Genomic DNA, 119,253 nt, shown 5'->3' on the forward strand with positions numbered 1-119,253 from the left:
CCTTGAAGCAGTCCCCTTTTAAATAACTTGTTAATTTCACCTCCATTTAATAGGATATATATTTTTAAAGAACTAGTGAATAAGAAATATTTTTATCCATTAAGATGAAAACTAACACTTAGCATTTGCTTAGACCATATTTCTAAAAATATGTTAACTCACTTGAGTATTATAATTACCAAACACTCCAGTTTTAAAGATGAGGAAATTTTAAGATCAAGTGGTTATTTATCCCAAGGAACCCAGCAACCGAGCTCATACTCTTAGGGCCTATCCTCAAAACCCTGTTATGTTTGACTCAGTTAATTATATTACTACTTGATAAAATAGATAATATTTTAAAGGGCTATAAAAATATGAATATAACTGCTGTTAGTTCAGCAGAAGCTGAGAAGAATCAGAGAGCGTTGGGTTGCACGACCCATGTGCCTTTCCAAAGCACCTACCAACACCCTCAAACCAGAAGATGCCTCCTGTTGCAAGTGCTGCTATGCTACTAGAATTCATCCTGGGGGCAAGAGACTTTTGCTAATTTCCATTCTATCTATGCCTCAAAGATGAGGCATTTAAGCAAGGAGCATTGCAAGATCACTCAGGGTGGACATTAAGAAACAGAAACCACACAGGTTGTTTTAAGACCCAGCAATCCACAGAGCACTGTCCAGTGATATTTATGGCCTTGACTAGTAACAAATGGAGGCTCCAACAGTTAATTTAGGTGACATGGAAATGTTACTAATGGACACTACCATGCTTAATAAGCCAAACTGACTAGGACTCATTGTAGGTCTAAGAAGGGGAGTTGTCAAAATGATACTGACTCTTATTTTTCTTACTATTCCCACTAAACTGGTGATCACTGAACAGGTGATCAATTATGGTACTATCCTGGCAGTTTTTAAACAGAAGTTTTTAAAACTTCTAGAAAATTTTTTTTTCTAAATATAATATTTTATAATTGCCCTCTTGGCTTTACCTACACCAGTGTACACTGTATATGGTATTGCAGATTAAACTTAACAATTCACGAATTGCAGAACAATGAGACATTGATACCATTTGGAGATTGTGGTCAATGATCCTGCTGATTATCACCTTGGAATGCAGTCAGTCCATAGGCTATGGAAAGGCAAAGCAGTTTTCTGAACAGTTAATCTCATTACTTATCATCATCTACATGAATAAAGTGATAAACTATTTCATGGAAGTATAAGAATTCTTATCACCATATTCCTTCGCTTGTGGCTGTGTTTCTCCACACCAAACAATTCTCAAACACCATGTGGATGTCCTATAATACAATTCAACTCAGTTCTGACATCTATCTGGAGATAGCATCAAATTCCACAAGTTAAGGTCTTAGTCCCATAAGACTGCCCTCCACTTTAGATGTCAACTGAAAGCCTACATTGTCAACTCTGCTTCTGACCCATTGGCAATAAATAGGTTCCCGAGACTCTCCTTCCTTGGGTTCAATTAATTTGCTAGAATGGCTCACGAAACTCAGAGAAACATTTACCAAATTACTGTATAAAAGGATCTGACTCAGGAACCTCCAGATGGAAGAAATGCATAAGGCAAGGTATGGGAAAAGACTCAGAGCTTACTTGCTCTCAGCACTCTCTCCAAACCCTGCCCTTGTGGGGTTTTATGGAGACCTCATTACATAGGAATGATTGATTAAATCACTGGTCATTGGTGATCAGTTCAACTTCCAGTTCCTTTACCTTCCCTGGAGGTGGGGGTGAGGGTGGGAGTGTGGGAAGGCTGGGTAGGTGGATTGGAGGTTGGGACACAGCGTTGGTTCGGGCAACCAGCCTCTATCCTTACGTGTAGTCCAAAAGTCACCTCATTAACAAGATACCTGTACCTCTCTCATCACTTAGGGAATTCCAAGTGTTTTAGGACCTCTGTGCCAGGAATGGGGTCGAAGACCAAATGTATATTTCTTCTTATAAATCACAATATCACAAAATGAGAAGACGTGTTTTTTCTGTTTACTAAACTCTGTTGAGTGGGACACAAAGTTAAGTTCTGTTGTAATAAATATGAGATAAAGATGATTATGTCATGTTTATGTAGAATGCTTACGTAGAAAATATCTTGTAATTTACAAACGATTTAGGGCTTTTAAAAAGTAAGCCACTTTGTTCACATTGACAGCAGAGGGAATAATCTTTAACATTCTATGAATTTTTTTCCAATTATAGAGAAGTGCTTACTGAAGAAAATGGGAAATACAGAAAAATATAAAAGATAAAAATCATAAGCATAATGTTTCTGGTAATTTTATAAAATTAGAAATGGCACTAGTGGCTAAGAATAATTTTTTGTCTTTAAGACTGTCTATACTACTGTGAAAATATTTTTGATTAAGACAATAAAATAGGTCTTGAATATATTCTAAGATAAAATCTTGTTCATTCTTGAATAAAAATAATTCATGTTATTTTAGACATTTATTCATGCAGGACAAACATTTTTATAATGATTAAGACTAAAATCAAAATTTGCTATCAAAAATATGACACTAAGAGAAGATTCTACTTAAATATTCTGATATAAGAGAAACAAATAATTTTAACCAAATGAAATTATTTTTAAAATGATTGATTTGGTCTTACGTTTTCCACAGTATTTTTACATTTGAACAAGAGCAGGAAATGTTTTCATTCGTAATCTTTCAACTTCAGCCTGTAGTATTGAAATCTGCTCAGCTTGTTGTTTTGAAATTTTTGTTAACTTTTGTTGTCGCATCATGTTTTTGTATCGTTCTTTGGCAATCTTTTCACAAGTCAGTTTAGACCCTATCCCCAAAATGAAGAAGATGAAATTAGTTGAATTATTATCTACATTTTAAAATACAGAAACAGCACTCTGAAATAGTTAAACATATGGAACAAATACTGGTAGCTTTATAACCGCTGTACAGATTTTAGGAATTCTGATTACTTTTAAACAAACTGACAGTTAATTAAAGAAAAAAAAATCTTACCCATTGCATTACAGATGTCTTTTCTCTCTGAGACAGCCACCAGCTCTTCTCGTAAGTTGCAACCTAGGGTATAATTTGCTATATCTTTTTGATTGCTGTACCTTCTCAGTTTTTTAAGCAGCTTTTTGCAGTTCTCCACATTCTTTTTGTGTGTCTGAAATTTTTGTTCCCAGGACATCCCACAAAAATAATTTTGAAAGAAAATATTTTATGAAGATATTCTTAAATTTTAAATACATTGTCATCATTAAGATATCTTATCACCATACCCCTAGTGCTTAGCATAATGGCCACACACAGTAGGTACTTAAATTATTTGTTGAAAGATAGAATGGTCTGTTAATATACATTTTAGAAGAAACTTTATATATTCTTAGAAATGAGAGATTTTAAGAACACAGCCTGGAGAGTACTTTGTTTCCATCTTATATATGTTAAACACTCAAAACTGAGTGCTCAGGCAGTTAGGGTAAAACAAAGCCTTTACAATGCCAAGGAAAGACTATCAACACTTCTACTACATAAAATCATAACCGAATGTGAAACAGGAAATTCACCTACACTCCAATAGCCCCAAAGGATGTTGAAGTGCTTCACAACCTAAATGTCCCTTAACAGATGAATGGATGAAGATGTGGTACATATATATATATAATGGAATATTGCTCAGTCATTAAAAAGAATGAAATAATGGCATTTGCAGCAATATGAACAGATCTGGAGATTATCATACTAAGTGAAGTAAGTCAGACAAAGACATATCATATGATTTTGTTTACACCTGGAATCTAAAGAAAATGATACAAATGAACTTATTTACAAAACAGAAACATACAGATTTAGAGGACAAACTTATGCTTACAGAGCTGGGGAATGATGGGAAAAAACAGAATGGAAGGTTGGGATTGAGACATACACACTTCTATATTTAAAATAGATAACCAACAAGTGAAGTCGCTCAGTTGTGTCCAACTCTTTGTGAACCCATGGATTGTAGCCTGCCAGGCTCCTCCGTCCATGGAATTTTCCAGGCTAGAATAATGGAGTGGGCTGCCATTTCCTTCTCCAGGGGATCTTCCCAACCCAGGGATCGAACCCAGGTCTTCTGCATTGCAGGCAGACTGTTTACTATCTGAGCCACCAGGGAAACCAAGAGGATAACCAACAAGGACCTACTGTATAGCACAAGAAACTTCGCTTAGTATTCTGTAATAACCTAAAAGGGAAAAGAACTTGAAAAAGAATGGATACACATATATGTATAACTGAATCACTTTGCTGTACACCTGAAACTAACACATTATTCATCAACAATACTCCAATATAAAATTAAAATATTTTTTAAGTCCTTCTGGCTATCACAATGGTTATGGGTGCAAAGATGATATTTAGGGACCTCTAATTATATCCATCCTAAAGGAAATCACTCCTGAATGTTCACTGGAAGAACTGATGTTGAAGCTGAAACTCCAATACTTTGGCCATCTGATGCGATGAACTGACTCACTTGAAAAGACCCTAATGCTGGGAAGGTTTGAAGGCAGGAGGAGAAGGGGACGACAGAGGAAGAGATGGTTGGATGGCATCACCGACTCAGTGGACATGAGTTTGAGTCAACTCTGGGAGTTGGTGATGGATAGTGAGGCCTGGCGTGCTGCAGTCCATGGGGTTGCAAAGAGTCGGACATGAATGAGCAACTGAACCGAATTACATCCTGAATGTCATTATAAAAGACCAAGTTTTGGTAGGTTCTATTTGAATTCATGGTTTGAAAACTATTACTTTGTTCATATCATTCACAGATACTGGAAATATAATGATCAATATCTTTGATTCCTACCTTATCTAAAACAGCAATAGTCTGCTCCATTATTCCAATCTGAATGGCAATCAGAGTCTCATAGTTTGGTTCATTTAGGTACTTTGAGAGGAAAAAAGAAACCACAGAGTAAGTATATTTTTCTCTATTTCTTCCAAGAGATAATTTTATAAAGATTATCTTAGTTTTGGAAGTTCCTGTTTCTCATAAAAAATGTCTATCCAAGTGAGGATTGATTTGACTTTGTGCCATAATATTTCCTCATGTTTAGTTATTGATGCACTCACCTATATACTAATAACTACCAATGCCTACTTTATTTTCTCATTCATTCATTTATTCAACTCACCAGATATTTACTGTGTTTTATTTGACAGTGTCTCATGTGTTCCATATTAACAACATCCTACTAATAGTTAAAGATACTGAGGGAGATAACAAAGATAGATAACATGACCTAGACATCATGAAGAAGAGAATAAGTAATATGATTAGTTGCCAGAAGATACATAAGTGACATACAAATTAAAAGGTGGTTTGAGATGGGCTATGATTTCTCTGAGCTTGGGAAATCAAAAGGCTTTATGGATTAGGTGGCATTTGAACCAGACCTTCAAAAGTAGATAGATTCGAGATGTGAAAAAAATTGAGGAAAAATATTCCAGGTAGAAGAACCAGTATTGCAAAGGCACAGAGAAAGAATCCTAGAAAAGAGAATCAGTTTGGTTTGAAAATATTGATGTGTAAAAGACTAATGGGGGAATGAATTTGAGAAAGATTGAAGGACACTCAGCACCACTTAAGAACTTGAAAATTCATTGGCCAGGTAAGAAGAGGAAGTTTAAAATGGAGCAGAGTAGGAATGTTATTAGAGCTGAATAGGAAGGTGAATCTATAGATGAGATAGAGAAAAACCCAAAGTCAAGAGACTTGTTAGAAGATTGTTATAAAATACTAGAAACCATTGAAAGGGAAGAACTGAAGCAAGGTAAAGGCTAGGGGCACAAAGAATGAGGGAATATATGGATACACTAGGCAAGGCTTGGAAGACAAGGGAAGGAGAGGAATCAGAGGACAGCAACTTTAATCCCAAGTGAATGGCTGAAAGAATAGAAATAAGCAAAATAAGAAGAGGTGCTATTGGGAGATAACACAGAAATAATTCTGAGAAAGATCAGGTTCAGAGAAGTGAGATTGGAATTGAATTGGAATCCAGAAAGCTTGGATGAGTCTTAGGAGTGATCATGGAAGTTAGAAAAAGAGAAATCATCAAAGGAGAGGACATGGAAAGAAACACAGAGCTGAGGGCAGAATCTTAATCACTATCCTTAAGAGGTGGAAATAAAAGAGAAGTCAGGAAAAGAGGCAGAGTGGTTTGACATGTTGGAAGAAATACAGGAGACAGGAGGGATGATTAAAACCAAAACAACAGGCAATATTAAAAATGAAGATGGACCTCACAGGAGAGGTCCAGTGGTTAAAACTCTGCTTCCACTGTGCGGGGCGGGGGAGTTTGTGGGGAAACGTACGTATGATCCCTGGTTGGGGAATTGAGATCTCACATGCTCCTGGCCAGAAAGAAAAGAAAAAAGAGAGAATGAAGACGGTCAATGGTCAAATACTACAGGGATGGTGATGACTGGGAAAGGGATCACTAGATTTGACAATTAGGAAATTCCTGGTGAATTGCAAGATAGAACTATACTACTGACTGGGTCACAAAGAACCAGAGGCAGCAAATGTAAACTAAAGAAGAAACAGAATCCATAGTCACATTATGAAATACTATGCACAGGATATGCTTGACATCACAGAGCATCTTATTAAATATTGGTTGAATGAGTGAATACATTAATGACTGAAATTAAAATTATATAGTGGGGCACAGGGAGAACTTACCTTTTGACGATCTTTTGAAAAAAACAGCATCTGAATATCCCAAGCCTTCTGATTTAGATCTTCCATTTCCATCTCCATCTTCTTATGTTCCCACTCAATCTGAAATATTCCTTTATGGACTTCTTTACTTTCCATCATGCTAGCAACCTTCTTTTGTCCTTGATTCTTAAAAAAAATCACACACACAACTGGCATTCATATAACATTCTGCATTCAGAATAGTTGAAGCTGAATGCTTTTCTTAGAAAACACTTGGAATGCAGAGATAATTCTATCTTCTTTTAAAAATGTAGCAGATATTAGAAATTACTTCATGGGCACAATCTGATCATGATATAAAGCAAGATAGTTACTAAACAGAAAGGATTATAAGATAATTTGAATGGCATAGCCAGTTTACTTTTGTGTCAATGATTAGGCAGGAATTCCTTCTACCATCATCAATCTGTAAGTGTTTGTACCCCTATTCTCCCCTGCTTCTTTTTTTTTTTCTTTTTTAATTTTAGTTTTTTATTTTTTAAATTTTAAAATCTTTAATTCTTACATGCATTCCCAAACATTCTTGACACTAAAGATAAAGGATTGTAGTTTATCACACTAGGCACAATAGTATCTGGTTGGTAGCTAGTGAGAAAACAAGAAAATTGAATGGGTTAAATATGATATTTAATAATTTGGATGTTCTATACTTCATTTCAAATGGACTACATGAAGTTCAGTAATATTTTCACGAAACTGCTCCCCCAGATTGCTAACAGTGAAACTACTAAGATTCTAAAATAAATTTGTATGTGAGTTTCATCAGTTAATATTTTATATTTTTCCTCTCTTCTCCTGAGAGAACTTAGCTTTTTCAAGATCATGCCATTAGACTATGCCAACTGCTACTCTCTTTAAAAATTATTTTTATCTTTTGATCATTGCTTGGCCTCAATTCCTCGAACTTCTCACTTTCAATGATATTTTCTCTGTTTGCTCAGCCACCCAGCTCCCATGATCATACCCTTGATCTTGTCAACACCAGCTCCCAAATCTTAAGGTCAAATATTTCTCTGCAGCAGTATCTCTCAAATGGGCAAAACATTGCCCCACCAGCGGACATTCAACTACATTGGGAGGCATTTTGGCTGACAACCGGAAGGGGAGGCATTGCTAATAGCATCTAGTAGGTAGAGGCCAGGGGTGCTTCTAAACTCCACATAATATATAGCACATGAGCTCTCTCCAACAAATAACCATCCAGCTCAAAAGTCAATAGTCCTGAGGTTGAGAAACACTTCTGTCAAACTACTACATCTCCTCTCTGCTTTCCTTTCAGTCAGCTTTTGCATAAGATTTATTAGTAGTCCCAGTCTCAACTTCCTCACTTCATGTTATTTCTTCAGCCATCGCCATTTGAGCTCCTGAACCAACACTCCGAGTGTTGACAACCTTGTCAAGTAATTGATATAGTGCATGGTTCCCTCTTCTGTGGAACTGTTTATTTCATGGTTTTTAAGTATATAGAAGATCAATATGGAAATAAAGGATTTGAACGAGACCTAAGAGACATACACAGAATGCCTCACTCAGTACCAGCAGAATACACACTATTCTGTATTCTCAAATACAGACCATATGTTTGGCCATAAAATGAATCCAAATACATTTTAAAAGATGAAAATCATACAAAGTGTCTGATAAGACCACAAGGGAATGAAACTAGAAATCAATAACAGAAAGAAAACCGGAATATTTGCAAATATGTGGAGATTCAATCATATATTATTAAATAATCAATGGGGCCAAAGAAGAAATCATAAGCAGTATTAGAAAATACTTTGAAATGAATGTAAGTGAAAACAGAACATACCAGAACTTATATAAATCCTTCTCAAACACTTAAGAAAAAAATTGAAAAAAAGGGGATACTTCCAAACATTTTATGAGAGCAATATTTCCCTGTTATCAAATCCAGAAAAAGACACCACAATAAGAGAAAACTATAGGTCAATATCCTTGATAAATATGGATGCAAGAATCCTGGACAAAATATATTATCAAGCCAAAGTCAAGAATACATTAAAAGGATCACACACACACACACACACACACACACACACCCCTAGACATATGTTCAGACTGCTGAAAATCAAAGATAAAGAGAAAATCTCAAAGGCAGACACACTACATTAAGAGGTGCAAAGATTAAAAAGATACAGTAGGCATCTTGTCAGAAGTTCTGTAAGCCAGAATAAGACGAACAACTTTAAAGTGAAAAGACTGAGAGACAGAGACAGAGTCTGTCAATCCAGGGAACCCAGCGAAATATCTTAATAATAGAGGTGAACCAAAGACAATTTCAGACAAAGGAAAACAGATTTCATTACCAGCAGACAATTCAGTTAAGTTAAAAGAAGTTCTTTAAGCAGAAGGTATATAATACAAAACAGAAACTTCAATCCACACAAGGAAGGATCTCTTGAAATTGTGAAATTGAAGGGAAATAGAAAATCATTTCTTCTTTATTTTTAATCACTCTTAAAGACAACCGACTGCCTAAAGGAACAATAGTAATGCAATGTGGGTTATGAGCAAGTAATACGTGTAGCAACATTAGCACATAATTTCCAAATAGCCCCAAATTCCCAAATATTTGGAAATTAAACAACATACTTCTAAATAACCCATAGTAACTTCTAATAGGAAGTTACATGGGGAATTAGATAATATTTTAAATGGAAAGAAAATAAAAATACAAACTATCAAAATTTGTAGAGTGTAGCTAAAATAGTGCTTAGAAGGAAAATTTTAACATTAGATGTTTATGTTAAAAAACAAGCAAGATCTGAAATTAATTATCTAAGCTTATCAAACTTATCATTAGGTGAGGAAATTGACTCTAATGAAATGATGGTATATTAGAATGAACATTTAACTTTATGCTCTTGAACTTTTTTACCTTAAAATTATCTGGCAAGCTTTTAAAAAATATATCCATGTCTAGAGGTGGGGCCTGGACACATGTGTAAACTTCTTCAGGGTAGGAAACACCTACCCCAACTGAATGAAAATGAATTCCCATAGAAATGGGGGAACATGAAAAATATTTGGCACAGCAGGTGACATGTCGTTTTTTTCTTTTTAAAAAATGCTAATTACCCGAATCACAGAATTCAAGTCTTCAATTATTATCTTGTTGATGAGGATTGCATCAGAATAATCCAGCATTAACTGGAAATTCTCCAGTTCTACCTGTCCTTGTTTAAGGAGGATTTGGATCGTCAAATTCAACTGGAATTTCACTTTGTCTTCCTGTAATCTAAATTGAAAAAGACTTCAAAATAAGTAGTTGTGACATATTTACATTCCAAAGTTCACCTATCATTTGATATATACAATCAATAAAATATGTATGATATAAAAATTGAATATAAAATTCAAAATTAATTTTCCTTAACCTGAAGGGAAACACACTGGAGATTAATGTGGAAAATATTTTTCCAATGACAAGCTTTCCTAGAGATCTCTGTGATACTTCTTTTCTTGAGGATATGGAATTACACTTGGGCTGCTTACAGAATGGTATGCACAGAAACACATTCATAAAGTTTTACTTCATGATTAAGAAAACATTAATATGCTTTTGAACATAAGTGGAAAAAAACAGAGACACTACCAAATAACAAATCTTTAGGTAGATTTGTTCTGACTTCATGTATTGATCTCTGATATTATATTAACAATGTTTAATCTGCATGCTACTTATCAAATCTATTTTTAGGTAATCCATATTCTTGCTTATTACCTAGATCTGAAAATGATGTTTAATGATGAATTTGGAGACATCAGAGAAGTATTTATCAATGTGGCTATAATATGGCCAAAAGTGAAGCAAGGACAGAAGACAGTATCTTAGTCACTCAGGAAAATGCAACAAGCTGCCCTGAAGAAAAATATTAGCTTATCAGGCATATAGATGGAAATTTCTTGGATATCTGCTTAAGTTTCCACACTGTTTGCTTCTGTGGCTTGAGCCTAAAAGTACTTACTAGCAGAAACATATTCTTTATATTTTTATGTGGAAGGAGATTAAAATAAAAGCCTTTCCCCAAACTTACATGTTTGTTAAGTAAGTCACAGGGATATAAGGTATACCATAGGGAATATAAATATAGTCAATAATATTATCAGAATTTTGTATGATGACAAATGCTAACAAGGCTTATCATGGAGATCACTGAGTAATGTATAGCAATATCAGATCACTATTGGTGCATCTGAAACTAATATAAGTAAATTACACTTCAAATTCTGAAAAGGATTTTAAAAAGGAAAAACATTGAAAATTTAAAAAAAAAAAAGAAAAACTTGATGGTTTGCAGTAAGAACAGGGAGCATGAAGGTAAATTTCATTCTGAAATAAGGTCTTACATAACAAAATGCACTTCTCAAAGAGAAGCTATAAAGCATGAATAGGTAAAGTCAGTGCCAGCTGTAAACCAGTGAGTCAGCACTCTTCCCCCATGATAACACAACTTAATTTAGCCCTAGCTTAGATTTTGAAAACATGAACGTGAATGAAAGGTTCAAATTACAGGATGAGCTCATGGAACACTTTTTCAATTTCATGTTGCACCTTCTCATCATCCTCAGTTCTTCTCCGGAGGAAAGCCACCATTTCTATTAAGCCAGCAGCTTTCTGCTTTACCTGAAGAAATCAAACCACAAACATCTCAGAACCTACGGAGCGTTAGAAATAAAAGCAAACTAATTTCAAAGAACTTGAGAAATATACATCTTTTAAGTTTGTTACAAAACCTTAAGTCCAACTTCCTAATAAATTAGCAAAAATTTAAATCCCTGCCATTATGTAATACAAGAAACTTGAAACTTACATGGCACATCCCATGAATAATTAGAAAAGTATCCCCCCAAAGTGTTAAAATTGCTTCTCACTGAAAGACAATATGCACGCAGCTAGGATTTTTCTGATATCTTATCATCTTAGACAACATTTTACAGTCATAGATACTTCAACAAAAATACAACAGCCTCACACATGTGGCACCCAATTTAGGGAATCTGGGGGAGTGGAGGCAGGGTTGTGGTCAAGAAGCAACAAGAGGAAGGAGTCTTTTCCCAATTAAACACACTCTCAAATTCCTACTGTTTTTTTACATTAACAAAACATTCTAGCAAAACTATAAAGTTTGTTCTGGTTGGTTCAGGTGAAATATAATTCTAGTCTATGCAAAAGGAGATGAACACTACTCAAGACCAGAGCAGACAGAAAAAGCTGTGTCTACAACAGTGTTGTCCAAGAGAAATGTCATGTGAGCCACCAATGCCAGCTACATACATAATTTTAAATTTTGTAGGAGCCACATTACAAAAGTGAAATGAAACAGGTGAAATTACTGCTTTATTTAACACAATATATCCAAAACATTATCATTTCAACCTGTGAAGAATATAAAAAATATTGGGACATTTTCCATTCTTTTTTTCATACTAAGTCTTCTAACTCTGCCCATATTTTCCAGTAACAGCATGTCTCAATTAGAACTGCCCACATTTATTTCACACAAAAAAATAACCATGTCTGGCTAATGGCCATCATTTTGGACAGTGGGTCTACAAGTAGGCCTGTACTTAGCCCTCAATCAGACTAAGGTTAATATTTTATTTCTTTATCATTATTATTAATATTACTAACTGCTAGCCTAGTGGGAAACCTAAATAATTAGATTTTCTTAGAAGGACTGACCACCATAAACTATATATTTGACACTAGCATACTAAGTGAAATGAAATAAAATAGAATGATAAAATGTTATATACTTTCTGTTCATTTTCCACTTTTGCTCTTCTGGCCATGCAGAAATGTTCCCAGACGGAGGTGTCCAAGCCTTCTGGCATATTATTAATACTGTCCAAGTCATCCATGGCTTTCATTAACTGGGCAAAGGCATCCTGATTCAATTTCCCAGATCCTGGTCGCTCTCCGAAAGGCACAAGACTGGTCGTTTCTGCGTGTATTTTGTGTTTGTGAATCCTGGTATTATCAATAAAAGCCCATCAATGTTTCATATTTTCACATACAAAACAATCACTGTTAAATAATACAACCTTTAGCAGAGGTGTGACACTGCATGGCACTTCCCTGTGGTTAGTGGGTGGATTACCCCAAAGAGAAAAGCACCTGCTGGGACCTTTCGACATCTTCAGACATGACCTTAAGTGGACTACAGATGTCCCGCAACTGCAATCAGCACTGGGAGCTTTAACTGCATGAGAAAATGTCTCCGTTCTGGGTATTTTAAGCAGGCAAGTAAATGCCTGAGAGAAGTATAGGTATTCCCTGGTTCTGACCCACACACCCTCTGCTGATGTCCTTGCTGCAGGTGAGTAGCCTGGAATATGTTCAGCTAAATGTGCACCTGGAGAAGTGCCTCTTTTTTTTTATCTACATTATGGATTGTTTTTTTTCGCCTGGGCTGCAGCTGGGAAGAGAAGGGTACTGAGATTTGTACCAGCTCTCACTCTCAAGGTGCCTCACAATATGCTGTGAAGTTACTATGCTAAGTCGCGTCAGTCGTGTCCGACTCTGTGCGACCCCATAGACGGCAGCCCACCAGGCTCCCCCATCCCTGGGATTCTCCAGGCAAGAACACTGGAGTGGGGTGCCACTTCCTTCTCCAGTGCAGGAAAGTGAGAAGTGAAAGTGAAGTCGCTCAGTCATGTCCAACTCTTCGTGATCCCATGGACTGCAGCCTACCAGGCTCCTTCGTCCATGGGATTTTCCAGGCAAGAGTACTGCAGTGGGGTGCCATTGCCTTCTCTGTGAAGTTACTATAGTTATCGTCTTTTTCTAGAAGGAAGTGAGTCTCTGAGAGAAGTGACTGACCAAGGCCACAGGTCTGATAGGTGTGGAGTCAGTATTTAAAGCTAATGCTGCTGGACAATACAGCTTGTACTTTTTCCACTACTGCCTTTCGATAGGACTCACTTCTTTCTTCATAGGCATATATAACTCACTCCTTTAAAAACAGGGAAACCAAGATACAAGATTTGTTCTAGGCTGAATTTCTCAGGTTACATATAATCTGTCAAAAGTGAGAGAATCAGTTTGTATCTTAGACACAGATAAGCCTACACCTTTCTGACAAACTCCCTGATTCCTACATTATGTTTGATTAAAAATTATGGAAATCTATACAGGTAAAAATTTGGAAATCTGTGAAATTAATTGTTTGGTACTCTCAAGTATCAAAATCAGATGTTTTAGAACTATTTTGATAATGGTTATTGTCAGTCATTCATACTGGCATTTTTCAAACTTTGTCTTGAACACAATCACATGAGATGCTCTGAGGAAAGGGTCTGGAAAACATGCCCTACTCTATTTCTCACATGGGATGCAAAGGCTACAGAAAGTTCTGAAATGTTCTTCAGTAAAGAAAATTATGTATCTTTTTCAACCCTGTATTTCCTTACACTTATTTTGTCCTGGAAGCCTTTTATGTGTAATTCCAATTCATACCGCAAGGGATGCATACGTGTTAGAACACATCTTGGGAAAAACAGTTTATAAATCTGTCTGCCATCTATATCTTGTCAGGAGCCACTTTCATGTATAAAACAGAACCTATAATAGCACTATGATTACCTAGATGCTTAATTTTTAAATAATGAAGTAATCAGTCTTCATTGCCTACTGTTAAGATAAAATAATCTTTAAAAAACTGAGTTAAGATCAAAATACTTGGACATTTTCATGTAAATGATGTTACACTGAATATTGTGAAATAATTGGGAGAAAAAGCTGAAATATAATAACAATTGTTTTTTCTCAGAAACATGATAGCAAAGGAGAAACAAACCTTGGTCGGCGTTTAAAAAGTTTGTAGAGTATATCCACCTGATGACTGGGAATTTCAGAAAATTCCTTTTTAAAGCTGCGATCCAGAACCTAAAGAAAAACATATCATTCCCAGGATTGCAACTTTGTTCAGAAGGCTTTTATCTGTGACAATACTCTCTAAAATATTAATTGTATCACTTTGATTTTCTTAAAATCCGTGAATACTTGGTTTATAACACAGACTTGTTAAAGGGTGACCACTCACTGTGCAAGGATTTCACAAAGATTTACCTTAAAGAAGAAGCACCTCAGTAAACTAAAAATATTATTTCATATAAGAGGTCTTAGAAATCACTTAGAACTGAAGTGAAGTGAAAGTGAAGTGTTCGTCACTCTGTAGTGTCCGACTCTTTGCAGCCCTATAGACTGTAGCCTTCCAGGCTCCTCTGTCCATGGGATTCTAAAGGCAAGAAACTGGTGTGTGTTGCCATTCCCTTCTCTAGGAAATCTTCCCGACCCAGGGTTTGAACCCAGGTCTCCTGCATTGCAGGCAGATTCTTAACTGTCTGAACCACTAGGGTTTTATTTAGAACTGAAGTTTCACAAAATAATATTTATAAAACAGACAAGGTACCTCTATTTTGTTACATTCCATTCTATTCTTCTGTTTGCTTTTCTATCCTAGTCTTTTCCATTTATAAATCTGCTGGTCATAGCCTACTTAATTGATTTCATAACCAACTAAGGGAGATTGCAACCTGAAGTTTGAAAGGCTCTAAAGTCTAGATGAGCTCTCTCCTTTTTTTGTGCAAGAGAAAGCTTAAACCAGAGAAGTTTACAAAAATTTATTTTACACAGTGATTTTTAGAAATACACAATGGCATAGAATGGAGTTTACCCATAACTGAGAATTACAGTAGGAGAAAATTCTATGAGAAGATTAGATTGTATCCCTTTTAATCTTCCCCAAATCCAGGCAGCAGCAATGCTATCACACTGGGAAGTGACTGAGGCAACAGCTCTCACTTTGTCTTCCGCCAGTAAGTTGTCATAGTGTTCCTTGTACATATCCAGGTCTTCTCTAGACTTCCGGATGGCCTCTGTGGTCTGGTTCTAGAATAACATCAGGAATAGAAGATCAGAACAGGATAAATATAAATATTGAGCATACTAAAAAGAAAAAGGAATTCCCTAGTACAAGATTAATGTGAATTGAAGTGTCAATTACAGATAACATTCATAGAAGAAAGTAAATCGACTGGAGGCTTTGAAAGGACAAACATCCCAATCACCTGTTTCAAAGTGTAGCCAGCTCTGTACATGAGTGTGTAAGTGACCAGGGAGCATACTACACCCTTGACAGAGCAGTATGGGTGGTGAAATTGTACAGGCTTGGGAGTCATGTGGGCCTGGGTTCTGAGAGACTGGATATATATTAGTAAATGGAGGATGGCCAGGCCATATATAAAAATAGAACTGACTCACAGTCTGCAACCAGCCAGGAATTGAAACCACAACCTCTGCAGTGATTGGCCCCTAAACTGTCAGAACTTGGTCAATAACTTTCAGCTTTCCTAATTTTTGCCACCATTTTCAACTGAGGACCAATCGGGGAACCCCAAATCTGCTTCCCAAACCAAACACATAGGTAGCCCAGCTTCTAAGTAACTTGCCCCAGGCTTCTTCATGCCAACAACTCCTAGTCAGGATACAGCTGAAGCCCTTTCTTATTTTCATTAAATGGCTTTCTCATCCCCCTGCTAGCTTTTGAGTGTCTGGCAAACACAAATGAATGTCATATGATACTTTAAATCAATCATTCATAAATGTCTCTTATTAATTCTATTAATAAAACCTGACATCTTTTGAAAATTATTATGTGACAAGCATTTTGTATTCATTGTCTCTTTCATGAAACATATCTATTAGCATTTTAAAAAATATTACAGCTTTTCATTCTATAAGCTAACCCATTACTTACATATTTAGTGAAACAGAGTGCAAAATGGTCCAGAGAGAACAATACACCCTAGAGAAGAGCTTGAAAATAGCTTTAATGGTTATGTCTTGTCCAAGGTCCCATAGCCAGTCAGTGGTTAAAAGTCCCAGACAGGGAGCCAAGGAACACATACACATTTGAGAAGGAATGTAGGAAGAAAGAAGGGGCCAGGCAGGAGTGTGGACTCTTGTCAAGTGGGAGCAGTTGGTCAGAAACTGCTGATACTCAGATATCAGACACTGTATTTACCCTCTCCTCCTGCTTCCTTGCAAGGTAGTTGTTCAGGAATGTTTCTCTGGAGCTTATTTCTTCATCCAACAGCAAAGAGAAAATAAGGTTGTTTATTTTCAATTCCTCCTGTAGAAATATTTTAAAAGGGGAAAAACGATCAATGTGCCCACCTGGGAAAGGATTTTCTATTGAGGGTCACAGTCTTGGCACTCACCAAGCAAGTTTATGACACACAAGAAAGAGAAATTCCTTTCAAGAAAAAGGGAATATAAACTTGCAATAACGACTCAGTTGTTTTTACCTTTTTTCAATTTTCATTGCAAGATACAACATATACATAGGAAAACACATAAAACAAATGTATAGTTTAATGAGTTATTATTAAGGCAAAACACTGTTGTAATCACCACTCAGTTCAAGAACTGGAACTTAACCAGAGCCCTTCCATGTGTCCCCATCCTAATCTCAACTCCAATAATAACCACTGTCTGGACTTTTACAGTAATCACTTCCTTGTGTTTCTTTACAGTATCATTACCCAAATACGCATCTTCTGGGCACTACTATAACTGTCTGTTGAAAAAAACTGTCACATTTTGAAAGCCTATTATTATCCACAGGTTCTCTTTCAGCTCTTTCTTTCCCTCACATTTATTTGTAGTTATCTGTAGTTTCACCTAGTCTGATTTTTGCTCATTGCTTACTTATGGTGAGTTCCACAGAATCCTTTACCCCATGTGTTTCTTGAAAATTTGCAGCTGGGTCAGGGGACAGATCAGACCTATGTCTGATCCTTTTAAAAGACCATAGGGGACATGGTGTTTTTTGATCAGGAAACAGGTAGTGTCAAATTGTCTTTCTTTCTGAGACGTTAGCAGCTATAGATCTCAGGGCTTAGGTTCATTAATCCTTTGAGAGCTGCAAAATGGTGATACAATATTTCTATCATTCCTTTTTCACTTATTAACTGAAATCCTTTCATAAAGGCATGCTTCTCCCTATCTGCTATATGGTTACCTGGTGGTGTAGTTCATACAGAAAAGCAGAGTAAATTCTTGACACTTTATTAGTTTTTAGATAATAAACTGGTTTTTATCCTTTGAAGGCATTTTTATTTTTAAAACATCACAAATTCATTAACCTAATAAATTTGATTGGCTTCAATTAATTGCAATTGTTATCATTGTTGAATCTTAAATTGTCCCATTTAGGGGATCTTTTAAAGTGGACTCCTGTTGATAGTAGCCTTTAATAATTTCCTCATTGTCTTGTATGAAAATCTTCCCTGGTGGCTCAGATGGTAAAGCATCTGCCTACAATGCGAGAGATGCGGGTTCAATCCCTGGGTCTGGAAGATCTCCTGGAGAAGGAAATGGCAACCCACGCCAGTATTCTTGTCTGGAAAAACCCATGGATGGAGGAGCCTGATAGGCTATATAGTCCATGGGGTCACAAAGGGTTGGACATGACTGAGTGACTTCACTTGTATGAAAGGATGTTTTAAGTATGTCTTTAAAAAAGTAACAGCTTTATTAAGATGTCTTTCACAATCCATACAATTCGGTTCTTTAAAGTCTGTAGTTCAATGGTTTTTTAAAGTTATATTCTCAGTTGTGCAACCAACACCACAATTTTAGACTATTTCAGCACTTCGAAAAAAAATCTGTTAGTCATTTCCCATTTCTCCCCACACCTTCCAGAGGTCTTCCTGCCTCCACCCCAAGGCAACCGCTAATTAACTTTGTCTCTATGGGTTTGCCTCTTCTGGACATTTCCTACAAATAGAATCACTCAACATGTGGCCCAGAGTGTCTGGCTTCTTTCACTTAGCATGCTTTCCAGGTTCATCCATGTTGTAGAATGTACTAGTACTTTTTATTGTTGAATAATACATTTGGGTTATTTCCACTTTGGGGCCATTATGATTAACGCACTCTTATGACTAATGCTGGAGCACTCATTCTCAATCTCCCTCACCAACTACTATATGCACACATTCCCTCCCTCCTGGGCCTGTGACCATGTTCTCTTTGTGGCCACAACTCCCAAGGAACAGCCCCTCTCCCATGGCTACGGGTCTTACTGGGTCCTGGGAATAGTGCTCTTCCCTTGCCTCTTTAGCTCTAGCCATGATACTGGCTTCACGTTACCTCTAGTCTCTGGGAGTTTTGCCACTCTTTGCTGTTTCCCTTAACCCTGCCCATACCTCAGTTAGGAGTCCCTGCATCCCCCGCTCTTATATGTAACCCTTTCAGGGTATTTTTCCTGTTGGGACCCTGACAATACAGACACCATCCAGGAGCTTCCTTAACTCCTCTCATCTTTCTTGGTCGATACCCTTTGCTTTGGTGAGATTCATCTTCCATTAACTTGCAGAGAATGGGTGCTCAAAAATTTTTGAGACCTTGCATTTCTCAAAATATCATTACTCTCTTTTTATATTCAGTTAATAGTTTGGTCTGACATAGGAGCTGTTAGGAATAATTTTCCCTCAGAATTTAAAGGCTTCATTCTTCGTCTTCTTGTTTTTAAGTTATTGTATACTTCATTTACATTCTTACTGCTGAATCAAAGTAAGTCAGATTTTTCATCTGATTTTTTGGAGCATGTAGACTATTCGGTCATTCCACATATAGGATGAGCCCAACCCTTTACCAGTTGCTGGAAATATAAGGATGAACAAGAGAGACTCAGTCCCTACCTTCATGGAGCTTAGTCTTGGGAACATTAAAAAGTAACTCAATAAATTAAAATTCAGTTGTATTAAGTGATAGAAAGTAAAAGAACAGAGTATATAACAGGAAGATCTAACCTAGTTGGGACCTGACAGATGGGTAAATATAGTGCAGGAAGCAAAGAGGTTGGAAGAGAGTATTATTGGCAGAGTTGGGAGCAAGGAAGTGTGAACCAGGTGGCAGAGGGCGGAGCATGGCAAGTGAGGGGGAGGGTGGCACAGATGAGGCTGGAACAGGATGCAGGGCCAGCAAGTACAGGGCCTTCCTGCCAGACAGGGTGTTGCTCTTTATCCTGAGAAGAGTGAAAGGCCTTGGAGGCTCCTTAAAAGAATGTCATATAAGTGAAGCTTTTATTTACCTGGTTGACAACCATCTCTGCCTTCACTCTCCTGTCAAAGAGTCTTTTCAAATGTTCGTCAAAATTCTGTGTGCTTTCTTGAATAGAATTTTGAAGTTTCTTCATTTCTGCTTCTAAAGACTAAAAGGAAATCAGCACCAAAGTTAACATGCAGGAACATCAGATGTTCCTAGGGAGTGATTGTTTACATTTTGCCAAAAGGAAGGGGCAGGTGGAGGGCAGGCCTTGTGAAGTATTCTGGGCTTCCCCTTCAGCCACAGATGTTACTCCTGGGTCTGTTATATTGTCTCTCTACTTTTATATATGTTTGACATTTTCCATAATACAAAGGTTTGTTTGTTTGTTTGTTTTTACAAACCTTCAAAGGAATCTTTTTTCTTTTGTAAATATAAGAGATGTATACAACATGTAAGACTACAGCATGCATCTATGGAAAAATCCAGTAGAGAGGGGCAAACTTATGCTGCAGGGAAATGGAGCAGATGGCTGGAGCAACAGCATTAAACAGATGGATGGGACGGGACCCAGTGCATGGAGTGGAACATGAGGTATGGGTGGCTAACAAGGCCATTTTACCCGAGAAAGGCAAGAAGGATCTATGGATTCAAGGTGGATGGGTGGTAGATGTGGTGGGAGAAGGGTAAGGAAAAGCTCTTCTAGTTGCTCCTCTTCTCTGAGCAAAACTAAGGGGAGAGTTGAGGGTCAGGTGTGACAAGTCTGAGGACAGAGGAGAACACACAGCATGGTCCTCTAGGATCTTGCCACTTAAAGTGTAGACTACCGACCAGCAGCAGCAGCTGAACCATGTGGTTACTCAATAGAAATGTAGAATCTCAGGGGCCTTCTCTATCCTCAGAATGAAAGAATCTGAATCTGCATTTTAAAAAAGATCCACCAGGTTAAACTAGGGGGAAACTGAAACCTGGGGGGAGGGGGGATAGCATCGTTGAGCAGCTTTAAGAACCCAATAAGGACTAATGTCATCAGAGTGAAACCATGGAGCATTTTTTCTTTTCTTTTTTTAAATGATCTCACAGTGATTTAATTTTTAAATTTTTTTCAATACTATGAGTGTGAACTATTATTTTTATTCTTTAAAAATAGCTAACATGGGGTCATTTCCTGAGTTTGGGGGCAATGCTAAGAAAACTACAGGTATTGCCTTCTTGCATCCCCACAACAGTACAGAAAGAAGGTTCCAGAATGCCCATTTTACAGATGAGGAGACTGAGGTTTTCAGAGATAATAACATTTCCATGAGCCACATTGGACTCAAACTGTCCAACTCCAAAAGCAAAACATATAGTCACTTTATTATATTTCTTCACCCACTGCATGGTGTGAATGCAGAGAAAGTTGAGTGCTGGTTTAATCAAGGCTGACTTTTTACCAGGTGAGCGTGGTCAAGGGGCAGGGGGTGAAGGTGTAGGCAAGAGAGTATTTTACTGTGCAAGACCATGAAGTAAATGCCACCACTTTAGGCATCTGAATTCTGTTAACTTCTTGACATCTTTACTGCACTCAGAACTACTCATTTTGGATAAAACGCAAGGGCACTGTTAGAGGATGCAGTGAATAAAAACAGGGACAAGTTAACAATAGGTTCAAAGGAGTTGTTCATAAAATACAGCCTCTATAAAGCTGACAAACTGTCCTGCCTTGAATGATGGTATGATTTTACTTTCTTCACAGAAGGATAAATATTAACTTGGTTGTATACCATCAACTTTTACATCTCTATTATAATGGTAAGCAATTCCCATGTTGGAATGTTTCTTTATGATGGAAGGAGAAAAGTAGGAGTCCTGCATTTCAGAAATCTCAAATTAGAATTCTGTTGATTGCGTCATTCTTCTTTCACGTCTTTTCCTTGAAATTGAGAGCAAATACAGCAACAGCATGCAGCTTAAATTGATGGAGGCAAGAGACAGCAGTACCTTGAACATACTGTCATAGGTGCTCATTAAACATCTGAAGAATGAATGAAGGACCAAATGAATTGTAATGATGTAACATGGGAAATCAATAAGAACTTTCAATTTTGCTGTGTGTTCTTATTGTTTAAAATTGTTCTAAGTCTTTAAATTTATCTGCACTCACTTCCTCAAATTCTCTTGAAAATTTAAGCTGAAACAACATCCTGAGGTTACTAAAGGCACTTGAGAAAATGCCTTTTGAAATGCCATTTAAAAAGATACTGAAACAAAACCCTTGGTAAGGTAGGCCATATTCTCTGCTCTTCTGACCTTTCTATACTTATCTCTTTCTTCATTTAACTCCTTGACTTTTTTCTCATACTCTTTGAAGAGTTTCCTTTCCTCTTCAGACCACAAAGCATCAGGTTTTACCATGAACTGAGGCTGAGGAATCACCTGAAGAAATAAAGAAAAGCATCTAGGTTAAATATAAATGTAGCAATAGAGTAAAACTGAGTTACTGATACAGTTTTTAAAAAGAGCCCCTTAAAAGGGTATAGTTCTTCACATTGGCAAGACAATGACCTAACACTTTGACCAAAGGATATTAAAAAATGTTACAACTGTTTTTCTGTGACTTAAGCCAGGGTGAATAGTTTGGGATGAACCCTGATTCTGAGCTGACAAGTTCAGACATGCAAGTTGATATCCTCATAGCTAGAACTATGTCAGAGCTCCAGGATACCTATGTCAGGTATCAAAGGGCATACTCCTCGGTGTATCTGGAGAATTACAGGTGAAGTTTTATCCCTGCTTTCTGTAGAGACCAAAACCACTGTAGTTGCTTTTTTAGTTGTTCATTTGTTGGCTTTTTTTCAGGTTGGAGGACAAGCCTGTGGTTTCAAACTTATTTGCCTGATACATGTTTATAAGCTACTGAGTGAAGTCAAAGTGTTAGTCACTCCGTCATGTCCATCTCTATGCTGCCCCATGGACTACAGCCCACCAGGCTCCTCTGTCCATAGAATTCTCCAGGCAAGATTACTGAAGTGGGTTGCCATTCCCTTCTCCAGGGGATCTTCCTGACTTAGGAATCGAACTCAGGTATCCTGCATTGCAGGCAGATTCTTTACTGTCTGAGCCACCGGGGAAGCCCTTATGAGGCACTGGGGGTGGTATATTTATTGCTGTAGAATTTCTAAAATTTAGGTTCACATAGGAAAAAATGGTCATGGTTAAGTAGCTTGCTCCATCCCATTCCACCTTCCATAAGGATGGCCAGGAATCTCACCATTCTCAAAATGTCTTCCTTCTTGACTTCCAGAACTCCTCCCATCATGTCCATGAGGGCTCGGCGTCTTGAGTCAGGGCCCTTGGGAAAGAGCCAGGGTCAGAGAGGGTCACTGAGACAGAGACCACTCCAGTGGCACCAGGGACAGCCCCACCCCAATATTAGACTGACTGTATTTAGGATTGGGGAGGGCGGGCAGTGGCATGCATGGAGGGGACAAGAGGCCGCTGAGATTCCAGTGACCTCTGACCACGACAAATGCCTAATGTCTGTCTCTGCTGAAGTACAAGTACAGGACTATTCAGCCAAGCTAGGAACAAGCATGCCTAAAAGGAAAAAGGGTCTTAGGCACCACCAGAGGAAAACTGCATACCCGTGTCAGAAGCAATCGCTCCATTTCACGGGTCACAAGCAAGTCTGCTTTGGCTTTTTGCCACGGTTTAATATGTCTTTGAGCTGAAATCTGAAAGAGAAAATGTAGTTTCCTGCTGTTATTCTTACAAAACCCAAACTTTCCTTCTACACACTGGGAGGGGGTTAGACGTAATTAGGGGGATAGAGGGAATACCCAGGTTTTGCTACCAATTTCCTATTTTGGAATGAAGATGAGATCCAAAATGAGAGAGTTAGAAAAATAGATGATTACTTTCAACAGGGACTGTTAGTGTTACTATTACCTCTAAGCAACACTTTTATCTTTTGCCCTGAAGTAATCAAGATCGTTTCATGTGAGCAACGGTATTCTCTTTGAATCACTCCTTATAAATGAAATATGATTATATTTGAAATGTTCTCTTTAAGTATTTCATTGTAACTGTCTCAGTGCCAAACAGATTTTAAGAAGGCTGTCCAGTGAGCCCCTTCCTCTGGAACCCATACTGTTGTAATGGCTACATAACTAATGGAGCTCCATCAGTCTCATTCCCATGATGTGACCCAACCTCTACGGCTATAGGTGCTGGGCCCAAGTTGGCCCAAGGAGCCCCTTTCCAGGCAAATCTGGACCTATGACTAAGAGATTATAGTTTGGACCAGATGCTCCCTAGAATATAGGAGATATAACACAGAAACTACTAGAGGCTGCTGAAATGCAGACAGAAGTGAATCAAAAGATGAGGAAAGGGCACTTCTGGTCTCCTCACAAGGCTCTGGTATGTGGTTCCTGCTTCTTTCTAGGCTTGGCGTCCAAATCTTCTCTGGACTCCATGGGATTCATAAAAGAAATCCTCATTATTTCTGGGGCTATGTTAGCTGGTTTTGTTACTTGCAACCAAGATTTTTACCTTATACAGTTGCTTCTAGCAGCAAAAAGAAGAAGAATAAATAAGAGCCTGGAAAATGTCGTGAGAAAGAAGGCGAGAGATGATACACAGAGAATCATACCTCACTACCTTCCACAATAAGGGTTCTCTCTGGCTTTTCACAGTCCTCAAATTCTGGTTGCCAGACTGATTCTTCCAACTCCAGATCTAAAATAATTTCTTTAATCCTTACATTTTTTTCCTTCACACGTGCAATTTCAATCTCTTTTTGTTTATATGCAGCATCAAACTCACTATTGAAAGCTGTTTTTACCTTGTAAATAATATCCTGAAATATCAATGTTATAAACACATCCTGTATTATACCCTTACTGGCAACATGGGTCCACATTTTTACTTTTTCTCCAAAATCATTTTACAAATTATACACAAGTTAATCTAAAATACTGTTTGCATTAAGTCATTTCTTGGTTCAGTAATCTATAGTGGCATCTGACCATGAGCAGGATTAAGGCAACAGCATAATTGTTACACCACAGTGTATATCCAGAAATGTACACTGTAATTCAGTGTGCAGGTATATTAACAAATGCTGAAGTGGATAATGGATACGTGGAGGCTCTTTGGACTATTTTATCTACTTTTGTGTATGCTTTTTTTTAATCCATCATAAGAACATTTGAAAAGCAACATTCAGTATTTGGGCTTCCCTGGTGGCTCAGATGGTAAAGAATCTGCCTTCAATGCAGGAAACCGGGGTTTGATCTCTGGGTCAGGAAGATCAACTGGAGATGGGAATAGCTACCCACTTCAGTATTCTTGCCTGGAGAATTCCATGGACAGAGGAGCCTGGTGGGCTACGGTCCATGGGGTTGCAAAGAGCCAGACACGATTGAGCGACTAACACTTTCATTCAGTATTTAAGTTGGAAAATGTCTTTTTTTTGGAATCATGTTTGGGTAGATGAGGTGAAGAGAAGATGCACTGTAGAGGTTGTTTGGAGAAGCTCCCATAGAAGCACAACCATGTACAATATTCTTCCTCTGTACAGACAGGTCATTTTTAACTAGAAAGGGAGCCCAATCTAGCTAGTTGGATCAGCCAATTACTAAGGTATCTCTGGTTTGGCAACTGCTTTGCCCCTAGCTCTACTAATGAGTAGAATGATGGGTCAAACTAAAAGTAGACTTTATTTTATCATCAGAGTTCAATCTACATATCTATTCTACTGAAGATGAAACCATTAAAGCAGGGTGGAAAATGGTCTTAACAGCTGGCACCAGAATTTCTCCTAGCTTGAAAATACTTTCTGTAGGGAAAAGGTTTTAATAAAGTGGCAGGAAGGTGGGACACTGAGGGCATAAGTCAGCAGAAGCTAAGCAACCAAAGAGATAACTAAACAGTTCTCAGAATAAATATGTAGGAATTTCAGGTATTGGAGGAGATGAAGAAGAGAAAAAGATAGGAAGAGACAGCAGAATAATGTAGTAGGAAGTTAGAACTCAAATTGCAGACAGGGCTGAAAGATTTTCAAGAACAGGGATGACCAAACATTAAATATCAAACCATCTGCATTGGTGCAATCTCAAGTTACTGGGTTTTCAAAAACCTTCAGTTGGCTTGTATAGGTGGTGTGTTCTGAAGCTGACTTGTTGGGTTGAAAGCAAGGAGGAGCTTAGAGCCTGAAGGACACCATACCTTATCACTGAGCCCCAGAACTTATAGAAATCTTAGAAAGGAAACTGTATTTCCCCAGGTTAAGAAGATAGATAAGCAATCACATCTTGATCTTACAAGGAGTTCCTAACTGACATCTGGGTTACCTAGAAGGTGGCATTCAAGGATTTCTTTTATCTTTGAGCTTCCCAAAGACCTTTGTAGAAAGATGGTTTGTGATGTTAGCCAGTGGAGGGTGCTCTTTACAAAACCTGGTATCAAAGAACCCACTCCACATTGATGAAAACAACTCTTGTCCATAAGCTCTGTTTAAAGAAAATGGAGCTGGCCATCTGTATGTTTCTCTGTGTACTTTAAAGACATCATTGGATTGGCATTAGATTTCAGTTTGAGCCTTTGCAGGACACTTCACGGAAAGTTTGAGATTTTCAAAGATAAAGAAAAAATTCACCCACTTTCAGCAATATAATTTGGTTGATTTTCTCCTCTCTGGAATGAAGTTCCAATTGGCTTGACAATAAAGAGGTATGTACCCTAAAATCAGTACTCAGACTGCCAAGCATGTAATTGGGCAAGCTGGTATCTTTCACTGTCCCGTCTTCTTCCTCTTCTTCATCTTCCTCTTCATGATGCTTTTTAACCATGGGAATTGCAGACTGAACCTCTACAATTTCTTTCCGTAGCTAAATATAGAAAAAGATGAGATGAGAGTTATGCAATAAGAAGAATTCTCTAAAGAGCAAGTTTGAGACAACCTAATTATTTCAACAAGTATTTTAAAATGTTAATTGTCTTGCCAGCAACTGAATTTAAAGTGATGGATAGTTCTTGAACCTGCTGAAGAGAAAGCTGCAGAAACTGATAAAGTGTGGATAAATCATGAAACTAAAAAATGTTCTTGATAGTGTATAATATTCATATTCTTCTGTCAGGATGACAGCTGCTTATAAATATTTTGAGTCTTTCTTGGTACTTAAGCATTAAAAAATATACCTTCTCTTCATGTTTTACAGGAACTTATTCCCATAGGACTGTTATGCGCAGGCAAGAAGAATTAAGCATGCCTTCAATTTATGTGTCAGAAAAAGAATGAATGCAAAGTTCGGGCCGAAATGAAACTATACCAACTGGACAGTATTTTTAAGTGGTTTGACAGAGATTGTTGGGAGGGAAATGCTAGGATTACTTTAGGAAAACCATAAATCCCAGCAAAACAGATTCTACTTCAGCCCTGGCCAACTCTCTTAAAATATAATCCCCAGTGATAAGAGATGATAAAAATGAGTTATGAGTGGATGAAGAACTCATGACCAGAACAAGAACAAACTCCCAAATATAATTTTTAAAAGTATATCATCATATTTGGGGGATAGTCAAAGTTGTTAGGATATAGGTTCTAGACTTACTATTTAGATATAAGCCTACAAATATAAACAATATATACCAATATAAACAAACATACAAATATATACACAAACAATATCTAGACTTATCTTAAGTAGTATTCTGACTCAAATCTGTATGAAGGAAATACTGAAAAGAAAACATCATAAATAAACACACATATATATTTAAAATTGTACTTTAAGACACTCGGTTTCAATCTTCTTTTGCTGCACGACTCTCTTCAGTTCTTTCAGCTCTTCATCTGTGCGTTCTTTCATTGGGAAGTTCTCAACCACACAGGGGATGTGAAAGCACTTGGGGGTAAAAAAAGCATAATGAAACAAATACATTGTCAGTACAATTATGTGTATCTGGGGCTCTGTGGGAGATGTTTTCTCTGATTAAAACTAATTCACAGGCTACCATCATGCATGAGCAAAATGGCTGATGGAAGTTTTTTAAAAAGAACAATGCATGCCATCAGTATTGGTGTAAACTTTGTAAGAAAATACTGTACTTTTGTGAAAGATCTATTTCTAGAGCAATGCTTCTCAACTAGAAGTGATTTTGCCTGCCCCTGTCCCCATCTTCTTCAGGCCCCCAGGGATGTTTGGCAAAGTCTGGAGACAGTTTTGACTGTCACTAATAGGCGTGGTGGATACTACTGGGGCCTAGTAGACAGAGCCTAGGAATGTTGCAAAAATCCTCCAATCCATAGGACAGCACCCATAACAAAGAATTATCCAGCCCCAAATGTGCTGTTCTCAAGAAATCCTGTTTTAGAGCAATACTCAAGCTCATAGATGTAGGGTGACCAATACTTCATGACCTAAACAGATGGCATATTTGAAAGTGAAAAAGGTGCCGTTAATAGCTACTCCAGGATCACAGGCATAAATTGGGACTTTCGGTTACCCTAGACAAAGAGGGAAACTGCATTGGGAGGAATCTTAATAAAAAGGCACAAAAACAGCCCTTTAGAAAATGTGAAGCTAGATACAGGTAGAAATGTGAACATTATTAGATCTAGTTTTCAATCTGTGTGGAATGTGAGTGAGGTGGCTTTTTTGGAATAGACAGATATTGAGACTTGGATGCAGGTGGTGTCATAGAGGAAAGAAAGAGGTGTAAGACAAATCTTGAGAGATGCTGGTTTAGAAGCACATGGGGACCGAGCAGAGAGGGAAAAATAAGACCCAGAGAAAGTGACACATGGAGGTGGAATTCAGCACAGGAAGGGGCAAGGCATGGTTTGCTTTCCTATATATGGACTTTCCTGCACTTTTTCTTTTTTTTAATTTAATTTTTTAATATAAATTTTTTATTTTAATTGGAGGTTAATTACTTTACAATATTGTATTGGTTTTGCCATACATCAACATGAATCCGCCACAGGCATACACGTGTTCCCCATCCTGAACCCCCCTTCCTCCTCCCTCCCTGTACCCTCCCTCTGGGTCATCCCAGTGCACCAGCCCCAAGCATCCTGTATCATGCATCGAACCTGGACTGGTGATTCATTTCATATATGATATTACACATGTTTCAATGCCATTCTCCCAAATCATCCCACCCTCTCCCTCTCCCACAGAGTCCAAAAGACTGTTTTATACATCTGTGTCTCTTTTGCTGTCTCGCATACAGGGTTATCGTTACCATCTTTCTAAATTCCATATATATGCGTTAGTATACTGTATTGGTGTTTTTCTTTCTGGCTTGCTTCACTCTGTATAATAGGCTCCAGTTTCATCCACCTCATTAGAACTGATTCAAATGTATTCTTTTTAATGGCTGAGTAATACTCCATTGTGTATATGTACTATAGCTTTCTTATCCATTCATCTGCTGATGGACATCTAGGTTGCTTCCATGTCCTGGCTGCACTTTTTCTTTTTAAAATTTTCTGCCATGAGACTTTCAGTGAAAATTTTCATTGGCTAAGATGTACTTGAAGTTATATCTGTTACCTTAAGAGCTCGGCCTTTCACAGCCATTGAATTCCAGCATTCTTCTTTGATGATTTCAGCCAAATATCTCTTGGCTAGGTTTTGCATCTCAACATCCTTTCTTATCTTAAAGAACACAGAAGGGAAAAATAATGTTGAAAATGTGGCCTCAAAGAAAATAGCTTGACTGTATAAATTCCTTAACCAGATGCACTTGGAGGGGGTATTCCCCTATCTTTGAGAACCTAAGGTTTAGTCTACAGGCTTAGGATTTCCTTCCTTGAGGACCAGGGTGTCAACATGAACACCACTAAGGGCAGGCAGGTCCTACACAGGAGCCAAGGCAGGTGTACGGGCCATTGCACAGCTGCCATACACACTTCACAGAGCTGGCTGGCTGGTGCAAGGCGGTGAAGCAAACCCACCGTGCCAAGAGTTCTTGTTTTATTAGAAAAGTTTGAAATAGCTAAAAATGTTGGCTTAATTCTTGTCAATGTACATCCAAAGTGCCAGTTTGTGACCTCTCCCTTGGGGTCTTTACTGTACTAAATTCTTCTTTTTTTTACATCTACCATGAAATGAATGTTCTACTACTCCTGGGGATGTATTTTTTCCCATTTAGAAACATATGTTACCGCAATTAGTTTTTATCTCCTTAACTGATTCTATTACCTAATATTTAAGTGATGAAGTATTCTTTTTTCAATAAAATTTACCAAGAGCTAGCCTGAAAGTGACACCCAACAATCTTTAGTTGTTAGCGTGCTCTTCAGAATCTGTTTTCAAAAATTTTTTTTTTACTGAAGTGTAGTTGATTTACAATGTTGTACAGACCTTTTTTCTTTTTTTAATTTCACTTTGTTGGAAGAATTATTAGAAAACTAGCTGAGAATAGTATCTCTCAGATTCATTCATTTACTCATTCATTTATTTTCATTTTATTCATTGTCTGAACAAATATCATGTTTAATTTGCATTTTGTTTTTGATTTTGTTCATTGAGTTAATGGCTAAAACAGTTTAAAATTACTTTTTCTTAAATAAACAGCTCTTTTGGCATATCCGTTGTCAGAATCTGACTGATTTCTAGGGCCCTTCAGGCTTTCCCTTTACTACTTCTGAGGCTACTTGATCAACCCTTTCAGAAAAATATTAATACTGTGGGACAGTATTACTATTACACATTAATTAATATTAATTAAATGTCCAGGTGGTCATTATTGGGCTTTGGTCTCTTCCTTATTGGTGGGATCCTGGCCAGAGCTGGCTAGTAGCGTGGTTTCTTTAGGACAGGGATCCCTTGCTCTCCCCAGGGACAAATATTCTGCTCCCAGGTGGATTTATGGTGCCATCTGCTAACAGCATTCTGTCCTGGACTGTCGGGTTCTACTATCACATCCAGTGTACGGCTGATATCTCCTCAAAAGCCCAGAGTTCAGGAAAAATAAACAACATGAGGGAAATGAGCATGTGAAGAGCTTATCTGTGTACCAAAGTCTGAGTCAGAGGATCAAGGAAGCTCCTCGAGGGAGGCACAGGAATTTGATAAGAAACAAGGAGTGGGGCCTCTGGGGCAGAGGCATGGGTTGGAGTTGAGTGAGCACAGTGGCCACATCAGTGATCGGGCGTCCAGAGGGGCAGGTTCATGGGGCTGAGCGGTCAGACGTGAGCTTAAAGAAAGAAGCAATGAGACGATGAGGATGGGAGCAGGCATCTAAGCCAACTCATTTTAGGGTGGTCAAGATGAACGGCCTGGGAGAAGCTGGTGGTATCCCAGGCCTGAGCGAGGCCAGGGCCAAGGAGGATGAGCCAGAAGCACAGAGGGCAAGACCAGGACTGCTTCCTGGCTCTGCCTCAAGTTGTATTCTCTTAACCAAGTGAATACAGTGACTTAACCAAGTGACTGAGGCTCTATGACTTAATTTCCTTAAGCGAGGAAAACAATAACCTACCTTTTTGGGTTGCTACAACAATCAAATAACATTCAAAAAGGCCCTAGATTGATTCCTATCTGTTGTAAAAAGAAAAGGGGATACATTGCTAGTCTTCTCCAACCACTTTCACAATGGCTATCGTGTAGATGGTGCTCAAAGATTAGAAGAATCAGCGAGTACAGCGAGAATGATTTCAGCTCGAATTAAGAAAGGGCTTACTAAACAAAAAATGTTTGAAGTTGGTTTCAGGTGGCTGAGGAGACTTTCAAAAATGTTCAAATATATGGCAGAAGATGGTTGGCATAATGTCATGGTGAAGAGACAACAGGTGTCTGGCTGGACTAGATGCTCCTCTTCCCCATAACTTCTCTGACTCCTTCCATTTATATGCACTAAGTTTGCTTTATTCACGTTATGGTAGAAAAGTTTTACTTTATTTGCATTATTCTGGAAAAGTTCTCCTTCCCATTTTCTTTTTACTTTCTTTATTAAATCTTTATGGTGCTTAAATAAAGGTTTTCGTTACCTTTTCCACTTCTTGCTCATTTTCATTATGCAGCCTCTCCAGTTCTTCAAGATCCAGGCCAAATTCTTGTTGCTCTAATTTTGCAATATCATCTGCTGCTTCATTTTCTTCCATCATGTCAAGAACCTGAATTTTCAAGTAGGAAAGGTTGGAGATGAGTAAACAATTAAACTTTAAAGAGACGTTTCCTTGAGTCTCTTCAGACAGCAACCAATAAAACATAGATATTCTGTTTATCTAAATGTAACTGGCAAGCAAAGAATTAGGTTAGAGGTTAATTCATAAAAGCTTACTTATCTAAAAACAACAAAAATATGTAATGATATTAAGAAATTACAGATATTTAGGTATGCTAATGGTATTCTTCTTAAGTATTTTCAGAGTTCTTATCTTGTAGATACATACACTTAAATAATTAAAGGTGAAATGATATGAAATCCAGGATAGTTTTCAAAAAAAAATGTCCTGGAGATATTGTATATGTGCATGGTGAGAGGGGCATGGGAGAGGATGGTGTATATGCATGCTCAGTCACTCAGTCACGTCCAACTCTGTGCAACCCCATCACTCCTCTGTCCATGGGATTCTCCAGGGAAAAATACTGGAGTGGGCCGCCATTCCCTTCTCCAGAGGATCTTCCTGAGTCAGGGATCAAACCCAAGTCTCCTGCGTCTCCAGCACTGGCAGGTGAGCTCTTTACCACTGAGCCGCCAGGGAAGCCCTAGTGGACGGGTATAGGAAACACTATTGGTGATCAGATTAGATTATTATTCCCTCTATTTATACACATATTTGAATATTTCTATAATAAAAATATCTTTAGAAGTTTATAGCTTCAAAAGATTCAGAGACAAAGGACACATCAGTTCAGTTCAGTTCAGTCGCTCAGTCGTGTCCAACTCTTTGCGACCCCATGAATCGCAGCACACCAGGCCTCCCTGTCCATCACCGACTCCCGGACTTCACTCAGACTCACGTCCATCGAGTCAGTGATGCCATCCAGCCATCTCATCCTCTGTCGTTCCCTTCTCCTCCTGCCCTCAATCTTTCCCAGCATCAGGGTCTTTTCAAATGAGTCAGCTCTTCTCATCAGCTGGCCAAAGTACTGGAGTTTCATCTTCAACATCAGTCCTTCCAATGAACACCCAGGACTGATCTCCTTTAGGATGGACTGGTTGGATCTCCTTACAGTTCAAGGGATTCTCAAGAGTCTTCTCCAACAACACAGTTCAAAAGCATCAATTCTGTGGCGCTCAGCTTTCTTTATAGTCCAACTCTCACATCCATACATGACCACTGGAAAAACCATAGCCTTGACTAGACAGACCTTTGTTAGCAAAGTAATGTCTCTGCTTTTGAATATGCTGTCTAGGTTGGTCATAACTTTCCTTCCAAGGGGTAAGTGTCTTTTAATTTCATGGCTGCAGTCAACATCTGCAGTGATTCTGGAGCCCAGAAAAATAAAGTCTGACACTGTTTCCACTGTTTCCCCATCTATTTCCCATAAAGTAATCGGACCGGATGCCATGATCTTAGTTTTCTGAATGTTGAGCTTTAAGCCAACTTTTTCACTCTCCTCTTTCACTTTCATCAAGAGGTTCTTTAGTTCTTCTTCGCTTTCTGCCATAAACTTGGTGTCATCTGCATATTCAAAGTTATTGATATTTCTCCTGGCAATCTTGATTCCAGCTTGTGCTTCCTCCAGCCTAGCATTTCTCATGATGTACTCTGCATATAAGTTAAATAAGCAGGGTGACAATAGCCAGCCTTGACGTACTCTTTTTCCTATTTGGAACCAGTCCGTTGTTCCATGTCCAGTTCTAACTGTTGCTTCCTGACCTGCATACAGGTTTCTCAAGAGGCATGTCAGATGGTCTCGTATGCCCATCTCTTTCAAATTTTCCACAGTTTATTGTGATCCACACAGTGAAAGGCTTTGGCATAGTCAATAAAGCAGAAATAGATGTTTTTCTGGAACTCTCTTGCTTTTTCCATGATCCAGTGGATGTTGGCAATTTGATCTCTGGTTCCTCTGCCTTTTCGAAAACCAGCTTGAACATCTGGAAGTTCACGGTTCATGTATTGCTGAAGCTTGGCTTGGAGAATTTTAAGCATCACTTTACTAGCATGTGAGATGAGTGCAATTGTGCGGTAGTTTGAGCATTCTTTTGCATTGCCTTTCTTTGGAATTGGAATGAAAACTGACCTTTCCCAGTCCTGTGGCCACTGCTGAGCTTTCCAAATTTGCTGGTATGTTGAGTGCAGCACTTTCACATCATCGTCTTTCAGGATTTGAAATAGCTCAACTGGAATTCCATCACCTCCACTAGCTTTGTTCATAGTGATGCTTCCTAAGGCCCACTTGACTTCACATTCCAGGATGTCTGGCTCTAGGTGAGTGATCACACCATTGTGATTATCTGGGTCATGAAGATCTTTTTTGTACAGTTCTTCTATGTATTCTTAACACCTCTTCTTAATATCTTCTGCTTCTGTTAGGTCCATACCATTTCTGTCCTTTATTAAGACCATCTTTGCATGAAATGTTCCCTTGGTATCTCTAATTTTCTTGAAAAGATCTCTAGTCTTTCCCATTCTATTGTTTTCCTTTATTTCTTTGCATTGATCACTGAGGAAGGCTTTCTTATCTCTCCTTGCTATTCTTTGGAACTCTGCATTCAAATGGGTATATCTTTCCTTTTCTCCTTTGCTTTTCACTTCCCCTCTTTTCACAGCTATTTGTAAGGCCTCCTCAGACAGCCATTTTACTTTTTTGCATTTCTTTTTTTGGGGACACATATTACAACATATATAACAAAGTATTAATATCTTCAAGATGTAAAGAGCCATTACAAATCAACCAAAACAACAAAGACAATATAATAGAAAAAAATGACTTCAGTTTCAAAATGGACTGAGAATGGGCTTTGCAATCTTCCTTTCTTGCCCAATCCATAAAATCAAGAGAAAGAAATGTTTAATAAATCAATGAATCCAATGCTGCAATCAAAAGAGGAAGAAAGAATCCTTCACAGAATGGAAATTGGTTCTAAAATATGAAAATCAGTTGGATCTGAATGTTGCAGCATAGCCCAAGGGTCCATGAGACAGTATTCTGGCAAAAGGTAGACTGGAATTATCTGCAGAAGTTAGATCTCCTACACATCTTCTTCCCAAGCTTGCTGCACTGTTGTGGTGAAATTATAACAGGGAATTTCAATTATAAAGATGAGCATGCAATAATCAAAAAAATAGGTCTCCAAATACTTGGGGTATAACAAAACCACTGAAGAGAGACAATAAATTTAATAAGCAGAAAACTTGTTATGCAAAGAAAAAGAGTTAATCGAGCAAGAAGAGTAGAATTTCACAGTAACTAGGGATGCAAAATATTGCATCATCAAAATAATTAAGAGGTCATGGAATTGAAAAGTTTAATCTTCAAAACAAACAGAAAATTCAATAGATGGGCGGAATAGTGAAATGGACACAGTTGAAGATCAGTAAAAGTCAGCTAAGAATCCTCCCTGTGTATAACAAAGGATAAAAAGATGAAAGTGTAAAAGGAAAATCAGTCAATGTGTGTGACATATCTAGAAGTACCTGTTACTAATATGACTTTAAGAAGAAGAGAATAGGAGAACTGGGGCCACAATGTTTAAAGAAACAATATGGAGAATTTTTTTAAGACACAATAAAGCATGAAAACTCAAGATTTAACAAACAACCCAGAACTAGAAACAGACTGTATGGAAACAAGAAACAAATCCTAAACATTTCCAAAGAGGAAAAAGAGTATCACAAAAATTGAAGAATAAGACCAAGAGAAGAATCCATATCAGTGACACTGAATTCAAGAATACAATGGATCAATAGTTTTGGGTCAAAGTTTTAAGTGGAAGAAAAACTTTGAATCTCTGATTTTATAGTCAACAAACCATCATTCAAGTGTGAGGTCAAAACAGAGTCATTTGTAAAAATTCAGGGACCCAGAAAGTTCACTAATACCTACCCCTCTGAAAGGATTATTAAGGATATACTGAAGTCAGAGGAAATTCTTACTAAGTCTAAACAAGATTTACACATTTTTAAGGGTTAAAAAAAAAACCAATTTAAACTATAATTCTAACTGATACCAATGAGACAAAGTGGGAGAAGCATAAGGAGTTGAGAAAATAAAAAGTAAGAACAAAGTAAGCACACTGGACTCTAATCTGGAGGGCAGGTATGATATGACATGGGCTTCCTGGATGGCGCTAGTGGTAAAGGACCTGCCTGCCAATGCAGGAGATGTAAGAGACATGGATTTAATTGGAGGATGGCACGCATGGCAATCCACTCCAGTATTCTTGCATGCAGAATCCCATGGTCCGAGGAGCCTGGCGGGCTACAGTTCATAGGGTCACAAAGGGTTGGACACGACTGCAATGACAGCATGCACACGGTATGACACACACTAAACCAGAGTTTCTCCAGCTCAGTGTGCCTGTGAATCACCTGGGGATCGTGTCAAAATAGCAGATTCTTATTCAGGATATCTGGGATGGGGTTGAGATTCTAGGCAATGTCAATGCCTCTGTGCTCTATACTATTGAGCAGGAAGGCACCAGGTAATGTTACAAAAAAAAAAAAAAAGTAAGTCAAGCACGTGGGCTAGAACTTGATTTTTTTTTTTTGGCCACATGATGCAGTATGTGGGATCTTAGTTTCCCAACCAAGGATTGAACCCTTGTCCTTTGCATTGGAAGCGAGGAGTCTTTAACCACTAGACACCAGGGAAGTCCCATAGAATTGAAAAAAAATAGAATTATGAAAAAAATAGAAAAGTCCCAAAATGGTAAAAAAAAAAAAAAAGAAGAAGAAGAAGAAAGAAAGAAAAGAACAATAATAACAAAAAATGCACAAGCAATCCAAACAGGGAAGAAGGAAAAAGAAAAAAACTTGGAAATTAACAGAAAACCCAAAGTAAAATGGCAGGGATTAAGTTAAACATATCAATAATTATAGTAAATGTGGCTAACCTCATTCATTAAAACTCTTAGATAGGATTTAAAGAAAGTAGTCCAACTCTATACTAATTAGGGGACATAATAAAGTTGGAAATAAAGCAGTTGAAAAAGATATGTAAATAAGAGCTAACAAAAGGAAATAAAAAATATTAATATAAAAATCAAAGTGTACAGTTAAAAACATCCAAAGAGGCAAATATAAATATTTCACAAGGATAAAAGGAGCAATCTATCAAGGCAATCTGTCATGCACGTTTTTTCATCTAACATAAATATGATAGAAATACAGGGATAAATTGACAAACTGCTTATCACCTAGAAATCAGTTTAAATAGCAAAAACATAAACTTTACTAACACCATTAGATTGATCTAATAGAAATTTAAAGAACATTTTACCCATCTTGCCCCCAAAACCCAGAAAACAAAATATTCTTTACTAACACATGAAACACTCACAAAAAGGGACTAGGTACAAGGTCACAGAGATAATCTCAACAAGCTTTATTTACTGAGCATAGTGAAATAAAGTTCAAAGTTAGCAACAGAAAGATATGCAATACAATCTATAAATAAATAAAAGACAAAACAATCTAGAAATAAAAAACAGGAAAATACATACATTCTTGTAGAAAACCCTTTGGTTGATATGTTCAAAATGGAATTAGAAATATTTACAACTAAGCAATAATGAGAAAGTTGTATATCAAAATCAATGCAATGTAGTCAAAGTGGTACATAGTGGAATATTTATGGTCAAATGCACAGTATAATGGAAAAAACTAGGAAATAAACCACACTTCCAACTAAAAAAAGTAGAAGAGGAAAAATAAAACTGAATGAAGCAAGGAGGAATGAATAAAATTCTAAATTAATCAAATCCTAAATTTATAAAAGGTGTAGGTATAAAATAAAGTATAATGTTATCTCAAAATAAGAGTCAAATCAATAAAACCATACCTGATTCTTTGGAAATGTTAATAAAATGGAAATTCTGTTGGATAGGGTGATCAAGAAAAAAGATGAAAGTCACAAACATACAGCATTAGGAATAAAACAGGACTATAATGCAAAAATCAGAAGAGACTTAAAAAGTAGACTATTACATAATTTTATGCATTTAGACAGTTTTCTAAGAAAATATAATTTATTAAATCTATACCTGAAAAGAAATAGAAAACCTGGTAAGACTGATAACCATAGAAGAACTTGAAACAATAGGAAAGAATCAACTCTGCAACAGACATCAGACCCAGATAGTTTTACATGTATGTGGGGGAGGGGAGGAGGGGGTTGTTTATCAAATCCTTTTTAGAGAAATGGAGAATCTCCATTTTATACAAACTATTCCAGAGAATGGGAAAAAAAGTAGAAAGCTACTCAAATCACTTGATAATGCTGTTCTAACTCTAATATCATAATTAGACCAAGAAAGTATATGAAAAATAGACCAATATTATTTATGACTAGAAACACAAAAATACTAATAAAACATTAGTAGCAAGTTGAATCTGGTGTACTACTTAAAATGACCAAAGTCTATCTGAGGAATACAAAGAATACAAAACATCTGATAAATTTTACAATAAAATTAACAATAAAGACTCCTATAAAACAAGGTATAGGAAGGGATTTCTTTTAATTTGTAAAAGGCTATCTAACAGAAAAATAGCAGGCATTGCACTTAAAAGTTAGAAATGTTCTCATTAAGGTTAGTAGACAAGCATGTTCTGACACTATTATATTAGAAGCCCTTACCATAAGATAAGAAAAATAAATAAAGTAATATAAAGGTTGATAAGAGACACATGATTTTCACGAGACATTGATAGTCTACTTACACAATCTAAGAGATTCAATTGACAAAGCAACAGAACTAAAAAGAGAAGTCAGAAAGGTGGTCATATACAAAATTAGTAACATTCATATCCAGTAGTATCCAGTCAGAAAATGTAATAGAAAATATTCCACCCACAAAGTATCTAGTAAGAAACATACACAAAGTCACTTTTAGACTATGAAACTTCATTAAAGAACCTGTTAAAAATTTGGAAATATATATATTTATTGATATGTTATATATTATATAAAAGATTTATAACATTTATAACATAAATCTTAATATACATAAACATATATATAAAATTTCAAAGATGGCAAAGAAATTCTTCTCCAAATCAAACTGTAAGCAGTTATTCTCAATTAAGATGGGGAACACATGTACACCCGTGGCAGATTCATGTCAATGTATGGCAAAACCAGTACAATACTGTAAAGTAATTAGCCTCCAATTAAAATAAATATATACTAAAAAATAAATGAAAATAAAATAAATCAGAGTTTTTTACAGAGCTTGACAAGGTGATTTTAAAATTCAAATAAAAAAGTGTGCATAAAGAGGCCAACATTTTCTGAAAATGAAGAGCAAAGGGAGAATTACTTTTAAGATATAACCACACTTTATAAATCTATAGCAATCAAAATAGTTTGGAATTGGCTAAGGAAAAGATCCATGCTCAATTTCAGAATACAGACTATCTAGGAACAATTCCATATTCATGGGAATCTGGGGAGGCACTGCAAATCAGCAGGAAAAGGATGGCCTCATTCAATAAAATGAATTGGTAAAATGCGGTGTTTATTTTTTTAAAAAAGTTAGATCTATGCCTTAGACAAAACAGAAAAATATTTGGAGTATATTTGGCTGAATTTGATTGCTATAAAATAGCAATCTCTGTGGTTCAGTCTAACAATAGTAAGGGCCACCTCTAGATTTGCCCAGTGCATGCCTCCATGCTCTTTCCCTATTCCAGTTGAGTGGGATGAAATCAAGCAAGGCAACCTTAGAAGCCATGTGCTAGAAATAGCAGAGTCTCTGTCAGCCTGGGTTTCTGAATGACTGCATGGAACAGAGTAGCCACCGGCCTGAACACCCACCCAGAACCATTATATAGGGAAAGAAAGAAACACTTCATCCCTATGCCATTATGTTTTTGGAGTCTGTCATCACAGCTTAGCTGTGATATCACAACACTTACAGTTTTAGCGAGTGCTTTGATTCCTCTTTTTATCTCTTTCCTTTTGTTGGAAAACAATTTAACCTCATTTTCAATGGCCTGGAACGGAACAAGTACATCATTTAGGTAAGTAAGAGATCAGAGATACATGTGTATGTATATAGATACACAGATAGCACTTCTCTAGAAAAATAAGGGAAAAAATTAAAGACTAATAATATAAAGTATACATGGAATAGTAATAATACCACTGCAATACTTATGCTTAAGTCTGAACTGTTGCTATGTAAGCACTTGGAACTGAAGCAGGTTGGAACTGAAGCAACTTGGAACTGAGGTCGATAATAAGGCCAACAGTAAAAAAAATAGTGCAAAATTAAACAGAGTAGCTGATAAAGGAAAACCAGTCTGCTATTTCCTTGGGTCTTGCGCGAGAGCAGACTAAATCCAGACATGGCTGCCACCTTTGCCAGCTTTCTGCACGTCTAAAGCCACAGTGTCTCTTCTGTTCCTGATCCACCCCTTTCATGTAAGTCAACCTTGCAGCATCCTCACAAATGTCCTGCAACATGAGGTGTCACCAGTTCATTCTTTGCTTTGGCACCCCTGGACACTTTTCTTTGGTTTCACATTAGCCTAGGTACAGTGCTTAAAGCACATATAACTTAATCTAGAAAGACTGAGCTGTGTTTGGTGTGCTTGCTTACTTTCAGGAAAGTTACACTTGTACAATGTAATGCTCTGCCAAGCAGTATCTCTACTTTCTAACTTTCCAATGGGTTTTCATAGGAAATGAGTCTACCTGACACACCTACAAAGCATTATTTCAAACCTCTTTTATGTTTTATGAATACCTCTTGGCTTTTCTGTTGTATCCATGGAATTTCTTCTATCTTATTAACTTTGACTAATTCCTCTTGTGATGAGTCAGTGCTTAACTGCATATTCTCAGTTACCTTAGAAGAAGACAGATATTTCTTAAATTAAAAATTCATCAAGTTCTCCTCCTACCCTACTTCATTTCATTGCTTGAATCCCTCTGCACTTGTTGCATTAAAAAAAAATGTTAATAAGCACTTTGCCTGCTCAACATGTAATGCTTAATTTTATTCCTTCCAATCTGTTCTTATATCAGCCATGCTTCTTACTGAGAAAGCAACAGTGATCACCAAATCACTTTTGGCCTTCTTCCTCTTCCTGTAGACCAGATGCTATGGCCTGTTAAGGCCTGCCCCACCATTTGTGCTTAGGATCTTAATATTTTCTTCCTTTTTGAGGCCTCTGCATCACCCTTCTGTATCATCCATTTCTGCCTTCTACTGAATCTTTCCCAACAGTATCTAAACATGCTCTGGAACCTCCTGTCCCAGGAAAGCTACTCTTCACTGACCACCAGATTCCCTTTTAGTTGCCACACGATTTTTGTGCTCCCTTTTGTGGCAAAAAGTCTTGAGAGAGTTTGGGATGTCACAGTCTGTTGGTTCTCCTCACTGGCCGCTCCTCACTGGTTCTTCTCAATCTCCTTTGCCTCCCTGAACTCTTCTCCTGGTCTCTAGAAGTCGCTCTGTCTTAGTCCCCCTTGTATTTCTCACCATCCACTCTTCCGTGATGATCTTACCTAGTTACCCTCGACTCTCAGATGAACATCTCGCATCCTGGACTCTCCCCAGAACATCTATACAGTGGCCTACTTGGTATCTCACTTGGCTATGTTCTCATGCGAACAGTGTTCTAACAGTGTCCTCATGCTCAGTCTGGGGATTTTCTTCTTTCTCCCTACAGTGGCTCCCCACCATAGTCTCTTGCTTCTCCGTGCGTGGTACCCTCAAGTAAAAGATCTAGGCTTCATCCTTGAGTCCTTTCTTTCCCTTTCCCTCTAGGCCCAACTCATCGGAAGTTCTGTTACCCCTACCTCTGCAACCTGCCTGGAATCTACCCCTTCTCCACAACACTCTTCCCCCTCTATTGTTGTTACCTGAGCCTTCTAACTCCTTGCTCTGTCTGCTTCCACTCTTAGGCCTATCTGCTGCCTATCAAAGCAGGTGGAATCATATTCCACACAGCAGAAGCAATCATTTAAAAAAGCGTAAATAAGACCCTGTAAATCCTTTGCTCTGAACACTTTAATAGGTTCTCACTACATGTAAAATTATGTCCAAATGCTACCTGGTTTACAAAGCCCTTCTTTGCCTGTTTTATTTCCCATCTCAAGGACCTCAGCTCCTATCACTCTCCCTTGCTCACTTCAACTGCACAGGTCTTTTTTATTTTTAGGTCTTCAAATGTACTAAGCTCTTTCTCCCTCTGCCCTGAGTACTTGCCCTCCCCTACCCATCTGTACTTTTTTTTAAGTCAAGTCACAGACCTTCTCCTTGGAGGGGCTATTCCAGCCAGTACTATCACACCAACCCCTTTTTATTCAGTAAATAGATCTTGTTACTATCTAGTTTTTCTTATGTATTTGGTTATTCATTTATCTTTCTCTGCTCACCCCCAAACCCCAACTGGAAGGTAGGTTCCATGAAAGCAGAAATTTCCCCAATTGTTTATGGCTATATCACCACAGCTTAGCACTCTGTAGGCCCTCAATAAACATTTATTAAATGACTGAGTGAATAAATGTCCTCTGGGTAGACACATTCTAAATAATGCCCATGATGCAAAAAAAAAAAAAAAAAAAGTACAGAGAGACTAGTTTGAACAAGCACCAGCGTTGTAACAGATTTCTTTTTCCAGATAGACCTTGTACTATGGTCTTAAATAAGGTCTGAAATGTAATATTTGTGATTTTGCTTTGAGAAAATGTAGAATATTTTTCTCTTAAATGTAGTGCATGCTGTTTTTGAAAATCATGGGATATCTGGATAAAGAGGAATGTTACTAAAATATCTGCTAAAAGAAAACTATAACCTGAAAACATACCAATTTAGGAAGGAAGGAAAGGAAGGAGGGAGGGAGGAAGGAGAAAGAAAACTATATGGAAACTCAACCGCATGTTCAGATTCTGATTCCAAATCCGAGGAGTCTCTTCTTGTTATACTTAAATAATCATTCTCCTCATCCATGATGGTCTTCAGGTAAGTTGTAAGTTGCTGGCTATATTCAAGAATATCATTGGCTAAGATTCCTCCAAACCGCCTATATTAATAAAAAGGAAAACACATAGGCTACAACATGACAATTTGAAAAGACACATTTAGCAGTGTTCCTTACAGGTACCTATCCATTTCTACACAGAGAAATATGCAGTCAATTCTCCACAATGTCCTGAAGCTATTAGGACTCTGTTTCTTAGAGGACAGCACTCTCACGGGCTGCAGGACACAACAAGCTTCTTGACCTCCCTGGGGTCAGCTCTCCCCAGGCTGACCCCATCCCTTACCCTACAGGTCCTCTCTGCTCACCCAGCCTGGCCACTGCTCTGGCTGAACCTTCGGAATATACTAGGTGCTGTGCTGCTTCACGCTATATATAATCACCTTCCCCTGTTCAGTCCTCATAGTCCCTGCCCCACACTGAAGTATTATTGCTTCCACTCAGTACACCAGAGCATCTCAAACTTCAGGCATATCAGCATGGCCTGGAGGGCTTGTTAAAACAGATTCCAGGGCCCCACCCATAAAGATTCTGACTCAAAAAGTTCAATGAGGCCCAAGGATATGCATTTCTAACAAGCTCACAGGTGCTGCAGACCCCACCTTGAATAACATGGTTGTAGATGATTTAGAGGGGTTGTCAGGTGCCTAAGTAAGTTTTATTACTGTCTTGCTTACAGGAAGCACTATGAAATAGTATTTTTGTGGAAACAAATTGCACATTGCTAAGTGGTATCCGCTGGCAGACCAAATAAGGTGACATTTCAAGTCCAGGGCATTACCTGCATGATCTCTATGCCCTGGCCATTATCTGTATGCTTGGCGATTATTTGTTTATTTAGAATTTTAGTTTTAGTCTACGCAAAGTCTAAATTAATTTAACATTGTCTGATTAAGAAAGCAAAGTCTAATTAGGAAAGTAAATCTGTATGCATGTACAGAAACGCACATACCCATGTCAGGTTTTTTAGAGATAAATAGGACTTTTAAAAATGATCTACTGTTCAGAGTTGTCCTCATTCCTTGTGTTCTTCCAACAGATGTCATGATAGGGAGGACAGAGCACGTCATAGGTCTTAACTGTGTCTTTTTATCTTTTGTATTTTGATGCTTTGACATCTGGGGTCTTGTCCCTTCCAGGACCACCAAGTCATAGAGGTAGTAAACAACCTACCTGGAGCTCACCTTTCAAATGCAGACCCATAAGCCCACAGCCCCAAGCAAACCCTCTATTGGTCTTTCAAACTTGGGGCCATTATTTTCCTTTCCTAGTAATCCCTGGGTCAAGTATTGGACAACTAGCAGCAGCTCCTATGGCCCAGAACCCACTGAAGTTATCCAAACTAGCCAATCCTAAGCCTGGCTGCTCCTCACCATGGAAACCAAAATGAAGACTCTTGCCCATGTTTTCCCTGCTCCCTCTGTCTCCTAGCCCTCCCTGGTGCCTCCCTATATGGCCCTTGCATAGCATGGCATCTTCCCCTCTCTTGGAGTCGTTGGTACAACAGTTATTTCAATGGCAGTTGTCTCCAGTTACGTTGGCCCTGCCATTACCTAAATAATACCATCTACATTTTAAAACACCATATTATGTGAGGTTGCTTACTGCAACCTGTACTTACCTCCATCGTAGGTTAACCAGTGTGTTGTCATCTCTTCCATTCACCAGAATGCTTTGTCCATCCATTGAAATTCTCACCGATTGAATCCCGTGCCCCTGGTGAGAATGACTCCGACACCGAGTAAATGTTTCCTTAATAGTTTTAGGAAAAAAGTGCAGAAATTACAAGTGCAACTTTACCAGAGGGTTTTTTTCTAAGGGGGTTACATGCACTTTTGCTTATGGATAAACCTTTTCCTATTTGTTAACAGCATTTTAGTTGGTATGGAGTAGCCTCTTAGTACTACATAGAACTGAAAATTACTAATACAAAATACATTCAACAGTATTGATTTGTTCTCCTTTCTAGGTAATATGGAAAAAGAGGAATTATTGTCACCGATAGGGAAATCAGATACGGAAAGGAGAACAGACTTGCTGAGAATGGACAGTGCAGGCAAATTCAGATGTCTTCAAGGATTAAGCAAATCCCCTTGCTGTGCGGAGGCTGAGTGTCATGAGAGGAGGCGATGGGCACTGAGTGAAGAATGATGGAGGAGGCCAATTAAATCAGTTTAATTAGAACCCATCCACATCATTAGTTGGTACACAGTGCAATGGTTTAAATTATTTGACCAAAAATGGATTTCTTTGTCACACTAGTTATCAACCATGATAGTTTAAAAAAATTTTTTTTAATTTTGAATAGGAAATACATTCAAATGTTTCAAAATTAAAAAAAAAAAAACTATAAAAGAGTATGCAGTGAAATCTCCTTCCTTCCCCTTCCCCAATACTTCCCAAAGGCAATCAATATAATTATACCTTAAATATCCTTTCAGAGGATTTTAATGTATATAAATAAATTTTTATACAAACAATTTTTAATATGAAGTATAACATGTGTATTACACACTTTGCCTTTCTTACTTATTATAATAATATGTCTTGGGATTCTTTCCATATTGTTGCATAAGGATTTCCTTATGCTGTATTACAGCATAATATTCCATACTTTATTTATGCACTGTTTCTGCATGATTATTTATTTTTCCAGTCCTCTGTTAATGGATATTAGGTTGCTTTTACAAGCAGTACTGCCATGAATAACCTCCCATACGAGGCACGTTGCACAGAATCATCCAGAAAAACTCTGACATCTTGCCATTGCGCCACTATCAGTTGTAGCATACATTTACAAATCATTTAAATAAGAGAAAATGTACCAGTTTGCAAACTGTTCATTTAAAAATGATTCGTGAGACATTTAAGGTCTTTCCCTATATAATATGAAAGAATTAAATTGTACTGATAACCAGTACAACTTGAGCTCAAAACCTAGAAACGGATCTTTCACTTGGGGAGAAGAAACTATTTTCATTTAAACAGAGATCTGAGAACAATGGAAATCAGAAGTGGTGGTCCTGAAGTCTGCAGGGGTGGGGTAGGGCTCGTGCGGGCCACACCCTGTGTATTCTTCCAGCGTCACAGGAAGACGCAGCCTGGGGGTGACGGAGGGTGGCAGCAAGCAGGCCAGAGGCGCTCCAGGCGGGGAGCTAGCAGCAATCATCCCAGATTTGCACAGCAATGCACTGTTTCCAAAGAAGTTTTGCATATACCCTCTCCTTGGCTCTCACCAGAATCTCACAGGGTGAAAATAAGCAAGGCCTTCCTAATATCGCAGAGGAGCAGTTCAGTGAATTTTCTCGCCACATGGTAAGTGGTGATGGAGATGGACTGGAGCTCACCTACTGCCCCAGGTTCCTTCTTTGCAGATCTCAGTCTAGTGGCCTGCATTTCCTCCCTTAGAGACTCAAACCTTGGCACATAAATACAGCTAACATTGAAGTCAATAACACCATCAGTGGTAAATAAGTTATGACTCAATTTACTTAACAGTTCCAATTCCTTTCCTAAGAGCTTTTGTTCCTTATATGAGATCAAGATGCAAATCCCATGAATGGAGAAAAAAAAAAAGTTTACCAAAGTATGAATATCTCGGATATACAGAATTCCACATTTAGCTATTGTTATGAGCCACAATCCATGTGGAGACAGAGAGAGCATTCCAGGTCCATATAGTTTGCTTTGCATTTTTTGGTATGGCTTAAGAATGTGAACACCACTATGTTCCTGCCGATCAAAGAAAATGACCATATTATAGAAAAGATCAGGGGAGTGGCACCTTGCAGTTATGCATATATAGTCAGATGCAAATCCATAAACATTGTCATTGGAAATAAACTGATACATGATAAAGTAGACACCTGTATTTGCACATTTTAAAATCTTTGATTGCAAATAAATGTTCGTTTCAGCCAACTAGGAAAAGTCTCCTCTGTATATCAGCTACCATTAAAAATCCTAGCTTACAATTGACTATCTTGATTTTTTACTAATCCTTTCCAAATACTCCTATCCTCAAGTCAACATAAATGAGTCAATTTCCACCACCACCATCACTGCTCCCCACCCCCCCCGCCCCCGCCACACACACACATTTCTCACGTATTCCCACCTTCAAACTTCTGCATGTGTTGTGACTTTTACCTGGAATGCTCTTCGCCATCCCATGCCCACCTATCTGGCTTCCCTCCCTACTTCAGGAACCCCACCTCCCTGCCAAGATTATACACAATATTTCTCATGTCTAAATCTGAACTATTCTTCAAAGTCCAGTTCAACTATGACTTCTACCAGGAAGCTTTTCTTAAATCCTCCTTACTACAAACCATTCCTTCCTTCTTTGAATGTCTTTGTTTCAGACCTTGCTGATATTGGCTACTCTGAGAGAGAAGGCTTTTGATTGAAGGATTTAGAAAAAGAAGGGTGATATAATCTGGGTCAGTGTGTATAGCAGGAAATGATGCAATATGGAAGAAGTCTGAAGAGTATGATGAAAGGATACTAGAAGCATAGAGGCATTTTGTTTGCAACTTTCTTTAAGACTCAAGTATAAAGTTCCACTGAAAATCATCAATGCTGTAGCTCCTGAGCCCTGTAGAATAGACTTTCTAATGATAGATTTTTAAAAAATAGTCTTAAAAGTCACTAAACTAATATTGTGTCATCTGCATGTTTATCTGACAAGTATTAGGTTGCTCAAAAATATTTTATGATGAATTAACAAATCATGCTAATATATTTAATTCAAAGAAGTTATTTTACTATAATAAAGGCATTTTTTAACTGGACTAGATTGTTAAGCTTGGATCATGTCTAATGAATACAGTGTACCAATCTTGAGTGCTAAGAAAAATGACAGAATGCTTAAGTTTCGGCATACTTTTTCAGGAAGAAGATAGCTGCAGATGTATGGCACTTGGTCACAGAAGCCATATACTCGGTTACTATGCAAGTTCAAGACCGCAGAGGACAGAGTGTGCTCTGTCTCATACACAAACTTATGAATGAATTCATCTCTCAGCCTCCCTCGTTCATCAGCAAAGCTTGCAGAAACTGTAATATTTGGGGAAGAAGATAGATAATTTGTACCATTTATTGATTTAATTTTTTTAACTGTTATGACAACTATGAAAAGCAAAATAAAAAATTAAATGCTCAGTTAATGTATAGACTATTACAGGATAAAAATGATTGGAAAACAACTTGGCTCCATTAGGTATACTTGAGCATTAAATGACTAACAGTAAGTAAATTATATTTTATAAGACTTTTGTTAATTTTATCAGTTAAGTAGAGACATGATGAAACTCATGATGATCTAAACAGTCTTAATTAAGACATAAAAGTACCTTGAGGTTTTTTACTTTCTTATACTCTATAATTAAATATTTGCAAAATAGCTACCCAGATATATTTGTTATTTAAAACAAAGTGCCTATTTTATCAGACCTTTTTATCCAGAAAGCTTTCTTTATGATTTTATCAATGAAAGTAACTACATAATAACATATATGAATTTGACTCTGTATATTTAAAGCTACAAAAAAGAGTGGAGAAGGAAATAGCAAGCCACTCTAGTATTTTTGTCTGGGAAATTGCATGGACAGAGGAGCCTGGTGGACTCAGTCCATGGGGTCACAAGAGTTGGACACAACAGCAACAAAAAGAGACTTCACAAACTGACAAATCAACTCACAAAAGTGACAGTTTTTACCTCTTCACGTTAGAATAAAAAAAAAAATGCTATCACTGGAAAATAAAAAAAAAAAAAAAGAAAAGAAAGCTATAGCAACTATTCAACTGGATGCCCAGGACAGAATTGCTTGCTCACTTTTCTTTACCTTCTGGTAGTATTTCAGGCAGAGAAAATATTTCCAGCCTGCTTCTTCTTGTTTCTGGAAGTGAGGAAAGCACCATCACTTCTACTATGTCTGTTTCCAAAGGAGACACAGTGGATATTTGTAAAATGCCTTTGCCCATCTCTGAAAGCAAATGGAAATCAACACAAGTCATTATTGATATGCTTATAGAAGCTTTCATATTTCCAGGTAAGATATAGACCTGTCTTAACTAAATCTTTTGATCCAAATTTACTTATTGGATATTTAAGTGATCTTTGAACATAAGTGATAGAAACGTTTTTTGATGAACAGATGGGGGATTCTCCACATGAGACGTCTAAGTGGACACATTCAATGTAGCTGGGTAGGACTCAGCTTCCATCCAGCCAGAGGGGCCTCCAGAGTCCGCTGGCTCTACCCTACCCAGCAGCGCCCACAAGCTCTGGCCTCTTGAATGTCCACTCCAGCCATTTGCCCATTCCCAGTACTGAATAAACATTTTTGCCACAGTCAAGGTATCGCAGGTGTGGTAGGAATACACTTGCTGTTATGAGTTTGTCCTACAGTAAGCCAGCGAATCCCACTTCTGCAAGGGGCCTTGCCTGCAGCCCACCTTGGAATCTCTCCAGCTCCGCTACTGCCACTCCACACAGCTGCTCTGTGTGTGTCCACCGTCCTGGGCCCCATCTCAGCCCCTCCCCTCAGGTGTCTACAGGGTATCCTTTCCTCTCACTGAACAAGGAAGACAGAGAACATCTGACATAAACTTGACTTCACCTTCCTCGTCCTGAATCTCACATTTTCTGTTCTTAGCTTCCCTCTTCATTTCTTGACATTTTTAGGAATAAAATGCAACCCTTTCCATCTGTGATTTTGAGCCTACGCCTCCAATATATTATTACACCATGTGCTATTAATTACCTCTTTTAATTTCCTTGGGTCTTTTACGTCTTCTCCTACTGAGGCCTCAAGACTCCCCTATCTTCAGATTAGAATGTTCCTTCAACCCTATTTCCCCACCAGTTACAAATTCTCTTTTTTTCCACTGCAAACATCTGAGAGCAGAAATTGCTGGTTACCAACTTCCTTTTCTGACTGCCGTTCCCACCTGAAACTCTGTCTCTCTGTCCCAAAGGAGTAGCTCTCCCTGACCTCACACAGTGACTGCCTCATCCTCGCCCTCGTGCCACTGACACTTCGGCCACAGTCCACCATTCATACAGCCTTCCTTCTTCAAGCTCTTCCGGGTGCGGGTGACTCCCAGTCCTCTCGCCCATCTTCAGTTTTCTTCACTGCCTTGTCTTCTCTGCCTACAACTTCAGAGTAAGTAGCTTTTCCCATCCTATACTCTGAATGATAAGATATGTTGAAAAATGGAACATTTAGGCAGGACTGGTACCCATTCTGAGGTCAGCCATCAGTCCTATCACACTCCATGCCATCTAATTTACATATATAAGTTACCTGTTTGACCTCATTACACAGTTGGGTTTGCTTCAACTCTGTCTTAAACCGTCTCATGAGCTTCCGTGATTTCAAGATCAGAATTCCATCGTTAAACTTTGAACTACGAATCTTCATTTCTGAATTAATGGTAAATATCTCCAAATGAAGATCATATTGGCTTCAACTCTACAGACCTTGTCGGCTCACCCTATCCCTCAGCCTCCATAACTTTCTTTTCCCTTGAGTTTTTACTTCAGCTGATGACAGCACACACTTCCACCATCTGGGTTAGAAACTTCAGAGTCGTTGCTGATCCCCTCCCTTCACATACAATCAATTATCCAGCTCTACCAATCCCATCATTCGTAGCTGTCCACTCCTTCCCCTTTTCATGACTGCTGCGTGATCTTGTACATTGTTAATAAGAGCACAAGCTCTAAAGCCAGACTTCCTGAGCTTGAGTCCTGGCTACCTGTGTGGCTTTGGACAAATACTTCACCTCATTGTGCCTCAACTGCCTTATCTTTAAACTGAGCATAACAGTGGTCTCTCCCTCACAAAAGTTGCCTATAAGAATTAAATGAATTAACACACGCCAAGTACTTAGAATACTGGATATTACATGATAAGGACTCCTTCAATAAATGTTGGCTTTTGTTATGACTAACAGCATTTCTTGTGTGAGTTACTATAACGTTTTTTCTGAATTTTTTTATTCCGTTCTCTTGCCTTTCTTCTCCAGCCTTCACACTGATGCCAGAGTCGTCCTCTAAAAACCAAATCAAATCACACTAGTCCCATCTTGAAAACGTCTGATGATGTGTCATTAACTACAGAACAAAGTCCAGACTCCTTGGGATGATGTTCAAGACCCTCCACTTTGTTTCAAACCTTGTCATCATGGTCATAATCTGGTAAACTCATATACTTGTTATGCCAGACTTCTTACCATTCCAAGCGCCATTGCTCAAACTTCTGTCCTGAGCTAGAACGTCGACAAGCCCCATCCTCCACTACTTTAAATCCTTGGAAAATTCTCCTGCTCTGTATTCTCTGTGCCTGCTCTTCACCTCCACTCCTTTCTTCACACCTGAGAATTAATTACTTCTTTTCCTGAGCCTACACAGCACGCTGCTATTCCTCCTCCACTCAATTTCTTCCTTGACATTTTCATGCTTCCACAGGGCCGAGGTTCCACATTTTACACTTAATAAACTCAATTTTTAAAAATCAGTACATAGATTTGAAAATTTACATTCACATTTGGTATATAAAGCCAGACAGAAAAGTGTTGGTTATTATTATTTATCACCAAAGTGCTATATCGCCTGTCAGTTCTGTAGTTTACATGGGCATTTGGACACACATTACTGAAAAAGCTGAATGTCACTTTTTAAAAAATTTTATTCATTTATTTATTTTTGGCCACACCACATGGTTTGTGGGATCTTAGTTCCCCAACCAGGGATTGAACCTGAGCCCTCGGTTGTGAAAGCACGGAGTAAAGATGCATGTGACAGAACTTTCTTTAGATATCTTAATTAAGTAGAGATCAAATGCTATTTAAAAAGTAATTTCAGGACTTCCCTGGTGGTTCAGTGGCTAAGACTCCACACTCCCAACACAGGGGGCCTGGTTCAGTCTCTGGTCGGGGAGCTGGATTCCACATGCTGCAGCTACAGATCCTGCACGCCACAGCTAAAGATTCTGGCAGCACAGCCAAATACATAAATAAATATTTTTTAAAAAGTATTTCAGGGATAAACCAACTCAACTTCCGTTCGCAGTAACATTAGAAACATTTAGCCATTTCATTAATTCATCAACTGATTCAAGAAGAGTTATTTAATATCAACTGTATACCAAGTAGATGTACCAAAACCTCTAAATATGATACGGGAATTCTCCTTAGTAACTTTGAATAGCTATTTAAATGTTTTAGAAAACATGCTACAAGTAATTGCTTCACCATGGCCCCATTTTCACAACTTTAAATTCTTTAGAATAAATTGACCAATATCTTAAGTTAATAAGCATTCTATGGCAACTTTCCTGGCGATCCGGTGGTTAAGACTCTGTGTTCCCAGGGTAGGGGGCCTGGGTTTGATCCCTGGTCAAGGAACTAAGATCCCACATGCTGCCCAGATTGGGGGAAAAAAAAAATTCAGTGTAAGTACCTATGAATCCAAGAATCTCAAATAAACTTGAGGGTTTGGCATTGATAACAAAGATGTGTCCTTCTGATGTTCCAACTAATACATACATTCCTCTCTGGTCATACCTAGAAAAAAAGAAATCTGATTATCAGATTCTACTTGTTTCACTAATAAGATGGTAAACAAATTTATTGAAAGACATCATGGATATACATCCCAAACAAATTATTCTTATGGTTTATGATTTTTAATATTATCAGATCTTATAAAAGGTAAGTGATTATACATAAATGTAATCATTACATTTTAGGCTAATATTGTTTCAAAATTGTAATTTATAAGTATATGGTCAAGAAGATTCACTAAAAACAGTCAACTATGTCATCATAAGTGAACAAAATATGACAGCAAAGCTTTCTGATATTTCAGGTGTACATAAGTAATTCTCCAATTAGAGATGAGTGGAGCATTCCAGTGCCCCTCAGTAAAGTCCTGGCAGAAAGAAGAAGAATGTAGCAAAATGTTTCTATACTTTGATCAAATTAGAAAAAGTGGGAAATGCAAATTAGGATAAGAGACAAACATCTGAGAAAGGAGAGGTGCCAAAAAAAAAAATGATACAGAGGAGTGGAATGTAAACGGAGAGAGATTACAGATCCTTCCCTACAGAGGCACAGAGCTTGTAGGAACAGCACAGATGGTGGAAACCCGGCTCCTTCCAGAGCTAGCTGACTAATCTTGGCAAATGCTTCTTTCTGAACCTAAATTATCTCACTTGTGAAACAGGGACAAGCATAATACTTTTCTGAATGTTTGACAAGCGTCACATTCAGTAAACTACAATGTGTAACAGCACATCAAGCTGTGAAGCAGGGCAAAAATGTCATTTCTTGTTAATATTTAGTATTATGATAAATTAATCAAAGATATAATAATAACAATATAATAAGTTTAAACTCAGTGTCTCTATGCTGTCTTCTAAAAAGTACTGTTTCAAAAAATTTGAAATCATCTAAATGTCTATCAATATACTGTCTTAAAAATTATGGAATATATTTCATGTGATGGAATACTATGTAGCTGTAAAAAAGAATGAAGGTCTTCATGTGTGGATAGAAGACTTTCTCTAAGATATACCATTAAGTGAAAAAAATTGTGGTGCAGAACATTGTATATGATTTGCTACCCTATAAGGGCAAAAGCAAGGACTCTGGAGCCCAATTGCCTGGGTTCAAATCTCAACATTTGCCATTCACAACATGTGTGATATTGTTATTTAAATTATTTGTGTATCATCTGCCTTATCTTTAAAAGGAAGACAATAAGGATACCTATCTCACGAGGTTAATACAACAGAAGTTCATGGTATACTCTAAGTGCTTGATAGACATTCATGCAATTAAAAGGAAGTACTTATTTTTCTGCTTGTTTGTGAATAAAATACGTTCAGTAAAAAGACACAAGAAACTAGTAACAAGCTGTCTTCAAGGAGGAGAACTGGGTATTTGGGGATAACAGTGGGAAAGTGTATTGAACTATACACATCTCTGTATTTCTTGAATGTAGAACTGAGCCAATGTACTAGTTTTCAAAACAACCCATGTAAAACCTAAAAAAAGTTAAAACTTCAGTGGAATTCTCAACAGACAGGCCTGACAAATTTGCTGCCAGAAACAGGCGGTACTTACAGGAGGTGTTGCACGGGTGATTTGGAGAGAAAGGACTTATGAACCTCATGAGGGGATTCGACATCTCGGACGTCGAGGAAGTAGACATGGCCAGTCTCGGTCCCCACGGCCGCAGACAGGGAGGATGGAGAGCAAGCCAGAACTGTCGCCTGTTTAAGACAGATGCAAAAAGAAATAGATTCACAGATATGGAAAACCAAAGGAGAGAGAGGGGGGCAGGGTGAAATAGGGGCATGGGATTAGCAGACATCAACTACTAGATATAAAACACATTAGCAAAAGGGTACGCTGTATAGCTCAGGGAGTTATACCCACTAATCTTGTAATGAGCTGAACTGAGTACACTCCACAAAAATACTCAATCACTATGCTGTTCACCTGAAAAATTAACGCAATACTGTAAACCAATTAACTTCAATAAAAAATAAAATAAACCCCAGGTTCACTGCACCAGAAAATGAAGCCTGCTTTCCTACACTTAAGAGTTCTACAGTTTATTTGAAAAACCCGAAGAACAAGAAGAGTGGCAAGTGTCATGTGGTATTACAAATTATACACTCAACATTCTTCAGCTAATCAATCACATAAGAAGTCATAGGAATCTATATATCACACTCTTTTATCCTAAAATTGGAATGATAAAAATATGAGAAAGTTGCCTGAACTTTAAACCATGGCTTCATTTTTATCCTTAATTGATTAGAAAATGATTATACCTGATAATAATGAATAATAGGAAATTTAAAACATATTCCTAGCATCTTTTGGACATCTTTATTGAATGTTAGTGATTTTTTAAAATCAGCATTCATCTGCTGGATAATAGTAGATCCTGGGATGCTGGTATAACTGAGGAAGACTTCAAAAAATAACTGTATCACGGAGCACGGGGCCTGTCACCAAAGAAACGCATCACAGATTCCTGCTTATCCAACAGTCATTTACAGAAGATGATATCTAAGAGAACAAATTTGTGGTCATGATAGTTAAGGAATCGGATTCATTTCTCTATAGTTTTCACTGACAAAGCCCACTGGGGTGCCCCAGAAGAGTCAGATGAAAACTAGGTGATAAGGTCGAAGCTCTTCATTTGTGCTTCAGTCTAATTTCACCTGCTCACAGGGTACATATGCAGCAGTCTCGTACTCAGCACTTCAGACCAGAGTTCTTAGTGTGAGACCGCTGCAGCACCTCAACTCTGTGGCCGTGTGGAGACGTACTGCCAGTAACACCTCAATTCAAGACTTAGGATGGCAGCAGGGGTGGCTGTGCACAGAGATGCTGCACCCAGAATTTGGATCTCGAGGGGAGCAGCATGGCTGGACTGGCCCCATGACAACTCTGCCCTCCCCCAAGGAGAACTCTATAGAGCAGCCTCAGCCACTCCCTGTGACAAAAGCATGCGCTCTAGAAGGAGAGCTCCCACCCCTCCACCCTCTGATCAAAAAATAAGATTTTCCTTTGCTGTTGAACTGAACTCAGTACTGCTCTATTGGCACAAGAAACACCAGAGAGGGGGAACCCCTGTAGGTAACATAATTACATTCTGGAGGTTGTTTTGAATAAAATAACAGAATGTTAGAAATGGAAAAGATCTTGAGGTCATCCTTTTGCAGGTTAGAAAGCAAGGGCAAAGGAAAATGTAGCAATTTGCCCCCAGGATCCCAAAGCTGATAACAAAGCGCAGAGGAAAACTCAGGGGTCCTGCCTCATCCAGTTTCTCCATTGAGCAGGTTTTTATTTTTTAAAGTGAATTTTCTGAGGCTTAACCAGGTTGAGTATATCGGTATCTCAGTATGAACTGGGAACAAAATGGTGAGGGTTCGGGGGTTTTTTAGCTGAAAACCTTTATGGGAGCTCTTAGTGTGTGTGTGTATCTGTGTTTCCTCAACACAATCAGTTGAAATTACCCTCCGTTCCAGGGCAATAGTTGACTAGGCTAAAAATATATAGCAATATTTGGAGGGATCTTAGTTACCCTGGCAGGTAACATCAAGTGAAAGTATTAGTGTTTGGGCATCCTGCCATCATGATGCTAAGCAAGGTTCTCTGAGGACCACTTCTTATGTTCATGGAGAATACAGTCCTGGGCATAGGCAGGGCAGTCTAGCCTCTGTACTGCTGGATTAACCCACTTATCAGTTCTCCAGAGGGTGGCAGTAATCTTCAGTAAGGAAAAATCACTGATTCTCCCCAACAAAGGCTGATCTACATGAATGTACCATGCTTGGTTTTGAGCTCAATGAAGGGATGTCTGCTTAACTGTGACAGTTGCCCAAATCTCTCCCTTCTGGTCAGGGGAAAGGAAGATATCTGAAGCAGAAAGAGAGTCTTTTGATGGTAACTATATCCCTCCCTGGACTTCCCCTGCTCAGTTGGTAGAGAATCCACCTGCAATGCAGGTGACCCTGGTTTGATTCCTGGGTTGGGAAGATCTGCTGGAGAAGGGATAGTCTACACAGTCCAGTATTCTTGTGCTTCCCCTGTGGCTCAGTTGGTAAAGAATCTGCCTGCAATGTGGGAGACCTGGGTTCAATCCCTGGGTTGGGAAGATCCCCTGGAGAAGGGAAAGGCTACCCACTCCAGTATTTTGGACTGGAGAATTCCAAGGACTGTATAGCCCAAGGTATTGTATTGGTATATGGGAAAGAACAAACTTTTCCTTGGTGGCAATTATTTCTGAAACCCTAGTGATTTATATCTCACTCATGCTGCAAATTCATTGTGGATTGACAGGATCTCTTTTCCCCCAGGGTCTTTCAGGGAACAAAGCTGACAGAGGCTCCACCAATTAACAGGAGCTCGCAAAGAGTCCGACACGACTGAGCGACTTTCCTATCCCTCCTTAGCCAGGAAGTGCAAGGTAAGTTCTGATTATACAAACCCTTAGGTGTGTATGTATCTCATCTGTAAAAAGAGGTGTGATCAGATGAACTTTAAGATTTTTCTAGTTCTAGTAATTCTAACAGAAATGAAAACATGTAAACCTTTGCCACACTGATTATGGAGTCTACACATATTCTTTTAGGTAAGAATTTTTATCTTTACTTTTTAGGATGAGTTTACCTATCTCATTGAATTATATATCTTTTGCATCTTGTATCCTCTTATATGAAGTATGATGCTTCATCTTGCATTATTAATTGAGATTTTAATTTATAATAGAGAAAGATTGTAACTTTTCTCACTACTATCTAGAGCCATATCTCATTGAGAATAATGAAATACAGAAAAAAAAGATAATTTAAGAAAAAATAGCCTTACCATTGTTTTGATCTTTTTATACTTTTAAAATATTATTTTATGTGCACCATGACCAGGGTGGAAAGAATGGCATCACCTTATGGTAGGTTATGCTTAGGTTTAAGTGAGCAACTGTAGTTTGCCACCCAGCCTACATGCACCTTCCTTCTGGAAAATTTCTTGAATATCCTTTAAGAAACCATCTCTCTTCTATTTTCAGTTGAATGGAATAGATCTAAGTCTCATTTCCAAGGCTGATTTTAAGCCAACTAGCATTTCTCATGCCCCTGTCCACAGTGATTAGTTCAGGGGTGTTATTAGGATATTAGGATATATTTAATAAGCCTTCTGAAAAGGAGAAACTTCTTTTCTCCTCCTCCTCCCATTGTAGGAGGTTTTCTTCCCTGATGATCTGATGTGAGGTTGGTATTTGTGGCATTTGGGAATCACACGAAGTCTTAGATGAAATTAAGACGTGGTACACAGACAGCAAGAAAGACGAGATCCTTGGTAATACCATTTGAGTTGCTGGATAAAGCCACAGCTGAGCCCAGAGAAGCTCTATTCTTTATAGTTAATTGAGTCAGTAGCCCACACTTTTTCATTTTTGGCTCAAGCTGGTTAGAGTGGCACCTTTCTTTCATTTCTAACTGTTCCCCTTGAGGTTAGATGGGGCCATTCACCTAGTCACGGCCAAGGAATGTTTAGTTTTTTATTAAAAACACTTAATCGCTAGTTCAAGACTCTCCAGAGCTCTTCCCATCCCATGGTGTGCGTGCATGGTCAGTGGCTCATTGGCTCAGCTGTGTCTGGCTCATTGGCTCAGCTGTGTCTGACTCTTTGTGACCCCGTGGACTATAGCCTGCCAAAATTTTTCAGGCAAGAATACTGGAGTGGGTTGCCATTTCCTCCTCCAGGGGATCTTCCCAACCCAGAGATCGAACCCTCCTGCATCTTCTGCGTTGTCAGGCGGATTCTTTACCACTGAGCCACGTGGGAAGCCCATCCCATGGTACTGAGGGGCTATTAATTGGTGGAGCCTCTGTTGGCTTTGTTCCCTGAAAGACCATGGGGAAAAAGAGATCCTGTCAACCCGCAATGAATTTGCAGCATGAGTGAGATATAAATCACTAGGTTTTCAGAAATAATTGCCATCAAGGAAAAGTTTGTTCTTTCCTATATACCAATACAATACCTTATGTTCTACATTCTGGGCTGTGGAACATACTTTATACACAAGAATTATTCTAAACATATAAGGTAAAATACATTAACATCTCTGTAACAAGTATTTCCACAGACTGTTGACATGTGAACACAAGAAGGTAGGTTGGATTAGAATTCAATATTTTTTAAAAATCCATTTATAAGGTACACTTACTTGGATATTCAGATAAATCCTGCTGACACAAGCACCATCCTCTATACCCCAAACACAAACTTCCCCTGACTGTGTGAGTGTCTGTAAAAGAAAGAAAAATAAAACTCAGATGGAAAATAAGACTGCTATGGGACCATGTTCTAAATTTCTTTCTAGTATGTCAATCACTGATGATTGAAAATAAAATTTCATTTTATTTATGTGGATTAAAATTACTTTACAATCTCAATGTTAATACTTCTGAACAAATATTAATTATTATCTTTCAGTTCAGTTCAGTTCAGTTGCTCAGTCATGTCTGACTCTGCAACCCCATGAACTGCAGCACTCCAGGTCTCCCTGTCTATTACCAACTCCCAGAATTTACTCAAACTCATGTCCATTGAGTCGGTGATGCCATCCAACCAGCTCATCCTCTGTCGTCCCCTTCTCCTCCCACCTTCAATCTTTCCTAGCATGAGGATCTTTTCAAATGAGTCAGTTCTTCACATAAGGTGGCCAAAGTGCTGGAGCTTCAGCTTCAGTATCAGACATTCCAATGAATATTCAGGAGTGATTTCCTTCAGGAGTGACTGACTGGATCTCCTTGCAGTCCAAGGAGATCTTCTCAAGAGTCTTCTCCAACACCACAGTTCAAAAGCATCAATTCTTCGGCGCTCAACTTTCTTTATAGTCCAACTCTCACATCCGTAATGACTACTGGAAAAACCATAGCTTTAACTACACGGACCTTTGTTGTAATGTCTCTGCTTTTTAATATGTAAAGTAATATGTAAATATGTATTTAACATGTATTAAATGCATACTAAATAATATTTAATATTTATTAAATGCATATTTAATATGTAAAGTAATGTCTCTGCTTTTTCATATGCTGTCTGGGTTGGTCATAACTTTTCTTCCAAGGAGTAAGTGTCTTTTAATTTCATGGCTGCAGTCACCATCTGCAGTGATTTTGGAGCCCAAGAAAATAAAGTCTGTCACTGTTTCCATTGTTTCCCCATCTACTTGCCATGAAGTGATGGGACCGGATGCCACGATCTTAGTTTTCTGAATGTTGAGTTTTAAGCCAACTTTTTCACTCTCCTCTTCCACTTTCATCAAGAGACTCTTTGGTTCTTCTTCGCTTAATATGTGTTGGTGTAAATTTTTTTGGTATTTATCCTTCTAGTGCTCTCTCGGCTTCCCAGATCTGTAGTGAGGTGTCTGACATGAATTTTGAAAACTTCTCAGCCATTATTACATCACACATTTCCTCTGTTCATTCCTTCCTTTCTCTATTGTGTGTATGCTAAACCTTTTGTAATTGTCCCGTGTTCTTGGATATTCTGTTCTTTTTGATTCTTTTTTTCTTTTTGAATTTCAGTGTTAAAGGTTCTACCGACATTTCTTCAAGCTTATTGATTCTTTCCTCTGCAATATTCAGTCTATTGATGAGCCCACCAAAGGCATTCTTCATTTCTGTTACAGTGTTTTATATTTCTAATATTTATTTTCATTCTTCAGGTTTCCATATCTCTACTTATATTTTCCAATCATTCTTTCATGTTGCCCACTGTTTTCATAAGACCCCTTAGTATATTAATCATAGTTGTTTTAAATTTCTGGCCCGATAAATTACAATATCTTTGTAATTATTTTCAGATACAACAATATCTGAGTCTGGTTCTGATGCTGTCTCTGTATCTTCTAACTGTTACTGTCTTTTAGTATGCCATATAATTTTTGTTAAAAGTTGGACATAATGTACTGGGTAAAAGGATATGAATTAAGTAGGCTGTAATATGGGGTTTTATGCTTATCTGGCTAGGAGTTAGGCTGTGTTTATTGTCTGCTGCAGATGAACATGTCAGAAACTAAAACTGCCTCTAGTGTCCTTGGTTTTGGTCTGAGATGTGCAGATTCTCCCATTGTAATCCCCCTGGGTACTGGCTCCAGGCCTGGTTTCTGCTTCTGGGTATCTGCTCCAGTAAGCTATGATTCTTTGCATCTGCCTGTCTGTCTCTATAATTTTGGGGGCAGTGGTTTCCCCTATGACCCCAATTCTCTGATGGGTCTGAGAGGAATGGTTGATTTTAAGTTTATTCAGCTTTTCTTTCCCCCTGATGTAAGGTTCTTTACATGCTAGACTGGAAACCCAGAATTCATCTTGTTCATTTTTCTTCTTTCACAGGATTAAGACTGAAAGCATTTTAAAGTAACTGCAACGTGATACAGTTTAAATTCTGTTTCTTGAATAGGAGGGAGTGAGTACATGATGTTGTGGATCAAGTATCTAATTCTAAACATGAAAATCTTGTATTAAATTTTTAAATTTAATTCTTATCAGAGAATATCTGAAAGAAAAAGCATATAATCAGAATCTGACAACTGGAAGAACTCTTAAATGTTACCTATTCCATAGTTTATGTATCTTTTTATTAATATTTGCTAGAACTCCCAAAATCTTAATGGATTTGTTGATGAATCATATGGAAAGTGAATTATATTTCTTGAGATCAACTAAAGGTAAGCAGTTAATCATCAGAAAAAACTTTTCTTTTCTAAATGTAGAGGGTGGTTTTTTTTTTAAAGTAGATTGAATACATGTTTTATGCATGGCAACTATTTCATTTTCATTTTCAGATGGGGCTGGATCACTCTGAAAAAGGGTAAAACACTAATAGTTTAATGAGTGTTGACAACTCACTAGCAATGAATGTGTTTAAAGATATGGCTTGGAAAGCTTGGATGGTGAATACAAACAGGATGGCTGTTAAGATTTTAATTGCTTTGGTCATGTTCAGAGACTTAATGTTATGAAGTCACAATGTGATGATGTCATTTTAACTGGGGAGTAGATCTAACGATGGAACTGGCTGGCATTCCTACTGAATCTTCGAGTACACTCTGCTTCCTATTTGCAACAGGTTGCACGTGAATTTCCAAATCTCATCCTTAAATCCTATTGTGGAACAAAGACAATATTCCTTACCATGCAGTATTCATTTCCAGGTGTGATAAAGTCTGTCGCCTGAAATTTCCCATCACAAGCCTCTAGGACTTTTTCAAAGGTTGGCTCCTCACCAAAAGTATAAATAAAAATAGACCCCTGTAAATATACCAAAAAAGAAAAAAATAATGCAATTGTTGTGCGTTCTGTTGAACAAATAGTTATTAAATGTTCCCTGTAAGTAATAAGACACTGTGTGGGAAAATGTGATGGGAAAGTAGAGATAAACTCAGTAAGGCCCTGACCTTGAGGAGCTTAAAATCTAAACACTTGTTTTATTGATTCTTGCATTCACTCATCAATTAAAATATTCAATAAATAAGACTTCTTTCCTCCATTTCCAGGCATTTGTTTTTTAGATTATAAAACATAATGAAGCACTTTTTCCTGACTTCAAAAATTATGTTTATTTTTGCAGAAAGTTTGAAGAATGTGGAAAACCAAAAAAGTTGTTGCTGCTGCTGCTGCTAAGTGCTTCAGTCGTGTCCGACTCTGTGTGACCCCATAGACAGCAGCCCACCAGGCTCCTCCATCTCTGGGATTCTCCAGGCAAGAACACTGGAGTGGGTTGCCATTTCCTTCTCCAAAGCATGAAAGTGAAAAGTAAAAGTGAAGTCGCTCCATCGTGTCCAACCCTTAGCGACCCCATAGACTGCAGCCCACCAGGCTCCTCTGTCCATGGGATTTTCCAGGCAAGAGTACTGGAGTGGCTTGCCATTGCCTTCTCCAAAAGAGTTGTTAAGATGAACTAAATTCTATCACATACTAGACCATGATGGGTACTAATGAAACTTTTAAATAAAATTTTGTGAAACTTGTAGAGGTGTGTCTGAAGCTGTTACTTTAAAACTTGTTTATCATTCTCAGGTTCCAAATTCACCTCTCAAAAAAAAAAAAAAAAATCTATCCTGTACCTTATGCATCTCTGCCAAGTAACTATACTACGGTATGGTTACTAGCAATAAGCAGTCTGTTTTAAACTGATCACAAGTTCTTCATGTTTACTTGAGTTAAACATGAATGTTTTTATTCTTGTTTATGTAAAAAAACACAACTCTGTAAAGTCTAAACTTTGGTAGGTATTTATTGATTTTATCTTTCATTCATTCCTTCAACAAATATGGAGTGGACACACTGTGCCAGACACAGCTCTGGATGCGGGGGCTACATCAGAGGACAGAACAGATAAAAATTCCCTGCCTTTATGGAGCTTACATTCTACTGGGGGATTCAGTCAATAAATAAAATATCTAAATAATATATATTATAAGTTAAAGAGCAATAATTATAGAAAGAAAAAAAAAAGCAGGGAAAGAGCATATGACATAGCAAAATAAGAGGGTAGAATTCAAACCTGTGTGTCCAAGAAGCACGTTACTGAGAAGGTGAGTTTAGGGAAAAGACCTGAAGGACATGAGGAAGGTATTCATGCGGACTCTGTGGGGAATGCATTCCAGACAGAAGGACAGCCAGTGCTCTCCGAGGGAGGAGCAAGCCTGGTGAGCACAAAAGGCTTACATCATGGCCAGCATGACTGAAGCAGGGTGAACAGGAAGACCAGTGGGAGATCAGGCCAGGGTGGGGAGTGGAGTCCACATCATGAAGAACCTTGTAAAGCATAGTGAAGATTTTGGCTTTTACTCAGAATAACATAGGCAATCACTGGAGGGCTCTGAGTAGTAGAGATGCTTTTCTCACCTTGGCTACTGTGTTAAATACACACATTTATTCTATTAAGTACTGAGAAAAGTATATTAAAATCTGTTGAGATGATGACTTGGCTTTTCCTTGTCATTTTGTCATGTTTTGCTTTATATATTTTGAAGTTATTTTATTTGGTACATATATATCTTAAAAGTTTATAGACTTCTAGTGAATTTAACCTTTTACTATTCTAAAATATTAATAAACTCATTTGTCCTTAGGAATGATTTTTGCCCAAAAGTCTATTTTGTCTAATATTAATATATCTCCAAAGACTTTCTTTTGGTTAGTGTCTGCATGATATATCTTTTCCTATCTTTTTATTTACTTTCAATCTTTAATTTGCTTTCAATGTTACTATATTTTTAAGAATTTACTTTCAATCTTATGCTTTAGATATGTCACTTGAAAACAGTGCATAGTTAGGTTTGGCTTTTTTTAATCAAATATGCTAATATTTGCCTTTTAACTAGATCAACTATTCTGTTTTGCTTTAATTGTAATTACTAGTATATTTGAGATTAAACATTACACTTTAATTTATGCTTCCTGTTTTCTTCTCAGTTGTTTGTATATCTTTATTTCTCTTTTCTTTTCTTCTTTTGGGTGGCTTTCTTGAACGCTTCCACTTTGCCCCTCTATTATGTGGAAATTTCATCTGATGTTTCAGTTCTTTTTTGGTTACCTTACAGGTCAGAACACGTATACTTAATTTATAAACATCAGAAGAACTTAAAACCTTTCCTCTCTCAGCGGGTGAAAGAATCTACCTCCCAATGCAGGAGACTCAGTTTTGATCCCCGAGTCTGCATGATCCCCTGGAGAAGGAGATGGCAACTGCTCTAGTATTCTTGTCTGAAAAATCCCATGGACAGAGGAGACTGGCGGCCTGCAGCCAAAGGGTTGCAAAGACTCAGACACAGCTGAGCGGCTGAGCACGCAGCACAGGCCTTTCCCTCCAGCTTCACATTATTGTTGTTGTTTTATACAGTCAGTCTTCACTTACCTTTCTCCACACATTTACTACTGTTCTTCATTCTTTTTGCATCACAGTCTTTCCTTCTGGGATCATTTTCCTTCTGCCTGAAGTACATTCTTTAGAATTTTCTCTAGTGATGACGTACTAACAAATGCTCACTTCTAAAAATGTCATTTTTCATCCCTATACTGAAAAGTATTTTCCCTGGGTATAAAATTCAGTGATAGCAACCTTATTTCACTAAATCAGGGGTCAGCAAACTTTTTCTATAAAGGGACAACCAATAAATATTTTAGGCTTTGCAGGCCGTGTAGTCTCTCACAACTGCTTAATACTATCATTGCAGTGTCAAAGCAGCAGTAGACGATACATAAACAAGTGGGTCTGATTGTGTTCCAGTAAAATTTTGTTTACAGAAACAAGCAGGAGGCTGGTTTTGACCCAAGGGGTCCACAGTGTGCTGACCCCTGAACTACATGGAAGATATCATTCTAATCTTTCTTTCTTATGTTATTGCCAAAGAAGTCAGCTGTTAGCCTAATTGAAAGTCCCTTGAGATAATCTGGTTTTCTCTCTGACTCCTTTCAAGATTTTCTCTTTGTCTTTAGTTTTCAACAATTTCACACTGGTAAGTCTGGGTGTGTATATCTTTTTATGTATCCTGCTTGGGATTCACTGTACCTCCTGAAGCTGTAAATTCATATTTTTAATCAGTTCTGGAAAATGTCTCCTTAAATATTGCTTCTGTCTGACTCTCCTCTTTGGAATTCCAATCAAATACATGTTAGATCTTTTCACTATATCATTCATTTCTCTTACCCTCCTTTCTATATTTCGTATACTTTCATCTCTTGGGTACATTCTGAATAACATCTTCCAGTCTATCTTCATCTGTTCTCTCTTTGGCTGCATCCAGTCTTCTGTCAGACATATTCATTTCATTTTTACTGTAAGCATATTTTTCTTTTGTATGATTTCTATTTGTGTCTTTCTCCCTTCTCTTAGGTTACATTTTTTATTGTTTTCTGTCCTCCATAGATACTTCAAGTTTTTCATTTATTAAAACATCATTAACACAGTTGTTTTAACTTCTGGTAATCACAGAAACTTAAGTCTTTCCATATTTTAGTTTCAATTTCTTTTAGGCAAAAAATCATTCAATTTTACTTGTAATTTATCTAAAATCATTGCCCAACAATATAAACTGCTATTCCTGACTTAGGAGTCTTCCTAACAGTATAATTCATGTGGGCATTTGATTTTATCCTGCATTTATTTCCCTCCCTTCTTCTCTTACGGAACCTATACTCTCCTTAGCGAACCACCCATTACCACAATCTCAGTTTATGTTTGAGTAGATGACAGAGGATGAGATTGTTGGATGGCATCACCGACTCAATGGACATGAGAATGGGTAAACTCTGGGAGTTGGTGATGAACAGGGAGGCCTGGTGTGCTGCAGTCCATGGGGTCACAAAGAGTTGGACATGACTGAGCGACTGAACTGAACTAAACTGAGATGACCCTACCTAGGCTCCAAGGTTAGACGTGTGACCTAAGCCTGGTCAATGAGAGTTTAGAATCCCTCTGGACATAGTAATTGACCCAGGGGTAGAAAGGTGACCCAAGTTAGTACAATAAGTCCAGTTACAGGACATTTTTTTCCCAACTGGTATCTTTCTACTAAGGTCACCAAGAGGATAAAAATATAAAACTGGAGTTTCAGGACGTTCTTTTGACACTATCTTCATAGAAAGGGAGGAAGTAGAGAGGAAACAGAGCTAAGATATGGCAGAAAAACAAGGCTAATAGCAACACGGGAGCGCCCAGATTTATATCAATTCCTTGCTTGCTTTCAGTTATATATACACAAAAAGAAGAAACAACACTCAAGTGTTTCCTGGACTTTTAAACTGGCTGATTTTTCATTCGCAAGCTAAAGAGTCCTGACTAGTAATGGATCATTATGCAGCACATTCTGCCCTTCATTCCTGTCATGCAATGATGATAATAATAATATCTGAAAACTTATCAAGAAATCACCATCTAGCATACCTTGTCTATCTGAATCAGCAACATTCTGTAACTAGGAGAAAACATCAAATGTTCCACTGGCCTTTCAACCTCAAGAAAATCCTCTACTTTGTAATTTGTATCTTTAATAAGTAAAGAATACACAAAGCCATCCTAGAAACCAAAAACAATAAGATAAATGAAAATTAGTCTCAGTCCATGCATAGTATACTTTCCTCATCAAATCAGCTAAGATTTATTGATTAGTATCTACTGTTCATTTTTGGAAACATCATCTATGTTTACATTATCTAGAATGTTCTGTCTTCATACCTTCATTTAGCCAATTTTTAACCATGTTTCCTGGTCAGTTTTTAACTTTTATCTTTTTTTCTAACACATTTTCAATTACCTAAAATTTTACGAATCTCCCCTTTCTTTGAACTTCTTTAGTATTTATCACCTTACCACATTCTTCTGGATAAAGGACGTGGGGTAGATGAGGCAGGGTTTACTGTGTGGCTGGTATTCAGCAGTCTCCTTACTTCAAAGGACCTTAGCCTTAATGTATGTTCTTTAATCATTATTGTGTGCATTTCTTAAATCTCTAAATGACTCAAAGGTAGGGAGTGTGCTGCTTATTTCCTTTGTATTCTCCTTTCTAGTTTTTCACACAGTGCTAGAAACAGGGCAAGTATCCAGTGAAAATGGGTTGGTTAAATGTTGATCAGTAAGTTGTAAACAGTTTTAGGTTAATTTAACTACTTTCAAGAAGAACTTAAGTTATTTTTACAGTAATGAAAAGATTTTGGGCAAACTTAGGCATCATTTCTAGGTTAGACCCCCTAATGACTAAGAGGTATTTGTGAGATGGCTTGGTTCAGACTTGGGACCTGGGGAAAAACGTGCAAGGTGCTTTCTGCAAGATCATCATCACTCTCCATCCCTCACCAGAACAGATGCTCCAAGCTTTCCTTTAAACTAGATTAAAAAAAAAAAAAAAAACCCACCAAGGGTGACTTGAAAAGGACAAATGCAGACTAAATGTAGAAAGAGGTAGTCCATTGCAAGGTTGGGGAGCGGAGATTATGAACTAAATGTAGGTTTATGAGCTCCAGACTGCTTCCTGTTGGTGGAGCTTTCATTCTGACAGCATTTTGCAGCTGCCCTTAGGTTCCTAGAGGTGTGATTTGTGGCAAAAGAAGAGACAAAGCTAACAGTGGTTTGGGACAGCTACCATTAGACCAGAGATTTTACTGTAGGTCAAACCTTGATTACAACCACATGGGAAAGTAACATGGTCTGGCCCCTTTTCTTACTTAATGAAGCTGTGTGCCCTAAAAAATGAGAAAGGACTTTGGAGTTTACCATGCTTGGGTTCAATTTCCAGCTTCTCCACTTACTGGTTGGTGAACTCTGGAAGACTTGACTCCTTTGAGTGTGTGTGTGTGTGTATGTATGTTTTGGGGTGGTAGATTTTTAAATTTTATTTATTTGCAATAAGACAGACATATGATAGTTCACTATAATGTTTTCTATAATTTTGTATATATATATAATTTGTAATAAAAGGTTTTACAATAGCATCCCCTGAAAAAACAATTTTAATTAATAAACTGACAGAACTTGATATCACATATTATGGTTCATCATAGTAAATGGCAGTAAGTGGAAATTTTGTATATTTTATTTTTCCATTTGACATATTTTTTAACCATTTTAAATTGAAGTATAGTTAATTTACAACATTGTGTTAGCTTCATGGGTTTATATATTTTTCTTGAAAGCAATTAATTTTGAAGAAAAAAATACATTACAATTCCAGAAGCAAGCACGCCTCCCTTCTGATATGCCATGGTGACTGGACTGAGGAGATTTCTTTCAACTTTGGGAAAGAAAAACAAAGTGAAACAGGTGACAGATAATTAAAAGTGCCATATAGAGTGATTAGTCTCACTTGCTTTCCTAGGGCTATTCATTTCTTTGTAATTCCTTTTTCTACATACAGATCAACTTCCTATCAGAATACCTGCTATGATGCCTCTCAAACAATAAAGAATAAAAGCTACTTTGCAATGGTTACTGATGGTAATGATAAATTAATAATTAATGATAAATCACACAAGGGTTTTTTTTTTAAATGTTCTGTATCATCAGATCTATGGGAGTAACATTGTGGAATTATATAGTAAATATATTTCCTTTTTTAAGGAAAGAAATTATCAGAGATTTTAAGAGGCTGGGGGGAAAAAAGACAAAAACGATATTATTATTAAACTGTATACTTAAGATTTGAATATTTTATGGCGTGTAAATTTGTACCTCAATAAATAAAACATGGTGGATTTTTAAAAGTAAAAATAAAAAAAGATTTATAAGATTTTTGTTATTAATAAAATATTGTCCTGGGGGAATGTCATAAAAAGCACACTAGCTTTTATGTAGATAAACTGCAAGAACTACAAGATCAAAGGCTCAGAGACACCTGCCAGACTTTTATTTGTCGCATACTACCTGCTCAGCATTTTGCCAGATGCTAAGACACATAGTGCCCTTTCCTCCAAAGACTGTTCACCTCCCAGTAGCTTCTTCTCTTTAATCCACCTGCCACCAGAATCCATTGCTATGAACCTGGCCTAGTCTAGATGCCTGCTGCTTATAGCTACTCCTTTCCTAAACTATGGATAATTTATGTCTGCAAGCACAGTTCCAATTGGGGTACATCTCCACTCAGCAGTTGATGTCATTCTACTGTCAGATAGATTAGGTATAAACACCTTAGTCAGATTCAAGGTCAGATGTGGTATCACTTAGATGTCCCTTTATCACCACTATTTCTGCATAACACTTGATGCTCCAGACAAACTGGACAACTTCTTGTTTCTCAACCTTCCCCATGTTTTCTCGTTTACATGGATACCATTGTCCAAAATTTCACCTACCCTCATCTCTGCCTGTGAACCTATCCTTTAAGGGCTATTTCAAATGCCACCTACAACAGGACTTAATTTGGCATTTTTCCCTCAACTGTATTCCCATAGAGCTTTATGACGCTTTCCTCACATCTTGATTTTTCTGGCTGCAATTATCTGTCAACTTGTCTTATTCTCTTTAATAAAATATAAATACCTTGAGGCTATTGATTATGAGATTATATATTTGCCACCTATATCAACTCAAAGGCAGCAATGTCCTCCACATTGTAGAAGACAGAAAACATTTATTTGGAAGTATTTTAATATATGTATAATGAAAATGATAAGAAATAGTATATAGGATGGAATTAGTGAGCAATAAAAGACTACGTACAGGGACTTCCCTGGAAGTCCAGTAGTTAAGACTCTCAACTTTCACTGCAAGGGGTGCAGGTTCGATCTTTGATTGGGGAACTAACATCCCATATGCTGTGCAGTATGGCTAAAAAAAAGACTATATACAACTAAGTCCTAAATTGTATAAAACATCACAAAATAGGAATTTGGAAATGAGAAATATTGTTTATAATTCACTTTACAAACACAAAGAGGTGCCAATTTACCCTCTAGCAATCTCTGGCATTAAACTATAGAGCCAAAGTTGAAGTCACTGTTCCTAACTTCAGAGTTGATGACTAATGGGAAAGACAGTCTTATTTAACTTATATGCAGAGTATATCATGAAAAATGCTGTGCTGGATGAAGCACAAGCTGGAATCAAGATTTCTGGGAGAAGTATCAGTAACCTCAGATATGCAGATGATACCACCCTTATGGCAGAAAGTGAAGAAGAACTAAAAAGCCTCTTGATGAAAGTGAAAGAGAGTGAAAAGGCTGGCTTAAAAATCAATATTCAGAAAACTAAGATCATGGCATCCAGTCCCATCACTTCATGGCAAAGAGATGGGGAAACAATGGAAACAGTGACACACTTTATTTTGGGGGGCTCCAAAATCACTGCAGATGGTGACTGGCAGCCATGAAATTAAAAGACGCTTACTCCTTGGAAGAAAAGCTATGACCAAACTAGACAGCATATTAAAAAGCAGAGACATTACTTTGCCAACAAAAGTCCATCTAGTCAAAGCTATGGTTTTCCCAGTAGTCATGTATGGATGTGAGAGTTGGACTATAAAGAAAGTTGAGCGCCAAAGAACTGATGATTTTGAAATGTGGTGTTGGAGAAGACTCTTGAGAGTCCCTTGGATTGGAGATCCAACCAGTTCATCCCAAAGGAAATCAGTCCTGAATATTCATTGGAAGGACTGATGCTGAAGCTGAAACTCCAATACTTTGGCAACCTGATGCAAAGAGCTGACTCATTTGAAAAGACCCTGATGCTGGGAAAGATTGAAGGCAGGAGGAGAAGGGGATGACAGAGGATGATATGTTTGGATGGCATCACCAACTCGATGGACATGAGGAGTTTGAGCAAGCTCTGGGAGTTGGTGATGGACAAGGAGGTCTGGTGTGCTGCAGTCCATGGGGTCATAAAGAGTCAGACACAAATGAGCAAATCAACTGACTGACTGGGAAGGACAGTCAGGCACAGGAGGCATTATATTTTGATAACAGCAGAGGATGAGGCTCTAACAAAGATGTGAGTCTTATGGAACCCCAGATGGGGCACCTGAGTTTGCCTGTAAGTTGGAGTGAGGACACAGAGGCTCCACAATGGATAATTTCACTAGGTAGAGAGGAAGACATAGCATCCTAGACAAAGGTAACTCCCAATGCCTGCAGGCAGAATTTAGAGAGAGTACAGGAATGATGAGAACTTCTATGAGGCTCAAGTGGGAGAGCTGAAACTGGAATGACAGGCCAGAAGAGAGACTTATTCTTTAGAGAGCTGAGGGATGGCATTGTGAACATAAGATCAGAGGGTGGCCCAGGCCCGGAGAGTACAGATGAGAGTAATGGGAAGAGTGAGGTGGGGGGAGTGTGGCAGGCTGGGGTAGGAAAGCTGAACCTAATGGCTTTACTTTCACAGTGGAGGGTGAGTCAGGAAACAGGAGAGGGAGTATATGAAGACGTGTAGATGGGGAAGACTTGCTGTAGGATGTGGTGTTTGAGCTGCAAACTGGAGGATTCAGAGTGAAAAGTGACAAGGGAATGAGCTGGCTGTGAAATGATGGGAAGAAATGACTGGCTATATCAGAAAACTCATACTGGGGAGTAGTCAGAAATACTATCAATGGTACAGGTAAGAAAAGATCAGAGAGGGCTTGAAATTAAGCCATAGTCATCCTTGAGTTGTTCCATGTCCAGTTCTAACTGTTGCTTCCTGGCCTGCATAAAGATTTCTCAAGAGGCAGGTCAGGTGGTCTGGTATTTCCATCTCTTTCAGAATTTTCCACAGTTTATTGTGATCCACACAGTCAAAGGCTTTGGCATAGTCAATAAAGCAGAAATAGATGTTTTTCTGGAACTCTCTTGCTTTTTCCATGATCCAGAGGATGTTGGCAATTGATCTCTGGTTCCTCTGCCTTTTCTAAAACCAGCTTGAACATCAGGAAGTTCATGGTTCACGTATTTGCTGGGAGCCAGCGTGAGGAATTCCACCCGTGATAAGTTGCTATATCTTTGCTGTGTAAGAATGTAACTTTATTTAGTGCTTTCTGAGAGTGGCACCAGACCTTGGGAAGATCAACACAAATAAGTCTTCTGGTTGACAAATCCTTATCAGAAAAAAGGCTGTAAAATGTTAATTGGCCCTTTTGGCTGGAAGATGATGTAAATTACCTAAGACTTGTGTGTACAATTAGGTATGCAGAGAGAAAAGCCTGGTTTTGATAAGAGTTTAGACTGCTAACGCTGCACAACTTTGTGTTACCCATTGATCTCCATGTTTTATCTAAAGTATAAAAGGCCTTCTGAATAATAGAGGATGGAGCCAGCCACTGGACTGGTTTCCCCCGTGTCTCTCTCTTTCCTCTCCTCTTCACTCTAATTTCAGGCTGAATTCCCATCTGGGGCGCGGAGGCTCGCCAAGTCTACTTACTTGCCCTGGCTGTTAAGACCCGCGCGAAAGGGAGCCTAAGGCGAGGCACCCTTAGATATTCAAGCGAGCGCCAGTGGCCCAACGTAGATGGTGCAAATTCCTTGTCTGGAATTTTATTGGCCTTCCACGTAATCCAAGTTATTCAGCCCTCTTCCTCCACTTAATTCTCCTACTACACTATTTCTTCCTAATCTAATCTTATATTAATAAATAAGTTTTCCTTGCCAACTCCGTCCACCCTTCGAATTCCCTGGATCCACTGGGGCTGGACCCCGGCACGTATTGCTGAAGCCTGGCTTGGAGAATTTTGAGCATTACTTTACTAGTGTGTGAGATGAGTGCAATTGTGCGGTAGTTTGAGCATTATTTGGCATTGCCTTTCTTTGGGATTGGAATGAAAACTGACCTTTTCCAGTCCTGTGGCCACTGCTGAGTTTTCCAAATTTGTTGGCATATTGAGGCCATATGCAGGCCAGGAAGCAACAGTTAGAACTGGACATGGAACAACAGACTGGTTCCAAATAGGAAAAAGAGTACATCAAGGCTGTATATTGTTACCCTGCTTATTTAACTTATATGCAGAGTACATCATGAGAAACGCTGGACTGGAAGAAACACAAGCTGGAATCAAGATTGCTGGGAGAAATGTCAATAACCTCAGATATGCAGATGATACCACCCTTATGGCAGAAAGTGAAGAGGAACTAAAAAGCCTCTTGATGAAAGTGAAAGAGGAGAGTAAAAAAGTTGGCTTAAAGCTCAACATTCAGAAAACGAAGATCATGGCATCCGGTCCCATCACTTCAAGGGAAATAGATGGGGAAACAGTGGAAACAGTGTCAGACTTTATTTCTGGGGGCTCCAAAATCACTGCAGATGGTGATTGCAGCCATGAAATTAAAAGACGCTTACTCCTTGGAAGAAAAGTTATGATCAACCTAGATAGTATATTCAAAAGCAGAGACATTACTTTGTTGACTAAGGTCCATCTAGTCAAGGCTATGGTTTTTCCAGTGGTCATGTATGGATGTGAGAGTTGGACTGTGAAGAAGGCTGAGTGCCAAAGAATTGATGCTTTTGAACTGTGGTGTTGGAGAAGACTCTTGAGAGTCCCTTGGACTACCAGGAGATCCAACCAGTCCATTCTGAAGGAGATCAACCCTGTGATTTCTTTGGAAGGAATCATGCTAAAGCTGAAACTCCAGTACTTTGGCCACCTCATGCGAAGAGTTGACTCATTGGAAAAGACTTTGATGTTGGGAGGGATTGGGGGCAGGAGAGGAAGGGGACGACAGAGGATGAGATGGCTGAATGGCATCACTGATTTGATGGACGCGAGTTTGAGTGAACTCCGGGAGTTGGTGATGGACAGGGAGGCCTGGCATGCTGCAATTCATGGGGTCGCAAAGAGTCAGACACGACTGAGCGACTGAACTGAACTGAACTGAACTGATCCTTGAGTTAAACGTGGAAAATGGTCAAGAGGGGCAGTGTTGATGTATGGCAAAACAAATACAATATTGTAAAGTAATTAGCCTCCAATTAAATAAGTTTAAATAAAAAAATAATAAAAATTAGAAAAAAAAGAAAGAGGGCAGTTTGGCAGGGATGGGATGCCTCGTTTGGGTCAACTATGGATTAAGCTCAATGAAATCAGCTCTACGGTTGCTGCAGAAAGCAAGGTGTGAAAGAATAAGAAGAATTAGAGTGGAAAGTGCATTGGTCAGGTTGGAGATCTTGCCCTGGTGAGACTCCCTTCTCAAAGTGTCTACATGTAGCTTCACACAAGGTGATACTGACTTCTCTGACCCAGGCCAACTCTGATGGGACCAAGAGTGGACACTTGATCTAAGGAGAACAGATCAGATTCTCTCAGAAATGCTAGTGAGGCAATGGAAAGTAATTTTCAAGATGGCGGTTGGTCCTAAAGGAAGGTCTCATGGAGAAAGAGTTACTGTGGAAGGCAGGGAAGGGCATATTAGCTGATTAAACAGGCATATTATGAAGAGGGCTTCCCAGGTGGTGCTAGTGGTAAAGAATCTGCCTGCGAATGCAGGAGAGGCAAGAGATGCAGGTCTGATCCTTGGGTGGGGAAGACACCCTGAAGTAAGAAATGGCAGCCCACTCCAGTATCCGTGCCTGGAAAATTTCATGGGCTGAGGAGCCTGGTGGACTACAGTCCACGGGGTCACAAAGAGTCGGACAGAACCGAGCAACTGAGCACCTATGTATGCAGAAGGATACAGCATAGTAGGAACTTGGACTCAGGTCTTATTGTCTGGGTTCAGATGTCAGCTCTATAGTTTACTAGTTATGTGAATTTGGGCATGTTTCTTAAGTTCTTAAGGCCTCCATTTCTTCATCTATATCATGAAGATAAAAATGTATTTCCTTATGAACTTGTTTTAAGGATTATGTGAAATATGTATATCGAGGGTAGAAAGTCTAGAGCATAAAACACTTAATAGCTAAAAGAAACATCCAGAGGATTTGGTAACTAACTAGAGGATAAAGAAGAAGGAGGAATCAAAGATGTCTCTAGAAAGAGAAAAATACGGAACAAAACATCCATTGTCAAGTGCAAAACCATCACCAATGGCTACACTTCTGGGAAAATGAAGCAAAGCAGTTTCTTACCCCTTGGTGGTCCGTCTTCTATCTTACTAAGCACAGTTACCTTCAAGCTTTCTCCATTAACCATTAAAAGGTGACCCTCTTCACAGCCAACGTACAGGTCACTTGTTGGAGTCCAGCAGTGCATAGTCGGGTGAAGCAAAGAATACAGATCATCTTTAGGCTTCAAGGAAAGATTTAAAACCTTGTGTTAAGACAACAGTCATGGCTTAAGAGCCAGAGAAATACTTAACAAAAACAATTTCCAAGATGAAAACAAATTAATATGTCTACATGCATTTATTGGTCCTGCCCTTCGCCCAGAGCTAAATGAACTTCTTCCTGCTCCATTTCTCTCTCTGCATTTTAATTCCCTAGGGAAAATATTAGGGGTTTTTGCCAACATATTGAGAGTTCTAGTGTCATAGGTTTTTTGCAAAAGTCTTGAGTAATAATTTGTACACTATTTCTTGGTGGACTTTTTGATATCTTGGATCTAAGAAAGCCATTGTTTAGCAAAAATCACCCCATTTGAGGAAGATTTGGGTCAACCTTTTCTTTCCTGGTTCATGGCAGGGGGCATGAATGTGATTTTTCTATGGAGTGGTTGGCCTCAACCCTCTGCTTAGTTCTCTGTAATGGAGAATGAGAAGAGGACCCCTGGTCTGGTTCTCAAAGCCTCTCTAGTTCATGAAACATCCTACCTGACTTTGATTCCATGGAAAACTCAGAGAGAAATGCACAAAATCTATGGAATGTACCTAGAAGAAAAACTGGCTTTGGGAACTAAAACTAAGGGTCTGTGGCAAAATTTTCCAGTAAAGGACTAGGTAAAAAATAAGCTTTGTGGACCACATAGGTCTCTGTTATATCCCTTTCTTTTTTTTTTTTTAACACTTAAAAAATATGTAAAAGAACAGTCTTAGCTTGCTTGAAGTCACATAAAGGCAGGTGATAGTTTGCTGATCTCTGCCTTAGATGATAATATCTCAGTATTATGTCCCCTATAGCTTTAAACACTCTGTCCAGCAGGGGAGAGCCCATTCCCCCTTTCTGTCCACACAGAGCAGGCCTCCTTGTAAGTCCTGGACCACCTGGCTATCTTCCCAGAGGTAAAATATTTTGGACACGTGCCCTCACCTCTGCCCCCCAGAGCACTGATTAAGATTCTGAATTCAGGGTCCTATAAAGTAAAATAGCATGGCATTCTTTCCTTTCTATTTAAACAAGTCAAACATACTACACTTTACTTTTATTTATCTATTTACATATTTGTTTATAACAAAACATTTAGTACTATCTTGGGTTTTTTTTTTAATGCTATACTATATTTAGAATTGCATTAGCTACAACATAACGTCTTTGTTTTCTTTAGGCATCCTTATAGCCATAAGAACAGAAAACATTTTTAATAAGCTAATGGCCAAATTAATAGAATTGTTACATTCTTTGAGAGATCCATATTTATTTCATTCATTTATTCATTCATCTACCAAATATTTACATATCATGCACTGTTCTAAGCACAGGGATATAGCAATGAACAAAACAAACAAACAAACAAACAAAATCTACCCTCATGGGACTTAATCCTGGTGAGGGAAAACAGAGCAAAAAGAAATTAAGGAAAAAGAATTATATATACATACATAAATAAAATATTATGTGTTGAATGTGCTGTGAGAGAAAAATAAAGCTGGGGAAGTTGGAATAGGTCTCGTGGTGGGGGAATATGGTAAACCCATGTAAACAGCCATTTTTTCCATTCAAAACTTGATCATGCAGGCCACCATTGTAATAAATACTCAATTATTTAAATAGCATATATTGCTCTTTAATTTAGGAAAGGTAAAGCAGGTGTAGCCCTGCCAAAGTAATTATTCTACTGAATTCCCAACTGATACAAATTTTTGCATATTAGTATTTCCACAAACATTTACTGGGTGTTGATTATATACCATGTATTGTACCAGAGAGATCTCTTGTATTACTAAGATTATCCCTCTTCTCAATAGGACAATCACCTATTGAGCGAGAAATAGTATCAACAAACATCAGAATCAGAACACATGGTAGTTTATAGCAGAAGAGTATTTAAATATTACAAGAGAACCTACAAGAAAGCAATTTGTTCTTCCTGATGGAGTGAAGGAAATGGACAGAGAGAGAACTGTCATTTGAGATGGATCATGAAATATGAAAGCATAAGTGCTTCATATATAGAAGCACTTCTCATTATAAGTTTTTTAAAGGCTAGGTCATCTTGTCATCTTTAGTGTATGGTTGGTCTATTTCATGCCCTCATAGCCTTGAATCCTTAGAAAATAAAACTTGAGTCACAGTTTAGCCACCCAGTGGGCATAAAAAAGGGACAAAATCACTCAAAAGAATTAAACTGTTGCTGATCAACAACGTTTTTGTGGTATCTGAGATTTGACTCAGAGGGAAAAGAGTTACTGACTACCATTATTTAATCTTCATAATTTAAAAGTTCCCTGGTTGTCTTGATGACATTTGACTGTAAATCACAAAAAGAAAGACTCTTTCCTAGTATGGCAGTGAACTTGAAAATTTTTTAAAAACCACACATATCTGGTTCTCATAATGTTAGTGAACATATATGCCTCAGAGGGTGAGGATTAAAACTTGGAATTTTCTTGCCTTAGTATATTAAACTAGTACTGTGTGCAGTTTTATTTAAGATAAACCTGGGCTTGTCTTCCTATTATTTTTTTTCATCAATAAATATGTTCTGTGCCATTTAAAAATAAATGTGATATTACATGGTGTAAGCAGAAAGAATAATTTTCAATTATGGAAATGGAAAATTTTAAAAGAAAAGGTGCCGACAAGTGTTTAAAATTATTTGTTGGTAACACCATATCCTTGCTCAGTCCTCTGGAATCAAACATTTTGATCACTTGAAGACCAAACATAAAATACTCGAGCCCAACTTAATAGTGCTTTAGAAAATGTAAGCATCTGAATATGTGTCAGAATACTTGAGCTTTAAGAGGAATTTCTATTTAGCAATTTTTTTCAAGGTCACTGGAAAAAGAAAACTGGACACTTCAGATTAAATTCACCATCTTGGATACAGTTTCTGCCCAGATAACATCTGCCTTTGATTTCCCCCATGCTACTACTGGATACTATTTCTAATGCCCCAAATAAGTTGTATAATGTGATCCTTGCCCATTTAAAGACCTATTATGTGCTCTTCTACTGTTAGCTACAAGAGAGATAAGGGGACTAGTTAATATTTGTAATTTTATAAAAATCCACATTTGTCAATTTTTAAGACCTTTAAATAGGTCAAATCCTTACTAATTTCTTTGCCATTGGTACTGGGCCACAAGAAACTTCATTCAAAGGAAGAGAATCAAGACATTTGAGATCGAAGTTTAGTTACACTTTCACGTGTATAGACATTACTCAATATGTTAGCAATGTTTTTCACCTTATTTATCCATAAGATGAAAGAATTAAATAGTGTCAAAATTGACTTCTAATTTAAATGTAAAATAAATGGCTTTAGTAACAGTCCCTGTATAACTTAGAGATGTCAAACTTTAATATTAAATTTCTGTTTTCAGGAAAAAATTGCAATGTACTGAGTTACAAAAGTCCTAGGAAAGAAATATGTCTGTTTATTATGAGCATTTTTTTAAAATGGTAACTCCATATTTAAGTATTTAAAGAAGGCATTTCTGTACTGTTAAAAGTATAGGCATTTCCTGTACTATTAAAAGAATTAGCTATTTTCTATAATTTGAAAAAGTGAATAATCGTCGTCTTTTAGAGGAAATACTAAGAGCATACAATCTTTTCTCTTACTTGACATTTTTTAAATGATAAGAACAATTGCCTGAGTTTTAAATGCTTTATGTAGGATCCATGAAGTTGGTACATAGGGTGAATGATGGGGTTGAAATAGTTGAAAATGTGGCTTCTTTGGTATCAAAAACTAAACATAGAAACATATTTTCCAGTTGTAAATCGTGAAGGCTGAGGTGTTTGTTTTTACTCTGCTGCCCCACTGTGGCTGAGTGTGGTTGCATTTCCAAGGTAAAGACTTATACTATTAACAGGAATTAGTTATCTTCTGTAATCAGGAAAAGTGAATAACTGTCATCCTTTAGAAGAAATACTATAAGCATACAAATTTTGCTTGCCAGAGACTTTTTCATAAACCAATTATCACATGGGACTATTTGAAACATCTGTAGCCTAACTCTCTGCAGTGGTCAGAAGCATTTGGGAACCTCTACTTCCGTTCTCCTTAGCTTGGAGCTTTCACACAAGTGTTCACACAACGCAGGTTCCAGAGGCACAGCAGAATCCAGCTCCTTACTTTCACCCCAAAGACCCTGCAGGTGTCACTCTCTGCCCCCGGCCTCCTTCTTGACCATCACTGTGCCTTACTCCCCAGGTCCCTGTTCACTGTGCTCCAGCCACAGGATTCTCTTCTCAGCTCCTCAAGAATACTGAATTCTCTTCTCTCCCAGGGCCTTCGCACATGCAGTGCCCTCTGCCTGAACACTCTTCACCCTGCTTATAGCAGGAGGAATGCCCCCTCGTCCTTCAGAGTCATCCCTCCAGAGGCCTTCCTTGAGCAGCTTGTTGATCTCTCCCTCCCCTCCACTCCCATCTCTCATTTATCCTTTTATAACATTTGCCACATTTTGCAACGATTTACTGTATCTCTTTACTTTTGGTACTGACGTCGTTGTCTCTCTCCCTAATAGAATGGATGCTCCGAGAGGTAGGCCTATGCCTGGTTGGTCACCACATGACCCTGTTGTCTAAAACTGTGCCTGTTATACACAAGGAGCTTGATAAGTATCTGTTGAATGAAAAAAAATGAGTAACTGTTGGCAAACTCCCTTACGAAACTTTCTTCCACTGTCTTCCAGGGCCTCATTCTCTCCTGGATTTTCTCCTATTTCTGTGACTGCGCCTCCTCAGACTCCACTTCTTCCTCCTGTCTTTTGCAGACATTTTCGTCTCTGGCTGTCTTCCCTGACACCCTCTCTCTCCTTTCCCTCACCCCCTGCCCATTCCCCCACCCCATGCTCCATGCTCCCACTATCCTCTCTGCAGTAATGACTCCAACTTATTTCGTCTCCAGCACTGCCTTCTCTCCGACGCTAGGTCCACGTTGCCCATGTCCACCTGGCATCTCCACCTGGATGCCACCCAGCACTCCAAAGTCAGTATGTCCAACTCTGAAATCACAGCTGGGCCTCCTGCTTCAGTTAGCAAGGGCCATCATCCTCCTAGTCACTCAAACTCAAACTCAGAACTCTGGAGCCTTCATCTCTCATGGTCTCCAGGGTTAATCTGTAATAAAAACCAGGAAGATCCTCGCTCTCTTGCCTATCTCATGGGATGGTCATGAAAGCCAATAGGCACACAAGAAGAGGGGCCAGGTCATTACCCTGAAAGTTTCTGCCTCTTCACCCACGAGTCCGGCAATGGCTGACACAGGGAGCACAGGTCCATAGATAGGGTCCTTGGGCAACGACTGGGGAAAAATGACATCTGTCTCATTAAAAAATGATCCATCTTCCAAAGGCAGTTTTACTGACCTGTAGGGGCAAAAAAGACGTCCGAATAATCAGATTAACAGAAATTAGTCACTGATGGAACTGCTTCATATAAGTGGTAAGCAAAGTGGGAGGTGTTACAACTCATTAAAAAAAAACAACTAACAGAAACCAGATAAAAGAGTAGATTTAAAACTATTTATCGTAAAAGGACAGATAATACACAGTCATGAATCAAGTACACAGGGATTTTTCAAACATTTTAAAAGTTAGTGTTCAAAGCAGCAATTGGAAACTTCAACGCTGCCAGGGGTTAGGCTAGTGCTGTGTGACCGGGTGGGACTGCGGCAGATGGGAAAGTATTTTCCTTCCTGTGAAAGAGTGGAAAATATATATATAAGGTCTCTACCTAGTTTCCGGGCACAGAGTTCCTGAAACTCTTATAAGTTCCTAAGTGCGTTAGGAGCTTCTTGTGTTCTATTGAGGCGATTCTGGGTGGGCTCCTGAAAGGCTCCTGAATGGGTACTGCTCGCCAGAAAGACCAAGCCATGACTAGAGGCTTGGAAGTTTCAGCTTCTACTCCCATCTTCCAGAGAGAGCAGAGGAGCTAGAAATGGAGCAAACTGATCATGTAATGGTAGGGAGTCGGGAGAGCTTCCAGGTTGGTGAACACTTACACTGGGAGGGTGATGCGGTCTAACCAACTCCCAGAAATGGGACAGAAATTGCTTCATTCAAGACCCTCCAAGACCTCACCCCATGTGTCACCACCTGGCTGCTCATCTGCAGCCTTCATCATATCCTTCAATAAACTAGTAAACGTCAGTAAGTGCTGTCCTGAGTTCTGGGAGTTGTTCTTGCAGATTAATGTAACCCCAGGAGAGGGTCATTGAAATCTCTAATCTGTAGCTGGTTAGTCGGAAGTACAGGTAACAACCTAGTCTGCAGCTAGCATCTGAAGTGGAAGGGGGAGGGCAGTCTTGTAGGACCGAACCCTTAGCCTGTGGAATCTGGTTCTATCTCTAGGTAGAGTTTCAGAATTGAGCTGAATCATAAACACCCAGCTGGTATCATGGAGAATTGTTTGGTGTCGGGGTTGGGGGGGTGGGGTGTGGGTGGGGGCGGGTGGGAACTTCCTCCACAAACGTCAGAAAGGAAGTGTTCATTGTGATAGTAAACAAGACTCATGAAGAAGAAAAACACAGCAGGGAAGAACTAGGCTTTTTCTGACAAAGAAACAGAAAATCTAAGAATTTTTTCTCTGTACACACCTCCTAAAGCTGGCAGGTGCCACTCAGTTCTAACCAAGAGGGTTTGCTGGATTGTGAGAATTTTGATTTCAAAATTTCAAGAGAATATCAGAATCTAGAATTGATGAGAAATTTCTCAAATTTTAAATATTGGTAACTAACTCAAATAAAAACATATGGACCAAAATTAACATATATGTAGATTAAACTCAGCTACCTTTACAACCTCTGGTATCAGGAATTTATTTTCAGATTTACCATATATTTACTTTTAAACTATAGCATGGTTATAAAGATGAGTTTAGAGAACTCATGGCTTTACGTGTTAAGTTCAAAACGTCCTTGGTTCTGTTTTATGAATGATGAATAATTTTGAAAAATCATCACGCAAAAATAGTATTTACCACTCAAATGTAAGGCTTAACTAAGTATTTTCAAATCCTGCTTGTTTTCTGATCCAGAACAATCCACTTACTTTATATTTTCTTATAGAAAAATCACAACTCAACATTCAGAACTGGAGAAGAATATTCAAGGGAAACAAAACAAAATGTGATAAATTACTTGTCTGCCCTGGCAAAGATCTGATAGAGACATTATCCACTTTATGAAAAGGTACAGTGTTGTCAACTCTGCCCTGAGACTGATTTGGCTATTCAATGGATTCTCTTGAAAATGAAATTGAGACATAAAGAATACTGAGGAGAAAGAAGTGCCTCTCTTAGGGTTCTCCAGTTTGAAAACTTTATTAACTAGCTTTACACTTCTCTTTAAGAAGGCAGGTTTTCAAAATCTGCAACTTCGAGAATGTGCATGTCCAATGTCCCCTTAGTCTTTGACTTTGGGGAGTGTGCAGAGAATGGTAGGCTCAGGACCACCTTAAGTCTTTGGACTCTTTTCAGCAAGGGTACCGTGATCATCAACTATCACCAGGACATTGGTCTTTTAACTTCTCTTTGACCCAGTCCTATTGAAATAGGCAATTCCATGACTTCACTACATGTGATGACCCTTTTGTTTATAGACAATGTGGCTGAAGATATAATCTATACATTTCCCATATCTAAAATGTTCTTATTTTTGAGACTTCAATTGGGTATCAAAATAATAGGAACAAAAAACACGATCTTTTAGAAATACATATATATTTAATACAATAGGCATATTTTGAAATGGCGAGAGTAAATATAATTTTGGAAAATTAAACCATGTTGTAATAAGGTTGATATTTAAACTCAATGGGAAATCAAGTTAAGAGAATCCCTTCAAAATGCAACCAACCACTCCAAAGTATGGGAAAAGATGTTTTAACATGTGTGTATAAAGCCATTTAATTCACCAAATCGACCCAATCCCGTTACATGAATGCAAACAAAACTCCCCATTTTGCTAGCTTGTAATGAAGTCTCTTACTTTGCTTTGAGATAATGTTCCTGGTTACTTCTTTCGATGGTCCACACAGTTACTGCACTTGGACTTGACAAGCACAGCTGGTGCCAATTCATGGGGTTAAAAGTCATCTGGCTCACATCTACACCGGGTTGTGACTTCCTGCACAAAATGACACCTGATTCCCAGTTCCTGAGACAAAATTGCGTTTGGTGAAAAATACTTCATTTGAATTTCATGTCTTGAGAACATATATCTAATTATTGGGTTGGCCATAAAGTTCATTCAGGCTTTTCCATAAGAGAGAATGAAAACCTGAATGAATTTTTGGCTATTCCCAAAACTTGAAAACAACTTACATAACTTGAGAATTTATTATATAATTTATTAATCTCTTATCTTAATATCAAAGTTAAAATAATCATGCTTATAATTATAGTGTACCCTCCTAGGAAAGCAAGACAATTATTTTAAAATATTACTCTGCAATGTGCTAATAAGGCTGTTTCATGCTCCTTATCAAATCTGGATTTGACCCATTTATATCTAGAAAGTGGAAAGTACCATCACATGTGCTGAAAAGTATAGGTGCCTAAATCGCTTAGTACTACAGATGAGTACTCCTTATGAGTTGAGATGCCCTGTATGCACTGATACCAGCTGATCATTTACGGAGTTTTAAAAATCACAGTAGGCTTCCCAGGTGGCTCAGCACTAAAGAATCCACTTGCCAATGCAGGAGATGTGGGCTCAGTCCCTGGGTGGGGAAGACCCCCTGGAGAAGGAAATGGCAACCCAAGTATTCTTTTTTTTTTTTTAACATTTTATTTTATTTATTTATTTATTTTTTTAAATTTTAAAATCTTTAATTCTTACATGCATTCCCAAACATGAACCCCCCTCCCACCTCCCTCCCCATAACATCTTTCTGGGTCATCCCCATGCACCAGCCCCAAGCATGCTGCATCCTGCGTCAGACATAGACTGGCGATTCAATTCACATGATAGTATACATGTTAGAATGGCATTCTCCCAAATCATCCCACCCTCTCCCTCTCCCTCTGAGTCCAAAAGTCCATTATACACATCTGTGTCTCTTTCCCTGTCTTGCATACAGGGTCGTCATTGCCATCTTCCTAAATTCCATATATATGTGTTAGTATACTGTATTGGTGTTTTTCTTTCTGGCTTACTTCACTCTGTATAATCGGCTCCAGTTTCATCCATCTCAACAGAACTGATTCAAATGAATTCTTTTTAACGGCTGAGTAATACTCCATTGTGTATATGTACCACAGCTTTCTTATCCATTCATCTGCTGATGGACATCTAGGTTGTTTCCATGTCCTGGCTATTATAAACAGTGCTGCGATGAACATTGGGGTACATGTGTCTCTTTCAATTCTGGTTTCCTCGGTGTGTATGCCCAGAAGTGGGATTGCTGGGTCATAAGGTAGTTCTATTTGCAATTTTTTAAGGAATCTCCACACTGTTCTCCATAGTGGCTGTACTAGTTTGCATTCCCACCAACAGTGTAGGAGGGTTCCCTTTTCTCCACACCCTCTCCAGCATTTATTGCTTGCAGATTTTAACCCAAGTATTCTTGCCTGGGAAATCCCCATGGACAGAGCAGCCTGGCAGGCTACAGTCCATGGGGTCTCAAAGAGTGAGACATGACTTAGGTACTAAACTACTACCACCTGTCCCAGGAAGAGCCCATAGGGTTATGCTCGGTTACATCATTTGGGTTTTGCCCCTTTAACAACTAACAAAAATCATATTACTAGTAGTTTGCTGCTACTGCTACTGCTAAGTCGCTTCAGTCGTGTCCGACTCTGTGCGACCCCATGGACTGCAGCCTACCAGGCTCCTCCATCCATGGGATTTTCCAGGCCAGAGTACTGGAGTGGGTTGCCATTGCCTTCTCCTATTTAAACTAGTAGTTTAAAACAGATTAATTCATTTACCCACTTGAGAGAATATCTTGAATGCCTATCATGAGCAAGGTCCTTTGCTAGATAAAATAAACAGAAGAAAAATTCACGTGAGCTGTCCCCTCATAAGGAGCCAGAACTCCACTCAGGGTTGTGAATTGCAAACTAGAACTAAATTGTGTGGAGTTCACCCTGTTTCTTGGCTCCCTCCTGCTCCCACCTCCTTCCATCCCCATCACACAGGTCCCATCCATCACATTAACTAATCTCTTGCTGGTATCACTGATTCCCTGGATTGTTTTTACTTTCTACCTCAGATGCCTGGGAAAACACATCAACCCTGGATGGATATGGCTGAAAACCTGAGCTGCTGAAACAAAAGAACAAATATCACAGGACTATGTTTGTCGGTGATATTATAAATCCATGTTTACCACCAACGAGGACCCTCATATCCTCCTTTGTTTCTCTGGTTGGTTCTCTTTCCTACTCTCTAAAGTGCTGATTTTTAATATTCTCCATTTTCCTGAAGGCTCTAACTCCTCCGGCTCCTTCTTACTCTCAGGAAATGGCCTTGACTTCAATGAAGAAAACAGAGGTTATCAGCTGAAAATTCCTCCAAATTTCTGAGATCGAGTGTGACAACCTGCCAAGTTCTGTATCATTCTTTCCTTATCCTCTTCTGTTACAATGGAAGACATATCCTCCCTTCTGCTTAAGGCCAGTTTTACCACCTGTGCTTTGGACCCTATAGGTCTTGACTTCTTAAGAACATTAGTTTACCCATTATTCCTTCTCTTTTGCACCTTTGGGCTCTCCCTCTGTCCTGACTCCTCTCTGTCAACCCTGAAGTGCTCACCTGTACCATCTTTTAAAAAATCCCTCCCCTAATCTCACACTTTCATGTCTCTCTTCCCTTGGAGCCAAACTTCCTGAGTGATTTGTTTAAACTCACTGCGTCCTCTTCCTCACTCCTGTTCTCCCCTCATCCCAGGATACCTGCACCCCATCGCCACCATTCCACTGACACAGATATCTGTCTCTCATCTGTCTGTCTCCAAGATCCACTGACATCCACCTTCATCCCAAACCTGGCAGGCTCTTTTCAGTCCTTGTCTAACTTAACTTCTGCAGGACTGGACTCAGCTCACCACAACTACCTTCTGGGATGACTCTTGGACTCTCTGTCAACAAAGCTCTTATGTGAAACCGCTAACTGTCAGCCCCATGCTGTTTCTGGGCCCTGGATCACCTGTTCTGCCTAGCTGACTTGGTGGCTGTCTAACTGCATAGGTTTCAACTAACTTCATGGGCCCAATTTGCTTGCACCTAATCTCATGCCTGCTCTACACACCCAGAGCCTCAGGTTGCACTAAGTCTGAAAGTGGGGCGGAGTTAATACCCTGTGCAGGGGACTTTTGATTGATGGGGTAACAGGAGTGGTGGGCAAGTTCCCATATCTTCCTCTCCCCTTCCCAGCCCTTTGTGTCATAGCCCAGGGACTGTCCATGTTCACAGTATTCCACACGGCCTCTCAAAAGACCACCTGTGGGGACAGAGCAGCTAAGTGGTGCCCCGTGAATTCATGTGTGCTCACATTGGCTCTCTTCCTTCCCTCCCTCCCCCTTTCTAGCTTGCCTCCTTCCTGGAACTGTACTCTCTCCTAAAGAAGGGGCATGTGAGTTTCTGCCTCAGGCTCTGCTTTCTTCAGAATCCAGGCTCAGGTGCGTTTTGGAGCCTCCATCCATCCTCGCTCCATGACTGCTCCTTCTGAATATGCTATGAGGCCCTTTTCCCCTTTCAGCCCCTTTTATTGGCATTCCTCTAGGTTCTGTTAAAGGTTCTCTTGTAGGGGCTCTATCTACTTTCAGCACTCTGACTACTAATCTAACAACTCCCAAATGTTAACCTCCAGCACTCTCTCCTGAGCTCTGGTCGTAGCTATCTAGGACAGAGGCAAACTAAGTCTCTCAAAGTCTATTCTGTTTCTCCTTCCTAGTAACAGAATCCCCTAGTTTCTAAGTAGGTACATGGTCACCCACAGTGAGGACCATATTTCCCAGCGGGCTTTGTAGCTCCATGTGGCTTGTGACCAAGGTGGCCAGTGGGCTCTAAGTGGTAGTGATGTGTGCAGTTCCCGGGCTTTGTGTCCAACAAAGGTTTGCTCTCTCCCCATTATGCTTTTCCCTTCCATGCGGCTCCCAAAAATACATGGCTGGTGCCCCACTTTAGACTAGAGATGAGGGCAACACCCTAGGAGTGTGAGAACAACAGAATAGGGGAGACAGATCCCAGACACCGGTAAGCCACCAGATCAGCCACAGGCTGCTCATACCCAAACTGCTACACGGGAGAAAAAAAACCTCCTGTCTTGTTTACATTATCTCTTTGGGTTTCTGTAGCAGCAACTGAACCTTAATCCTAACTGATATATCAACTGCCAACTAAACATCACCATTTCTTTATCTCAGGCACCCTCAACTCAGCTTGTCCCAACTCATCTTCCCCAGTTGCCTCTTCCAACCTCCCTCCACCCAAACCTTCTATATCTTTCTGAAAAGCACCATCACATCCCCAAGTTTACCAAGTCACAACTCTGGGTAAAACCCTCAACTGTCCCTCTCTCTCAGCACCATGCCCAACATTCAGTCAGTCACCAAGCCCAATGGTGCTGCCCCCTAAACACCTCCCAAATATCTCCATTTTCCTGCATCCCTATGCTCACTATTCTAGTCCATGCCACGACTATCTCTCATCTGGACCACCAAAGCCTCCTAATTGATGTTCCCTCCTTGATGTGACCAGAAGATCTTTATATGCAGACTGATCATGTTATTTTCACATCCCTGGTAAAAGTCTATTAATGACTGCCATTGCCTCTATGATAAAGGATGTGCCAACTTGCATGACTTATACAGAGGATGAGTATCCTTTTGCATTAATTATTAATAACATACCCCTTTCATTCTCACAAGTGTCCAGATTTGGATGATAAACTCCACGGTCACATATTTACAAGGCTGATCACACACTGGCCTCACACTGTCCCTTTGGGCTTGCCTCTCATGGCTGGTCTCTTGTTTACGGCATTACGACCTCTTAATTAAATCTTCAAATTTGCCATATTTTCTGACCTCATGGCCTTTGTGCATGTCTTTTCTCTGCTTAGAATCTTCTTCCTTCTCTTCTTCACAAATCTCATTCCTACTCATCTTTTAAGCATTGTTATGGATGTATTTCTGTCTCCTACAATTGATAGGTTAAGGTCCTTACCCTCAGTATCTCAGAGTGTGACCTTATTTGGAAGGAGGGTCTTTCCTAAATGAAATGAAGTCATTTAGTGTGGCCCAACTCCAATATGATTAGTAACCTTATAAAAGGGGAAATTAAGAAGCAGACATACAAACAAGGAGAATACCATGTGAACACGAGGACAGTTATTCACAGTCAGGAACAGATTCTCCATCATAGCTCAGCAGGAATCAATCCTGCTGACACCTTGATCTCAGATTTCTGCCCTCCAGAACTGAGACAATAAATTTCTGTGGTTAAACCACTCAGTTTGTGGTACTTTGTTAATGGCAGCCCTAGCAAATTAAAACAATCATTAACAGGTGAGTGAGTAAACAGATTGTGCTATATACCATGGAATACAAAGGAATGAGCTATTGAAACACACAGCAGTGTGGGAGAATTTAAAAATAACTGTGCAGCATGGAAGAAGTCAGATTAAAAAAATAGTATATAATGTATATGCAATTCTATAAAATGCAAACTAACTCAGAGTGAGAGAAAATACACCACTGGTTCCCCAGGGGTGAAGGCAGGGAAGCAATGGTGTACAGGTATGTGTGCCCAGTCACTCAGTCATGGCAGACTCTATGAGGCCCCATGGACTGTACCAGGCTTCTCTGTCCACGGGATTTCCCAGGCAATAATATTGGAGTGGGTTGCTGTTTCCTTCTCCAGGGGATCTCCCCAACACAGGAATCAACCCTGAGTCTCCTGAGTCCCCTGCATTGCCAGGTGGATGCTTTACCCTGGGAAGCCACATTTATGTGTGGCACACCTGGATCCGAAGGAGCACAGGAAAACTTTTGGAGATTATGGATATATTCATCATCCTGATCATGAATATGGATATATTCATCATCCTGGTTTCATGAATAAGTCAGAAGTCATCAAGTTGTATATATATAGTTTATTATACATCAATTATATCTCAGTAAAGTTTTATTTTTTTTTAAAGTAACTCTACATAAACTAAATGTTGTTCTCTGAATCTAGATTATTACATTCTTCCATGAGAAATGCTGGTGTGTGTGTGTGTGTGTGTGTGTGTGTGTGTGAGCACTCAGTGATGTCTAACTCTGCAACCCTATGGACCAACACCCACCAGGCTCCTCGGTCCATGAAACTTTCCAGGCAAGAATACTGGAGTGGGTTGCCATTTACTTCTCCAGGGGATCTTCCCTACCCAGAGACTGAATCCAAGCTTCTTGCATCTCCTGCATTGGCAGGTGGCTTCTTTAACAGTTGAGTCACCACAGAAGCCCCGAGAAAGCTGGTATATAAGGGGTATTCGCAATCATCTTTGGAACATTCCATATGTCACCTTAATAAGACAGATTTACCCCAGAAGGAGTCTATATTATGGATAGAACAGTGAGTGCATCTTGAAGGTGGTCCAGCAAAGACCAGACATGTATCTTATTAACAAGTATTTTCTTTACAGCTGGAAAATGGGGTATGATGTTCTACTCTCTGAACATATAATTGTTCTAATGTCCCTAAAAATAACTACTTCAAACTGAGCTCTAATATAGAGACATCTTAATTTCAACATTATTGGAAAGTATAAAATAATTCAAAGGTATCATATGATTTAAGAAAGGATAAAACTTTATGTAATTATCCATGAATTCTTTCCCTGGCAAAGGAATATTATAACACATTAATAAGAAGAGAAAGACAATAATTAATCTGTTAGCTTTTGTCCTGCCAATTTGCTGCCTGAAAGTGGTGACTATATTAAGCCAATGCTTAGGACTGTTATTTGTTCCACTTTTCCTTGTTCCAGATTTTTCATGTAGATGTCCTTTGATAATCTAGAAGGACAAGATTAAAATGTGACCCAAAGAAAAGAATTTTGCAGGAGGCTGCAACTTACCAGACGGCCAGTTCAAATTCTGGAAGGGAGGAGTAACTAGCCAGGTAGGTGCCACAGTAACTGAAGGAAAGTAAAGTGTAGTCTAGGAGAACGTTGCCTGTAATATAAAAACCCATTATAAGGATTTAATCATGTTCAGATTAACCATAGTCTTATCGTTTAATTTCCCTTATTTAATAATTTTTACATAATTCAAAAGCTTTGGCCCCTAGAATACGAGATGTCTTGACTGACATCTAACACTATTAATAGAAAGTTATGAGCAAAGTTAAGATCCATTTCAAAAAGATTTTAGAGTGAATTAAGCCATGAGGTCTCTGTCTCGTGACTCCAGTGCAAAATTGGGTACACTATACTGTGTACGTCCCCATGTGACTTGAAATGGCCCAAGAATAAATACACAAAACATGGTAATTAGAAAAGTTATTCATTCAAACAACTTGAAAAACCTTGAAGAGCTGCCATAATTCTAGCTTGCTTCCATATCTCTGCCCCGTAGGTCATATCTGGCCCTTAGCTTAATATCTTTCGGTCTTTAGAACAGCTAAAAAAGTTCTTTTCTCATTTGTACCTGCAGCTGAAGAAATGAAACATGACTTTAAAAGTCTTAGCAACATGTTTAAAATGTGCATAGTGAGGATGCTAATACAGGGAAGTATCTGCTTCTGCCTTCCTTATATGTGAGGCTCTGGTTTCCCCTCCTTTAGCTGCTGCTCCTCAGTGTGGTTCCATAGATGCAAGCTTTGCCTTCTATGTTTGTCTTCTTTACATTCATGTCTTTGTATCACTTTTTACCTCTACCTTCAACAACAATAACAAAAATGTTATCAATTTAACACTCTGCCTAGCAAGTATAAGCTTTTAAATAATTGTGACCTTGATAAGCAGAAAAACTTCATCTCAGTTTAAGAAACTGTTATAAATGAATGTTGAAAAATAAATAAAATGAATATTGAGATGGAAGACTTTATGCTTTTGGACATTGCTAGTCTTGTGGTTTGGACAAGTTCTTTCTCCACTGCTCTATCAGAATATCTGTCTTTTTTCCCTATCAGTTCATAAATGGTCTGAAAATACTTGGTCATATTTGTTCAAATATTTTCCTCACTTTGTTGTTTGCTTTTTAATTTTTATGGTATTTTAGATGTTCACAAGCTTTAAATTTGTATGTAATCAAAAATATGTCTATTCTAAGTTGCACCCTTTATGTGAAAAGTTCTCTTCCGTCCTCAAATTATTTCAATTTTCCACCACATATTTTCTACTTTTGACGGGTTTGTTGTTTATAATGAGCTCTTATTTTTGTTTGATATAAGTTTTGGTGTACAGTATAACAATGAGTACATAACTTGCTACTTTCGTTCTAATTAGTTTTCTTAACACCATCATTGAATAATCCAGATCATCTATTGTGTGTGTGTGTGTGTGTGTGTGTACATGTCTGGAAGCATCTTCATCATATACTTAGCTTTATAGATCCTAGACCCTGTCCCCAGCCTTCAACTCTTCCACTGATGGAGTGATCCCTATACCAATACCACAATCTACCTGTCTACAGCACCATTATGCTAAGAGGGCCCTTGGCCTTGGCATCAACTTCTTTCAAATTATTCTCATTCTCTACTTTTTGTTCTGGAAGCACATTTATTTAAGTACTCCTGGCTCTTTAAAACATGATAAACCTATGATTTACATTCTGTGAAGAATATGAGAAATATAGTTATAATAACTATAATTTTCATGCAGAAATATGCTTCTTTATGTTTAAATATTTTATATCGGTGACTTTTATGTTTTTCTTCATGAGGTCAGTCATATTTCTTCCTTGAAGCATTCCTAAGCATTTAAATCTTCCAATTGCATGGATATTTATTTTGAAATCAGCATCTTACTGGCATTATTTTATTAGTCTTAGCACACTATTATCTATTAACTCCTTTTCCATAGGTGTAATTTTTCTGTTTCATATTATGTTGCATTGGCTGGAAACTCCAAGCTGGTTTTAATATTAGTGGTAACAACAGGTATCCTCAGTGACTTAGTCCTAACTTAATTGTAAATGCTTTTAGAGTTTCATTATTTAACATGAATGCTGGCTATTGGTTTGAATTAACTTTCATTGCTTGAACAGGGCAACAGCCAAATAATAAAGCTTGGGGAAATTTTAAGGAAGAAGGGTAGTTACATTCATGTACTGCCATACTTTGGAGATTATGGGTTTGGCTTCAGACCAGTGCAATAAAGCACATATTGCATAAAGAATGTCACAAGATATTTTTGGTTTCCCAGTACATATAAAAGTTATATTTAAACTATACTGTAGTCTAGTAAGTGTGCAATAGAATTATGTTTTTAAAATGTACCTTTCTTAATTTTAAAATAGTTTATTACCAAAAGATGGGGCTTCCTTGATAGCTCAGCTGGTAAAGAATCTACCTGTAATTCAGGACACTCTGGTTCAATTCCTGGGTTGGGAAGATCTGCTGGAGAAGGTATAGGTTACCCACTCCAGTATTCTTGGACTTCCCTGGTGACTCAGACTGTAAAGAATCTGCCTGCAATGTGGGAGACCTGGGTTCAATCCCTGGGTTGGGACGATCCCCTGGAGAAGAGATTACCAAAAGATGCTAAGCATCATTTGAGCCTTTAGTAAATAACAATCTTTTTGCTGGTGGAGGGACTTGCCTAGATGTTAATGGCTGCTGACTGATTGGGGAAATGATTGCTGAAGGCTGGGTGGCTGTGGCAATTATAATAAGACAACAATGAAGTTTGCCACGTCAAAGTCTCTTCCTTTCACTAATGATATCTCTGTAGCAGGCAGTGCTGTTTGATAGCATTTTACCCAGTGTAGAACTCCTTTCAAAACTGAAGTCAGTCTGCTCAAACTCTACCATCACTTTATCAACCAAGTTTAGGTAACATTCTAAGCCCTTTCTTGTCATTTCAACAACCTCATAGCATTGTCACCAGAAATAGATTCCAACTCAATAAACCACTTTCTTAGCTCATCCGTGAAAAGAAATGCCTCCTCTGTTTAAGTTTTACAATGAGAGTGCAGCAATTCAGTCACATCTTCAGGCTCCACTTCTCATTCTAGTTCTCTCGTTATTTCCACCACATCTGCAATGACTTCCTCCACTGAAGTCTTTTTTTTTTTTTTTTTTTTTTTTTGAGTCTTGAACTGCTCAGTCACCCATCAGGGTTGGAATCCACTCCTTTCAAACTCCTATTAGTATTGATATTTTGACCTCTTTCAATGAATTACAAATGTTCTTAATTGCATCTAGAATGGTGAATATTTTTTAGAGGTTTTCAATCCATTAATACTTTGCCCAGACCTACTAAAGGAGTCACTCCCTACGGCACCTACAGTCTTACAAAATATATTTCTTAAACAATAGGACTTGACTGGAGAAGTTACTCCTTGATCCACAGGCTGCAGAAGGGATGTTGTGTTATCAGGCATGAAAACAACATTAATCTCTTTGTATGTCTCTATCAGAACTCCTGGGTGACCAGCTGCACTGTCAATGAGCACTAATATTTTGAAAGGAATTTCTTTTCCGAGCAGTAGTCTCAATAGTGAAATATTAAATTATTAAACATTAAATATTTTACTGAATATTAAAATATTTAGTAAAACATGCTGTAAATAGATATGCTCTCATCCAGGATGTGTAGAGTAGAGACAACAGGATTTGTAGAGTACACACAGAGTAGATTTACCATAACTTTTAAGAGCTCTAGATTTTCAAAATGATAAATGAGCATTGGCGTCAATGTCAAGTCACAAGCTGCATTTATCTCTAACAAGAGTCAGCCTGCCTTTGAAGCTTTGAAACCAGGTACTGATATCTTCCTCTATTTCTTTGCATTGATCACTGAGGAAGGCTTTCTTATCTCTCCTTGCTATTCTTTGGAACTCTGCATTCAAATGGGTATATCTTTCCTTTTCTCCTTTGCTTTTCGCTTCCCTTCTCTTCACAGCTATTTGTAAGGCCTCCTCAAACAGCCATTTTGCTTTTTTGCATTTCTTTTTCCTGGGGATGGTCTTGATTCCTGTCTCCTGTACAATGTCATGAACCTCCATCCATAGTTCATCAGGCACTGTGTCTATCAGATCTAGTCCCTTAAATCTATTTCTCACTTCCACTGTATAGTCATAAGGGATTTTATTTAGGTCATACCTAAATGGTCCAATGGTTTTCTCCACTTTCTTCAATTTCAGTCTGAATTTGGCAATAAGGAGTTCATTATCTGAGCCACAGTCAGCTCCTGGTCTTGTTTTTGTTGACTGTATAGAGCTTCTCCATCTTTGGCTGCACAGAATACAATCAGTCTGATTTCGGTGTTGACCATCAGGTGATGTCCATGTGTAGAGTCTTCCCTTGTGTTGATGGAAGAGGGTGTTTGTTATGACCAGTGCGTTCTCTTGGCAGAACTCTATTAGCCTTTGTCCTGCTTCATTCTGTATTCCAAGGCCAAATTTGCCTATTACGCCAGGTGTTTCTTGACTTCCTACTTTTGCATTCCAGTCCCCTATAATGAAAAGGACATCTTTTGTGGGTGTTAGTTCTACAAGGTCTTGTAGGTCTTCATAGAATTGTTCAACTTTAGCTTCTTCAGCATTACTAGTAGGGGCATAGACTTGGATTACCATGATATTGAATGGTTTGCCTTGGAAACGAACAGAGATCATTCTGTCATTTTTGAGATTGCATCCAAGTACTGCATTTTGGACTGTTTTGTTGGCTATGATGACTACTCCATTTCTTCTAAGGGACTCCTAACCACAATAGTAGATTTAATGGTCATCTGAGTTAAATTCACCCATTCCAGTCCATCTTAGTTCACTGATTCCTAGAATGTCAATGTTCACTCTTGCCATCTCTTGTTTGACCACATCCAATTTGCCTTGATTCATGGACCTAACATTCCAAGTTCCTATGCAACATTGCTCTTTACAGCATTGAACCTTGCTTCTATCACCAGTCCCATCCACAACTGGGTATTGTTTTTGCTTTGGCTCCATCTCTTCATTCTTTCTGGAGTTATTTCTCCACTGATCTCCAATAGCATGTTGGGCACCTACCAACCTGGGGAATTCATCTTTCAGTGTCCTATCGTTTTTCCTTTTCATACTGTTCATGGGATCCTTAAGGCAAGAATACTGAAGTGGTTTGCCATTCCCTTCTCCAGTGGACCACATTCTGTCAGGTCAGAAATGGTAGGGATCTAACAGAAGCAGAAGATATTAAGAAGAGGTGGCAAGGATACACAGAAGAACTGTACAAAAAAGTTCTTCACGACCCAGATAATCACGATGGTGTGATCACTCACCTAGAGCCAGACATCCTGGAATGTGAAGTCAAGTGGACCTTAGGGAGCATCACTACAAACAAAGCTAGTGGAGGTGATGGAATTCCAGTTGAGCTATTTCAAATCCTGAAAGATGATACTGTGAAAGTGCTGCACTCAATATGCCAGCAAATTTGGAAAACTCAGCAGTGGCCACAGGACTGGAAAAGGTCAGTTTTCATTCCAATCTCAAAGAAAGCCAATGCCAAAAAATGCTCAAACTACCACACAATTGCACTCATCGCCTGGTGGGCTACCACCTATGGGGTCGCACAGAGTCAGACATGACTGAAGCAACTTAGAAGCAGCAGCAGCACAGTAAAGTAATGCTTAAAATTCTCCAAGCCAGGCTTCAGCAATAAGTGAACCGTGAACTTTCAGATGTTCAAGCTGGTTTTAGAAAAGGCAGAGGAACCAGAGATCAAATTGCCAACATCTGCTGGATCATGGAAAAAGCAAGAGAGTTCCAGAAAAATATCTATTTTTCCTTTATTGACTAGGCCAAAGCCTTTGACTGTGTGGACCACAATAAACTGTGGAAAATTCTGAAGGAGATGGGAATACCAGACCACCTGACCTGCCCCTTGAGAAACCTGTATGCAGGCCAGGAAGCAACAGTTAGAACTGGACATGGAACAGACTGGTTCCAAATAGAAAAAGGAATACGTCAACACTGTATATTGTCACCCTGCTTATTTAACTTCTATGCAGGGTACATCATGAGAAACGCTGGACTGGAGGAAGCACAAGCTGGAATCAAGATTGCCAGGAGAAATATCAATAACCTCAGATATGCAGATGACACCACGCTTATGGCAGAAAGTGAAGAACTAAAGAGCCTCTTGATGAAAGTGAAAGAGGAGAGTAAAAAAGTTGGCTTAAAGCTCAACATTCAGAAAACGAAGATCATGGCATCCGGTCCCTTCACTTCATGGCAAATAGATGGGAAACAGTGTCAGACTTTATTTTGGGGGGCTCCAAAATCATTTCAGATGGTGATTGCAGCCATGAAATTAAAAGGCGCTTACTCCTTGGAAGGAAAGTTATGACCAACCTAGATAGCATATTCAAAAGCAGACATTACTTTGTCAACAAAGGTCCATCTAGTCAAGGCTATAGTTTTTACAGCAGTCATGTATGGATGTGAGAGTTGGACTATAAAGAAAGCGAAGTGCCGAAGGATTGATGCTTTTGAACCGTGGTGTTGGAGAAGACTCTTGAGAGCCCCTTGGACTGCAAGGAGATCCAACCAGTCCATCCTAAAGGAGATCATTTGATGTTCACTGGTGTTCATTAGTAGGACTGATGTTGAAGCTGAAACTCCAATACTTTGGACACATGCTGCGAAGAGCTGACTCATTTGAAAAGATCCTGAGAAAGATTGAGGGCAGGAGGAGAAGGGGATGACAGAGGACGAGATGGTTGGATGGCATCACTGACTCGATGGACGTGAGTCTGAGTGAACTCTGGGAGTTGGTGATGGACAGGGAGGCCTGATGTGCTGCGGTTCATGGGGTCGCAAAGAGTCAGATACGACTGAGCGACTGAACTGAACTGACCTCTTCTCTCTATTAAAGTCATAGAAGACATCTTCTTCCAGTACAAAGCTGATTTATCTAAATACAGTGAAAATCTGTTCCATAGTCTAGCTACCTTTATTAATTATCTTAGCAAGATCTTTTGAATGACTTCCTACAGCTTCTACAGCAGCACTTGTTGCTTCACCTTACACTTTTATATTATGGAGATGACTTCTTTCTTTAAACCTCATGAACTGATAGCTTTGAATTTTTCTTCTGCAGCTTCCTCGGCTCTCTCAGTCTTCATAGAACTGAAGAGTTAGGACTTGGCTTTTGAATAGGTTTTGGCTTAAGGGAATTCAAGGCTATTTGCTCATCAGTTCAGTTCAGTTCAGTTCAGTCGCTCAGTTGTGTCCAACTCTTTGCGATCCCATGAATCGCAGCATGCCAGGCCTCCCTGTCCATCACCATCTCCCGGAGTTCACTCAGACTCACGTCCATCGAGTCCGTGATGCCATCCAGCCATCTCATACAGATCATTAAAACTTTCTCCATATCATCAATGATGCTATTTTGCTTTCTTATATCTGTGTTCACTTTGAATTTCCTTTAAGAACTTTTCCTTTGCATTCACAACTTAGTTTACTATTTGGTGCAAGAGGCCTCGCTTTTGACTGCTCTTGGCTTTTGACATGTCTTCTTCACTGAGGTTAATTATTTCTAGCTTTTGATTTAAAGGGAGAGGTGTGTGACTCCTCCTCTCATCTGAACACTCAGAGGCCATTGTAGGGTTATTGTGCTGTATGCTCAGTTATTTCAGTTGTGTTCGACTCTTTGAGAGACAATGGACTGTAGCCTGCCAGACTCCTGTCCATGGGATTCTCCAGGCAAGAAAACTGGAGTGGGTTGCCGTTTCCTCCTCCAGGGGATCTTCCCTACCCAGGGATCGACCCACATCTCCAGTACCTCCTGCACTGCAAACAGATTCTTTTTTTTTTTTTTTTTTGCAAACAGATTCTTTACCACTGAGCTACCAGAGAAGTTATTAATGGCTTAATTTCAATATTGTAGGGTTATTAATGGGCTTAATTTCAATATTGCTGTCTCAAGAAATAGAGAGGCCTGAGGAGGGAGAGAGAGAGACAGGGGAATGGTTCCTAGTGGAACAGTCAGCACAATAAAGCGAAGCATAATAGAACAAGATATGCCTGTAGATAGTTCCCAATGTGCAGTAGGCCAGTCTGCGACAGTTGTGTCTATGAATGAGTTAATAATAACTCAAATGGTAGGAAACATTGATCGACATTGTATATATGACATATGGAGAAGGAAGCGGCAACCCACTCCACTATTCTTGCCTGGGAAATTCCATGGACAGAGGAGCCTAGTGTACTGTCCATGGGGTTGCAAGAGTCAGACATGACTAAAAAACGTGTGAGATATATATATATATATACACACACATATATTTTCACAGACATTATATATTATGCAATTATGTTATATATAATTTCATTTGTTAACAGAAGATACCATTATCTTCATTTCATGCATAAGGAAATTGAGGCTCAGAGACTTATCCTTTAGAAGTTATATGATATCCATTCAGTTAGATTTTCAATAAATCATAAGGAAAGAAAATATTGTTCTGAAAAAGCTTTACAAACAGCATTTACTGCTATAATAGAGTATTCTAATCCAGCACCTTTCAAGTTTAATGTACATATGAATCACCTAGGGAATCTGGTTAAAGTGTAGATTACAGTTCAGTAGGTATTGGATGAGAGCAGAGTTTCTGCATTTACAAGCATCCTAGGTGGTGCAATGTTGATGGTAAGGAGAACACATATTGAGTAGCAAGGCTCTATCCTACTTAATTAAATTCTCAGTGATCCCCCTGTTTCCTTCCTTATAAATGTGTATTCCTAAAAAACAAAACGAAAACCACCAAAACTGAAAAAACAATCTTTCAAAAAAAAGGAAAGAAAGAAAGAAAACTTTCACATATAAGAGCTAGATCTGGTCACATCTTAAGACAAAATCTTTCAGTCATGTCAGAGGAAGCGTCTTGTAAGATACCTTTTAATTTGGTCCTTCTGGTTAATCCAGGAAAGTTGTATATGTATATGAGTGGTCTTAGCCGTCGATCAGAAAAAGCCACAACTTCATAAGGAATGTTAGTTGCCACGACGCCCACAATTCCATTCATACACTGGAGTACAGTTCTTTTCTTGGTTTCAATATTGATAAATATTACGAAATTCCCAGAAGGGTAGCAAATGGTGCTGTCGTTGACAAAATGAACATTCTGCTTGGGGAATCCTTGCACCCATCTTTGGGAAAAAATAGGTCACATCAATAGAATAGAATACATTTCAAATACTTTTTCTTTCTGTTTTAAACAAAGCAAACAATAGATCATGAACAGTTTTGAAACTCATCTATTCTCTTTTCACCCCCTTTCTGCCCCAAACCATCTCTCAGATGAAAGAACACACAAGGTTGCTGTGCGACCAGTTCCAGCTCAGGCACTAAAGAAACTTTAGTGTAGACCTAAAGTTTCACAGGTCTTGAGAATCTTCTTCAGAGAGTTTTCTAGTGAAGCACAACCTCTGTTCACACCTCAAAGAAAATCTTCCTTCTGAGAAAATCCCAGAAGGATTTCTGAGGTCTTGTATGCATGGAAAAGAAAAAGTTAAAACAAGAGAGAGCAAAAAGAGCTTGATCCTAATAGAAAACAAGTGCATCCTCGGCCTTACCTTTAAAACTAGTTTTGATTTAAAAAATAAATGTTTAAAAAAGCTTTAAATAGGATAGCCTGGATCCACCTGAAACTATCACAAGGTTGTTGATCAGCTATATTCCAATATAAAATGAAAAGTTAAAATAAAAAAAGAGAGAGAGCCTGCTTAGTGGTTCGGAGCCAAATAGAAAATTGCTTCTTTACTAAGATGGAGTGTGTGCAGCTATGTTTTAGATCTAAAACTAGAGATAAATGCACAAATTAAAAGAAGTAAGTAGACATTAATGAAAAGGTTAGAACACAAAAGTAATATATTTTTAAGTAAGGAGTGTGTGGTGAATGTTAAGCTAGAGGAAGAAGACAAAGACGAGAGTCTGAAATGAGGGGAGAGTCTACCTCTATTTAAATGTTAAAGATAGGCTTAAGGATGATGGAGAGGATCAGAGAAGGACACTGGTTCAGAGAGAAGCTTCAAGGGAATAGGGAGTACAGCCAGGACCGGTGAAGGATGCTGTGTGGAACACAGCGCAATTAACACTCCAGAATGTGGAAGAAAAGCAATGCCAACTTACACCTGCGCAGCGTTTTATGTTTTTCAAAGGCCACTATGGGTGCAAACAAATCCAGAGTCGGTGGATAGGAGAGAGAAGGAAGGGACTGATGGCCCTAAGAACGGAGAAAATCACCAAAGACCATTAGGATGGAAAGAGGACTGTCACTGGGATGGGTGTGGGCGGTGGGGAACATACATGAAAGGAAAAGGTTATTGAAGGTAATAGTCAGAAAGAGGAGGCAGAAATTAAGATTGTCGGAGAGAAGTACTGGGTAAGACAGCGGCGCGGTAGGGGGTGGGAGGTGAGTTGTGGGGGGGCAAGGAGGAGTAAAAAGAGATGGAACTGTTGTCATTGAGTAAGGAAATGAGGGGAGCGAAGTCACAGAGAAAGGAGGTCTGCAGGAAGGCGTTGGTGGCTGAAGAAGAGGTCGAATTTGTGGGACGGCAGGTCTACAGGACAAGAGGAAGCAAAGGGTAGGGAGAGGTTGTAGTTCTGAGGGAAGAATTTCCGCGAGAGGAGTCAGTCGCAGGGACGCCGCACCTCACTGACAGGGACGCGCCAAGGGCGACGTTGTGGACTTCATCTCGCTCCCGGCCTTGCGCCATGGCCCAGATATTTCTCAGCCGGCCGGGGGCAGCCAACACCTGACCCAGGCCAGGGTCTGCAACGGTTACCCTAAGGTCCCTGGCTGCTGGGCTGGCAGAGCCACCACTGTTTACACCGTATCCGGGATACGGTAACTCCTGCGCCCATTGGTTCTGCCCTTTCGGCTGCTCTCTCTTGAGCCAAGCGGATTGGTGGGAGTGCTGAGCTGTCTCAACCAATGGGAGACCGGAGGGCGAAACAAGGGGCTGGCCCCAGGGTGGGTGCTGGAGTGATCCAGCCTCGGACAAGTAATGACACAAATAATAAATAGCAATAACAAGCTTTAATATTGAGTGCTGACCGTGCCAGACGTTGTTCCAAGGGCGGTTCAGATTATTTCATTTAATATTCAAATCCTCTATCAGACTCATTTTGTAGAAAAGGAAAGCAGAGTAAGAGAAGTAATTGCCCAAGACTACAAAACTGAGAGGGACTTAAAAAGCCAGATCGAGTCTAAATCTAGAGCTTCAAACCTTTGATTACTCATTACATACTCTAACATACCCTCCACTATTCCAAGGAGGCATACAGCTTCTGGAAGTAACGGATCAAAAAAGATTCGCAGTTTGTCCTTGCTTCCTCCCTTCCCCTTCCCTCTCTTGCCCTCCCCCCCGCCCCACCTTTACTTCTCCACTCCTTCCCTCCCTTCTGGTCCTCTTTCTTCCCTTCTTTACGTCTCTCCTTCTCATCTTGCCACCTTCTCTCTTCATTTCATTCGAAAATGTTAATATTTACTGAGTATTACCGTGCATTGTGCTAGTCGCTTGGAACAAAATAGTGGGCAAACCAGATACAGTTCCTTTCTTTGTGGAACTTAGAAGAACTTCCTTCTTAGTGGGGCCCAACGAGTGAGGAATAGACATCCATTTCATTACATAAACGTAGTATGGTAGACTGAATTAAGAAGAAAAGAAAAAAGATATTATGAGGGCTTATGGTGTAATTCTCTCCTGGTTGCATGGGCAGTGTCAGAGCTGATTGCTGTGTTCATGTGCTGTTTTCACTGAGATTTAAAGGATAAAGAGTGATTGCTGAGGGGAGGGGATGGGGAAGGAATAGAGGACAGTTTTTTTTTAAAGTATCAAGGCAGGACAACAGATGGTAAGAACTGGGAAGAGCAGTGTTATTGAAATAGAGGAAGGTCAGTAGAAAACACTGAAGGCTGGAGAAGGAGCAAGGGCCAGGTAAAGGCCAAGTTGTGAATGCTGGTCTTTATCCTAAGAGCCAGGGAAAGACATTAAACAGTTTTAAATAGAGGAATGACAAGATAAGATTTATGTTTATAGAAGATCATTCTGCCTGCAGGATTATCATTTGGGTAGGAGAGTGGGGAGAATAGAAATAGGAAGATCTGTTAGGAATTGATTTCATGATTCTAACAAGGGAAGCAAAGCAGGGTTGTCAAGCTGAGCACTACTGGCATCTGGGACTGGATATGGGGGTAAGTCTCATTGCAGGATGTTTAGCAGCATCCCTGTTAATAGCACCTCCACTGTTGTGACAATCAAAAATGTCTAGGGACTTCCCTGGTGACTCAATGGTAAAGAATCCGCCTGCCAGTGCAAGAGAAATGGGTTTGATCCCTTATCAGGGAAGATCCCATATGCTTCAGAGCAACTAAGCCAGGGAGCAGCAACTACTGAGCCCATGTGTGGCAATTACTGAAGCCTCGGCACCTTGGAGTATGAGCTCTGCAACAGAAGCCACCGCAACGAGAAGCATGCGTACTGAAACCAGAGAGCAGCCCCGACTTGTTGCAACTAGAGAAAAGCCTGCGCAGCAACAAAGATCCAGCACAGCCAAGAATAAGTAAGTAAGATAATTTTTTAAAATGTCTGTGGATATTGTCAAATGTTCCGTTGTGGGGTGGGGGCAAAATAACCCCCAAGTTGAAACCATTGATGAGGTAATGCGTTAAAAATATTTGAAAGGTAAAAACCTATATCAGGACTTTCCTGGTGGTCCAGTGAAGAAGACTTTGTTCCTAGTGCAGGGGGCCTGGGTTTGATCCCTAGTCAGGGAACTAAACCCCACATGCCGCATTTAAGAGCTTGTAAGCCACAACTAAAGATCCCGCATGCCACAGTGAAGATCAAAGAGCCCGCATGTTGCAACTGAGACTTAGAACAGCCAAATAAATAAATAAATATTAACAACAACAACAACTATGGGCTTTGGTGATGGATTGATAAAGAAGGGTAAGAGAGAAGGAAGAATCCAGGATGCTCCTGGGAGTCTGATTATCACAATCAGAGATGGTGATGGACTTTGCTGACATGGGGTGAGGAAGAAGTGGAGCTATGTGTTTCTGCCCTGAAGAATTTCTTTGCTGAAATGTGAGTGCCAAACACAGGTGGTGCTTGGTGTTAAGGGTCTGCACTGATTGGCTGACAGAATCCCACATTGCTGAGTCACAGAGTGAAGTGGCTTGGACAAGAGTCAAACTTTCTTCTCAAGTATTGCTTAAGCTCTGGATAGTTTCTGGTGCCACTCCCTCACTAGTTGACTTATTTGTGTTCCATCAAGCCCTCCCTGCACCCCCACCCCACCCCCAGAAAACACAATATTCCTTTAACTACAACTTGAGTATTTTAAAGCCATCACTAGAAAATAAGGTGAGGAGGCAAATCTTGCTACTGCTCCCAGAGTAAATGCCAGGTAGATGACAGAAGGTGGGAGAGAAGTGTGAACTCTAGGAAAGAGATACTGATCTGGGCTGGAATCAGCCATGACCTGAGATGCTGAACCTGCCCTGTGCTAGAGCAAAGGAGAAACTGAATAAAATCAAATTGAAAAAGCAGTGGAAAAGCATTTCTCTCTGCAATCTGGGTTTTAGATGAAAATGGAGGTCTCTAACTGGGTTTCTGGGGAATATCTCTGGCTGGTATTCAGGTGGAGATGCCGTGACCTCTGCACCGTGCAGATCACAGGAAGCAGAGTGCTCTTTCTTTCTTAGTCTGGAAGGTGAAAGACAGACTATCCCAGAAAGGGACTTGGAGGGACAATTGAGGAAAATGGGTGAGTTCTCACTTTGAATGATTTTTGATATTAGAAATAAAATCTAAGACCCATACATTTAAAAAATCTAATCAGTGATGCAAGGAGCAGCCCCGAGCTTCCAAAGATGATAAGCAGTGTGTTTCACCTTTTTAGGAAGCGCGCAATCCTCCTAAACCCACTTTACCTCTCTCAACTTTCTTTCCTTGCAAATATCCATCCCAGCATCACTAGACCAGTCCTGGACAGATTAAGCCTAATCCGCAACTTGAAGTTTTATCCCTTTGTAGATCTCAGCTTGTCTTAAAGGCCAAAAGAGCAGTGGTCTATTTGAGTTTATTGAGCTCTAAAACCCAAAATCTGTCCAGAACCATCCACAGGAAAACAAAACAACAACAAAGGACATTTATTTTCCACGAAGAATTCATCTCACTCCCAGCTTCTCAGCTTTTCTTGGGTGTAGCCAAGCTCTGTGATATCTGAAAGATGATTTTTCTCATCTCACTAAAATGTTCACCCATAAAAAATAAAATAAAATGTTCACCTATGAAGCAGGTTTTCTAGGATCTTTAAACATGGAAAAAGATTATACAGCACATTGGAAATTACTCCATTTATTAAGTAAATGTATCAATGACCTTCTGTGTATTAGACAAGTATTTACTTTTTGTGAAAGGCAATGTGTACAAGAAAATTGAGAAAGCAACATGTGAGCGTCATTTCTCTGGATAGAAAGATGTAAATAATAAAAGTTTTTACAGTAAAGGTAAGCAGTTGCAACAGAGAGTATATACTTATTTTCCTGTAATTGATCCGTTTTATAGTAGTCATAATAAACCTCAATTTATTGAGCTCCTACTATGTATTAAGAACTTAGTAAAAATCGAATCCTTCCAACAACCATACTGCAGAAGAAACAGGCTCAGAGAAGGTGAGTTTAAGACTCCAGTTTTCACATGTACTGCAAAGGCGCCTGCAGTGGGAATATTGGCTGTGATCTCCCTCCAGGCACCCAGGCTGCGGTAGCTGGGCCTTCCTTCTTGAAGAGGGTGGGGAATCCGCCTGCGCGCTGGGTCGGGTCGCCCAAGGGCTTCTGCGTTCAGGTTTCCTTTCAGCGCCCGGGGCAGCGCGGGTCCCTGTGCACACAGCCTAGGCCGGGCTGGCGTCTGCCGCAGCCTGGCGCTTCTGAGAAAAATAGGGGAGGGGCGACAGACTTCCTGGTTGAACTTTAAACTCCATTGGGAGCTCGGCCTGTGCTGCGCTGCAATGTCCGGCGGAACGGTCAGGAGCCTGGGGAAGGGTGAGGCTGCCCTTCGCGATCTGCAGCGGGGATCTGGGCGACCCTCGGCCGCGGGTCGGGGTGCGGCTGAACCTCCTGGGAAGGCACCCGCCCGGGGAAAGAAGCCGGGGCCGCAGCGCGCGGGACCTCTCCACCGCTGGGTCCGGTGGACACCTGGAGGCTGGGGGTCCCTGCCACTCTCTGGGCTGTAACTGCGTCCTCTTCTCCCCGCAGGAAGCGCGCCCCCGGGGCCCGTCCCCGAGGGCCTGATCCGTGTCTACAGCATGAGGTTCTGTCCTTACGCCAAGAGGACGCTCCTGGTCCTGAGGGCCAAGGGAATCCGGTGAGGACTAAGGAGGGGGCTGCTCCCCGATTTGGCCATGAACCAGCTGCTGAGGAAGGCCTCAGTGGGAAACTCTGGCAGGACCCATTTACTGCAAAATAAACTATTTTAAGCCTTTCCGAGATAGAGCAACTTATGGACCCTATCCCCAAGGTAGGAGCGGGGCGAGGGGGCCGATGCCACAGACTCCACCAGTCTGGGACATTCCCTTTAGATTAGCCATTTTATGGATTAGAAAAGCTAGACCTCCAGTAAAGCTCGTGGTATGCAGGGATCACAGCAAGTGTGCTCACAAGCAGCAGCTCTTTGAGCTCTGGCAGATCCTGAGTGCTGCTGTGTTGCCCTATATCCCAGTCCAGAGTCCTGGCCTTGACACTCCTCTGGGCAGAGTGCTGAGTTAATTGTACTGTGCATATTTCTATAGTTTGGGTTATTGGTTGAAGCAAATAAAGTGTCTGTGCCTTAAAATTCACGCTTTGGGGAAGCCACACAGCAAGGTTATTGACATAGGCGCTTTCCACAAGAAATATGCAAGTCACTGGTTTTTCTCTGACACTGAAGAGCCACTGGAACCTTCTCCCTAACAGTGACCTTTGGAATCTGTTGAACAAACATTAGATGCATGTGGTGTGGAAGTTTTAAGAGATAGTTCCCATTCCAAAGAAATTTTCTATCTATGTGCTTAGAATGTATAAACTTCTTTTAGTCTTCTAGGGGGAGAATTAAGCAGGCAATTCCTTTTCCCTAAAAAAGGTAAGATATATTCCAAAGGGTAAAAAAAAAAATTATTTATCAATTAGTCATCACTTCAGTAAGATTTCCACCATATTCTGGGTGAAACTGATTCTGAACACATAGCAAAATATTCAACATTTAGTAACATTTATCAAAACATTGTCTTATCTAAATATTGTAATATTTACTGTATTAGTCAGAATCTCTTGCAATTAACAGATATCCAATTCAGTTGGATTGGAAAAAGACATATCTTGTGCTCATACAGGTGAAGAATCTACAGTGTAACTCCCAAACTAGATTGTAACTCCCACTCCACAGCTAGAGAAAGCCTTTGCACAGCAACAAAGACTCAGTGCAACCAAAAATTAAATTAAATTTTTTTTTAAAAGAAAAATCCTCTGGACTTCTAGGTTGAAAACAACCCTATTTTACTAGCACAGTTTTCAAAGGGAAACGGGATTGATTTACCATAAAAATGTGTGTATGGGGGTGAAAGGTGGTAACAGCTGCTGGGCAGTGCAAACAACAGAGGTCTACTATGTTCATGGATTAGTTTACCTCCCAGGGGACTTCGATTAGAGAGGTAGCTGACTTTACTATGGGGCTTCGCAGGTGGCGCTAGTGGTAAAGAAACTGCCTGCCAATGTAGGAGACTTAAGAGATGCAGATTCGATCCCTTGGTTAGGAAGATCCTCTGGAGGAGGGCATGACAACCCACTCCATATTCTTGCCTGGAGAATCTCTATGGACAGAGAAGCCTGGCAGGCTATACAGTCCTTAGGCTCGCAAAGAGTCAGACATGACTGAAGCGACTTAGCGTGCATGCACACTGACCATATAGCATTATCAGTTCAGTTCAGTCACTCAGTTGTGTCCAACTTTGCGACCCCATGGACTGCAGCACTCCAGGCTTCCCTATCCATCACCAACTCCCAGAGCCTACTCAAACTCATGTCTGTTGCACCAGTGATGCCATCCAACCATCTCATCCTCTGTCGTCCCCTTCTGCCTTCAGTCTTTCCCAGCATCAGGGTCTTTTCAAATGAGTCAGTTCTTCGCATCAGGTAGCCAAAGTACTTGAGTTTCAGCTTCAGCATCAGTCCTTCCAATGAATATTCAGGACTGATTTCCTTTAGGACTGACCGGTTGGATCATTATAGAATCTACTAAAGCCTGGTTTTCTCTAAAAGGCACATCTTCCAACTTGTTGCAGCAGGTATATTACCTTGTTGGCTCATCATGCCAGATTACCAAAATGCATGTGTGTTCTGAGAACCTTCTTTATTACAAAAGCCCAGAATTTACCTTTTGTTTTCGTAGTATAAAATTTCAGAAATCTTGATAATTCCTTGGCAGAGAGCCTCATTATTCTTGCAGTGGCTTGTATATGAGTGTACAGTAATCTGTCAGCAGACAAACCCTTTAATACATACACACAAATGCCTCTATTCTGGCTATTCCTTTCTTTCTATGGGAGAGAGGGTAGGATTGTGTGTTTAATCCTCAAGCTAAATGATTTTGTAGCTACTCAGGTGGATGGGATAAAGGAACAAAAGATGTTGGGATGTATTTTTTCTGAGTAACTAATCGGTTCTATTGAACACTTATCCAGCTTTGACAATGATATGGACCTGAGACCTGACTTTAACAATTATATGAAACTCCCCTTCCTCTTAGTAAGTAAGTAAAGTCATTCAATCATGTCCGACTCTTTGTGACCCCGTGGACTGCAGCGCACCAGGCTTCTCAGTCCATGGGATTCTCCAGGCAAGAATACTGGAGTGGGTTGCCATTTTCTTCTCCAGGGGATCTTAAATCTTTCAGGCAGGACAGAAATCAGATCTAAAAACAATCTTAATATAGTTCGGACTTCATCTGTTTCTTCTTTATGGGTTTATTTAGTGTAATTTACTCATGTGCCATTTAAAAAAAAATCAATGCATGGAAATTTAATCTGAAAGCTTATTTTGTGGATGAATTTTTTGGATTCCTTAATATTCTTGTAAAAATTGATGACCTTTCTATTCAGATTAGCAAAAGAAACTGAATTTTATTAATACCATGTTGATTCTCATGTAGTGAGACCTGAACAAACTCAATTAGTTGGCTCAGATATTTTTGCAATTAAGATACGTCTTAGTCCCAAATGTAATATCTAATTGACAATCTTGAAGAATTTCCACTTATTTATTCAACCAATGTGTGTTGAGTACCTATCCGAAAATGTTTATATATCTTCATACCATTTGAATCTATTTCAAACTTTGCTCATTTACATGTTTGTTTATGACTATGACCAAGACACACAAGCAGATCACTGCTTTCATGGAGCTTACATTCTAAGGAGGTGACATAACAAATATGTAATTAAGTTAGCAAAGTAACTTCAGATGCATATCTTAAGTTCAATGAAGAAAGTAATTCAAGAGCTATAAAAAAGGCCAGTGTGGTCAGATCATAATGACCAAAGCAACAGTCATAGGAAACAGATGTGACAGGTAACCTAGGGCCAGATCACATGGCATAAGAAGGGGTTCAGAGTTTATCAGCATTGCAGTGAGGAGCAATTGTTGTAAATAAGCAGGAGGGTGGCCTCATCCAACTTACCTTTGTATATGGAGAGTGGGGACTTCCCAGGTGGCTCAGTGGTAAAGAATCCACCTGCCAGTGTAGGAGATACTGGTTCAGTATCTGTGTCTGGAAGATCCCCTGGAGAAGGAAAAGGTAACCCACTCCAGTATTCTTACCTGGGAAATCTCACGGACACTGGAGCCTGGTGGGCTACAGTCCAAGGCCATGGGGTTGCAAAGATTCTGACATGACTTAGCAGCTGAGTACACGTGCGTGAGTAGAGTGGCTGACTGTAGGGAGGCCACAGTGGAAGCAGAGGGGCCAGTGGGACTACCGTAGAGGTCCAGGTGGCAGGTGATGTCTTGGACGAGGTGGCAGCGTTAAAGCTGAGAAACAGATGAAGCCAGGCTGTGATTTGAAGGTCTAGCTGACAGGTCTTGCTGATTTGAGGAAGAGGGGGTAGGGGGAAGGAATCAAGGCCACGCTGACTTCAAATTTTGGGGTCTGATCAGCTAAGTGGGTAATGGGACTGATGACATTTTATTCGGGAATACAAGAAAAATGTTACTGTCTTCACTGTCTTTTATGTGTTTTTCAGGCATGAAGTCATCAACATCAACCTGAAAAATAAGCCTGAGTGGTTTTTCAAGAAGAATCCCTTAGGCCTAGTGCCGGTTCTGGAAACCAGTCTGGGTCAGTTGGTCTATGAATCTGCCATCACTTGTGAGTACCTGGATGAAGCATATCCAGAGAAGAAGCTGTTGCCAGGCGACCCCTATGAGAAGTCTTGCCAAAAGATGGTCTTTGAGTCCTTTTCTAAGGTGCGTGTTTAAGAAATTTCAGCTCCTATTTAAAATGTCTTTGTTTTTAAAGCTGAATCAGTGCTGTCACTCTTGGTTCAGTGATTTGGGAGGGAAAGAAACGGGATTATGCTCTTGCCGGCTCTGACATGTCCTATGCGCCCTTTCATGATCTGAATCCTATTTACTTTCCTAACACTTTATATTCTTGTCATGCTGAAATTTTTCCCAGACTTGCTACCTTCTTCTCTAGTCTTTCTAGAAGACTCTTCCCCTTTCTCACTTTGCCTCGTTGTCTCAGGTTCTCTTTCGTGCAGTCTGCACTCCTGTATGAGTGGAACCATAGAGGCTAAGGGCTGACTGTACTGTGCCGATTTATATAAGGGGTTTGAGCATTTAGATTTTCCTATCCGAGGGCGGGGTATCCTGGAACCCAACCCCCACCTCCGCCCCCACCTTGCCACCCCCAGCAAACACTAAGGAACCACTGTACCTGTCCAGAGACTGCTGTCTTCCAGAAGCTTGTTAGTGCCCAGCTCTGTTCCCACATGTGCTAACTTTCCTCTGTGGGGACTGCTGCCTTCTTGTATGTAAGTTGTATGCCTGTGTGTTGTACCAGGGCTGTGAGCTTCTGAGGATGAGAGCCGTGTTTCCTAGGCTCACTGCGTAGGCTTGTCACCAGCCCTGCCACTTCTTAGCTGTGTGACTCTAAGCAAGTTACTTATTATTTACTTCTGTACCTCAGCTCATGTATAAAATGAGTATAATGAGGCCACTGAAAAAAATCAGTTAATATAGAACACCTGAAGTCCGATACATGGTAAATACTCAGTGTTAGCTCTTGTTCTTCTAGCCACAGTGTTTATCTGTGAGCACCTCCTGTGTGTTGGCAACAGCTCCTTATGGGCTGAGTAATGGCATTCCTGTAGAAGTACTTTCTGTGTTTGAATTAGCATTAGTATTAATTCAAACAATTAGATTAGTTCAAACAATTAGTATTAAAAAAGAAATGACCAACAGTAGACCATGTGAATAGCCACATCAGGTTATATCTACATAATATCTATATAATTCTGATAGTTCATCAGGATATATGTCAACATAATAGGAAACATCTTGTCTCTAGGGAAAGAAATGGTAAAAATATATATATATCTAGAAAGTGAGACTTGTAGGAAGAACATATTGTTTAAGGAGACACTGAAAAGGGAAAAACCAGTGGGGAAGGAAGAGGGAGTCTGGCTTAGCAGAATGAAAGTGATTGCCACTGTCAAAGATGATAGACAGGGAATATGGTGTTTACAAGACAGATATTGGAGAATTAAAGAATCGTAATACTGAGATTCCTTGTAGTCTAGAAAGAAAAGGAGCTAACAGCTGGAGATACCCACCGTTCCTTCCCTGCTCACACTCAGAGAAGAGGTTGGCTTAAGTACCACATGACCCCATCCTCCTGACCACAGCTCAGCAAGCCAGAAATGCCCCAGCTGTACCCCAGACCAATAATTTTTTTCCTGAAAACTTGGGAATGAGACACAAACTAAGACAATAAAGATATTGAGGTTTTGGAGCTGTATGTTTATATCACTGGAGACTTAACAACCCAAAGACACACAATAAAAGAATTTTTAGGAAAGCAGAGGTTAAGAACATTGCAAAGGGAGTTGACATTTGGCAAATAATATGAAGCAGACATTCAAGGAGAAGCAGAGATGAAAGACCATCCAGACCCAGATGGAAATGTGGAAGGAGTGGCTGCCTGCAAACCTTCAGTTCCAATGAAGGCAAGCTGTACCAACATGGACAGGCTTTCTGGACATTCTCCTGTACTTTTACGAGGGCTTGCTTACTTACACTGGGACAAGTGGATTTCTGTCTCTTGCAGTGAGACAGTACCAAAGACAGCATTAAAACACAAACACCTCCACCACAAGCATTAAAGCATCTGCTGCTACACCTGTCAAGTCTTCAGGTTGTCAACCACTTTGAGCTGTCTTCTCATGCTTGTCTCAAGGTAGAGATCAGGAAAACCTCCTTCCCAGCTCTCTTTGCAGCTGGTGCCAAGGCCTGGGACCTAGGCTCTTCCTCTCACGTGCACACATGGTAGGGTTCAGTTCAGAAATGAGACATGTGGAGAAGTAGGCATGGGGTGGGGCACCGGTTCTGCTGATGAGAGTGGCTGGTGGCAGAACTCCTGGCTTTTACGAGCTGGGATGACTGCAAGATTCAATTCCAGCCTGGCATCACTAACCTTATAGTCCAGCATCTGGCAGGGACACAAACTGTAGCGTCGAGTGCTCAGTTCACTGGTGGCAAAGTGAAAGTGAAGTCACTCAGTCGTGTCTGACTCTTTGCGACCCCAGGCTCCTCCGTCCATGGGATTTTCCAGGCAAGAGTACTGGAGTGGGTTGCCATTTCCTTCTCCAGGAGATCTTCCCGACCCAGGGATTGAACCTGGGTCTCCCGCATTGCTTCCCATCAGGTCAGTTTCCAGCATGATTTTGGAATGGGCCAGTTCAGTTCCAGACCTGTTTGTTCAGCCTCTCAACAATTCAATGAGCAACAATTCTATCAGTGTCCTTTTAAGATATGTTTGACTCAAACTCAACAAGATGGCTGCTTCTAATTGCTCCTTATAAAATCTTGACTTTTTACAGCATCTTAGGTCACAAACTGTTTTTAAGAGTACAGAAACTGTTTTTCTCTGAGTACAGAAACTAAAGTTTCTAGAACATCCTGACTCTGGGACTATAAGGGTTCTATGGTGCTTTTATATGAAGGGGCTGATATAGTTAGCTTTACACTGATAAACTAAGAAATTTTTCTCTGTCTAGGTACCATCTTTGATGGTAAGCTTTCTTAGGAAGCAAAATAAGGAAGATTGCTCTGACCTAAAAGAAGAACTGCATAAAGAATTCAGCAAGCTGGAGGAGGTAATCAACCCCTTCTTGATTTTATGGGAATAATACATGATATCTATTTTTTTCTTCTATTCTTTTTTTTCATATTCCCATCTCCAAAATCACTTTAAAGTAATTAGCAATAACACCAAAAAGGAAATTTTAGTTTACAACAGATAGCTATAAGCTGTTGTGTTTAGGATATAAATGAAAACACCTAAAAATATTTTATCATGGACTTGCTTTTAGAACATTTTATTTCATTGACATTAAAATATCAAGGAAAAATGTCACCCACATTTCCACAATTTGCCACCTGTTTTAATTTTTCTATGCTTGTTCTATGTATATTTTTAAACATTAACCTAACTGTAATCAGAGCATAAATCATTCGTGTTCTTTTTTCTACTTAATATTATATAATAAACATTCCCCGACACAAAGAGATGCCATGAATTAGACAGACACTTGAGGAAGCCCAGATATAGTTTACCTGCTTTGCGGGAGAGCCATTTGGACCTTTACACAAGAATTCCTCTTCCATTCACACTGAGCATTAGGTTTTTACTGAGGGAAGACACAGTTCCTGTTTCATATGGAAATGCAGGCTTCTATCAGTAAGTATGAATTTTGCTGTAGATTATTTCAGAAACCTTTTTTTTTTTTTTTCCCATTAGGGAAATTCTATTACTCTCTCTCTCTCTCTAGTCGCTAAGTTGTGTCCAACTCTTGCGACCCCATGGACTGTAGCCTGCCAGGCTCCTCTGTCCATGGGATTCTCCAGGCAAGACTACTTGAGTGGGTTGCCATTTCCTTCTCCAGGGGATCTTCCCAACCCAGGGATCAAACCCGGGTCTCCTGCACTGCAGGCAGATTCTTTACCAACTGATCCTTGAAGTTTGCTGTTTTTTTAAAAGCTGTGAATGAGTGTTTGATTTTATTGAATGCTTTGTCTGTTTCTATTACATCTTTTCAAATGTTCATAAAAAATGTTTTCCTTTAAACTGAAGAGTATAGTATAACTAACAGATTAAGGAATGATGCTAAAGCTGAAACTCCAGTACTTTGGCCACCTCAAGCGAAGAGTTGACTCATTGGAAAAGACTCTGATGCTGGGAGGGATTGGGGGCAGGAGGAGAAGGGGACGACCGAGGATGAGATGGCTGGTGCATCACTGACTCGATGGACGTGAGTCTGAGTGAACTCTGGGAGTTGGTGATGGACAGGGAGGCCTGGAGTGCTGTGATTCATGGGGTTGCAGAGTCGGACACGACTGAGCGACTGAACTGAACTGAACAGCTTTTTCTGGTGTTGAACCATGCTAGAATTACTGGGATAAAACCTAATTGTTTTAAATGGTTTTCATATATATTCTAAAATTAGTTAATATTTAAAGAATATTTGTATATTTGTTTATATAGTAGATTACTTTGTTATAGTATCTTTATTTGGTTTTTTATATCAAGGATATTCTCACCTTATAAAATCAGTTGTTACTTTTTCTGAATGTCTAAGCTCTGAAACCATTTGATATGTTTGGGCTATTTCTGTAAAATAGTTGAGTCTGGTGTCTTTTATGTGGGTAGAGTTCAATTTTTAATGGTAATTAATTTGGGGGGGTGTTGTATTTTTTCTTAAATCATTTTGGTAATTTCTATTTTTACTGAAAATTGTCCGTTTCATCTAAGTTTTCGTGTATATACAGACATGAAGATGATCATGTTTCCTGATTTCAAAAAAATCTCTATGTACAACTATAGTTGGCCCTGAACAATGTGGAGGCTGAGGGTGCTGACCCTCTGAGCAGTAGAAAATCCATACACTTCCTGCTAAATTTGGGGTTAGTTGGGAGGCATATAAGTTTGTTCCCATCTGTGCTTATAGACTCCCAGTTAAAGACTCATGCTTTGAAATGAGTATGATCATTTCCATGTTTCAGGCTGCTGAGAGGTTATTTCCTTCTGACTGAAACTATAATACTTACTTTATTATGCACAATATAATTACCAGTCACTACAGTTTTAAGGACAGCTCCAAACAATATTGATTCATTGTACCATTCTGAGTACCTAATAATTCAAGGTACTCTACTGAACAGTATGGGAGGTAGAAAGTTATAGACGCAGATGGTTAATTTGGTGGTAGACCAAAAACATACTCAGGTAGATATAAAGAACTTGTTTACAATGCAGAATATTATAAGGGCCCTGAAAAAACCTATGGATATCTTATAAATGGCAAAATGGTTTGGTGTTAATTAGCTAGATAATAATCTCAGTTCTTCTCTTTGTAAAACCGTAATACCAATTCACCTTCTTAAATTTCAGGCATACACTTTTGTGCTTGGTTTTCAAAGAATTTTACTTGGCATCTGTTTAATAATGAATCTAGTTATTTCCAATATATTTTAAGTAAACTTTTCTACTGAAGTATTATATGCAGAGATTTACCCAAAGCACAAGAGTATAGCTTGATGAATTTATCAAGTAAACACAACCATGAAACTGGCACCCGTATCAAGAAAGAGAGTATTAGTTTTGAATGATCTTTGTACTTCATACAAATGGAATCATAATACTCACTCTTTGGGGTCTGACTTCTTTCATATAATATCAAGTTTCTGAAGTCCATCTATAGTGTGTGTAGTTAGTTCATTCCTGTACTTTGCATAGTGTTCCAGTGTATGACTACTGCACAGTTTATTCATTTTAGTCCTGATGGACTGTAAACATTTCCGCTTTGGGGTTATAAAATAGTGCTGTGATGAACATTCTTACACCTATGTTTTAGTGACTATATGTTCACATTTTCAAAAAGTAGAATTACTGGGTTATAGAATATGCATGCACTCAGCTTTAGTAGACAATGTTAAAAAAAAAAAATGGCTAAACCAATTTATACTCCTGTCAGCAGTGGGTCCACAGAGTTACTAACTTCATCTTGTTCCTTTTAGCCTTTCTGATGAATGTGAAGTGGTATAACATTTTCACTTTAATTTGCATTTCCTGAATGACTCACGTAGCTGAGCACTTTTTCAAATGATTATTGACCATTTGCAACTTCTCATTGGTGAAATTCAAGTCTTGCCCAATGTTCTGATGAATTGTTTGCCTCTTTCTTATTGATTCCCAGGAGTTCTTTCTATATTCTGAATACCAGTCCTTTGTTGGGTATGTGTATTGCAAAGATCTTGTATTCTGTGGCTTGTTTTACTTTATTCCCCTTTCCAGTAAAATAGACTGTTTTGCATTATCCCAAACCAAGAGATTCTAAAGCTTAAGCTAATCAGACAAACCCCAACTTGACTATGTCAGGGCAAAAGTTGCTACTGTCGCTTACTTGACTTGCCTTACCAGATGCAGAAATAAGAAGTATTCTTATGCTGTTTAATGTTCAGATTCTGACTGATAAGAAGACAACCTTCTTTGGTGGCAATTCTCTTTCTATGATTGATTACCTCATCTGGCCCTGGTTTGAATGGCTAGAAGCCTTGGAGTTAAATGAGTAAGACTTTGAATTTTTTTGCATAATTTAAGATAATGATAACTGGAATTGTATATACTAACCTTTTAATGGGCAAAATTAATGTATCTCATCAAGTAGATTAATGGGAGCAACCAACAGAAGGATACTTTGACTTTCCAGGGCATGTCCTATACCTACACTCATGATTTTCTCCCATCTCTGGGGGTGGGCCAGGGTGGGGAGTTCTGTGACAGGTAGTAAAATGTTTGAAAAATGATTTACTCCTTCCTTCTTGGTTAAAAATCCATAAGGATATACATTTTCATAAGGATGTCAGGCAGGATTGTGTGACCAATGCCACCTCCAATTTACCAGCAAGAGTCCCACACTGTTATCCAAACTCCATGTTTTGAAGTTTAGCAGCCACCTTAGCTTACTCCTACTTCCTAGAGCTTACAGTTACTATTAGTCACAATCTGACCAGAGAGTAATAAATATGTAACATTCTTGGTCATCTTTCGTTTTCTCAATTTAAAAAAATATCAGTCTCAGTTTGGACAAGTTCTTAGGTTAACTGAGCAATTCACTTCACTCTAGTTTTAGATTCCTCTTCCACAAAACAAGGACCTCTACAATATCTTTCAAATCTCATATTTTATGATTATGCCTATCTTAAAGAAATATTTCTAAAGGACTACTTGAAAAGATTAGAGGAAAACAATATGAAACTGGTGAGTTACAGGAGCATTTGCAATGCCTTCCTACTTAGCCTTGTTCATCCCTTCATTCTTTCCATCTCCCGCAGGTATGTAGACCATACTCCAAATCTAAAGCTCTGGATGGCATCCATGAAGAATGATCCCATAGTATCATCTCTCCCCACCGATGTGAAGACCCTTCGAGGTTTCTTCAACCTCTACTTGCAGAACAGCCCCGAGGCCTGTGACTATGGTCTCTGATGGAGACAAGAGTCAGCAATGAAGACACAGCTGATGCTTTGCTTCACTAATATGAATAATACCATGCTTTTATTTTACTAAGTGTTCTCATGTCTTATTGGATCACCTTCTCTGATTTGACATCAAATTTGGCTACACTGTGGGCTTTCCTTAAGACCCTCCTGCAGAAATATAAACATATTTCCTGTCTCAGAATGCTCTAATGACTAACGGCTATCACAGTCCATGCTGATAGACTGGATGATAAACTACTTATTCTTATAGCTGATCATGAGCTGGCCTCAGACTGTCCCTGTGCTTGCCTCTCATAGCTGATCTCTTGTTCACATCATTATGATTGCTTAATTAGATCTTCAAAGTTTTCTGACCTTATGGCTTCTGCATATGCCTTTCCCCTGCTTGGAATACTCTCCCTTTTCCTCATCACAAAGCTCATCCTTTAAGTATTGCTATGAATTGAATTTTGTCCCTCAAAATTTGTAGGTTGACGTCCCCATTCTCAGTGTCTCAGAATGTGACTGTATTTGGAAGCAGGGTCTTTCCTAAATGAAATGAAGTAATTTAATGTGGCCCTACTCCAGTATGATTAGTATCCTTATAAAAGGGGAAATTAAGAGACAGATACACACAGAAGGAGAGCACCATGTGAACACGAGGACAGTTATTCACAATCTGGAATACATTCTCCATCATAGCTCAGCAGGAATCAATCCTACTGACACTTGATCTCATACTTCTGGCCTCTAGAACTGAGACAATAAATTTCTGTGTTTAAGCCACTCAGTTTGTGGTACTTTGTTAATGGCAACCCTAGCAAACTAATACAACCATCAAGAGGTGAGTGGGTAAATAAATTGTGATATATCCATACCATGGAATAGAAAGGAATCAACACAGCAGCATGGGAAAATTTAAAAATAATTGTGCTGCATGGAAGAAGCCAGACCCCCCAAAAAGAGTATATACTGTATGTGTAATTATTGAAAATGCAAACTAACCCAGAATGTGAATAAGCACATCAGTGATTCCCTGGGAGTGAGGGGCAGGGCTTCAGTGGTGTATGGGTATGTGTGGTGAGAGCCAATAAGGAAGGACCTGAAGGAGCACAGGAAAACTTTTGGAGATGGTGGATATACTCATTATCCTGATTATAGTGATGCTTTTATGGGTAAGTCAAAAGTTATCAAGTTGTTTATATACATATAAAGTTGTTTGTATATATATACACACACAGTGAATTATACATCAATTATATCTCAGTAAAGGGCTGGAAGAAGCACAAGCTGGAATCAAGATTGCCGGGAGAAATATCAATAACCTCAGATATGCAGATGACACCACCCTTATGGCAGAAAGTGAAGAGGAACTAAAGAGCCTCTTGATGAAAGTGAAAGGGGAGAGTGAAAAAGCTGGCTTAAAGCTCAACATTCAGAAAACGAAGATCATGGCAACCAGTCCCATCACTTCAAATAGATGGGAAATAGATGGGGAAACAGTGGAAACTGTCAGACTTCATTTTTTGGGGCTCCAAAATCACTGCAGATGGTGATTGCAGCCATGAAATTAAAAGATGCTTACTCCTTGGAAGGAAAGTTATGACCAATGAGATAGCATATTAAAAAGCAGAGACATTACTTTGCCAACAAAGATCCATCTAGTCAAGGCTATGGTTTTTCCAGTGGTCATGTATGGATGTGAGAGTTGGACTGTGAAGAAAGTGAGCACCGAAGAATTGATGCTTTTGAACTGTGGTGTTGGAGAAGACTTTTGAGAGTCCTTTGGACTGCAAGGAGATCCAACCTGTCCATTCTAAAGGAGATCAGTCCTGAGTGTTCTTTGGAAGGACTGATGCTGAAGCTGAAACTTCAATACTTTGGCCACCTCATGCGAAGAGTTGACTCATTGGAAAAGACCCTGATGTTGGAAGGGATTGGGTGCAGGAGGAGAAGGGCATGACAGAGGATGAGATGGCTGGATGGCATCACTGACTCAATGGACATGAGTCTGAGTGAACTCCGGGAGTTGGTGATGGACAGGGAGGCCTGGAGTGCTGCGATTCATGGGGTCACAAAGAGTCAGACACGACTAAGCAACTGAACTGAAAGTTGT

At 39.1% G+C, this 119,253-nt stretch overlaps 2 protein-coding genes across 7 annotated transcripts; one reads left to right on the top strand and one right to left on the bottom strand.

Moving 5' to 3' along the window:
• Positions 1-1,987: 1,987 nt before the first annotated feature.
• Positions 1,988-101,169, bottom strand: CFAP43 (cilia and flagella associated protein 43). Of its 6 annotated transcripts, none has more exons than XR_011252044.1 (38): positions 100,988-101,169; positions 99,230-99,483; positions 90,270-90,366; positions 83,190-83,357; positions 80,418-80,568; positions 75,002-75,161; positions 68,206-68,273; positions 66,431-66,562; positions 61,675-61,791; positions 58,701-58,781; positions 54,077-54,225; positions 52,410-52,513; positions 48,787-48,927; positions 47,826-47,998; positions 46,523-46,672; positions 44,562-44,692; positions 42,835-42,982; positions 40,699-40,800; positions 39,866-39,943; positions 31,820-31,945; positions 29,382-29,486; positions 27,612-27,728; positions 26,484-26,711; positions 24,473-24,679; positions 23,463-23,552; positions 23,090-23,170; positions 22,129-22,254; positions 19,883-20,002; positions 16,808-16,915; positions 15,586-15,672; positions 14,579-14,667; positions 12,537-12,750; positions 11,332-11,403; positions 9,855-10,014; positions 6,714-6,878; positions 4,836-4,916; positions 2,996-3,149; positions 1,988-2,807 (listed from the first exon to the last, which is right to left on the bottom strand). XR_011252044.1 is itself a non-coding variant. In XM_069567041.1 (38 exons), exons 1-38 carry the CDS (start codon positions 101,050-101,052, stop codon positions 2,641-2,643), a joined length of 5,007 nt encoding a protein of 1,668 aa, XP_069423142.1. In that variant the 5' UTR covers positions 101,053-101,169; the 3' UTR covers positions 1,988-2,640. The 6 variants fall into 6 exon arrangements, 5 of the variants coding, with proteins under 5 accessions (XP_069423142.1, XP_069423143.1, XP_069423145.1 ...); XM_069567041.1 differs by having other exon boundaries at positions 11,291-11,403; XM_069567042.1 differs by lacking the exon at positions 68,206-68,273 and having other exon boundaries at positions 11,291-11,403; positions 75,042-75,161.
• A 3,844-nt stretch (positions 101,170-105,013) lies between these two features.
• On the top strand, positions 105,014-117,923 carry LOC138427537 (glutathione S-transferase omega-1-like). Its single transcript, XM_069567049.1, has 6 exons — positions 105,014-105,389; positions 105,603-105,711; positions 109,619-109,841; positions 112,655-112,753; positions 116,118-116,224; positions 116,991-117,923. The coding sequence occupies exons 1-6, from the start codon at positions 105,356-105,358 to the stop codon at positions 117,142-117,144; spliced, it is 726 nt and encodes a 241-aa protein (XP_069423150.1). The 5' UTR covers positions 105,014-105,355; the 3' UTR covers positions 117,145-117,923.
• The last annotated feature ends 1,330 nt before the right edge of the window (positions 117,924-119,253 follow it).

This window comes from Ovis canadensis, chromosome 22 (genome assembly GCF_042477335.2).
Source record: "Ovis canadensis isolate MfBH-ARS-UI-01 breed Bighorn chromosome 22, ARS-UI_OviCan_v2, whole genome shotgun sequence".
Taxonomy (NCBI): domain Eukaryota; kingdom Metazoa; phylum Chordata; class Mammalia; order Artiodactyla; family Bovidae; genus Ovis; species Ovis canadensis.

Bases quoted from the DNA above. Each gene is read 5' to 3' on its own strand.
- CFAP43 (XM_069567041.1), bottom strand. From the start codon at position 101,052: ATGGCGCAAGGCCGGGAGCGAGATGAAGTCCACAACGTCGCCCTTGGC. The intron at 40,801-42,834 runs GTTGAGTTTCCA...TCTTCTTCTAAG, and splicing joins AATCAGAATCTGAACATGCG to GTAACTGAGAATATGCAGTT. The intron at 22,255-23,089 runs GTGAGATTCCTG...TTATTTCTTCAG, and splicing joins AGGAAGACATTTTGAGAATG to GTGATTCCTCAGCCTCAGTT.
- LOC138427537 (XM_069567049.1), top strand. From the start codon at position 105,356: ATGTCCGGCGGAACGGTCAGGAGCCTGGGGAAGG. The intron at 105,390-105,602 runs GTGAGGCTGCCC...TTCTCCCCGCAG, and splicing joins GGTCAGGAGCCTGGGGAAGG to GAAGCGCGCCCCCGGGGCCC. The intron at 112,754-116,117 runs GTAATCAACCCC...TTTAATGTTCAG, and splicing joins AATTCAGCAAGCTGGAGGAG to ATTCTGACTGATAAGAAGAC.